The sequence below is a fragment of the Papilio xuthus genome, unplaced genomic scaffold, assembly GCF_000836235.2.
Source record: "Papilio xuthus unplaced genomic scaffold, Pxut_1.1 DF826945.1, whole genome shotgun sequence".
Taxonomy (NCBI): Eukaryota; Metazoa; Arthropoda; class Insecta; order Lepidoptera; family Papilionidae; genus Papilio; species Papilio xuthus.
In genome coordinates this window covers 6,853,940-6,998,118 of record NW_013531704.1, presented here as the reverse complement: position 1 = coordinate 6,998,118, position 144,179 = coordinate 6,853,940, and the positions used below count along the sequence as shown (strand labels likewise).

General features: G+C 34.5%; 10 protein-coding genes across 14 annotated transcripts; all 10 read right to left on the bottom strand.

The window, feature by feature from the left end:
* Positions 1–24,719: 24,719 nt before the first annotated feature.
* Positions 24,720–51,561, bottom strand: LOC106120976 (GTP-binding protein REM 1). The gene is made up of 6 exons (XM_013316446.1): positions 51,508–51,561; positions 49,963–50,476; positions 27,851–28,066; positions 26,647–26,732; positions 26,143–26,332; positions 24,720–25,598 (listed from the first exon to the last, which is right to left on the bottom strand). Exons 1-6 carry the CDS (start codon positions 51,559–51,561, stop codon positions 25,321–25,323), a joined length of 1,338 nt encoding a protein of 445 aa, XP_013171900.1. The 3' UTR covers positions 24,720–25,320.
* Positions 51,562–53,791: 2,230 nt separating this feature from the next.
* On the bottom strand, positions 53,792–57,762 carry LOC106121539 (beta-1,3-glucan-binding protein-like). Its single transcript, XM_013317247.1, has 9 exons — positions 57,624–57,762; positions 56,838–57,083; positions 56,176–56,330; positions 55,955–56,106; positions 55,665–55,822; positions 55,289–55,413; positions 54,979–55,102; positions 54,714–54,859; positions 53,792–54,011 (listed from the first exon to the last, which is right to left on the bottom strand). The coding sequence occupies exons 1-9, from the start codon at positions 57,748–57,750 to the stop codon at positions 53,811–53,813; spliced, it is 1,434 nt and encodes a 477-aa protein (XP_013172701.1). The 5' UTR covers positions 57,751–57,762; the 3' UTR covers positions 53,792–53,810.
* A 944-nt stretch (positions 57,763–58,706) lies between these two features.
* Positions 58,707–64,894, bottom strand: BGRP2 (beta-1,3-glucan recognition protein 2). Of its 2 annotated transcripts, NM_001312316.1 has the most exon segments (12): positions 58,707–59,049; positions 59,172–59,317; positions 59,405–59,528; positions 59,604–59,728; positions 59,902–60,059; positions 60,140–60,291; positions 60,556–60,728; positions 60,961–61,188; positions 62,407–62,454; positions 62,457–62,482; positions 62,485–62,486; positions 62,489–62,512. In NM_001312316.1, coding segments are annotated over 12 exon segments (1,395 nt in total). In that variant the 5' UTR covers positions 62,501–62,512; the 3' UTR covers positions 58,707–58,848.
* Positions 64,895–65,845: 951 nt separating this feature from the next.
* Positions 65,846–70,921, bottom strand: LOC106121347 (beta-1,3-glucan-binding protein-like). Its single transcript, XM_013316976.1, has 10 exons — positions 70,704–70,921; positions 69,359–69,583; positions 68,900–69,168; positions 68,361–68,494; positions 67,968–68,134; positions 67,534–67,678; positions 67,377–67,456; positions 66,524–66,663; positions 66,155–66,346; positions 65,846–65,934 (listed from the first exon to the last, which is right to left on the bottom strand). Exons 1-9 carry the CDS (start codon positions 70,822–70,824, stop codon positions 66,158–66,160), a joined length of 1,470 nt encoding a protein of 489 aa, XP_013172430.1. The 5' UTR covers positions 70,825–70,921; the 3' UTR covers positions 65,846–65,934; positions 66,155–66,157.
* A 1,926-nt stretch (positions 70,922–72,847) lies between these two features.
* On the bottom strand, positions 72,848–77,493 carry LOC106121451 (beta-1,3-glucan-binding protein-like). The gene is made up of 9 exons (XM_013317133.1): positions 77,331–77,493; positions 76,614–76,667; positions 76,226–76,404; positions 75,939–76,066; positions 75,299–75,462; positions 74,731–74,875; positions 74,340–74,419; positions 73,755–73,897; positions 72,848–73,139 (listed from the first exon to the last, which is right to left on the bottom strand). The coding sequence occupies exons 1-9, from the start codon at positions 77,434–77,436 to the stop codon at positions 72,954–72,956; spliced, it is 1,185 nt and encodes a 394-aa protein (XP_013172587.1). The 5' UTR covers positions 77,437–77,493; the 3' UTR covers positions 72,848–72,953.
* A 783-nt stretch (positions 77,494–78,276) lies between these two features.
* On the bottom strand, positions 78,277–86,203 carry LOC106121449 (beta-1,3-glucan-binding protein-like). Its single transcript, XM_013317132.1, has 8 exons — positions 86,028–86,203; positions 84,699–84,923; positions 83,396–83,637; positions 80,902–81,035; positions 80,032–80,198; positions 79,700–79,924; positions 79,220–79,362; positions 78,277–78,521 (listed from the first exon to the last, which is right to left on the bottom strand). The coding sequence occupies exons 1-8, from the start codon at positions 86,194–86,196 to the stop codon at positions 78,330–78,332; spliced, it is 1,497 nt and encodes a 498-aa protein (XP_013172586.1). The 5' UTR covers positions 86,197–86,203; the 3' UTR covers positions 78,277–78,329.
* Positions 86,204–86,758: 555 nt separating this feature from the next.
* LOC106120975 (uncharacterized) lies at positions 86,759–96,077 on the bottom strand. Its single transcript, XM_013316445.1, has 16 exons — positions 95,914–96,077; positions 94,150–94,374; positions 93,660–93,928; positions 93,399–93,532; positions 93,164–93,330; positions 92,644–92,868; positions 92,341–92,483; positions 91,946–92,124; positions 91,092–91,252; positions 89,560–89,787; positions 89,048–89,283; positions 88,706–88,839; positions 88,360–88,526; positions 88,050–88,274; positions 87,691–87,833; positions 86,759–86,998 (listed from the first exon to the last, which is right to left on the bottom strand). The coding sequence occupies exons 1-16, from the start codon at positions 96,047–96,049 to the stop codon at positions 86,816–86,818; spliced, it is 2,955 nt and encodes a 984-aa protein (XP_013171899.1). The 5' UTR covers positions 96,050–96,077; the 3' UTR covers positions 86,759–86,815.
* A 767-nt stretch (positions 96,078–96,844) lies between these two features.
* On the bottom strand, positions 96,845–100,615 carry LOC106121282 (beta-1,3-glucan-binding protein-like). Its single transcript, XM_013316874.1, has 8 exons — positions 100,455–100,615; positions 99,574–99,795; positions 98,660–98,940; positions 98,456–98,586; positions 98,029–98,195; positions 97,606–97,830; positions 97,273–97,415; positions 96,845–97,064 (listed from the first exon to the last, which is right to left on the bottom strand). Exons 1-8 carry the CDS (start codon positions 100,573–100,575, stop codon positions 96,882–96,884), a joined length of 1,473 nt encoding a protein of 490 aa, XP_013172328.1. The 5' UTR covers positions 100,576–100,615; the 3' UTR covers positions 96,845–96,881.
* A 4,104-nt stretch (positions 100,616–104,719) lies between these two features.
* SPoCk (secretory pathway calcium atpase) lies at positions 104,720–135,602 on the bottom strand. 4 transcript variants are annotated; one of them, XM_013316994.1, is made up of 20 exons: positions 135,587–135,602; positions 135,370–135,462; positions 127,802–127,900; positions 124,418–124,583; positions 118,976–119,132; positions 116,870–117,128; positions 114,191–114,428; positions 112,417–112,548; positions 111,902–112,068; positions 111,440–111,585; positions 110,666–110,868; positions 110,261–110,440; positions 109,519–109,616; positions 108,953–109,040; positions 108,441–108,570; positions 107,728–107,897; positions 107,216–107,379; positions 106,729–106,862; positions 106,235–106,338; positions 104,720–105,907 (listed from the first exon to the last, which is right to left on the bottom strand). In XM_013316994.1, exons 2-20 carry the CDS (start codon positions 135,460–135,462, stop codon positions 105,771–105,773), a joined length of 2,865 nt encoding a protein of 954 aa, XP_013172448.1. In that variant the 5' UTR covers positions 135,587–135,602; the 3' UTR covers positions 104,720–105,770. The 4 variants fall into 4 exon arrangements, with proteins under 4 accessions (XP_013172448.1, XP_013172447.1, XP_013172449.1 ...); XM_013316993.1 differs by lacking the exon at positions 135,587–135,602 and adding an exon at positions 134,857–135,023 and having other exon boundaries at positions 135,370–135,394; XM_013316995.1 differs by lacking the exon at positions 135,587–135,602 and having other exon boundaries at positions 135,370–135,477.
* Positions 135,603–136,232: 630 nt separating this feature from the next.
* On the bottom strand, positions 136,233–138,975 carry ND-24 (NADH dehydrogenase ubiquinone). The gene is given in 7 exon segments (NM_001312137.1): positions 136,233–136,410; positions 136,645–136,721; positions 137,028–137,087; positions 137,517–137,664; positions 137,995–138,185; positions 138,639–138,764; positions 138,872–138,975. Coding segments are annotated over 7 exon segments (735 nt in total). The 5' UTR covers positions 138,908–138,975; the 3' UTR covers positions 136,233–136,313.
* Positions 138,976–144,179: the final 5,204 nt, after the last annotated feature.

Genomic DNA, 144,179 nt, shown 5'->3' with positions numbered 1-144,179 from the left:
ACTGAATTACATAACATTACCGTTAACTTAAATACCTCGGCTTTAGAATATTTTGTGTACGTAAATACTTAAAACAGGACTCAATCCCTTTGCGATTGCGGCTTAACCAAAGTCCATAGGTCATCGGATTTTCCCGCGCAACCCTCACGCTCCCCTCCTACTCGCAAATGTTGACCGAACACTTAACGGTCAAGTTTTATGCTTGTAGAGGTTAAATATATCAAACTTTCTATACTAGAGAAACATAATTTTTCTAGAGCCTTGCTACAATTCTTCAATTTCTCAAACCTTTATTTTTTCCGCCATTGTATCCACTGGGTGTCCTTGAGGTATCCAACTAATGGATGGATCTTTGTTTGAAGGTATCTCAACTCAACAGATCACGATTAAATTTGGCATGGATGTAGATCATAGTCTGGAAGAACACATAGGCTACTAATTAAGTTTTTTTTATTACGACAGAATCGCGGACGACAGCTTATTTAAGCAAAGTAATGGTCGACTTTGAACACCTCGGTGTTCCCGCTGCTCGTTTGCCCCATTCTGTTATAAATGAATGCCACAGCTACAAATGAAAAGAAATCGTCTTTGTTTTGGTCTCTATTTCGTTTTTGTAAGCACCATTTTCTCTGGTTAAACCTGTCTTTAAATGTTAAAAATAATTAAAAAATGTTACCCATCTGCAAGCACCTTTATATCAAAAAAATGCATATCCGGAGCACCAGGAGCGGTAACACAAAAATACAGTTGAATTGAGAACCTACTTCTTTTTGAAGTCTGCTAAAAAGATAGATTAAACCTAACCATACACAACAAAAAACTTAAGTACAAAGGTAAAGGAGAACCCTTTACTGTTAAGTACTTAAGCCAATTTCGGAACATATCGTACCTTTTTATGAATACTTCGTAAGGGTATTTGTGGTTTAAGATCTTCTTTGATCGGATGAATTCTTCAAATCGTTTAATACTTTTGATACAACATTTCAACAAAAGATCCTTCGTTATTTTTAGGGTTCCGTACCTCATAGGAAAAACCCTTATAGGATCAATTTGTTGTTCTTTTTCTCAAACGCGTGAAGTTATCAAGCTGGAATTTATTTTGTTTTCAAAAGACTATTGATTTGGATTGCATTTTGTTTCGTATGAAAAGGTTTACTTTTCTATCTTTAGTGGAGTTTTCCTAAATGTAGAAGAATTACAAATTAAGTTCCTTAACACATAATTATTATCTTACTAGCTATCGCCCGCGACTCCGTCTGCGCGTAAAAAAGAAACAAAATTAGTAGAGCCTATGTGTTCTTCTAGACATTTTTTTATATGTATGGTAAATTTCATCGTATGCGTATAATTATATCGTATTAGTATCAAGTATGATTAATATTATAAATCCGAATGTTTGGATGGAAGGATAGATGGATGGATGTTTGTTAGAAGGTGTATCCAGAACGGCAGCGTGGAACACATAGGCTACTAATTATTTTATAATTCCGCGCGGTCAGAGTTGCGGGCGACAGCTAGTAAGACATAAAAGTCTTTATAAAAATAAAGACCGAAAACTTTTACGATCCAGTCCAGTAAAAAATAAAAAGAAGTTTGATATTTCTGGTGAACGTAAAACGTTTTGTGAACCGTCTCTCGGGCGTTATTTATTCGAGTTAGTTTGGCTGCGACTTTATTTGGCTCTACGGAATTCGAACAATACGCTTCGGCTAAGGTAAGCTTGATGAAATTGAGTTCCAATATTATTTTCCTGAATATACTAACCCGATATGTAATAAAATTATATAAGAAAATTAAATATAAGAAAAACAAAACGTATTTAAGTATGGGAATAAGCATAAAATACTTAAAAAAACACTATAAATTGTAAAAGTTAATTAGACCCGGCTTCTAAAACTAATTATTTATTATTATTTAATGAGTTATTCAAACAAATCGCTTACCGAGCTTTTGAGCCTATTTGTGTATAAGATCATCATGTCAAATAGCAGGATTACTTACAAACAAGTCTTTTACCAACATAAACGTTAAACAAAGATTAACAAGAGATTAAACGTTGTTTAATTGATGTCAGGAAACGATCGTAAGATGCTTTAATATCAAACAATCCATCATTCTTCCGACTACAGAGAAGGGCTTAATTTAAATGTTTACATAAGAGGGTACTTTGACAAGGGTGTAGGTGACCGGTTTATACCGGTTAATACCGGTTTGCACTGGTGTTTGCGTGACGTAGACGACGTGTGTGAGGACAGATGAGATGGATTAATGGTCTTTTACCTGCACTTGCACTAAGTAATTGAGTGCTTTACTATTTTATAATGTTTATTCTTGATCATCCTGTAGGCTACTGTTGATGCTTATCGTGGATTTCTGTAATCAAAATCTCCGTTTAAAATATAATGTTGTCTCTTTTTTGTCAAGGATAATGACAGGGATGAATATATGTTTTATAAAGAGTTTTTGGTCTCGGAAACCATCACTTTTGTTCTAAATATGATAGTATTGTAGTATTTTTTATAGGAAAAAACGGAAAATGTCTAGCTAATAGACCAAATTATCGAAAGGTGTTGCTATCTTTAGCTGTAAAGGGTTATTTTTTTATTAGTACGAAAAAAATTAGCTTATAATATATAAATATAATGCAACTCATCTTTTAGGTAACACTCGTATTATTTATTATTAAAATCTAAAAGTAGACTTTGTACTTTCCAGCCAGATATTCTGCCTTTTATATGTTAATGAGTCTAGAACAATCTGGGTCCAGAATTCCGAACGTGTCGGGCGTTAGCAATTCCTGACATGGACTAATAAAAGTTTGTTTCGTTCTGTCTGAATTTATATAAAGAACCAAAAAGTTTGATTAATCACGATCTTTGAAAGAAAATAATACATACTGTATTTAGTATAATCCCAGTTGAATAATTTTTTTTGTGAATGTTTCTTTTTTGCTTATAGCCGTGGGTTTTAGGCCGTATTATGAGTACAGTCATGGTCCTTCGCGGTGTTCCATTTACAGAAAAACTATCTTGTGTGTCAACGAGACAAACTATGTTCCTTCTAACAATATATGTGTTTTCCCCGTCGTTTCAATGCTTGCAACACGTTCAAACAACTGCTGCGTCTAAGGTGAAATATCGCCATATTACTTGATAGTACATCACGATATGATCTCAGTTTTTTTAAGACAAATGAAAAGTTAGGGGGCAATATTTTTCGACAGTAAAACTTAAGGTAAAATAAAATTCATTAATTTTCAAAGAAACACAGCTTGAAAAAAATGGATTTTCCTGCTTTTCCTTCTTATCTATTTATTAAACGATTCGTTTTTGAAGACTTGCCGTTAATAAAATGGTAACGAATCAATTTTTCAATCGGACGCGATATTTCAATAACGATTTTAATGGAATGAATCATGAATCAGACAATTCTTTTTTTCTTTATTATATTTTAATAATAATAATACCCAGTAAATAAAGGCTAATATCGTTTCCTTCTGGATATTATTCCATTTTATTATTAGGTATTTGGTTGGAAAAAAGCCAATCCACTATTTTGATTAGGTAGTGATCATATAATTTTAGATTTCGCTTCATTTTACGATATTTTTTTAAGGTCAAAATTTTAGTAAGACTGAAATTGTGAATGGTATTTACCTTCCTGATACTACGACTACTTATTTAGACATTTTGGTTATGTCCATTATGTTCACAATCCAATATTAAATATTCAACTCGCACAGACTGGACCTTTGTCAAAAATGTCGATAGAATTACAGCGATAGTAGAAATTAGGTTAAATATAAGCTTTAGTTATATTACATTTATTTGGATAACCGAATATTAAAAATGGCCAGTATTTTTATGAGTTTTTTTCGAATGTTTTTTAAAATACTGGCCGTATTTTTTTAATTTTTTTTTCGAATGTTTTTTAAATACTGGCCGTATTTTTATGAGTTTTTTTTTTCGAATGTTTTTCGTAAGCTCTCCGTAAACGTTAAATTAATATTCAGTGCGCGTACGTAGCAGTCATTTGTTTCGGTTCGTTAAATAAATTGGGAAGATAAAGGATGTTCTAAGAATGCAAACTCTTTTGTCTTGAATACTATTAACACTGTGTAAAATTATTTCTTACAATTTTCCTTATACGTCTTTTTTATTATTATTTTGATGAAAATTATACGAAATAATCTTCTTATTTTGAAAGGTAATTTAAAGGTTATTATGTAAATAATTGAAGGGAAGCAGTTCGTTACCTGACCTTTGAGTGTTTTAACATTCCCTTTGAAAAGTCCTAGCTCATTTAACTTACAAAAATGTTGTTAATTGATTCTATAACAGTTGATTCAAAGAGAAAAATTAAAAAGCACAAAAGTCATTGACCCATAAAGCTTACCTTACTATCTTATTAATATTATAAATGCGAATGTTTGGATAGATGGATGGATGTGTATCTGAATATATCTACAGATGACTGCATGAATCTAGTTGAAATTTGGCATAGATGTAGAACATAGTCTGGAGGAACACATAGGCTACTAATTCAGTTTTTTTAATTCCGTGGCGGACGGAGTACCGGGAGACAGCTAGTTATGAAATAAGCGTTATATTTGTACACGTTAAAAGCAATCAGTTAGTGTAATAGACAGTTTAATTAAAATTTTGTCTTCGATGTATCGTACACTTACCAAGATTGATCCAAGTCTGTTACGATGTGTCTAGTCATGTATAGAATATAAATTTATTTTTCGTCTTTATTAGATAAAAAAAAAAACTTTAAACCATAAAAACAAAAAGGTTTCGAAATTTGCCATTCGACTGTCGTTAACTATCCTAGGACGAGTTTTAACCTTAGTCAATTTTGAAATAATCCGGTATTAAAAAAAAAACTTTGAATTTAAGTTTATGTAATCATTATAAAATATGAGGAGCACTTGACTTGCAATCTGCAGGTCCTGGGTTCGAATCCCGCCATGTACCAATGTGTTTTTCGATTTTCGATTTATATATGTACATTTATCCGACGTTCTTACGGTGAAGGAAAACATCGTGATGCAACCTGCACATATCTGAGAAGAAATTGAAAGATATGTGTGAAGTTAACCAACCCGCACTTGGCCAGCGTGGTTGACTATGGCCTAATCATCCTTAACTTAGGGTAGGCTCCGAGCCCCTCGGTGGGGACGTATAGTGAGCTGATGATGATAAAATATGACATTTTAAGGCTTTAGAGCAGCTTTCCATTTTATATGACGACAGTGATGAAGCCTATTTGCTTTGCATTTTTCCACTGACTTTGTTATTTTCCTTTCTCACAGTAATCCTGGCTACAACCTACTTCCATTCAATTACCTAAAGTGCAAAGATATTCCTTTGACATAATAAAGAGTACTACAAAGTAAAGTTTCAATTTTACTGATCTTTTTCACGGGTTTATTTCATTTATTTAATGTAAGATTAAGCTTCCATTGAAGTTATAATTTGAAATGAAAATGTTACAAAAGTGTTGGTATTTTAATATTAAGTTTAAAATATATTTATTATTTAGGAGAGAATAAAATTGAAGGATTGCAATTATTAATCTATTACTTACTTTAATTTATATTTTTATTTTTTTTATAAATGTAATCTCGTGAAAACTAATTGCTGGCAACATGTTAACAAAGAAAACCGTACGATGTAATTGGAAAAAGAAAAATTGTGTAAGATAAGAGAAAATGTTCCCTAAGTGACTGCGGGCAAAGAAATTCTCATTTGTTTTGTACGTTCTTTGATCAATTTCTATTTTATAAAACAAATTCATTTGTTTTTGCCCCTCTGACATCTCCCCCTCGACTCTATAGTATTAACGAGTTTAAAGTATATCACTGCAGTGCTTATATATTTTTTATTTATACAAGAAACGAAATCTACAAACTTTTGTGCGATAGTCTTTTGCACATATTCCTTAGTACTGTTAGGAAGAATATCCGACAATGTCGGTGTCTCGGCGCAACACTAGCCTTACTAAAATGTCGACGTTTATGTCCCCTCACTAATCATTCTGACACTTGAATCGGTAACGAAAGCGCGATTCGCTCTAATTGATTCTTACTAATATTGTCTTAAAGTATATAGTACATATTTAGTACTTATAATTAACAATTAACTTTAAACGTTTAGTTACCGGTTAAAATTAAAAAATAAAATTTAGATTTCCATGCAGTTACAAAATTCATTAAAACTCTGCGTCTGTTAGCGACATGTAACGTTACGGATAAAAAAATACAGAAACAAAATTACAGAGTTACATTGAGTTAGGTTTTCTGATGCGTGGATTTTCAGAATTTCCCGTTTAAATCCTGTACGTAGTTCTCGTATGAAAGTTGAAATGTTAACTGTATCGCTATTTAATAAATTTTATTATAAAAAACGTAGCTTTCGCTGCCGTTACGACGTAACTCTGTGAAACGAGTAAAAGTATACGTATATAGTTAATCTTACTAATATTATAAATGCGAAAGTTGAACGGATTTTTGTTTGAAGGTACGTTCAGAACGGCTGCATGAATTTCGCTGTTTAACACAGATGTAGAACATAGCCTGGAAGAACACATAGGATACTAATTTTTAGTCTCTTTTTAATTCCGCTCGGACGAAGTCGAGAGCGATATCAAGTTTTACAACAGATTTCAAACCTTTATTATGAGAAGCTACGTTTTTTTATATATTCAATTAAAGTTCTCCAACACTTCTTAAGACACAAACTACAAAAGTGTATTAACTTGTTTTCTGTGTTCAAAAACCGAGATAAATTATTAATTTATATTACACGCCAATGTTTGAACATTACTAATATTATATTTACATATATAGTATACTATGTTACATGTATGTACACTTCGTAACACAAGCGTCGTTATACACAAGCCAGCTGTAACATAATTACACGCCGGGGCTATATACAGGGTGTTAATTTAATATTGAATCAGGTTAAGCAAAACTCAACGAGGTGGGTATAACTGAATTAGAACCCTGGACTTCACAACGTCACTGTAATTATGCTGTTTTTGTTGTATAATTTTTGACTCTCTTTTTTATTTGAATAGGTTATTTATTTATGCTCAAGTTTGTAATATTTTTTGTATTCATTTGTATACCAAAAACACTAAATTTTCACTTCATAACATTTGGTATGTCTACAGGTGAAACTATTCAGAATAAGTTATAAATATCAAGCTTTTATATAATACAAAAAGCAGCTGTCGGCCGCAACTTCTTTCGCGTGCAATAAAAAAAACAATAATGGAGTTAAAAACTACCCCATATCCCAAGTTGAATCAATTCACAGATGCTTACAAAATTCGATAAGAATTAGTTCAGTAGTTTCGGAGTTTATCGCGAACATACATTTTGACAAGTAATTTTTATATATAAGTTGGTATACGATCAAAACGAGAGTAGATAAAAATATTATTAAAAGCTTTTTGCTAATTCGGTCACGATATTATTTAACTCCAGATTAATTAATTTGCGGTCCCCTTGACCGCGGGGTACAACTGATCCAGCCATATCTATTATACTCATTAAAACATCCGGCTTCATCACAGGCGGAAACCAACCCTTCGTACAACCCCATTCGTTTCAGAAACAGGTCGAGAGTTATGCTTATTGCTAGTATTATCATATTATTTATTGAGAATGAATTAGGAAATATGATATATAGGGTGTCCCAAATGGTTACGTACATACATACATACATACAAAAATGCCATTTATTTAATACCCAGAGGGGAATTTTTATTTTATTTTTCTGGTGACCGTTGTGACCACCCCTATCATACCCCTTCCTATGTATGTAACCTTTTGGGACACCCTGTAGATGGATAAAATAAATTATCTAGTTGTTTTCTCATATTGTGTAGAACTTATGGCAATATTATACGTGATTATAGTATATAAGTACGTAGATATTGTAAGGAAAAAAATCCGAAAATGTGACAGTATATTGACCTAACACTAGCCTTACTAAAATGTCCACGTTTTTGTTCCCTCATTATTCATTCTGACACTGGACTTTGAAACGATAGCACGTCATTCGCGCCAAATCTAACTAATGTTATCTAAAAATATATGGTAAAATACATAATTGGTAAATTAAAACAGTTCTACGCGTGATTTGTAGCATTATATACCACGATGGATACGTGAAATGGCGCAGCGTCTACCCTAAATTCGTAGCATCGTCGTAGCGTTACGCTGACATAGCACTCTACAATGTAACAAATCCGTAGCAGCATGCTACATTGTAGAGAATTGAAGCTAGTGACCTATTGATTCACACAATATACATATTAAACGAATATATACTAAAACTCAACTAATACTAAATAAAAGAAAAAAAAACTAGGTTACAACGTAAACTTTAATAAAGTACAGTAAACAATGAAATGTATTGTTTTGAGAGCAAAAATCACTGTCCTGTATTGTGATTTGAACAAGCTTTTGTGTGACGTCATCGCCTAATCGAGTCCCGCTCCAACAAAAGAATATTGTGGACGTAGACGGCCATCACAATAAATAATTTGCAGTTTTATACACAGCTCTGAAAGGACTTTGTGAACGGGCTGCGCTGATTTTTTTTAATTTATTAAGAGTAAAACAATGAATATTTTATAATTAATTTTATTAAGTTGTCGCCGATTTAAAATAAACAGACAAATAGGAGTCTATGTGTTTTTCCAGACTGTGTTCTATATGTATACCAAATTTCATAGAGATTCATTTAGCCATTATGGAAACACCTTCAAACAAAGATCCATCCATCTAAACATTCGCATTTATAATATTAGTAAGAAGTAAAATAAGATAAAGTAATAGGGTTCACATAATGTAAGTAAAAATTGGTTTTACAGTTAGCAATAAGTGAACGTCAGTTTCGTAGTAAAAGTATACTTGGGTAATTTAAGTAAATTGTAAAAATGGGATGGATGGATATTTGTTACCACGTATCCCCAGAACGACTAAGTGGGTGTGACTAAAATCTGACGTAGATAGAAGCCTGGAAGAACACAAGGGCTATTAATTTAGTTTTTTTTAAATCTGTGCGGACAGAGTTGCGGGCGAGAGCTAGCACTAAAAAAGAAATAAATTACGCACAATAAATTGAGTCTGCTAAGCTCTATACGTGGGAAATATAAATCGAGTTTGAAATTGATGTTCAAATCGCTTTAAAGAAAAAAAAAGGTTCAACACATCTGCATATAGATAGCTTTTTGAGTGTGTTCGAATTTGATTTAGAATCGTTGATTTGATGAGTATTTCCTTCACTTGAAATTTGCAAACAACACCCGGGTTAACTAAGAATTTTTCTTAAAAGTGTTTATCATCATCACTTCGGCGTTTCGACCTCATCGGGGGTACTTCATGAGGATAAGTGGGACTGGAATTATTTCGCGGAGTCGGCCCGTCGCTCAGTTGATGCCACCGGACGAACATACGTGAGTGTTTTAGCCGTTTTTATATAAGTTTATTATAAAGTCTCACGAAAGTTTGAATAATTTAATAGATTTTATAAATTGAACCCATTTGATAAATCGTGATATATTGTTTGAAGGCAATCGAATTAAATAATTGTACACTATTAAAGTCCTAGTCACCCCTAACTTAGGATAGGCTCCGAGCCTCTCGGTGGGGACGTATAGTGAGCTGATGATGATGATGACACCATTAAAATAATTTTCAGATTGATGTTAAGGATCGAATATTTCAGCGTTGAACCAGCAATAGAACCTTTGTTCGTCAGTAAACATCGTGACAAATACACGATACAAACACAATGTTTGATCTATCACGGCAATTTGGTTTGCAAACAGCACTTCAGTTGTGGCCTGAATTAACAAAACCGGTCACTATGACTATGTAAATTTTGTTATCATCTTTCTGCTATTATAATATTTTAAATTGCTCGATAATCGCAATAAGAATGAATTCTTTAAGTTCTTCTTCTTCTTGAGGTGCCTCTCCGACTAACGAAATTTGGCGATCAGTCCTCCATATTTTCTTTTATCTCTTGCTAGGCGAAATAGTTGGGCGGCACTCGCAACCCCTGTCCACTGTCGGATTTTTTAAGTTCTACTTAACTCTATACATTGTTCGAGCTGAAAACTTACTTTCGTATTTAATCTGTGGAGGTGAAAACTCATTTTGTGTTATTCTATATAAATCTAGATAAACTTAAGTACTGAAATGTGGTTATATTTGTCCAAAGAGCAACCTAGATATATTAATTTGATAATCAAACGCGTAAAACATTAGTAGTCTAAATCTCGTTGCGAAACATTAAAATTAATAAGTTATAATACGAATTAAAATTTAAAAATACATAACTGACCAAACAAAGCTGTGCCGGAGTTCTAGTTAATTGTGTTTTAACAAGCCTTTTAAAAGTTCTCTAATTAAAATCACGGCTCAACTCACGCGTAGTCTGGACTACGTGCAGATTAGAAGTAATTATAATTATACTAAATTGTATCACGAAAGGTTAATTAAGTTAAGCTTTATACAAGTTTGAAGCAAATTTAATGTTCATCATCAGCTTACTATACGTCCCCACCGTGGGGTTCGGAGCCTACTCTAAGTTAGGGACTAGGCCATAGTCAACGCTGGCCAATGCGGGTTGGTTGACTTCACACATATCTTTGAATTTCTTCTCAGATATGTGCAGGTTGCGTCACGATGTTTTCCTTCACCGTAAGAACGTCGGATTAATGTACATATGGAAATCGGAAACCGAAAAACACATTGGTACAAGGCGGGATTCGAATCCAGGGCCTGCAGATTGCAAGTCAAGTGCTTGACAGCTGAGCTAACGACACTCAATTTTTATCTTGCTTGTTGCCAATTGGTTAAAATCTTACTAATATTATTAAGAACAATGTTTGTATGGATATTTGTTAGAAGGTATCTCCAAAACGGATGCATAGATCTCGCTGAAATTTGGCATAGATGTCGAACATATCCTAGATTTACAGGCTACTAATTGAGTTTTTTTATTCCGCGCGGACTTTAAAATAACATTCATTTGTTCACGGTTTTTCTCCTAAAAAGAGGTACAAAGTTTTTAAATATTAATAAAATTATACCAACTTTATACCACTGACAATATAAAAGATAAAAAAAGGTAACAACATGGTCTACATTATGTGTAGCGAGGCAGTGAAACTGAAAATGTAACGATAATGCAAGTCCTGTTAAGATAGAACCATCATATAGTTTACGGCGCTGTTTCCCCTTCATTTTATTATTGGGACGTGATATTACCCTAGATACTCAGTTTTGTATATAAAGGCCTAAATATTACATTATGTATTAAACTTGCGACTTTTTCCGCATGTCGTAATATGTACAATTTATTTTTGTCGACTAAAAAGTTAAACAGTATATCAAGTTCGTATTAATTACGTTTTAGTATTTTGTTATTATAAAACCAAATAATTTTTTAAGAGAATTTACGATTATATTTTAAGTATTCAAAGGTTGCAAAGAAAATTCATAATTAATTCTATCTTAAATGTAGCAAAGAGTATAGCTATAAAATTGTAAATATTGTTAGTAATTGCATCCAGAATACTAAAATCAATTACATTTATTATTGAGCTTATTGAATTTAATTTTACTAAGTAAGCGTATAATTAAATTAAAAGATATAAAAAGCTATTCGTAGAATCAATTAACATTTAATAGAGTCAATGGGAAGCTTGTAATTTGTGCGGATTATTCAAGTTCCTTCAGCAAACGGGAAAGTTTTAACGTCGTCTCTACTCTTATAAATGCAATTAACATCGTTCAGTGCTGTTTAAACGTGTATATGACATAATACATAACTTTATATACCCATATATATAATGACGTATTTCGCTTATACTTTTCATTCGTAACTTTTCTAACTTTATTTTAACACTTCGAAATGGAGTTAACTTATTCGTTCACTTGTTAAAATTATATCTCTTTTACTAATATTATAAATGCGAAAGCTTAGATGTACACATGTATAGATGGATATTTGTTTGAAAGTATCTTCAGAACGGTTCAACGTATCTCACTGATATTTGGCACAGATTTAGATCGCAGTCTGGAGGAACACATAAGCTAACTTACAAAGTTTTTCTATAATACCATGCGAAGGGAGTCGTGGGCGACAGCTAGTGTATAAATAAAGGCTCTTAAAATAATAATATTATATGATATTATTCGTCGTATTATAATTGAATAACAAATAATTTATATGGTTTTTTTTTTAATTAAAACTCATTTTAAGTATAAAATTGTTTTATTTGTGTAAGTAAACGACAATTCAAGTTAAAAGCTACATTTTATATTGTAATCAATGTTCCTGCAGCGTCACTTATTCTTTTATCTTTTATGGGACATAAAATAAGTTGAATTTGGTCCCGAAAGCGGTCACAGTCGTAAATAAGGTATTATTGACAAAGTAAAAGATAATAAAGTAGTACAGATTTCTATCAAGATTTATCTTTTTTAAGGTCAAATAGATTTTTTTCAATTTATTGTACTGCTTTGGTATTAAATACAATATGCAATAAATCCAACTTGCTACATTATGTGATTTACAATATTATTTCACACTAGCAGTCGCTAGCGACTCCGTCCGCGTGGAATGAAAAAAATTAATTATTTCCCCGCAAATTATTCGAATTTTTGTCACTTTTTAATCCTTGCCTAGACATCCTAATTATAAGACCAAGATAAGATAAATTCGTTAAGCCGTTCTCAAGTTTTAGCGAGACTAACGAACAGCAATTGATTATTATATATAGATAGATTATATTATTTATTTACTTAAATTATAATAATTTATTTTTTTGTTACAAGATAGAGATAGAGGAATAATTAATAATAGTCAAATGAAATTATTATTTTAAGTACGAGAAACCGTTTTAAATTAATTTATCTCTAAACGTATACTCTATGTAGGTGTGAGAGTATTACTCGATGTAGGTACTCGTTGTATCCCATTCAACAGAGGGCTCCCTATAAGCACGTGACGTAGAGCTATAATCGATTTTCCGGGAATTTGAATAGGTCATTGTTCCGTCTAGTAGCTAAAGTTCTTCGACGCGTCTGTCGACATACTTCCTACGTACCTTTACCTTTTAATTAAACGTATTTACATGTTGTTTACTCTTTAGTTGTTTCAAAAATATTCTATACCAATAACCTTTAATTTTTGTATTTCACATGTACATTTATACGTAATTACGGTGAAGGGAAACATCTTAATGCAACCTACTCATGTTTGTGAAGAAATTCAAAGATATGTGTAAAGTCAACCCGCACTAGGCCAGAGTATGTCATATGAATTGACGACGACGATTTAAATTGGCACAATTCTGACGAAGTAGTCACTCTCGACTTAGGATAAGCTTCTCTTTTAATATGATAGCTGATGGCAAATGCTACTCTCATATTTCTTTCTGATCTATATTATTTTATTAAATAATGGTTTAGAATATAAAATATTAGCTTATTTACTTTTTACATGCACACACAAAGGCTCTGCGTGTTTAATGAAGTGTATTTGTAGCACTGAAGCCTTCGTGTGATTGTATCAGCGCCGGAACAAAGGTGTCGCCTTTGTGTCGCCTCCACACTTCCGTTGTAGACGCCTAGCGTTTTATCTCTAATATTGTTTAAAAGTTTTGTAAATAAAAAAACCTTATTTAACGTTTATTTAATTTAACGTAAGTGGGGAATTTTAATGTAGAGTTAATTTGAATTATAATTAAAGTTAACAATCAGGGATTGATAAAAAATGTTACGAATCATTTTAAGTTTAGGATTTACTTTCATACGAACAATATTGTGATAAATTGATGAAATTTGTTAGATCTTCACATAAATGTTAATAAATATCACGTAAAGGTGTCAGTGTCTTGGGAGTGTATTTTATAAAAAGTATGTTTCATCTATTGCTTTCAACATTGAAAGCGTCAATAGCCTAATGGTTAAGGTTACGGATTTCCGATCAGGAGGTCGGGGGTTCGAATCCCGCCATTCGACTATTGTCGTAAACCATATCCTAGCAGAAGCCTAGAGCTTATTTGGAATGGTTAAAGAAATATTAGTAAATTTACTCAAAAATCTGCTAATATAAAAAAAAAAAACTCGTACTGAAAGATAACAGGACATGTAAGATTCCAATAAAGAACACAGAGAAAGGTGAATGACACTGCGGGTCAATAAGTAATCCCGGTGCTTAAGAGACCCTTAGAAGTTGGCTCTCAACGTCTAGACGACCGCAGTTATTGGGCTATTACGAGTTGGTTGTGACCTATTGCATTCACTCACTATTTTACGAGCAATACTATCCCACGAATAAAATACCTTTTTTTTTTACTTCAGAAACGTTAACATTAAAAAACTTGTGTATTTATGTTATGTTATCCTGTGTTGACTGACAAATTAGTTAAGCCAACGCTATTAGTAGACTTGTAAATAGCTATATATTATATCATAGATTTAAGACTATTCATTAGATTCTTTATTAGTTTATTGTTAAATGCTATTAACGTCATAATAAATTTATAAACTATTTTATTAAGTTAGAGAAATGAAATTTAGAACATGCTGTATGTTGTCCATACATCTGTCATATAACAAACGAGTCGTCTAAACAAACTATTGTCACTATCTCATGTCTATTTTTTCTTTCTAGCTGTAAGTCTACCATGTAAATAAATAAATATTCTGACTGAACTAAACCAAACGCGATAGCAGCGCCTCTCTCAATGAGATATCCTTGTTCGACTATTTAGCACTATGTTGTTTCAAGTACGCGACATAATATTGTTAGCGTGTTATTTAACCGAAATGAATAGATAATAAACGTTCTTGAACGTACACGTGTTTTGAATATTCGCTATTGTAAGTCTGGTTTGACATAGAATAACAAAGAGGATGTTGCCGCTGCCGGTGTATGCCAACGGAAACCTGCCTCTTGACTTTGACAACCGGAAGTCTTGTGCGCGGATGTTGTCGACTGTCATATTCATATTTTATTTATATATCAAGTATTATATTATATATCAAAGTAACTTTTGAGATTAAAATACATTTGATTTTGTATTTTTACGGTTTTTTTAAGTTTAACCGTGAGTTTCTGACACTAAAATTAGTCATTATCTTGACAACAGAGGGATTTTCGACTCAGAAACTCACGGTAAGTAATTTAGAATATTTTAGTTTCTATCATTTAGAGTGATTATAAATAAGTATAATAAATTATGGTTATTATTACAACCTTTCATTGTACAGTCAGCTGCATAAATAAGTATGCAAAATTTTAAACCCTTGTCTTCGGTTTAAAATGTATGCACATATCCTTTAGTAATCTTCCGACCATACTAGTAAATAAATACATCTGTCGAATAGTCCTGACTTATTCTATCTAGTCTATATGAGTGAGCAAAGTTTAGTAAATGTATATTTATTTATGTAGCTGACTGTACAAAGCTTTTAATAACAGTATTTGAAATATATATTGCGTGTTTCATTCAAAACAATATTTAGTTATAGCGTCGTGTGTTGTTTTAGTCAGTCTTTTGTTTGTCGACTTTTGATGTATTGACGCCCTGCCTGCTACACTAAAGTTTCGTGATTCACGCAAAATAATTCACCGATTCTGCTTTTGTCTGTATATCGAAGAATTTTTATAAATTTATTAGAACGCTTTACTCAGGTATAGTTCTATGGGCCTTGTTTTTGTGACAATCATCATCGTATCGTCATCGAAAAAATTTGTTTAAAGTTTGTACAGCGCCCCCTATCAGGACTAAAGTACACCAAAAAATGTCATACAAAGAAAGTTTAAATAATCTAGATATATAAAAGAAAGTCGTGTTAGTTACACTATTTATAACTCACGAACGGCTTTACCGCTATGGCTGAAAATTGGTGAGGAGCTTAGAGCCAGGAGACGAACATAGGATGCTATTTATTCATTTTGCTTTAATTTTTTTTCGAGCCTTGAAGAGCTGCTTTTTATTTAACTTACTAATATTATAAATGCGAATGTTTAGATGGATGTGATGTGAATGGATGGATGAGTGTTTGATGATATCTCTAGACCGGCTGAACGGATCTCGATTAAATTTGGCATACAGAACATAGTCTGAAAGAACACATAGGCTACACTAATTAAGTTTTTTTATATATCCACGCGGACGGAGTCGCGAGCGACAGCTAGTTAATAATATTTACAACGACAAAAGTATCGTTTGATAATTTACAACGCAAATTAAATCGATATCCGATAACTTTCTTTTGCGAATATTTTCCTGTGTCAGATCAATCGTATTGGTAAAGCGAATAAAATTTCAATAAGGAAAAGAAGATTAAAGGGGGAGAGTGTTTGATGCGGACTTTCAAAAGACGTAGCGCCGCTTAAAGATGGAACATTTAAGTAATATATTTTTTTGCATCGTTAAGGTTTTATTTGAAGATGTTCTTCATACAAATTATTATACATATTTTGTACATAAACCTATAATAATATTATAAAGAGAAAACATTTGATTGTTTATTTATTTATATTGAATAGGCTCAAACTATTGAACACCATCCCTGGATGACATTTTACTACCTTACTAATATTATAAATGCTAATATTTATATGTATAAATGGATGTTTGTTCGAAGTTCATCATCATCATCATCAGCTCACTATACGACCCCACCGAGGGACTCGAAGCCTACCCTAAGTTAAGGGCAACTAGGATTTGGTCAACCACGCTGGCCAAGTGCGGGTTGGTTGACTTCACACATATATTTGAATTTCTTCTCAGATATGTGCAGCATCACGATGTTTTCCTTCACCGTAAGAACGTCGGATAGATGGACTTATGTAAATCGGAAATCGAAAAACACATTGGTACATGGCGGGATTCGAACCCAGGACCTGTAGATTGCAAGTCAAATGCTTGACCCCTGAGTCAAGTTAGAAGTTAAAGTATAAGTCAGAACGGATCAACGTATCTCCACAAAATTTGGCACAGATATAGAACATAGTCTGGAAGAATTTAATAAAAGAAATTAATAAATTATTACTAGTAATGAAACAAATGAGTGTCGGATGATATTCCAGATTCAACATTTAATGAGGTTTTAATCAATCGCGGAACTGCGGCCGCTGCGTTAATTAACTTCTTAAAAGGCTTTTAATGGTTCGCTATTCAACGTTCGATAATACCGGTAGCAGCTTAAAGCTCGCAAATTCATTGTTCATTAGTTCAACTAAAATGAAAATTTGAATTTTAGCTATTTTATTTACTAAATCCTTGGGATACGGAAAAATTGTAGTAAAACTCTGTAACCCAGGAGGATAGTCAGAGATAACAAATTCCTAGTACGGTTTTTGCATAGTTCTTATACTTTTTCTACATTTATCTTAATAACATTATAAATGTAAAAGTTTATATGGATGATTTTTTCTGAAATTTGTCATAGATGTAGAACATAGTCTGAAAGAACACATAGGCGACTAAGTAAATTTTATACTGACTTCTGATTTCTTTATAGTTTACTAGCTGTAGCTTGCGACTCCGTCCGCGCGGAATTTAAAAAAATGAGTAGCCAGGGTGTTTTTCCAGACTATGTTCTACGTCTGTGCCAAATTTCATCAAGATCTGTTGAGCTGTTCCGGGAATACCTTCAAACACACATCCATACATGTAAACATTCGCATTTATTATAAAATATTAGTATGATTATATTTATCTATGTCGACGTAAATTGTTGTATAGCGTGAGTGACAGGGGAAATACCGGGACACCTCGTTAACGCGATGGTACTTCATTAAATATTTACCCTGCTTGAATAAGTTTGTTGAATTTATTTTTCCATTTGAAATTACTTTTATACAGTTTCCGTCTATGAATTAATTTTTGCTGGATCATTAAAAATAATTTAATGGATTTATACACTGACTAGCTGTGCCCGCGACTTCGTCCATGAGCTGTGCGTGGTACTGGACAGTACTTTGACATTGCAACATTAATTTATTTTTCTAAAACAAAAGAATTTGTCTAAAATAAACGTAGCCTAAGTTACTCTTGTATAAGCCAGTATGTCTACAAAGCGTCAATAAAGCAGGTTTTCTTACACCCATCATCATCAGCTCACTATACGCCCCCACCGAGGGGCTCGGAGCCTACCCTAAGGTAAGGCTGATTAGGACATACTTAACCACGCTGACCAAGTGCAGGTTGGTTGACTTCACACATATCTTTGAATTTCTTCTCAGATATGTGCAGGTTGCATCACGATGTTCCTTCATCGTAAGAACGTCGGATGTATAATACATATGAAAATCGGAAATCGAAAAAACATGGAAAATACATGGCGGGATTCGAACTCACGACCTGCAGATTGCAAGTCAAGTGCTTGACTCTTGAGTCACCGAAGTTCTTTTCTTACACTAAGTCTACTTATAATGATTTTTCTACATATATGAAAGCTAGAAATTAGTTTTAACACGTTTAGTATCACTGACTCGTCTGGCGAGTTCACTTTTATGAAACGAAATTTTAAAAGCACTGAAAGTGTTAACTCTTCGTCCAGGAATCGTAAAATAAGTAAGTTTTTAATCAAGAATTTAATAAAATTGGAGAATTTTATGATGTATGAAACATGTGCCATAAATGTACCAATATTGAGTTCCAATCATAATTCTATTCGCTGTAATAGACCAGCACGAACGTCTAGACTTTAAGTGCTAAATGCACTTATAGTCTATTCCTAATTTCCTTTAAGTGACATGTCGTTATAATTTTACTTCGCACTGTTATATACACTCTATTAACTATTTGCTACCTATACATAAATCTTGATGTCTACACATTAGGTTAAGCTCATCGAAGCCTACAGAAGGGAAGGTTGCTTTTCCTGTATTAAATCCTTATCGTCGTGTGTGAAACAAAGCTTGTTGTCTTTACTAAATTTATACAATTAAAGTTTGTAAAAAGGGTTTTCTTTTTTAAAAACGCAAATCCATTCCTTCGTACGACAGCACAATAAATCGAAAATCAATAATTAGTACATGGAAGACAAGTAATTGTTGAAATATGATAGGAATTTATAGTGGGACATGGATTAACAAGAAACCTCTATAAGCGAGAGTTATTGTCCCATATAAGCTTCATGAGCGAGAAATTCCGGTTCGTCTACATGTACCAACATAAGTAAAAAAAAATTGTATATTTGAACGCTATAATCTTAAAAAATAGTAATCGGACTTAATCAAACCTTTTTTTTAGACAATTTAAAATCACGCTATAATCATTAGGATCTCAGCTAAAAAAAAACACGAATGTGACAGATGAAACAGCGGGGCGTTGTTAGTCTGTATGCGAGACATCAAAAGGGCGTACACATGGTAACCACAACATACTGCAAACACTAATGTGTCCGGAATGTGGAAACACGGAGCTCTAATATAACCGGAAACTGATAAAGTTGGACCCCGGGAAGTACTGTCAGAGTGGACACTTCTTACACACGCAAAGGTCTTTTTTGGATGGTAACCATTATGTTAAGGCACGTGACATCGATCGATTGACGTTTTTACTTATAGTATACTAGCTGTCGCCCGTGACTCCGTACGCGTGGAAATATGAAAAAACTTAATTAGTGTAGCCTCTGTGTTCTTTCAGATTATGTTCGATACGTATGCCAAATTTAATCGAGATCCGTTCAGCCGTTCTAGAGATATCTTCAAACACTCATCCATCCATCCACATGACATCCATCTAAACAGTCGCATTTATAATATTAGTAAGTTAAATAAAAAGCAGCTCTTCAAGGCATTAATTCAAAAAAAAAGAAGAATAAATAGTATCCTATATCCGTCTCCAGGCTCTAAGCTACCTTCTCACCAATTTTCAGGCATATAGGTAAAGCCATTCTTGAGTTATAAATAGTGTAACTAACACGACTTTCTTTTATATATATAAATAGATGTATTACTTTAGTGGTATAACAATATAACAGACTGAAATATTTTTTTTTGTCTTCGTTCATTACCATTTTTTACAAAAAAGAATATGCACGGTGATATGTACCTATAATCAGTAAAGAATCGCTAGAAAAGTATAGATTTCAATATTACTTTAGTAACTCTGGGATTCAAATTAAAAAATTACAATCGTACTAATATTATAAATGCGAATGTTTGGATGGATGGATGGATTTTTGTTTGAAGGTATCTCTGTAATGGCTGGATGGTTCTTGCTGGAATTTGGCATACATTTAGAACATAGTCTGAAAGAAAAGAGCTACTAAATTAATTAATTCCGCGCGAACGGTGTCGGGGGCTATAGCTCGTATTTTATACAGCTATCACGTCACAATATGTCGCTGGATCATACACATTCTAATCTGGAACTTACTATACATTTGACTTTTTGGATGGAGAGAAATTTCGGTATGTAGGAATATAAAATATTTTTCATTAAGCTACATTTACCAGCTTAATATATTGTTGATAAAATGTCTCGTACACGGAGCTATGTTACTGCGACCTACGAACTGCGTTCATTCGATTACGAAGCCGCCGCGCTGCACTGGATATCAACGTTTGATTGATTGAAAACTCGTCTACCCTTTTATCCATTTGCCATATAAACGAATTCATTTAGGTCAGGTTTTAGAAATAAAAGAAAATGCTTGATAATTAAGTATTATTGCAAACTATTTCTTTAATTATTTTTCTGTTCCTTCTTCTTACTAATATTATAAATGCGAATGTTTAGGTGGATGGATGTTTGAAGGTATTACCGGAATCGTTGAACGGATTCTGCTGAAATTTGACACATATGTAGATCATAGTCTTGAGGGAAACATAGGTTACTTATTAAGGTTTTTTTTTTTTAATTCGGACTGAGTCGCCGGCGACCTCTATAAATGGAGGCTATATGTCAGGCTATATGCTGTGGTACTTTGTGTCTGTTTAATTTCCGCCATCTTGGCGCTGACGGTCTCGGTTGGTGGCGGCGGTGAGGCGAACTAATAATAGAGACAAAAATTACCTGTCATGAACAGCAAAGACCTGTTCGTTCGTGCAGATCAATGTTTTTAATTGCCTTTTATAGCTTTCTTCGTTGATGATTATCATAAAAAATAGAATTGCTATCTTTACAATATTCAGGGGGCTATAGACAATGTGAATTCTACTACTACTAAGCGACTCTATAACGAGCCTAAAAACGTATAGAACTGACAATAACTTTCGATATGTCGCGTGATTGTCGCGCATCAGTTCCATACATTTTTCATGTTCGCTATGCAACCGCATCGGAGCGAATCCACTTTGTCTGACCCCGCACTTCATTCGAGTACTGGTAATTAAAATAATTTGAGTTATTTACAATTATCAAATTTATTGTCAATCATTTTATTTACAATAAACATCGAGAATAACTAGAAATAGTGATAATATGATGACGTCACACGATTATATATTAAGAGCAAAAATGTTACTTGTTTACGTTTATAAACCAAATTATTGTAATTCAACCAAAAACCATAGTAAAAATTACTTATGATTTTGTTTTATTTCTTCTTTTATGACGACGACTACTGGGCATAGGCCTCTCCCAATGATCGCCATGATGCTCATGAGCATCATGGCACCCAGTACCGCAACTTTGACTCTATCATCGGTCCATATTGCGGTAGACCTACCCACACTGCGTCGACGTGTTCGTGGCGTCCATTTTGTTATTTGAAGTTATAACTGTTTTTACATTTGTAACTGTCATGTTTTATATATAAGATAACTGTTACAATGTACAAATTCGTTCTTAATATATAAATCATTTTACATAAATTTCAGATCTGATATGTGTATATACGATTTACATATTTATATGAAGTTTTTCACATATGCCAGATCTGAATGAAATTCAAGCTCTTTTTCTTTATATTAAATAAAATACATATTAACTAACAATTACATTAAAATAACACAATAATTGTGGGTTTCTAAGACCAAAATATCTTTATTAAATTCCTCTATGTCGAGATAAGAATATTTTAGAGTTTTTGGTTTCAGAAACCCACGGTAAGAGAGACACAAGATTCTATTCAAGATATGACTCGATTAATTAATACAAATGTAATTTAATAAAATGACTAATTGTCTGTAATACTGGTTCATACGTTCAAATACATACAGTATGTATTCTTAGATTCTACCCTATTACTAAATATGCCATTAATAAAGTAAAAACTAAAAAAAGTTGGTTTTTTTTTCAATATAAAGTTGGATGGATAAGCGTGAGTCTAAGAGACCGCGATATTACTCTTTCTTATAGAGAGTTTCACTCTAATCCAAGTTTCTCGCTTATGGAGTTCGTATATCGCGATCGGACAAAAGTTCTCGCTTATATAGGTTTCTCGCTTATCCAGTTCTCGCTTACGTAGGTTCCATTGTGAAAAATTATAGAAATAAATGGACAAAGAGTAAAGTTTTTAGATCTCAATATTTACTTTAAACTTTAACACAGTATGACGATAACCGCTGACCTATATATTCCAAAGGCTATAACGCATTGTTATTTGTGCCTATTTGTAATTTTTTTATATTATAAGGTGACAAACGAGCAAGGCGGAATGCACTGAAATGGCGAAGCGACCATTGCCCATAGACATTCACTATTAAAGATGCATTACTTACCTTTAATAGGCGGAGGAGGAGACTACTGAAAGAGAATTATACTTTATTATCCACTCCTCCTCCATTAAATCCACTTTCCCTTCCCATTATTTTTTACATTTTGGTGCTGATAGCGATTGGTAATAGTGTTGGAAACACGAACTTATTGTAGAGATAAAATTACTAGGCAGTAACTTCAATTTGTGCTTTTAAGTTGGAACAAAACAAAAGCTATTATTTCCATGCGATAGAAATTTGGTCGGATATATGTGGAGGTCAGTGAACCCGACTGTATGTTTCTACTGCGTTACCATTGCAAAATTAAAGTTTTTAAAAGTAAATATAGCTAATAAGAGAATATATTTTATTTATGATGTTGTTTTATTCGTATAATAAAGTACGAGTAAGTCCTTGGAAAACAAAAAAAAATCGTCAACAAAAATCACAAACATTTTTTTTTCTTAAAATTTTTCAGCAGTGTTTTATTTTATGTATTTGTTTACATATAATTATAGTCAAGTTACAATTCTATATATATCTTAAAAATTATTATATCAAACATTGAAATTATATACTTTAAACTCTAATAATAAAGTAATAAAACATTTAGATTTTACAAATATACCTAATTAAAAGGCACTGAGTCAAGTCGTACGAAAAGTTACAATTTATACGAAAAAAAAAATTGAATAATTTTTACAACTAATTAGTAAATATTTGTTGAATATCATCAAAATTGCTAGTCGTACCATGAGTTTGTACTAGCATAAAATATGTTGGGCTTTTCTATCTTTAAAAAAATAAATTTTTCGACCGCAAAACAGTTCGCAGTTAGAAGTATCCATTAACAAAAAATAACAAAACGAACTAAGATTTTGTAAGGCTTAACTCGTAAACATTTGGCTTACCAAAAACGGTCAAAAAAAAATAGACATCAATTAATTCTAATAAACGTTAACAAACCAACAAGACAATACTAGCAATATTGATGACTTCAATTATATATTAAAAGAAACTATTCATAAAAATATATAAGGGTTATAAGTAAATAAAAACATATGTACTAATTCAATCATACTATATAGTAGAAATACTAAATATCACATAACATTTACATGATATTATACGAGTACATATCTAATTTATCAAATCCTTATGTGCATTCGCAATGTATATATTTATGTACAATACACAGCTTACAATTCAAATATATATTACATACTAAACATAAATAAACTACGATATTACACAAATATAGTGATCGTCAACGTTATATAGTACTTTGTAAGATAATTTTAATTCTTGTAATAAAAAATGAACTTCAAGGAAAGCTGATACATTTTTAAAAGAACAATTTTTAATTCGTAATTCTTCCTTTAATATATTAGAAGAAATTTAATTTAAAATATGTAAAACTTAACTTTAATCGTCGAGTTTATTTGGAAATAATTATCATACGGATTTACTTTACGCAACAGTTCTAATTTTATTATTATTATTGGAGATTTTAATAATATAAAAATTCCTGCAAAGAAATTAACGGCTAAGGAGACACTTAATTTGATTAACTTTTTAAATGGAAGGATTGTAATGGACCCTGGTAATACCCAAATATCGAAAACAATATTATTGATTTTATTATATTTAGGGTGTAATTGGGGACAGTTATGTTTTGTAAAATGACTTTTTAATAAATACCACAGTTTTTTTTTATTTGAAATACATAAATGGCTAAAAGATTTTTTTTTCATCGTTTGAAATCGTTTTTCATGGGGTGAAAAAAATCGTCAATTTTGTAAAATTGTTTCCATTCTTATTTTTAGTTTATTAAATTACATTATTGATTATTATATATTAAAAAGAAAATTACACATTGTATAATGTATCTTACTTGTAGATTGAAAATTTATCTTTACATTATAAATGGTCCAGTATATGTTATTAATATACATTAAAATATTCTACAATATAATATAGAAAATATTCTAAGCTAAATTAATATTGCTGATACGTCGTTTCGATATAATTATGAAATTACTATATACTTAAGAATACGTATTTTAAATTCTTTCAAACTTGGCACATAACCTAAAATACAAAGATTGTTTCTTTGACGCTTTACTACTTAATAAGCGCCAAAATTAGTCTGTCATATTAGTACGACTAAATACTACTTAAAATTCTGCGAACAGAGAAATTGTAAATTTTGAGCTACTTTTTTTTGTTTAAAAAACTTGATATGCCTTCACTATAAGGAGTTTTAAACGTGATGTTATCGCAAATTTATTAATTAGTTTTGTAAATCGATATGAATCGAAAAGATATATTGGTTTTTACAGTGGATTTTTATTGCCGAAATACATATTAAAAAAAATAATCGTCGCTTATTTCTTTTGGAAAAAAAATTTCTTGTATAGTTTCTGCCGTGGAAACGCACACAATATGTCTTAGTAGCGTGGACTACAAACGAGACGCGTATTCACGCTCGTCGTATTTAACTCTAAGATCCAATTGGTCTGAATAAAATAAACACACGTACACATAATAACTAATAACTTGGCCGAGTTCAAAGTCACTGTCATTACACGAACACCGGCCCTTCACTTTCCACTCACAGGACATGTAAGTTTTCGCAATTTTTGAATTTAGAATCTTCCTTACCGAAGATCCAAGTTAACATTTGCCTTGCCTTCATGCTGGCTCTGACCACACCTCTTGATTTATACCAATGAGCTGGTGAAGATTCTCTTCCACCTTCAGCAGAATACTGTTGTTTCTTAAGCCTGATTTGGTTTAAAATACCAACAAGTAACTCATCGACGTTATGATTTATACCAACTGACACTTCTATGAATTTTGCTTTGTACGTGCAAGCGAGACATTTTCCATCTGAAATAAAAAAAAACATTTGTTTACTGTTTCTATTTCTTAATTAGCTGTTATTTAAACTCAGATGGTTTTTCAAAAGATGCCTTCATTAAGAAATATGCGCGCAATATCAGAGAAACCACTAACAAGGTCGCTTGGGAAATTAATTTACTCCTTAAATAGAGGGAAGAATGAGGGCAATAAATTCTGTCGCTTGCAAACTTTTTTAATCTTTTCAACTCAAACTCGGTTTAAAGGAGTCAATCAATTCTGAGAAATTATCAGAAGTGTTTATCTGACAATAGCTTAATCTAGCTAATATTATATATGCGAAAGTTTAGATAGATGGATAGATGGATGTTTGTTTAAAGGTATCTCTGGAACGAATCAACGGATCTCGATGAAATTTTGCGCAGATGTAGAACATAGTCTGGAAGAATACATAGGCTACCTATTACGTTTTTTTAATTCCGCGCGGACGGAGTTGCGGGCGACAGCCACAACACAGACCAACTGATATAAAGTTGAATGTTAAAATATATATTTAAAGCTATCATTTGCTCACCTTGTGTTGACACAGCTCTACTCCTGGCCAGGTCTATCTTGTTGGCAACGAGGAGTGCTGGTCTGGAGCGCAGCATGTCGCTGTCCAACATTCTCGCCAGTTCCTGTTCCGCCTTCTGGAAGGATGCCTTGTCTACCACAGAGTATATCACCACGAATGCATCAGGTGGCTCGAAACGATCGATTTCTTCCTGTGAACGTACAAGGTCCTTTTAATCTATGATACGATTCGAATGTTTCTTTTTTTGTTTCGTACTGGCTGTTTCTCTAAGGTTTTAACGTTTTTCGTTTCTTTTTCTTTTTGTATATTTAAGCCATTCGATTCTGCATATTGCAATGTTAGATTATTTTGAAGCTGACCAGTTATATTAAAAAGAAATTTCGAAATTACTAGAGTAATTGACAAAGCAACTTATTTTTTTATTCTTCAATCGAGTGTTTATTGGTTGCGAGTAATTTGTTTATGAGTGTTGTATAAGTAACTATGAGTCATTATTCAGTTTACCTTTGCACTGGTACAATTAACGAAGTATAATTCCGATTCTTCACCGTTTAGTAGAATAGACACCTTTTGTTCAGAGCTGTCGACATCTGAAAGGAACAACTATCATTAGTTTTATGAGCATTCTCTAATATTATAAAAAAACTAGCTGTCGCCAGCGAATTTTATAGATAAATTAAATGAAACAAAACAATTCTAGCTTTCCGAGTTCTCTTATTACTTTTACTATTTTATTTTGCAATTTGCCAGACTCTTAGTATAGTTCTCGTCCGTTTAAAGATGTTCGTTTTTATTACGTTGTCGAGCTGAGTTTGTAGAAAATAAAGTGGAGAATTTCCCGGTGAACTGTCCCGACCAACTCACGCTAGCGAAATAAAAGCTTCTAAGAACAAAGGAAAAATATACAACAGAGAATATAGACAATTGTGTTTGTTTAGTTGCGATTTTTGCTTGTTATAACATTCTCTTTATGTCACATATCGAAAAACGGTAATTTTTAAGGTAAATAGAGATGCGGGGAAATTTTAACCTGACTAACTAGAGTAATGTTTAGTAGGTTTGCACATAAGTCGGATTTTTCGTAGTTTGATTGTAAAATATGAGGGAAGGGTTCATTCCAATATAGAGAATACGTTCGAAGGCTGACTTTGATACATTAATAAATTGGTTATTATGATGATTGAAGTTTAAATGTATTTTAAAGAACTCGTGATTCTATTTCATGATATCGACACCACTTTTTTTGTTGAGTTTTTAGGTTTTTAAGAAGAACAAAAGCGGTGTATTTCATCATCAGCTCAGTATAGTCCCCACTGAGGGGCTCGGAGCTTACTCTAAGTTAGTGTTGACTAGGCCATAGTTAACTACGCTTGTCTAGTGCGGGTTGACTTTATATACTTCTGAATTTCTTCTCAAATATGTGCAGGTTGCATCACCATGTTTTCCTTCACCGTAAGAACGTCGGGTAAATGTACATATGGTAATCGAAAAACAGTACATGGCGGGATTTGAACCCAGGAGCTGCAAATTACAAGTTGGCGTTTTAATCCCTGAGCCAATGACGTTCTATGCAGTATCAAGTGTGTATTTATTTACGTAGAATAAATTACACAAGTAGGACCTATTATATTGTTTGAAAGTAGCATGGTTATGAAGGTATATGACTAAGGAGGGACGTTTTTTTTTACATATTAATTACCATACTAACCTCTCTGTCTATCGTAAGCGTTTATACATTCGCTGGTTTGGAACTGGCTGATGAGAGCAGTCTTTCCGACGCCCGGCGCGCCCACCATGGCTACACGGTGACAGGCGACAGGCTTGCGCTCCTGGGGCTCCGGGGTAGCTTGCGCCGGGGATGCGGGCGCTAGGCTGCCTGACCGGGACCGACGGCGACGGAACGAGTCACCTCTGTTCACTATACCTACAAGAAAAATAACATTATTAAGAATTATAGGATTATTTTCCTTTCCTTTGTGCCTAGTCGTGTGAATTTGAATGTGCTTGATTATATTTTTTTAAAAGTAACGGCTGCACAAATGAAAATAGGACACGCGACTTCATTAAAAAATATAAAGGAGATGTCTTTAAATAAGTATAAGAGATATTTGTTTTTATCTAAGGATGATACTTATTAAATCGGTAAATATGGCACGATTTTTTGATGTTGGAATATTCAGTTTTGGATTTTCAATTTAAAATTGCTTTTAAATTATTGTTGCTTGAAATACTCGATAAAAATATAAAATTTAAAAATTGTGCAATTTCTTTCCAAACTTTTAAAAGGGCTCAGGTGTTTTGTGTTAAATTGGAGCATCTCTGAGCTTTAGTCGCAAACTGTTTGACTATAAAACCCATTACTTTCTTTTCGACGATGAAAATTTCAGTACTTTAATAATTTTTTAAACTTTAATCGACAATATTATAAAGATGATTCATTTAAATGTTAAGAAAGACATTTAAATTATTATTAATTAAAAAATGTGTACACTTAAAAGTTATTATCCTTCATTTAAATTTCTAAATATTAAGTCAAGATAAATACTTCGTCTAAAATAATCTTACTAATATTATAAATGCGAATGTTTAGATGGATGGATGTTTTAACCCTTTTACTGTTGGTGGCAATATGTGTGGCCACCATTTTTATGATTTTTTCCACTTTGTAGCACCAATACCTTAAAACTTAGTGACGCTATTTCACCAACTGCAAGAGGAAAATCTATGAACAGAATTTAACAGAGCTCATACTGGTGTTGGCAACGGATATGCAATTGCGTATGTCTATGGGCAACGGTCACTTCACTATTTCAGCGATTTCAGGTGGCCGCTCGCTCGTTTGCCACCTTATGATATAAAAAAAAAACAACTGCAAGAGGAAAATCCATGAACAGAATTTAACAGAGCTCATACTGGTGTTGGCAAGGATATTGCCACCACGTTTTTTTTTCTTCCACTAAATATGATTGTTTTTTTTGACGATGAAAGGCATACATGTAGGACATAGTCTGGAAGTACTTATAGGCCACTTGTATAATTTTTTTTAATTCCACGCGGACGGATTCGCAGGCGATAACTAGTATTAATTAAAAATCTGTTAGTCGTTGACATAATCAATCAGATTTGGCGCTCAGACCGCGGCCGGTCCGCCGTGTCATGTCAGATTTATAGCTGTTGGTACCATTCGGTCAGATGACGTCAATGCGTTGTAACAGGAAGGAGTAAGGCGACCTGCATACGTTACTGAAATTTCTATAAGAAATATTTTTCGGAATACAGATTATATTAGTAAACAATGACTTACCTTGGGTTTTTGAGACCTAAATCTCTGTATAAAACATAACGTCAACACATATAGATGAAACAGAGAAAATATATTTTAAACTAGAATTTTGATGTCAGAAACCCACGGTAAATATAGAAAGTCACCATTGCAAGTACTTCTATATATAACTAGCTATCGCCCGCGACTCCGTCCGCGCGGAATTCAAAATAATGGATAATTTTAGAATTTCTTTTCGTATCAGTCTAATAAAAGATATGGACGATGTTCTCGAACTTAATATGTGTGTTGTTTTACCTAAATAAATGTAGGAAGTAAAACATTGCGGTGGCTGGGCCAACTGTAATTTGGTTACGAATTTAGCCGAGGGAACGTAAACAGTAAGGGCCGGCTAAAACAAGCCGCGGTTGTTGCTGCACGGTAAACATCCGATTGACGTCATACCGTCAAGTGCAGTAGAATGGAGTAATGAACGAAAGTGATTCGTGAATCATACAATTTGTATGATTGTTGTGTGTCGTAACGAAGCGACAAATTCGACGCAATGCAGCGATAGTTCACGACTAGTATATCCAGCCAAAAATGTATTTTATCCTTCTTATTATGCTTCAAAGAAAAGGGCAACGCATCTGCGGTTCCTCTGGTATTGCTGATGTCCATGAGCGTCGTTGAACACCTCGGGGTCCCCGCTACTCCTTTGCCCCCTTCTGTTATAACAAAAAGGGGTGATAATGTGATATACCGATGAAAGACTTTATTCAACTGTTAATTGAACAATGATCTTTTGAAGTTGAATTGTTAGGAAGAAAATTCGACACTGTGCCGGTGTACTGGCGCAACACTAATCATTCTGACATTTGACTTTGTAACGAAAGCGCGTCATTCGCGCCAAAGGATTCTAACTAATAATGCCTCAAACTATATACTTTAACAAAATATTACAAAATAACAATAATATTTTCTTCAATTGTAATGTTATGGAAAATTTGCATAATTCTTCATCCGCTTTACGTCACTTCTAATACAAAGTGTGCGTTTTTGTAACAAATAAAATAGAAAGATTCGTTTCCTGTTTCACCGGATAATGGAAACGTCAATGTAATATTATGTTTGTTACAATATTTATGTATTACAAATATATTGTTTTCGTAACATTTTCCCTATGATTTTTCAGAGTAAATTTTTTACTGTGATAAAATAATTTTACTACTATAAATGTGAATGTTTAAATGTTTGTTTAAATGTGTCTACAAAACGACTTAACCGATCTCGATGAAATTTGGCATAGATATAGAACATAGTTTGGAAGAACACATAGACTATTTACTACGTTTTATTAAGTCTGTGCGGACGTAGTTGCAGACGACAACTAAAATTATAAAACCTTTACAATATAACATCTCAAATATCAAAGAACAATAATTATCAAAGATTAAAACTCGCTCACGTCACAAAAGTTTTTACGATTTTGGACACTAGCGGTCGCCGGCGACTCCGTCCGCGCGTAATTATTATAAAAAAACATAATAGTCTATGTGTTCTTCCAGACTATTTTCTATATGTATGCCAATTTTCATCGAGATCCGTTCAGCCGTTCCGGAGATACCTTCAAACAAACATCTATCCATCCATGCATCCAAACATTCGCATTTATGATATTAGTAAGACTCACCATTTATATTATAAAATGTTAATTATTGTAGTGTACAGATTATATAAACATAACATTAAAAGGAGGTGTGATTTTGGCTTGCGATCAGTTTATCGTCAGCGTGCGTCAGGACGATAAAACAGCATCGCTTTCATGTTTGTGCTAAAACCATTTTATATTATTAACTGCGCGATCTGTATAGAAAGTTGTGACGTGTTATATAAAGATAAAAGTATAATTACGATGGAAAAATACCTCTTCTGTTACACTGTGGACTAAATTATACAAAAAGACTTTAAGTGTAATTTTCTAATGCTAAGTGAACACTCTGGGATCTCATAGGTACAAGTAGCGGAGTTGTATACTCAAAGATGTAATTCTAATTAAAAAAAATCGAAACCGACAGTAACAAATTTTCATTTCACACGCGGGCTTGTTAACTGGCCTTGTTAATTGGTAACAAGTTTAATTCGTTGTTCTATATATTGTTATAATTCTCATGTCTGGTAAAAGCATTGATATTTATAAATAGATAGGAAATTGTTTGAAAATGACAGCTTTAACTTCGTAGTTTAAACGTGTCTCTTGATGTTACTGATAGTTCTAAATCTAATAGTTCAAATTCAATAACAAACATGAAATAGGCACAAAGTATCACGTATTATAGCCTATCCATTTATATGTTAGTGGGTAAAGAGTATGTTCCAAAGAGTTTTCTTTTGATTAAAAATATTTTTAGTATGTAGAAATAAATTATTGAAATTTACTCTTGTTTTTATAAAAATACGCAGTAAAGTATATATAATTTATTATTAGTTATAAGTGGCTCGTTATAACGTCTAGATTGAAAGGCAATTGCTACGTTTTACAAGCAACGTAAGGAAAGTTTTTATTGAGATATGTATAGAAATTATATGAGACATATAACATTTGTACACGCTTCATAATAATGTGATAAATAAGATATGCCTAAAAAGTTTAATAATTATTAATTAATAGCAGACGTCCGCGTGTGAAATTAAAAAAAATATATTCAATAGCGTCTATGCTGTTTTAAGCTGTAATATCTGTTTTAAAATTCGTTTAGATCAGTTACTATCGGGAGTTACGTGGTTACAAATATCCATCCAATCAATTCATACAGGTATTAATGACATTTAATAACATCCTAAGTTGTTAGGGGCTAATAAACTATGAAGTTTACTATATTTTTTCAAAAGAAAAATGATCAGATCAGATTGTTTTTGGTATAAGATTTTCAATTTCACAGTTTAAGTTTAGCACAATACCTCGGTAATATGTGTCATATTTACGTCGTATATATAGCTATAGAACAACTGTCTTGATATCCAATAAGCAACCGCCCCGCCAACTGAAATGGAAAATGAACGCTGGCCACGTGTGAGTTCACATACGCGGCTCGGATGTTTCCCTTTGTACGATGTCTACATTACTTCCTATGTATACTCTATTTCCTGATGTTATACCAAATGCATAACATAGCAAAAGATTTTATTATCTATTACTATCTATTCTCTCTCTCTATCTATTTCGCTAAAATAGCGAAATGACTGCAACAAGTCTTATAGTAACAAATGCGTTTACCTTTAACAGACAGAAAATGGACGTACGGAAAGAGGAAATCCATTCCCATACAAACAAATCTTGTAATTATTATAAACGCGAATATTTGGATGGATGGATGTTAGAAAGTATCCTCCATAAGATGGCAAACGAGCGAGCGGCCACCTGAAATCTCTGAAGTAGCGAAGTAACCGTTGCCCATTAAATATGCAATTGCATATACGTTGCCTGCCTTTAATCGACGGAGGAGAGGATGCACTATCCTTTTATCCAGAAAGTCCACTTTCATTTTCCATCCTTTCCTTATAAGAAAAAGGGTGGGAAGAGAAAGAGGACTAAATTAGGCCTCCGGGACGCACACTCATCAGACGAAATGCGGAATTGCTTCCACTTGACGCCTGTCTTCTGTGTGGTCGTGGTATTTCACCGGCCGAGCCGGGCCAATTCGTCCGAAGATGTTAAAGCGGGCTCTACCACTGTTAGGAATTTAGAATAGATGGAGAAAATAGTATGGAAGGTGTCTACTAATTAATTTTTTTAGGCCCTCGTAGACGGAGTCATGTGCGAAAGTTAGTTTTAAAACAAAATAGAAGTGATATAAGAATTCTAGTGACCTGAATATGTTCAATTTGATTGGGTTGAAAGTTTAAAAAATGCAATTACTATTCGAACAACTCAATAGTTTTGAGAATTGTTTTTATTATCATAAATCAAATACCCAAAAGAAAACAACTGAAAAGTTTTAATACTTGATCGAAATTTATTTTTTATTTATTTTTATTATAGTTCCACTGACATATACATAATGTGTTTTTATTTAAAACATTGGCTATGTAAACGGAAACGTATCTAATAAATTTCATTGTATATGAACAATGTGTACATAATATATGAAAATGTAACAATTTCAACACACAACAATTGCTACATAGTTTATTTCCGAAACGATTCGTAAGTTTTAATAAAGTTGCACAACTATCAAGATTATTTGGTTAGAGTAGACGGACATAGAAAGCTATTTCTGATTTGTTTGTGTTTAGAAAATGAATCGATAGTCATATATTTTTATGAAGCAAACTAGATGTTGACCGCGGCTCCGTCCACGCGGAATTAAAAGATAAAAACTTAATTAACCTATGTATTCTTCTAGACTATGTTCTACATCTACGCCAAATTTCAACCAGATCCAGGCATCCGTTCTGGATATACCTTCAAGCAAACATCCATCCATCTAAACATTCGCATTTATAATATTAGTAATATTTATTTAATGAAATAAATCAAAGGATTTGATTGTGGAATAACCATGATAGTGGCCACTGCCGTCTCACTGTTATTCTTAAAAAACTGATGTATCAATTTATTTTAGAGTTCCGTAATTCATACGAAAAAAACGGAAAACTTATAGGATCACTTTGTTGTCCGTCCTTCTGTTTCTCAAGACTCTTTTTTTAATCGGGTGTATCTAGCATAAACAAAAGGTTATATATTACGAATAGTAGTCACGAATAGAATTAGTAACACGCGTCGTTGATAGCTAAAGTCGTAGACGTAAAACGAATAATTAAACGTAATAGTAATTAAAATGAAAACTCGAAACGCAATTATTGAAGACATTGCTAACGATGAGTTAATTCTTAGAAAGCACGGAAGAGTTTGGATTGGCGTCTAGCCAAGTACAATCGTGGTATAATGCTATTCAAATTTTATGACAGCTCGACATACGAGACGCGAGAACGCGGACGGGGTATACCCCTTCAAAGCGCTTGTCTCCACCCGTCGTATTGCACCCAGCTACACAAACATGTTCTCGTTAACCACAAGCTTCTCTAAAGTTTGAATTGTATAGTGTTTATTCAAACTAACCGTAGTTTAATCGCCGGTTCCGTCGAAATAAAAGCCTATAAGACATGTGGCGAAGGCGTGAAAGTGCACGTAATCGCCCGTGGATTTCAAGGAGGCGATTAAACGAAAGCGTTAGGAAAATAACTGATTTCACTTCGTTACGATTTTCTTTACGATTGAATGTAAATCATTTCGCGTTACTTCTGAATGTTATTTAAAACACGAGGATAATGTTCTACGCACGAATAGATGAAACTACTAGCTTTAACGCATTAGAAAATTTAGTAGAGGGAGGTGTAATATAATTGAATCGGTATTGTATTCCGCAGTGCAAGTATTTACAGTTGGTACAAGTCTGTAGAAACGCCAATGACGTAATGATTATGGGTAGAGATTTCAGATCACGTGGACCATAGTTCGAATACCTCCGCAACTATTGTCGTAAACCATATCCTAGCACAAGCCTAGACCTTAGTTGGAATGGTATAAGAAATATTAGTAAATTAAACAAAGATATACTTATATAAAAATGTAATGTTACTGTAGTGTATACACAAACGTAGTGTTTGTCTCGAGCGTACACGCCATAAGTACATGCCGGAGTGAGGGGACGTCAGTCGATGTCAGACCTTTGGACCGGCAGCACGTGTCGGTACGTGTACGAGACAAATATAGCGCAACGAATGCTACAGTAACCATTCATTCACCATTTAGTTTAACAGAAATAAATCGTAATTTAATTATCTAATCGTACACTTTATTTTTACTTTAAATAAATTACTGTATATATTTATTTGAATTTTTCTTAATGAATTCCATAACTAAAGGTATTGAAATAAAACAGAACAAATCAAAGCGATATCAATTTTATTGTAATCGTCTAAATAGAATCACTTACTAATACTAACATTAGTTAGTCTTGGCCTTGCCAAAAAATTGAATATGTTGGCAACGTCCCGTTTAACTGTAGATACCGCAAGGCACAAGATGATGACTACATTAATATAATTATTTAAATTTACTTAATTTAATTATAATAAGAGTTATCTTATGTTTCAAAAATGAAACAAATTAATAATAATAATAAATAAATAATTTATTTAAACCAAAAAACACATATAAATATATAATATTAATTCTATTTATATTTGAAATGAGTTAAATATTTATTGAACAGACTATGAAATTATTAATGCGCTTATTTATCTATATTTAAACTATTTTACATACCAAGTGTTAGAAAAACATGTACACAAATAAGTAATATTTCTCGATATATGCTCTTATATATAAAACAAAAGAGTCTTGCCTTCTTAGCTAGTAATTAAAATTAATATATAAAATCCAAAAATAATCTTTTTCAGCGCTAATTCCGTTCAATAGTGCAATGAAAGAATATAACCTCATCCAAACAGTAGCAATCGATAAACTAAACATCATAACTTACCTAAATATAAAAAAAAGAATTTGTATACAAAAGTTCAAAAGAAACACGCTAATCGTATTCAATTAAGACAACTCAACACCTGCATTCTGTCTGAAGTAACATGAAATTGGCATAAGTTTACAATAGATATAAGATTTGCACATCTGTGCATTGTAGATTCGATTTATCTGTTTACAGACTTGTAATGGCCGTTGGTGAAGCGATATACGTTTGGTAGTGATTTAGTGTAACCGCGATCCGCTTGTAAATTGGACCACACCACATGTGGCGCTAGTGTGCCTGAGGGAATAGCTATTCTCGATTATTTAGCTCGTACAATAAAGAATACTTTACTAATTGCATTTGCCAAATCTGTTTTTAACTAATTAACACGACTTTCTTTTATATATATAACTACGACTTTCTTTTATATATATAAAAGAAAGTCGTGTTAGTTATACTATTTATAACTCAAGAACGGCTTTACTGATATGCCTGAAAATTGGTGAGGAGGTAGCTTAGAGCCAGGAGACGGACATAGGATACTATTTTTTTTTGGAATTTATGCCTTGAAGAGCTACTTTTTATTTAACTTACTAATATTATAAATGCGAATGTTTAGATGAATGGATGTTTAGATGTTTAGATGAATGATGAATGTTTGAATGAATGGATTAATTTTTTTTATATATCCACGCGGACGGAGTCGCTGGCGACAGCTAGTTTTAAATAAATTTTAGCTTAAATATACATCAATTTTTTTATACCGTGACTATAACGTTCGCGGATTTTTAACAAATTATGACCATTGAAAAAATCATTATGCATTGACTTGCAAAATGAGCTCTTGACCAATTAATATTGAAATACATTCTAAAGTAGTGTCATGATACAAATTTATGGCGAAAAGTAACCACTTTGACGTCCATAATGTTCTTCACCGGCGTTCAAAGGGTTAAAACACGTGTTTAACTAAACAGCGTCTAACTAAATTATTCGAGGTAATAAGTTAAATATTCAAATTGTATACAATTATATATTTATTTATGAACATTTATTAAATAAATCTCTATATTGTATAATAAAAGTTACAGTAACTGTCGGTTAGAGTAACAATAGAGACGCGTCAATTTCAGTGGCACCCATTGTCTGCCCTTCCATTGTGAAGACAGTCCCATCCGGAGATAAAGTCCCCGCGTCATCTCTTTACCAGTGCAACCTTCACATTTATTATATTCTTAAGAAAATTCTTCAATAAACAAACTTAAATTAAACTTATAAGATATTTATTTTACAGTAATTAATTAATTGTTGGGAGACAACAATTAATTACTGCTCCGTCTGCGCGAAATTAAAAAGTAAATAAAAATAAGTAGCCTATGTGTTATTCCAGACTGTTCTACATTGTCATATGTCAAGTCCTGGCGATACCGTTTAACAAACATTCATACATTCGCATTTATAATATAATATTAGTAACATTGACTTTTGGTTACTAAAGAGTTTTTTGTTGATTTTTTCATATTGGTCCAGCTCTTGGCAGTTATTAAATATTTATATATAAATCCAAGCTTTTACAATGATCTTATTTCCTTGTATTTCTATTTTCATTTTCCATCTTTAAAGTTTTCCACAAAATAAACTCCTAAATGAGCAAATCTTTAAATACTTTAAGCGCTAATCCACGCGGTCTTTACTAAAACCATCAAACATTTAATGTGTTTGGACAAGTTTAATGTCCTAACGCCATTAACTTTTTATGTCACCGTTTTTCACGTTTAGGGTGACCATAGATTTTGTTTAAAATATCCTATGCAAATATGTAGATAATAAAACTGCATAAGTACTACAATGATAGATCTAAAAGAAACAAAAACGAGTGAAGAAACGATAGTATTAAGTAGTTTTTGGCCTAATGTCAATTATATGTCAAATATATATTTCTCATATAACTTCAAGTACCCTAAAGTATAGTAGCTTATCAGCTTTACCAATTATACAAAGAGAGTTGTCAATTGTTTCGTATTTCTCTTACACAGCACGCCCTTAACACACGAGCGGTTTTTTATCGCGCGTTAAAAAATCGCTCGAATAGCATTTCTATGTATCTGGTCATACGGCTTTTAAAACGCGATACTTTGTATGTGGCAGTGAATTTTCATAGCTGGATGTACGTAATAAGAGTGATTTTAAAGTGCCCCTTAGAATGAACGCTTATTACTTCTTGTAAATAGTTATAGGGTATTTGTTTTTTTTTTAATTTGTAGTATCAGTATAACTGTATCGATGGCTATCATTGCCACTCGTGTCCGAAGTATCTATAGTTAGAAGGCAAGACGTTTCAGTAATAGGGTCAGGTATTACGTCCGCCGCGTGTGCGTCCATCTATTTTGAGACCGGTTCGCGTGGCGTTCGGCTATTTTCGGAAACTTTCGGAATCGCTCAGCGGTTTTAAAATATAAAATCTTATTGCCTTTGATGTGTAACGTAGCTCTAACTCGTAACAATTGCTTATGTTGTAATAAAAAAACGAAAAACTTATTAATTTTAAAATTAATAGAAAGCAACAATTGCAATTGCTTAGTTAGAAATTTTACAGGATTAACGTATGTGAATGTAAGGGAATATCGGCAGCTAGGATAGAGGCCTATTTTTATGACATCTTACCGTATATTAGAGGTACATTTTGATGGAATAATAAATTTCTCACTACTAACAGTAGGAAGGTCCGACGAAGTCGGAATTCTTATTAGGATGTTAACGTCTGTGTCCCCTCGCTAGTCTTACTGACACTTGAATTTATAACGAAAGCACGCCATTTGCGCCAAATAATATCTAAAACAGCACATACTAAGCATTTGAGTATCTTCTTCTTCTTCTTATCCTTACTATACAGCCCTTTGTGGGCCTTAGCTTGTTCCAGCAACTTTTTCTACCTCGGTTTTTGGTCAAGGACTTCCAATTTGCTATGACAACTTTTTCCGCGTCTCTATTTACGCCGTATATCCATCTGAGTTTTGCTCTCCTTCGACTTCGATGACCTTCGGGATTACTCGCCATGATACAGTTGGTCTATTGGACTATCCTTGGGTACTAATAAATTAATTTGAGTTTTAGTTTGTACTCCCGAAATAACGTTAAACGTTTCTATAGAAACAGACTTAAAACTGTGTCATACAAGTTAAGCGAAGTGTAAACCGCTCCTATATAACATTTCACACTCTATTTCCCGCGGCAACAAAATGTGCGGCGCTTTAGAAATGAAATTTTCACGAATATTTGTTGAGATATATTTGTACACGTAGTTATTATCTTGTTTATACCAGTGGTACCCAAACTTATTTTCACTTTGAGAATAAATATTTTTTTAGCGCCCCCATATTTTCATATATTTAAAAACCACTATAACTTCAAATTAAATTAATTAAATATTGTGACCTATATATGTATATTAACGGAGAATACTAAACGAAACTTTTACTATAACCCGCAACTTGAGACCTGCAGCGCCCACAAGGAATTTCCGATCACGAGGTCGGGAGTTCGAATCCCGCCATTCGACTACTGTCGTAAACCATGTCCTAGCACAAGCATAGAGCTTAGTTGGAATGGTACAAGAAATATTAGTAAATTTGCACAAAAATCTGCTAATATTTTATTAAAAAAAAAGATGATTAAACATTTTCAAAAACTTTGAAGTTTAATTCAATTATTTATTACTAGAGTTTCTTTTAATTCCACGTAAAGTCGCGGACAACTGCTAGTACGGTACAAGACAACTATTTCAAGAATGTTTTAGTATCAGAATGTTCTTTGTAGGTTCCTTTGTACGCAAGCAATCTGGATTCTATCTCCGGTGACGTTTCCGATTAAGTTTTTAATGCATACGTAAGATTGTCGCAAAAGCAACTAAAAACAATATTTACGAGAATTTTTATAGAAAATGTAAAATTTCTACTATAGAAATCTATTATTTAATGTTTCAAAATTCGTAAACAGAGGTGTCCAGTGAGACAGATCTGTTGAATATTTGATAGCATTTTCAGAGGACGTAATAGTTTGGGCACTAAAATAAAAAAAAAACTTTAGTATCCAAAGAAATTTTGCAATAGCCATGGATGTATGTGACTGGAGAGCTACTTTGATGTGAAACAATTTAAAATATAATAATAAAACTCGTTGCTCCGTAAAATTAAAAAGGTCCTACGATAGCTGACATTTAAGTCTGCGCTCGGAAGGCGGCAAAGCCTCTCCTATTAATTATGGTTCAACGGCGCAAATTACTCAAGTATCGGCAGACGATAAAGTAAATTTGATTGAATAGAGAGAATTGGAAACATCTAAGCTGATTTGTATCGTATTATCCTTTCCCTTAATTTTACAATATTTAATTAAGTTTATTTATCCGACGTTCTTACGGTGAAGGAAAACATCGCACATATCTGAGAAGAAATTCAAAGATATGTGTGAAGTAAAGCAACCCGCACTGGGCCAGCGTCGTTAGCCTAGTCACCCCTAACTTAGGGTAGGCTCCGAGCCCCTCGGTGGGGACGTATAGTAGGCTGATGATGATGACCTAAGTTAGAATGATGAAGTGACGGATGTAAGGTCAAGGAAGGACGAAAATATCATTTCTTAACGTCGGTAGCTAGCATTAATAAGCCCGAAGTTTGATATTAGAATGTTTCGTTCCACCAAATCCACTGGCCTGTATACATGGACGGGCTATAAGCCGTGTTATTTTGTGCCTGTTTGATTTTCTTCATTTTGTTCCTAACGATTGCGGATGGTGGCAATTAAAAAAAAATAGCAGTTATTTCCAAGCAATTACCTATCCATTTATAAAGATAATTAGCCAAACAGACTTAGTATACGATTACGAAGTGACATACGATTTTCGATTTAGCTATAGGTATAGTTAAAGGATATTTAATCACGTTGCGAGAGTTCTATACAAAGATTTGCTTCCTAATCACCGTTTCATCGCATTCATCGTTTACCTAATGTCTATCAGTATATATTAGAATCTCCTTGCTGGATAATTAATTGCCCGACGTTGCGGTTGGACGTTGAGAAATTACGTTTAATTAAATTTGACTTGGCGTTGACTTAATTAGAACGATTCGATTGTTAATTTTGAAGGTTCGATTTGAAAGCAATTTGTACGGTTAAGAACTATGTAACATTCGCATTGAAATTATAGATAAATACTTATTTTTATTGTTTTTTATAACATTGTTACATTGTTAACATTCTACTAGGAATAAATTTTTTATAAGAGACTAGAGGTCGCACGTAAATGAGTCTGCGTGGAATTAAAAACAAAACATAATAAGAATCCTTTGTGTTCTTCCAGACTATGTTATACATCTATGCTTAATTTAAGCGAGATATATGCTATTCTGGAGATACCTTCTAACAAATATCCATGAAATCCAAACATTCGCATTTATAATATTAGTAAGATTTGACTACTGGCTGAATCCTATATGAAACTACAGATAATAAATTATTGTATGTAATAACTGAAATAAAAAAGTTGAATTTCAAAATTTAATGTTGAAAATTAAAAGTATTTAAAGCAGCATTCAAAGTTATACGTTTGTAGAAAACCAATAAAACTTATTTGCAACCGACATTTTAATTGACGTGAAACGCCATCAATTTATTCGTAGATCGATCCACACCAACTTTAAAACCGCTCCCGTCAGCCATAGACATTTATTTAACAATGATTTATAGGTTTAAATTGTGTATTTATATATTGTAGCTATCGCCCGCGACTCTGCGTGGAATGAAAAAAAAACTTAATTATCTCCCGGCAATTATTCGAACTTTTCTCACCTTTAACAGTGGTAGAGCCCGCTTTAACATCTTCGCACCAATGGGCCCGGTTCGCCCGGTGAAATACCACGATCACACAGAAGATAGGCGTGAAGTGGAAGCAATTCCGCGTTTCGTCTGATGAGTGTACGTCCCGGAGGCCTAATTTAGTCCTCTATCCCTTCCCACCTTTTTTCTTATAAGGAAAGGATGGGAAGTGGAAGTGGACTTTCCGGATGAGAGGATGCATATATTTTCTTTTAAATGATGTCAAAATTTGAATTAAGTAATGTTTGTTAGTGAAATACAAGTATCATTAGCTATATATAAACATTCGTATTTAGTTGTGACCCCTCCTTGCCTGTCTAACACTATTTCTGTGTGATTTGGCGACGTCCCAAGCGCACGCGTATTGATATCACGTCATCAGAAATCACGAATCACCAAATAATAAGTACTGAGAAGAAGAAATTTGAATATATATTTGTAAGTACTAGTAAATAAGAAGTAAAACGGAACCCGAATGGTTTAGTTGCTGTCGTCCGTGACTTCGTTCGTGCTGAATTAAAAAAATAGTAGCCTATGTGTTATTCCATTCCTTATATTCCTTATATTCCATTCCTTATATATAAAAGAAAGTCGTGTTAGTTACACTATTTATAACTCAAGAACGGCTTTACTGATATGCCTGAAAATTGGTGAGGTGGTAGCTTAGAGTCAGGAGAAGGACATAGGATATTCTTTTTTTTCGAATTTATGCCTTGAAGAGCTGCTTTTTGTTTAACTTACTAATATTATAAATGCGAATGTTTAAATGGATGTGATGTGGATGGATGGATGGGTGGGCTACACTAATTATTTTTTTTTTATATATCAACGCGGACGGATTCGCGGGCGACAGCTAGTTAGGAATAAATTGATAAATAAAGTATACAAAAGTTCCTTTTGTGTAGTAAATAAATACATTGGAGGCAATATATCCAACACAAGAAACATGTCCGAATAGTTTTATTAAGCTTCATTCCGCTTCGCAGCTTCGAAGTGGATTAGTCGTTTTTCGGGTTTTAGACAAGTTTTCCTTCACAATGTCGGGTAACATGTCGGTTTAATATACCAATATTTCTTTGTTGTATCTTTAAATTAGTTTTTTATACGTATAGTAAGAACTAGAAATAGTGAATGTTAAAGTGAGTTTTCATTCCTATCTCTATATTGTTTTATAGATAACTAGCTGTAGCCCGTGACTCCGTCCGCGCGGAATTAAAAAGGACAAAATAAATAGCTTATTTAAATGTTACAAAGAAAATTGTATTACTTATATGAATAAAATGAGTCTTATATTTATATCCGAGGTTGCTCTCAGCTCTTTGGTCCCCTGTGATGTCGACTAACTTTTTTAATATTTCCTTAAAAGCCTTTAAAGCGCTAGGACCCCACGGACCGAGGGTCTCGACACCGAATGGGACAAAATCATATTCGGAGCCTAGACCCCTGTATTTGCTTGCTTTAAGTAAAAGTAGCTTATGTGTTCTTCCAGACGATGGTCTAAATCTATGCCAAATTTCATTGAGATCCATTCAGCTGTTCTAGAGATACCTTGAAACAAACATCCATCCATGTGAACATTTGCATTTATAATATTAGTAAGATAAGCGACATTATGTTTGTTGTATCGTGTTTCTTCAGTGGAAACTATTCTTATATCTTTAAATGAGCAATTCTTGTATATATATATATATATATATATATATATATATATATATATATATATATATATATATATATATATATATATATATATATATAATTGGAATCTCGGAATCGGCTCCAACGATTTTCATAAAATTTAGTATATAGGTGGTTACGGAGGCGATAAATCGATCTAGCTAGGAATCATTTATAGAAAATGTCATTTTATTCGTGTTTTATCGATAATCAACTTAAACATAAACTTAACTTTTTCTATCGATAAGATCGAAAAATGTTATTCATATTTCATCATTTTATTAATAATTCGTACATAAATATAATTTCAAAAAAAACACAATTAAAAAAAAAATACCGAGCAAAGCCCATCATCCTCAGCTCCTCATCGGTCATCCAGATTTTGGTTATTTTAAATGTAAAGTTATTTGAAAGCTGCGGAATAAATTGTGTAGTTATATTATATTTAGTTAATTTTATAAGTCATGCAAACATTTAAATGAGTAAATAATAAATTATACAATTTTACGAGGCGAGCTTTTTGCTTTATAAAGTCGTTATGACAAATCACACGATTATGGTCGAGCGGCGGTCGCATTTTATTTAAATAAAATTGTAATTTTTATACGTTAATAATTTTATATCTATAACCATTTATAACACGTTTAAATAACTTTATTAGAGACTAGCTGTTGCCTGCGACTCCGTTCGGGCCGAGTATTTATAATATTAGTAAGATTAAACACCCTCCTGAAAACTATACTTTCCTGAAGTCTTTTTCCTGCTTTTCAATGATTCCAGAACTTACAAGTACTGTTTCATAACCTCCATTTTAAGGATACTATATAAATAAAAACTGACTGTATCTATTAATAATATAAATTAATTTAATTTTCATACATCAAAAATCAATCGATATTGTTTGCAATTAGGTAGATTTGTTTCATAAATTGAGGTGTAAATATACAATTCTTGGCGAGCCACTCATCTCGTTCGGGGATTTCGTTTAGCAATGCTTGCGCGGATTCTGGATTTACATATATTGTCCCGGTAAAAAGAAATTACTTGCAGTACTATGAATATATAAAATATCGTCCATACGAAACATTCTAGCTGTTGTCTGTGACTCCGTTTAGGCAGGATTAAAAAAAGGGGGCAGCGTACGAGAGCGAAAGCGTGCCCGTGGTCCCGTCTCGATGCGTTGGAGGAACAGAAGGGTTTAGTGGGTATGCCTCCGCTATGGAGGAGAATCCCACATAACTACCGCGTCCCCCCCCCCCCGGGGCGCGGAGTATGCATAAAGCATTCCCCTCTGGAAAAAAATGATTTAAAATAAGTTAATTAGTAGCCTATGCGTTCTTCCAGCATATACTTATATCATCATCAACCTGCCCTTATCCCTATCGAGGGTCGGTATGTACTACTCCTCCACACATCTCTATCAGCCATCATATCCGAGTCTACCCCCTTCTTACGCATATCCCCTGTCACACAGTCATTCCATACTTTGTTTGGTCTTCCAGATTTCTATATGTATGCCAAATTTCATCCAGATCTATTCAGCCGTTTTGAAGATACCTTCAAACATCCATCCATCCATATTATTAGTAAGATTTAGTGAGAATAACATAATATTTTTCCTGTTTTAAAAACTTGTACGTTTTTTGACCGATTAAAAAAATGGTTCTCAGTTCGTCTCCATTTTTTCTAGAATAATAAAGTAGAAAAAACTTACAGAAACAATTGGTATTTCGTATCTTGTAATTTCCATAAATTACATGAACTATCTACATATGTTCTTATATGGCGCAAATTGATTTAAGTAATTTGCTTCGTGGGGTTTCTGCGTGAAGGTCGGGAGCCTTTACATTTAATTCGGTATGGAAACTTACCGAAGGGTTGAAATATATGATTACAGTTCTAAATAGAATAGTAATGAATAAATAGATTAGATTTGAGAAAATAATATGACTGAGTTTCTTCCGAAATATCCGTACAAAAGATTTTGCTATTTGAATTTTGCTAGGCGCGTATAATTTTAAAATCTTGTATTATTTCTAAATATTTAAAATGATTTAAACAAGTTATGTTCTCTATTTAAATATGAATGTTAACAAGTCAGTCTTTGTGCTAACTCAAGAAAGTTCACTTAATGCTCACGGAACTGCGCTCCAACATAGTTGAGACTTGCAAAGCTTCACTTGAGCTTTGCTACGAAAAGCTCGCTCTGTATTTAACGCGTTACTTTAACCATATTTTAGTGAATATGAATACTATAAGTTAATGCTATTGAAAATATATTTAAATAACTCTTTAACACATTCAATGCCGCTGCGATTTTATCCCAAAATAGTGTACTCAGATGTATTTTTTTTATTTTTAATATTTTCTCATTAATCGTTTTGTTTATTAGAAAATTAACAATCTTATTAAATGGTTTTTAACTTAAAAACTCGAATGTAGGAGAAGAAAACAAGTATATAAAGTACATAATAATGCACGGTGACCCGTCAAAATACAATCTATCATAAAATAATAACAAGGGTTGAAACGAGGTTGAGGTTGAAAGGTTCTATTTGTTTGACCTTAGCTGTCAGAGTGTTATATCATAATAGTATACAAGCTGTCGCCCGCGAATCCGTCCGCGCCGTATTATGAAATAGATGTTGGCCGATTCTCAGACCTACTCAATATGCTCACAAAATTTCATGAGAATCGGTCAAGCCGTTTCGGGGTAGTATGGGAACGAAAATTGTGACACGAGAATTTTATATATAAGATAAAAAACTATTTAACATACCGTTAAAGTTATAGAAAAATAACATACTGTTTTATATATGTTAATTCCAAAAATTTTATTTCTGTTGTTAAATTTTGAATAATCTTATTCGTTAGATTAAAGCTTGCTAAACACCAAGGTGTGTAGAGGGCTTAATATTATCATCACCTGCTCACTATACGTTCCCACCGAGGGGCTCGGAGCCTACCCTAAGTAGAGGGTGATTAGGCCATAGTCAACCACGCTGGCTCAGTGCGGGTTGGTTGACTTCACAGATATCTTTGAATTTCTTCTCAGATATGTGCAGGTTGCATCACGATGTTTTCCTTCACCGTAAAAACGTCGGATAAATGTACATATGTAAATCGGAAATCAAAAAAACACATTGATACATGGCGGGATTTGAACCCAGGATCTACAGATTGCAAGCTAACCCCTGGTCTACCGACGCACTAATAATATTATACTCAACAGTTAATATAGAAAATCAGGTATAAAATTAACATTTTGAGACTCTTCCCGCTATCCACAAATGACGCAAATTAAAATTATATTTGCTCACTCACTGTCAACAGAGCAATTTGATAACACGGACGCACAAATCAAATTTTTATGTGAACGACCAAATTAATGTTTTCTTCTAGTAACTGCCTGGTAAAGCGGGTCACTGATACGTGATGACCACGACCAGTGTGACAAGACTGCAACGACGAAGAAGAAGAATAGTAACTGAGATTATTGATTTTAAGAGTTTTAGCTTTTTTTATACGTTAACTTTCCTTACTAGTAAAAGGCCACCAAAAATCGCAGAAGCGATCGTTTGGGCTCCGGAAGAGTCAACGCACAGAAAAGGAATATTTCCTCCTATTATCTGCTCCGCAGTTAAATCCACTTTCCCTTTCTAATCATTCCTTATAAGATAACGGACGGAAGGGAAAGAGAATTAAAATTAGTCGACAGCCTCGTACTCATTAGACTACGCGGGATTAGTTCCACTTGAGGCGTGTGCTCTATGTGGTCGTGGTACTGCCGGGCGAGCCCATTCGTGCAAAAGATGTTGATGTTCGAATCTACCACTGTTCTCCTGCAATTATTCAAAACTAGCGGTCGCTTCGCGACTCTGTCTGGCGGAAAAAAACAAACAAAATTAGTAGCCTATGTCTTTTTCCAGACTAGGTTCTACATCAATGCCAAATTTCAGAGAGATCTATACAGCCGTTCTCGAGATATCTTCGAACAAACATACTTCCATCCAAACATTTGCATTTATAATATTAGTAAGAAGTAAGATAGTAAGATTGAAAAAACCTTCTCTCAACTTCTCTTCAATGTATTTTGGTTGACTGAGGGTAATATTTTAAAGTCTATAGTTAGGTAAACTATATTGCGAGTGGTAGTCTAAACAACTACGTAGATTTTGTAGCGTACATTGCTATTTTTTTTAAAAAGGTTTCGACCTTTTTCGGGTTTTCTATTATTTTGATAACAGAACAATCTATTTTGCGAGACATGTCTCCTTTGATAATTCAAACGAAAACATATTTTATTTTTTCAACCATTTGTAATAAAAACATGAGGGGTTCTTATTAAATTATTCCTCACTTCATTTGGCGAATATTTTTTTATACCGCAACACATTTGCGAAATCACATTTTAATATTAAAACCATTTTCTTGTAATGTATTCGTACGCCTTTTAGATTATAAACCATTTGTATTACGTCTCGTCGAGCGTCAAGGAAATTTATAAAATGTTATATCAAACATGTGTTACCGACAGATTGTTAATTTGGACAATGTGTAAACACACTAGACATGTAATAAGGCAAATTGTAAACTTTATTTTTGAATGTAACGTATTGTGTCAAATACAAGAAATTTCTTAATTGTTTTAATGTTATACTATTTTTATATTCATACTAGCTGTCGCCCATGGCTCCGTCAGCGAGAAATATAGACGTTAGTACCCTATATGTTCTTCCAGACTATGTTCTTCATCCATGCTATATTACAATTAGATGCATGCAGTCGTTCTAAAGATACCTTTTAAGAAACATCCGTTTTCGTGCCACAGTACACTAATGATAAAGTTAATGCCAAAAATAAGTGGTTGTTATTACACTACAATAAAATGATTAGCCGTTAAAATTAATTAATTTCCTATTAAGCAGTGAAGGCGGTAATAACCATCAAGGGGATCTTTCAGTGTTCTAGGAATTAACTATGACGTAATTTTTGTTACTAAGCCGAATACCCTGCCTTGATATGTTTTACTTTCCCGAAAAATAAATTATCGTAGCTTGATAGAACTAAAAATACTTTTGCATAATACTTAATATAGTATGTTAATAATTTGTCGAGTGAAAAAACATATTTTTTATTTAATGTTATTTCTTTCATGTAAGTAAACTTAAGTATGGAGAAACGATTTTTATTTCTGTATGTTTGTACCTAATACGCTCAAAAACTACTAGACCGATTTTTCCTTAACAAACATTGACTCTACTTTATTTTGTTACAAGCTGTAGCACGCGTCCTCGCCCGCGCGCTGATTTAAAAAGACAAAACTTAGTGACGCTTCGCTCCTATTGGGCGCAGCGTAATGTTATATAGCCTAAAGCCTTCCCTAAATGGACTATCCAACAAAAAAATAATTTTTCACATCGGACCAATAGTTCCTAAGTTTAGCGCGATTAAACAAACAAACTGTTCTGTTTTATAATATTAGTATAGATGTAATGATTGAATAAATGAACTACCCGAGCAAAGTCAGGCCTACAGCTTGTATTTTATACATTAATGATAATATACATACAGAATATAAATTTAATTAAGTAGTAATGTTGAATTTATAATAAATATTATTCGAAAGGTTGATAACCTCTGTTATTTCAATTATAGGACAAACCAATTTTCAACTTGGCAAATCTTATTAAATTGTATTTTACACCCATTAAGATTTGGAGTTTGGAAGTTTGTTAATAAATCTTCCTTAATAATAATTAGGAAAACTTTGAAACTTCAGCATTCGGATTAATAAAATCATCAAAGTTAATATTCAGCAAATATTATGATAAAGCTTCAACTGCAAGAAAATCTTCTTTGTGGGGAATTTATTTTCCATATGTCAACTTTAATTAAAAAACTGATGCATTCTTGGTCTCGATTCTGGAATACTAATTGGGGGACTGACCACCAAATATAATTTCGTTTTAATAATTAACGGAAATTATGTAGAGTCCGTATATCCTCAGCATTGTTAGGCATACGAGTAGAGTTTGCAACATCTTTGAATTGTCTATCGGATCGACCGCAAATAATTAATGCCAAGATGAAAAAGGTGAATTGTATAATTTTATTAAAACCTCAAAATCTCTGGCAGATTTTATGATGTTTACAGTTTCACCGTCGGCCAGATTTATTTTTACCTCAAAAGTAAACGCGAAAGCTTGTATCGGCTCTGATTTATGTCGCCCTCGTAAACCAAACACTCGTGGATGATTCACGAAAACTCAGAGTCGTGACCGTCCGTACTGCACACATTGTGTAGTGTGTACCACACACTCGGTCCGATCGTGGCACACCGCGACCCATCTCGAGGGAAAACACTCCGTCGCAGACCGCTCCGGACGATTGCCAAAATTTTCTTTGCGTATTAAAAAAGGTGATCATGTCACGTGTTTAAAATTAAACATTACGGAGGTGAATGAACGTCGTAGCACTGACCTCCTTTCTGCGTGGTGTTGAACGTGCGGAGCCGGTACGAGTCCTCGTCGGGTTCCTCTTCGGGTGGGTGCGCGGCGCGTGGCACGTCCAGGAAGGCGTTGGAGCGGCGCGGCTGGGCGTGTGCGGAGTGCTGGGATGTCGGGGGGCGGCGGCGAGCCGACGCTTGCCGGCGCACCTGCGGCGGGGTCTCAGCGTCGGCCAGCCGCGGCTCTGAGCTATAGCGCGAGCGAGTTTCGCGGTCCAACTGCTGTTGTTGTTGTTGCTGGCGGCGGTGGCGTACGCTGCGACCGCCGGTGATTCGCGCCGACTGTGAGCGCGCGGCCGGCCTGCGTCGCGGCGCCGGCGTCGTCTCCATCGGCGCGGCTAGCGCTTCCATGCTCGCGGAGGCGGGCGCGCATATCGACTGCGAGCGCTTCGTGCGTCCGTCCGTGGCCATGGTCGCGGCGATACTGAACGTTTCAGTTTTCAGGCGCGCCCCGCCTCTCCCCGGCCGTGCCCCGCCGGCGCCCCCGAGCTTACTTGTTGCATCGGATTTGCGCGACCGTAGTAGTTTTTAATGCGACTAATTCGTGTGAGAGCTTCGTCAAAGCTTTGCTCTGCATGGATAATAACCGAAGGGATTTGATTATAGCAATAATAGTCGGTGCCTGTTTCAGCTCAGCGGCCCGAGAGCCAGATAAAGCCTGTACAGGACAGCTTTAAGCGTGGAATATCATTGCTATGATTGAACAATACAGAGTTATATATTTTATTTTTAGTTACGTTTTTCAATTAAATAATCTGAAGAATTCAGTACATTACATCAGTATAATTTGTCACTTCAAATGTGAAACGGAGTCATGGAAAAATCACTTCCCGAAATACTTTAAAAAAATAGTGAGTTTATGAATCGTAAAAAGATTTTTCTAGTAGTCAGAAAATCAAAGTCATAAAGTAATAAATAATTAAACGTTTAATTTACAACAAACAATTAAAGATTATATAGAGATTTATAAAGCCGGTTAACTCGTATTTCACAGGTTTCAAGTTTCACGGATCGACTTAAACTTTACTTGGAAAGCTAACATTTGCGAGATTAGTTAAGACGAGGGAAAGCTCTACGCTGTATAACTCAAGCCATACAAAGAATCATCATAACTTTAAAGAAGTATAAACATGATAAGATTATAAAAAAATTTAATATGACATATGTTTCGATAACAAAAAATTAAAAATTAAAAAAAAAGTTGCTTTAGTTAACTTGGAAAAACTTTACTATGACCAAAGCGTAGAATTGGTTGAATGAATTTAAAATTATAAACCTTTTTACTTGAAATATCTTTTATTGACTATAATACATATTTGAAAAAAAGTAAATTAAAAAAAATCTTTGACACGTTTATTTCCGTCTAATCGTGTTCGTAAATCAAAAATATCTTGGCACAAAATGTGAAAAAATCATAAATCAGTTCTCAATACATGAAACGGAACTTACTTTTCATCATATTTATAATTTTCACATAAAAGCTTGTTATATATTTTTCATTTATGTTTATATACTCTTACCGTGGGTTTCTGACACCAAAAACTGTACATTAAACATATCGCCATCTCTGTCATTATCTTTAACAAGATAGAGATAACGATATGTTTCGCATTTATAATATTAGTAAGAAGTAAGATAAGTAAGTATGGAATGACTGTGTGAAAGAGGATATGCGTAAGAAGGGGGTAGACTCGGATATGACGGCTGATAGAGATGTATGGAGGAGTAGTACATAAAGTGCCGACCCTCGATAGGGATAAGGGCAGGTTGATGATGATGAGTAAGAAGTAAGATGTATAGTTGCTTTTAAAATTTCTGCAAATTAACCGTAGATCTTAGACTAAAATCCCCGATTAAAACATATTGTTATATCTAACATGTTATAGACAACAGGGATGACGATGTGTTTTAAACGGAGATTTTGGTCTTAGAAAGACACCGTTAAACGTTTTCTAATCGATCCTAAAATCGATAGCGTAGGATCTATAGGTATTATAATAGCGGCCTTCATGCTTTTTACGATAAAATAAAGATAAATTACTTGGGAAATTATCGAAATGTATTATTAATGTCGTATAAACAAGCCGGGGCGGTCGGAGCGGCGTCGTGTAAACAAATTTAAAAATTATGCGTTGCCGGCGGCCGGGAATAGAAAACTCCAACCGACTATTTTCCATTGGCCTTCGTCTAGTATTCAGATGAAGCGAATTGTTATCACATTGCTTGCCTTAATAGATTCACGTGATAGTCCTGATACCATCACAGTGAGAATGCTAGGGAACTAGAGAAGATTAACCGTGGGTTTCTAAAAACAAAATCACTGATTTTTTTTATTAGATGGCGAAGGAAAGCCACTTGGGTTCTCCGAAATAGCGACATGACCGCTTTCCATAGACGTCCACAATTGCAGATGCGGTGTCAACCTTTAAAATAGAATATTTCCCCTTCCTGTGCCACTCCTCCATCAAAGCGACTTCACCTTTTTATCCTTGCCTAAGAAAAGGGTCAGTAGAGGACGAGGTTTAAAATTAGGCATCCAGCACCAAAAAATATTCTCCATGTAATCCATATATCAAACATATCCTCATCTCTGTCATTATCTTTGATAAAACAGAGATAATAATAAGTTTAAAAATTATTTTTTGGTCCCACAACAGCACAGCAGTTTCGTGTGTTCCTGTCTTTTAATATATAGTTCAATGTCTTTCTATACTTCTTTATGTTGGTCTGATTGTAAAAGGAAAAACTTCACAATTTTACGGCGACGTTTCATTCGTCATAAAGAGAATTTGTTGTAAAGAATTTGCATGTCTTAAAGTAAATTATTGTAATCTGATTTATCGCTTAATGTTGGTATGGCGTGGTTGAACGCTATCTGCGATATCAAATCTTACTAATATTATAAATGCGAATGTTTGGATGGATGGATGTTTGTTTGTAGGTATCCCCAGAATGCCTGCATGGATTTCGCTGTAATTTGGCATAGATGTAGAACATAGTCTGTAAGAACAATTAGTTCTACTAATTACGTTTTTTTACGCGGACGGACTCACAGGCTACAGCTAGTGTGTAATAATATTATAAAATAAGCGAACATTTTCGATTGAAACCTAAATATCAAGTTTATTTTAGATCCGATATACGCAAGAGTTATAAACGTCAAAGCCGATAACGTGCCGCGTGACGTCATTCATGACGCAGTCATGTTTTATATCGACATTTCAATATTGAGCAAAAAATAATTACTAAAATAACCTAATACTTAAATGAGCTTATGTCTTTTACCCGACTGATGTCCGTTGGATTGTAAACTGGGGTCTAGAAGTTCATCTTACTAATATTATAAATGCGAATGTTGGGATGGATGGATGTTTGTTTGAAGGTATCTCTAGAACGGTTTTTTTTTTATTTATTTATTTTTCATACAAAAGATTTCACAAAGAATTTCATCTCGCCGAGCTGTAATGCTTAACGGTTGGACGGTTCCGGCTGAACAGACGTAGAACATGGTCTGACTACTCATTAGTTTTTTTTTTAATTTCGCAGGGACGGAGTCGCGGGCAACAGCTAATTTAGACATAATCCGGAATCGCATGAACAACGTTCCGCAGTCCGCTTAAGAGTAAGATAAACGTATGTAAAGCATACTTTTGTCTCACTCGTGATAAAGCTCGTGGTGACCTTAAAGTTATTAACAGTTCTATGTATGTTTGAAGTTGGTTATGGAGTCGTTCCGGAGCGAATGCTTTTTTGTGTAGGGCACAGATTCTGGATAACCGATACAGGCAGTTAGTTTTCTAAAACTATTTTATCAATTGTTTTATTACAAAGCAGTAATTTTAACATAATCCACAAGTAAGGCGGGCTCATGCCATGTCGGTTGCCAGAAGGGCAAGTCCCTCCAGAAGTTGTAGCTAGCTTTCCTGTTCTTATTCTTCCAGGGCTTTGGGTGTCCGTCGCCTGTGATGACGCCATCTTTGAACTCCGTGATACCTCCAGCAGATACGCCCAGCGTTAATTGAAACTGGAAATCGATAAAATAACTTGACACACTGATAGGTCCACCAGGCTAAAGATGTTAAAGATACCAATTTTTTATATCATAAGGTGCCAAACGAACGAGCGGCCACATGAAATCGCTGAAATAGCAAAGCGACCGTTGCCCACAAACATAGGCAATTGCATATGCGTTGCCTACCTCTAATCGACGGAGTATGGGATGCGCACAGAATATTTTCCCTTCCCATGCATCCTTTCATCCACTAAAATCCATTTTCACTTCCCATCCTAGTTCAACCAATTTAATAAAAGTTATGTTTGGAAAGTGTTTTACAGTAGTTAACATCTTCGCACAAATTGGCCCGGATCGCCCTGTGTGCCCTGACATACCACGACCACACAGGAGACAAGCGTGAAGTGGAAGCAATTCCGCGTTTCGTCTGATGAGTGTGCGTCCCGGAGGCCGATTTTAGTCCTCTATCCCTTCCCACCCATTTTCTTATAAGGAAAGGATGGGGAGTGGAAGTAGACTTTACGGATGAGAGTATGCATGGAAAGGGAAAATCTTTCTGTGCATCCTCTCCTCCGTCGATTAAAGGTAGGCAACGCATATGCAATTGCGTATGTCCATGGGCAACGGTCCCTTCGCTATTTTAGCGATTTCATGTGACCGCTCGCTCGGGTGCCGCCTTATGATATAATAAAAAAAAGTGACGATGGTACTTACGTGGTCATCAAAAGGTGCCATCTTAGTACCCTGAGATAAGTATACACGTGGAATGTCGCAAAAGCGATTGAACCGGCCACTCAGACCGTTCGTCGTCGGTTCCACATGCAGCCACTCCTCACCGTCCACTTCAAAGCTTAGCAAGTCTGAAAGTATGGTTTACTCCTTAAGCTCAATCAGTAATTGAATTTAAATACTTTGCATAAAAAGAAGTACAAAAATTATTCAATCACCTAAAAATATTGATACAAAAGTGGTTTTTTACCTGGTGTCCACCGCACTGTATACACGTGGAAGTCGTCACCCCATTTTGATCCATTATACAACTCCTTACGACCTGTCAGAACATCTCGACACGCCGTGTTCATTATAGGACCTCCGTATAAAACCTAGAATAGATAAAACACCAATGTTTTATATCTGTTAAATGTTTCGTTTAAAAAATAATAAGCAAGATTATGAGTTTTTCTTTTATGCGATTTGAATCGAACAAAAACAGTAGGCGCTTAAGCAAAAATATCTCTCCATGACTCCCAAGACATCAATTGCTCAGTTTTATTGATATTCAAACTAACCTTATTTCCATGTTCATTTGGTCCGTCACAGAGCTCATGGTTGCCGAGTGCTGATGCTATTTTTATTACTCCAGATGCGTAGTTTGGGGTGCCGTACTTTTTAAGTAAGGGCTCAAGTATAATTTCTGAAAAAGAAGTTAAAACAATAATAGCCCATCTCTTTCCTAATATAAATTTTACGTCAGATGTGACGGTGGTGTTTTATTGGCCACAGCAATAGCAATTGTAAATGTGACAAAATCTATTGGCGCAATAGACGCAAAAGCAACAACAGCGATTGTGGCGAAAGAAATGGAAACAGTGAAACAATTGGCCATCACATCTACATTTATTATACTAAGCAAACTATGGTCTAAGAGCAGTAAATTGAAATAACCTGGGTAAAGCCAATCTCCCTGCGGTAGTTTCGCTCTGATTTCAATAACGCCGTACGTGAACGCAAAGGTCTTGCTTGTGAGTCTGCCGCTCACCACTGGTGGCAGAATGCTAGCGCCCATCGCGGTCGCACTGCACAACTCTGCCGTTCTCGTGCACCTTGCAGCAACAAAGATGATATAAACAAAGTTAATCCGATAAAGAGTACGTACTTATGCACGCAGTACAAAGTAACACAATACAAGAAGTAAAAACGGCAAGATATTATTAAATTTATTAATATTTAAATACCCGCAAAATAGATTGAGTGAGCCAGTGCACAAAGATATATTATTGAAGTTATCTTGTTCCTGTTGGAGTTTCGGCTCAATCCGCAAATATCCCTCATGTACCCTCACTGTCTGCGCTTTGGGCGGTCGTTGATACGATACAAACGAGTATTCCTGGAAAAAATTATCAATCATTAAACTATCAAATCATATCAGATCTTAGTCAAATCAGCAACAGCTTACAGGTTCATTAGGTATGTATTGTTCAATTTGCCACAAATCCTCGTTGAGGCTGTTGAAGTGGTCCTCAAATATTATCTGGTCAGCGCACGCGGTGCCGACACGCAGTCGTGTCACGGTGGGAGAACAATTCCACGTATCGTCGTGTACTACAAGGCCTGGAATAAAGAAGCCAAGAATAATGCATCAAGCAATTGAGAACAACATATAAAAATGCTCAACAATATATTGTTTTTATATTATTAGGTGGCAAACTAGCGATCAGCCACCTGAAATCGCTGAAATGGCGAAGTGACCGTTGCCCATAGACATACGCAATTGCATATGCGTTGCCTAACTTTAATCGACGGAGGAGAGGATGCACAGAAAGAAAATGTTTTCCCTTTCCATGCATCATCTCATCCGGAAAGTCCACTTCCACTTCCCATCCATTCCTTATAAGAAAAACGATGGGAAGGGAAAGATGACTAAATTAGGCGACGAAACGCGGAATTGCTTCCACTTGACGCCTGTCTTCTGTGTGGTCGTGGTATATCACCGGGCGAGCCGGGACAATTCGTGCGAAGATGTTAAAGCGGGCTCTACCACTGTCAAAATATTATATGTTGGAATAGTTTTGATATAGAATTTCGTTTAAGAAATTCTAAAATTGGAAAGTTACTTACTTTCTACAGTATGCTTGATATTCATAGCCACGTACATTTTTAATGAATTGTAATATTGTTGCAGACACTCAAACTCATAATTTATGACGTCACCAAAATGCAACTTTAAGCACGGATCTTCATAAAGCCATCTACCGTTCGTAGGTTTTGTTACTTTGGCATTAATTTCATTATCATCAGAAGTACTGTTTGCTCTCTTTATTTTGCCTTTGAAGTTGAAATTTAGTAGCGTAGAATCATCTAAAACTAAAGAATTATTTTTGTTAAATAGAATAATTTATACTATTATACATACCAAGTTCTTTCTTTCTTTAAGACCAACGGTGGGTTAGCTGTTGCTGGTGCAAGGTTGGTACCTTGGTAAACCTAATGTGAGGACAGTCACTTCTTATCAAGTTACAGATTAACTTAAGTAATTCTGTACATAAAAGGTTATAAAAAATCATAATTAGAGTATAGATAACTCGGTCACTGAGCTGGCATCTACAGCAGAAAAATGATAACGCTGATTTTGCACATCTTTGAAATTAAATATACGGTATGAAATAAAAACAAGCTCAGAACTCATAAATGGGATTAATAAATTCCTTTACTTTGAGAAGCTTTTCTTTTCACAATTAAAAAATGTACTTTCAAATTCTGCCGTAGTTTTATTATCTTTTATAAACAGATCACCTTAACTTTAAGCATTAAATATTGTCTTTTGATTTAAATTAATAGTCATAATGTTATCACAATTTTTATCCACGAAATCTCACTTTATTGAATGTTATAAAGAAAATTAACCTTCTACTAAAAGACGTAAACCTTTTGGATATAAGGCTTGGATGGTCAGTTTTGGTCGTGGTAAACTTTGAATTATTGACAGAAACGTTAACACTAGAACAAAACGTATTGATGCTGCGACGGCCATTTTAATACTGATTCCGTCACAATAGCCGGCCTTATTTGTGATAAAATTGTATGTGAAGTCTGCAGAAGAATTAACTCGAACAAATAAATCAGTGAATTGAATCTTCTTGGGGATTTTATTGTGGTTAATGCATTTAATTTCTTTTAAGATGTGTGCATGAATAAGTGATTATACCTTTTTTTTGCTATATGATGGCAAACGAGCAAACAGCCATCTGCCGAAATGTCACCAGCGTCCGCTGCCCATAGACATCTCCATTGCCTAACTTTAATCGACGGGGGAAGAGACTCATAGGAAGGAAATTTCGCGTCGCTTCTTCCATCAGATTCACTTCCCAAAAAAGGGTGAGAAGGGAAAGAAAGGATTAGTCCTTCGGAGGTTTTTCGAGAAGTTTTCAAGTTATGAATACTTGATAACCATATATTTGTATCTTAAACAAGATCAATAGTACATTTTACCGTGGGGTTCCGGGACCAAAATTCCCGTTTAAAACCGGTTGCTATCTCTGTTTTGTCAAAGATAATGATAGGGATGGCGATATGTTTTATTCAAAGATTTTTGTCTTAGAAACCAAGGTCCTATCTTTTTTCTTTAGTTTTGAATTACAATGGTATTTCGTTATCATCATCATCATCCTGTGTTCGAGGGGCTTCCCGACTGTCTTCCACATAATGTGGTCTTCAGCGCACCATATCTAGCCAAATCCTGACTGTTTATTATAGTTGTTAATGGTATTTACAGCTGTATAAATTTCCCACTTATCGTTTTCTTAATTGTAAATTTTGTATTAAACAATATTGGGTTTTAACCAACCACAAAGTAGATAAGCTGATAACCTCAAATTATTTTTATTCTACGTGACGTTGCATCGGGAATTCCTACGAGACCTTTAGTTAGGAAAAATTAAACAAATGATAAATTTTGATTTTTATATTACATACTTCAACGTAGCATTGGATTTTCGTTTATGTGACAAATTTCCTTTCATTTAATTCTATGAAAATGTCATGCTGAAATTATTTCATAACTTAAAAAAAAAAAAAACAAACTAAATAAATTTCTATTTTATTATTTGTTACTTTATTATCCCTTATTTTGTTATAAAGCTATGACTTTGACATAATCCACTAGTAGAGCGGGCTGACGCCATGTCGGTTGCCAAGAGGGCAAGTCTCTCCAGAAGTTGTAGCTAGCTTTCCTGTTCCTGTTATTCCAGGGCTTCGGATGTCCGTCGCCTGTGATGACGTCATCTTTGAACTCTGTGATTCCTCCAGCGTTCACCCCCAGCGTTAATTGAAACTGGAATCGAATGAAAAAAGTATAAATGATTGTTTTTACATTTACTGTAAGAAAAATCCATACCCAGCAAACGCTGGACTGATTGGTTAGAGCAATATTTGTAAAGTAAAAGTAGTACTTACATGGTCATCAAAAGGCGCCATCTTAGTTCCAAAAGACAGGAATCTGCGAGGAATATCGCAGAAGCGGTTAAAGCGGCCGCTCAGACCGCTCGCCGTCGGCTCCACACGCAGCCACTCTTCACCATCCACACTGAAGGTCATTTTATCTATAATATACAAGGTACTCCATTACATCTTTGAGATAATCAGAGGTAAATGATCTCCTAAATTAAATGAACAATAAGGAACAGTACCTGGTGTCCATTGTACTGAGTAAACATGAAAATTGTCCCCCCAATGAGGTCCGTTGAACAACTCCTTTCGACCTGTTAGAACTTCTCTACATGCTAAGTTCATTATTGGACCTCCATACAAAATCTGAAACAGTATCAACAATAACTTATAGTTTTGCATTTTTTCGTTTGCTGACATCTTCCACTCTTCAAAACTCACCGTATTTCCGTATTCATCAGGTCCAAGTCTGAGTTCTCTGTTACCAAGAGCTCCTGCGATTTTAATTACGCCCGATGCATATTTAGGTGTACCGTACTTTTGAAGCAAAGATTCTAGTAAAATTTCTGAAAGGATAAATAAAGAAATAGTTCTCAAATAAAATGAAAACAAAAACCATTGCAAAAATGATAATTGCAGTAAGCTGTACGGAGATATACTAAAGCAACAATTACTGAAACTGCAGTTTATCTTGCATCCCAGCAATATGTAGATGTAAAAACAATCATAAAATAATAACCTGGATAAAGCCAATCTCCTTGTGGCAGTTTTGCTCTGACTTCAACTATGCCGTACGTGAACGCAAAGGATTTGCTCGTGAGTCGGCCGCTCACCACCGGCGGCAGTATACTAGCACCCATTGCTGCCACTCTGCACGACTCTGCTGTTCTCGTACACCTACAACAAATTGAATACATCTAGGATTTCAGATTGGAAAGTTTTGTACGCCGTAGTAGCTATAATTTTATACTAAATACCCGCTGAAGAGGTCGAGGATGCCGGAATACAAAGATTCTTCATTGAATCCATCTTGTTCTTGCTGCAGCTTCGGCTCAATGCGTAAATTTCCGTTATCCACGGTCACTGTCTGCGCATTTGGTGGTCGTTGATATGACACAAACGGATATTCCTGGAAAATGTATGCGTACGGTTATTAAACGATCACAATGATATGACTAAATAGTTTAAACGTTATATGTAGAAATAAAATTCAAAATTAATAAGATGCAACTAGCTAAATATTACTTTTGTTTGGACATAATTGTATTTAAGTGGAAGACAATACGATTCTTAAAAATATTTCGAAAAAACGCCAAAAATTGTCATAGCTGGCTATTTTGCGGAAAAATGGGATAATGGGAAAATGGTCTTAAACATCAGTTGATACACTAACAGGCTGATCTGGTATATATTGCTCGATCTGCCACACATCCTCACGCAGGTTGTTGAAGTTGTCCTCGAATATCGTCTGGCCAGAGCACGCGGTGCCAACTCGTAGTCTTGTCACTGTTGGCCGACATTCCGTGGGTCTTATCGTACTTGATTGACTGCTTGGACTTACTAATTCTGAAAAATAATACCAAATTTAAAATTTTAAGAGCTATAGAACGAGGTCTTAAACTAAAATATTTCTCATTGTCATACTGATTGGTTAATTGCAAATTATTGCGGTACATGAGAGTTGAAGGTATAGAATTGCTCAACAAAGATTTCTGAGGTTTCCTTCATGGAAGTTGAAATTGAACTCGCAGGATTTCTTTAGAAATAAATGGTAATGATAAATAATTTTTCAACTTACCTGTTACAGTAAATCTGAGTTTATCTTTAACGTATCCTGCTCGATCGTATACTACGAATACATAGTAATTGATAACGTCACCGACTTTAAGTTCTAGATTAGAATCTTCGTAAATCCACATGCCATTCGTCGGTGCAGTAATTTCAGCAGAAATTTCACCAACATCATTCTGATTTATTGGCTGGTTTATTTTTCCGTTGAAAGCAAATAAACTTAATTTTGTATTATCTGAAAGTTAAGGAATATGATGCTAATTAAAATCAGAAGTTTATTACTTGCTAGATTTAATTAAGAGCGTCTGTGGCTCAGGAGTCAAGCTCTTGCAATCTACAGGTCCTTCCCGGGCTTCGAATCCTGCCATGCACCAATCTGTCTTTCGATTTTCGATTTGCATATATACATTTATCCGACGTTCTTACGGTGAAGGAAAACATCGTAATGCAACTTGCACATATCTGAGAAGAAATTCAAAGATATGTGTAAAGTCAACCAACCCGCACTAGGCCGGCGTGGTTGACTATGGCCTAGTCACCCCTAACTTAGGGTAGGCTCCGAGCCCCTCGGTGGGGACGTATAGTGAGCTGATGATGAGATTTAATTTTTAGCAGTTTTGACGAAAACATTTTATGATCAATGGTAAACTATAACATTATATCAGAACAAGTAAATGCACGATGTACTGTGTCCCATTAAACTGTAACGGGATTCGAATCATGATCGTTTTGTGCCGATAAGTTTTTATGTATTGAGGTCAGAATTAAAGGACATGCCAATTGTTTTGGGAAGAAATACATTTTAGAGTTGCCAAACTTGGAGACCATTTCATTTGAAGAGATCTGATAAATCTTTACAAATAAAATTAAAATAATGTTTGTCAGATTTGCAATTTTTACTAGCTGTCGTTCGCAACTCCGTCCGCAAGGAACTAAAAAACTTAGCCTAACTATTTGTTCTTGCAGGGTATACTCTACATCTATGCCAAACTTCATCGAGACCCGTTGAGCTGTTCTGAAGATGCCTTCTAACAAACATCCATCCATCCATAAATAGATACGCATTTATAATATTAGTAAGATAAGAAGTAAGATAATAAGATATGCAGTTTTGTACTTTTTGTCTTTGTAACTAATGTATAAGATTATAAATGCAAATGTTTGGATGGATGTTTGTTTGAAGGTATCTCCAGAACGGCTATATAGATCTCGCTGAAATTTGTCACAGATGTATAACATAGTCTGAATGAATACATAGGCTACTTAATTAGACTTTTTTAATTCCGCGCAGACAGAGTTGCGGGCGATAGCGAATCCTAAATAAAAGATTGTGAACATATTTTTAAACAACATTAAACTTTAGATTTTTATTATGTTGCCCATAGTTGATAGTTTTACTATGAATTTTGCTATTAATAAAATGTTTATAACTAATATAATTAATTAAAAATACCTGGTATAAAGATCCTTATTCCTTTCGGGCTCAATGCTTGTATCGTGACATCGGGAAATTTGTATTCATTTTGCGAACTGACGATTTGTGACATACAGAATAACACAATAACGGAGCAACGTGTTGTAGCCGCGACGGCCATTTTGCTACTGCTTACGTCTCATTTGTGATGACCGTACCGACTTTGTGATGAAACTGGTGTAACTTGACTAACGCAAATTCGTCACTCGAGTTTTTTCTGGTCTGGAACGAAATTTAGGTATTTACTAACATTGGGCAGGATCGTAGTTCATTGCTGGTTATTCTTTGTGAGAAATATCCTTTGTTTAAAAAAAAACTAATTAATTAAACTACCAAAATAATACTATAAACTATATACTAAAACTAAACCAAACTAAAAATAAAACTAAATTATATCAATAATAAAAATAAAAAATCGACCCCAAATCGCTGCGGTCGCACGGTAGGGTTCCCAAGAGGAATTTTAATTTTGTTTAAATGGAAATCCGGTGGTTCGGCAGTATGAAGCTTCGACCAAACTATTCTTTTCTCGAAATCATAATTTTTACCAAATATTCGTAACAAACGTTTTATAATTTTAGTAAGTAAGTTTTTAGAAAACATTGTAAGCCGTCCGTTTTATTTTGTTATCTATATTCTTAATAATCATATGATTAATGACAGAGTAGTCCATAAAATTTGAAAAGTATTGTCACAATATTTGTTATTATATGTACAAAAACTTTGTATCTCTCGCCTACAACTCGCGAAAAAAAACATAGTAACCTAAGTGATATATAAACACGGCTAAACACTCACGTATATTAGTACGGTGTCGTCACCGACTAGTTTCGTGCCCATCGGGGGCCCTTCATCAGTATGAGTGGCACTGATGAGGGACGGGCCGCGTCCGCGAAATAATACCAGTACCACTCATCCTGATGAAGGGCCCCCGATGGGTTCGAAAGTAGTCGGTGGCGCCACCGGACAAATATACGTGAGTGTTTAGCCGTTTTTATATATCAGTTTAGTATAATGTCTCACGAAAGTTTGAATAATTTAATAGTAACCTACGTGTTCTACCAGAGTATATTGTAGAATAACAATGCATGCATCAATGCAGTTCTGGAGATATTTTCTAACAAACATTCATTCATTCAAACATTCGCATTTATAATATTAGTAAGGTGAAAAAAATTGGATTAAGTGCAGTGGGTTTTAACCTGTCGCGTTATAGTACAACTAAAGCTGATAACCTCAAACTTATTCTTGCTATGCATGACGCGGTATCGGGGATTTCTTTTTGTTTGAGTGCTATGATACAGTATAATATCATAGCCGATTAATTTATTATTACAGCTTTTTATTTTTATGAAGAATCTAATAGCATTTTATTAAGTTTTAATTTATTATCGTTTATCTTGAAATTCATAAGTAGACTTTTGACACTAATTATCTCGTGTCAAGTCTAATATTTCACACCTAACTGAGAAGAACCACCATTTAACACAAATCTTTGTCTAAGAAAAACAAAAACCAACTAGGAAATTTTATGCAATATAAAAATACAAGTAATAAACAAACGATTTCAAAGAAATGCGGTTATTTCTCTAAAGGTGACTAAACTATAAAAACGCGTACAAAATATATTTTTTTAAATGTTTATTATCGGACATAAGCATTGATAAGCTCTTAATACTATGAATGAGAGTATAATACATGAGAATGTTTAGATGTATGGATGTTTGTTTGTAGGTATCTCCAGAACACCTGCATAAATATTGCTGAAATTTTTGCATAGATGTAGAACATAGTCTGGAAGAAACACAGTCTACTTATTAACTTTATTTTAAATTTCTCTTTGATGGGGTCGCGGGCGATAGCTAGTTTAACTATAAATATCTACCCTTATCTATCTGGGTATTACTGAAACCTATTGGGAATAACTCACAAATATAACATAATATTTTTGAAATATATGAAAAATGATCATACACTATGTAATCAAAGTTTGGTCATATCTTATTTATTGTGAAACAATAAATAATAACATAACATGTAAATTAAAAAGAAAATAATAAACCTCTTTGTACCATATGACTCTTATATAACACAAATAGAGTTATGTACATCTCATTCGATAAATCAGTTTGGGGAATCAGAATCAGACTTGTGAGGTCAGAATGGATCCTCAGTGAAATAACTACTATAGGGTCATAATGAAAGTAATTATTAATTAAGCAATACACGATTCTGCGTTTCGGAGTTAGTCATTTATAATCTTATCTTACTAATATTATAAATGCGAATGTTGGGATGGATAGATGGATATTCCTCTCCCAAACGGCTGCATAGACATCGATGTAATTTGGCATATATAAAACACAGCCTAGAAGAACACATAGGCTACTAACTTACTAAGGTAACGCAGAGATCCCTTGGCCTTGGCCTCCGACAAATCTCCACTGTCCCAGAGCATGCGCCGTCCCAACCCAGTCTCAGATGTGCAGCTACTGAAGGCTACTAATTAAGATTTTTTTAGAGACGCAGACGTATCAGGCGTCAGCTCGTGTGATTATATTTAAATACCTATAACAGTAAATAAATGTTTATATAACAATCTACTAATCTTATTTACTTTTGACCTTTTGACAACGCTTCCATATCCAGAGTATGCAGTAATAATTTTATTTCGTTTTATAATATTGCTATCGAATACCGTGTTGGTATGGAGTGTTGAGTAGTAGGATTTTATTTTTTATAACAGAAGGGGCAAACGAGCAGCGGGAACACCGTGGTGTTCAACGACGGCCTTAAATTAAATTAAATTTAATTTAATTAATAAATCTTTTGTTCAATATTTACAGTACAATTGGATTAATCAAGACAATTTTGAAGTCATTGTATTAGAGGATTTAATGATTATAACTGGTTGTGCGATTTAATTCAATTTAATAGAAATTGTCAAACTTATATCTGTTCAAAGAATCAAATAATTTGAGAGGTTTTATATTGGCATTTTCTATTAGCTGATGATAATTTAATAAACATTGTTAAAGTGTTAAACTATATATCCAAAAATCCTATCCCAATATACACATCATCAGCTCACTACAGGTCCCCACCGAGAGGCTCGGAGCCTACCCTAAGTTAAGGGTGACTAGGCCATAGTCAACCACGCTGGCCAAGTGCACCCGCACACGCAAGTGGTTGACTTCACACATATCTTTGAATTTCTTTTCAGATATGTGTAGGTTGCATCGCGATGTTTTCCTTCACCGTAAGAACGTCGGATAAATGTACATATGCAAATCGGAAATCGAAAAACACTGATACATGGCGGGATTCGAAGACAGGACCTGCAGATTGCAAGTCAAATGCTTGACCCCTGAGCCACCGTCGCTCTGTACACACGCGAATCAAAAATAAAACAAACCCATTTTTATTTATAAACATTTAATTAATTTTTCTTTGACTAATCTTTCAATTTATTTAGTAGTGACGCGAAAACTCAGGTCTCTGATAAATCTAGAAAGAAAACAAAAACATAAATTGTAAATTTTACATACTTAGAAATAACAAAAGCCAAAAATATAAAAAAAAAACTTTTTTATTATTAATTTTTTTTGACGGATATTTTTTTCAGTTTAAACATCGAACATATTATGCAGTAGTAAGGGCTATCGTTTTTTAATCCTAACGACTAGCACAAACAAAAAAAGATAAAGTAATTTGTTGAGTAATTTACCTTTTAAAGCGCGAACACTCTAACATAGTCTACTTTAAGAGTATTAAATTCGGAGTTCCACGTATGCAGCCATTGGTCACGGCAGTTCCAAAACTTGAGCATTGCTTTCGGGGATCCGTTGGTCCAAGGTTTGTTAAGAGCGTCTGGAAACTCATGTATACCTCCAACACTAAGACCCAGCGAGATGTAGAACTAAGAAAAAACAGTTTTTTGCCTTAAGATATGAGTCTTTTAAACATCTAGAATCAACATTTTCTGACATTCGGAGTGTTATGGCGAAATATTCTGTCATTTTTACTAATATGTGACAGTAAGAAAATGGTGGTTTAAAAATATATTTTTTTAATTATCTCTTGTCTGTTCCCATACCAGTTCATCAAACGGTGCCATTACAGTACCCTTCCTCCACTGCGGCGCCGCTGTCACGTTATTATTTCCCTCTGCAAAAAATCCCTCCCCTGGCGTCACTTCTCCGTATTGTTCTCCGTCCACAAGAAGAGTAATTCCATCTAATGATAACATAATTAAAATTAGAGCATTTAAACTAAAATATAGGTAAACACATATTTTGTATTTTAGAAAATGTAGAAATTTCAATACATTAGTAAAAATAGCGTCGACACAATGCCTTTTTAGAAATTAAATATTTACTTAAAAATGAATTTATTAAGCGCTTTCTAAAGCAAATATTTGATTTACTGTCTTCCACTTATACTGTTAGGAAGAAAATCCGAAAATGTGGCAGTGTATTGACTCAACACTAGCCTTACTAAAATGTCAACGCTTATGTCCCCCCACTATTCATTCTGACACTGGACTTTGTAACGAAAGCACGTCATTCGCGCCAAAGGATTCTTACTAATAATGTCTAAAACTTCTTTCGATTAAATCAGTTTATTTATACATCTTATGTTATATTCGACTGGGATATTAATGTTCAGTAAAACTAATAGATTACGTGTCGTTACGATTTAATAATAGTATAATAATAATATTATAATAATAAGACATTTAATCCATTCAAAAACATTACAACACTTATAAAACAATCAAAAAGAGAAAAAATCAAAGAAATTACAATGAAGCGTTGCAATGCAGAACAGATAGGGCCTTTGCTCAGCTGTATGTTTATTACCCCGGGGGGAAAAACACTGATATTCTGCAAAAGCCTTTACGCTCTATTTAGAACTTAAGCATGTTTAAATAATATTCAAACACATACCTGGTCTCCATATCATAGTATAGTTATGGAAGTCCCTTGCCCAGTAGTCATTACTAATCTTCTGTTTCAGATATGCAGACCTATTATAAAAGAAGTAATTTCAACTATTAATTATGACTCAATATTCAATGAAAAAAGACATTAAAAAGATACCTACCTATATGGATCTGATTCACTCATTATGGGACCACCGTACAATATCTTGGATGATTCAAGATTACCCTTAGTTGTGGCAATTCGTAATAACCCAGATGCGTAGTTGGTAACTCCATAGACTTTGTCACGAGGCTCTAGTTGTATCTCTGGATATTATAAGAAAATTTAATTAATCATCAAACATAGAACCAGGAAGTATACGTGTAACAAAAGTTTTGCCTTAAACGACTTGCACGGAATGGATTAGTAATTGACTGAAGAATTACTAAATTAATATTACTAAAAAAAAACAATAGGCGTAGATTCCAAATTCAAAATGATGTAATTCTAAGTTTGAAATGTTTACAGATAATGAAAAACAAAATCAGATATTCGACTTTAGTACCTAAGCCTATAATTTAGCCAAATATTTTAAGGGTCATATGTCTTCCTAACCTGGTATCAACCAATGTCCGAACGGCATTCTTGCGCGCACTTCTATTTTGCCGTATTTAAAGTTAAATCTACTCTTAGTCGTTATTTTTGCTGTGATGACAGGCGGCAGGATGTGAGGACCAGATGCTGTACGTTGACAATCATTCGACCCTAGAACTCCTGTGCACCTGATAAACAAATAGGATGATTGAAATCCACTCTTCACTTGGAAATAGAGACTAAATGCATCTTATGCCGTACAATCTTGATGAGTCGCGACTCCACATGAAGTCACTAACTCTTACAATTAAAAGAAAGGTTAATAAAAAATGCTATGAAAGAATGACTTCTTTTTGGTGTCTACTTTTAAATCAGGAATTTAAATTGGAGTAGTGGGTTTTAAAATATTTATACCTGGCTGTAAGATCCAGTGTTTGCCTGACATAATCTTCACCATATTTAGATTCCAATGTGACCGGTGATATTAAAAGATGTCCATTGTTCACACGCACATTATCTTCTGCCATGTAAACGTTAAATGGGTAGTCCTAAAATAGAAAAATAATATTTAAAGACGGAGAACATCCCAAAAAACCTGTAATTAGAACCTTTGACGATATTTTAATTCATACAAAAAGAAGACAAAACCTTGGAATGAACTCGATTACCAGATTAGTTGGTACTTAACATGAATTGAGGCTAATTCCTTATCATCCTCTTAAACTCCAGAACCAATTTTTTTTCATCGGTTAATTAAATACTTACTTGTTAATTACTTGATCTTACTAATATTATAAATGCGAATATTTTTTTGAAGGTATCTCCAGAACAGCAGAACAAATCTTGATGAACTTTGAAATACATATAGAACATACTCTAGAAGAATACATACGCTACTTTTTTAAATTCCGCACGGACGGAGTCGCGGGCAATCCCTAGGTGTTAATACTTACAGGTTCTCCTGGAAATCTAATTTCATGTTTCCATACTTGTCCTATTTCAATTTTGGCGTTAAAGTTGTCTTCGAAAAGTAATTGACCTTGACAAACGAATCCTGGCATCGACACCTTTGTTGGAGACAATTCGCAAGTTGGCATGGTTGGTGGCATTGGATGTACAGTGGGGATTGTGTTGCTAGTATCAGTGGGTACAGGACTTGGTGTTGTGACATCTATTGGTGTACCATTATCGTTTACAGGAATACCTTCTTCATCCACGAAACCTGCAGATTGTGATGTAACAAGATCAGCTTTAAGTACATTAATACATTCTATCTATATTTATTTCTAAGTAACTGTTAGATGCAGTCTCGAATGATCTAAGAACATATTAATATCCTTCTCATGATCTTAGAAAAGAGAAAACTAATGGTTTCGTACAGATTTTTCGGCTGAAGTCAAAAGTTGAATTACCTGTAACGGTCCATTCACCATTATCTTGTCTATATCCCAGACCATTCTTAATAACGTATGTCCAGAAATATACTTTATCGCCAATTTTCAGAGCTGTATCTCTGTCTCTGAACGTCCATCTTCCGTTCTTCGCTTTCGTTATATCACGAGACCATTGCCCCGCTTCAAGACCTTCCATCTCCTCGTTGAGTTTGCCATGGAAAGCGAAAAGACTGAATCCATCATCTATAAAATTGTGAAATGTCAGAATTTTCTGCTATAACAATGAACTAATCTTACTAATATTATAAATGCGAATGTCTTGATGGATGGATGTTTGTTTATACATATCTCTGGAACAGGTCCATGGATCTCGCTAAAATTTGGTATAGATGTAGAACATAGGATAGACGAACACATTGGCTACCGAATTAGTTTTTTTTTTCCAGCCATTATCGTTATAACTAATAAAAGCCATTTTATGATATGAAATTTATTTCTCAAAATAACTAAGTATTTAATTTTAAAGGACTGGTTCAAATATCCATAAGCTAGCTGAGTCGCTTCCTTTCTTCTAAAAAGATAATGTCAATATTGAATTGTCTCGTTCCAGACAATGTAAATGCTTGATTAAAATCTCTTGGCATTCCATGAAAATGAATCAAGGGACGGAATATCTCTGAATATTTAAGGGAAATATTATTTTCACTTGAAGAATTCGTCTTTTTGTTTTGGAATTTATTAAAGGTATTATGTTTTGTTTCTTTATTATTAATCTTACTAATAAATGCGAATATTTAGGTGTATGGATGTTTGAAGATATCTCCAGAACGGTTGAACGGATCTTGATGAAATTTGGCATTGATGTAGTGTTCTACGTCACATAGTCTGGAAGAACACATAGACTACTAAGTTTTTTTTTGATTCCGCGCGAACAAAGTCGCGGCCGATCGCTTGTTCAATTATAAAATGAAATCAGAATCGATTTGATAGCGCGTCGTGTTTTGATAAATTGATATGTAATGATGACCTTAGAACTTAACGATCTTGATAGCCCGGAAAATATATAACCAATAGCAATTTAACATAGTGTGACGAATAGACATATAAATTGTAGTTTTCCTAATATTATAAATGCGATTGTTTATATGGAAAAATGTTTGAATATATCTCAAAAACGACTGCAAGGATCTTGCTGAAATTTGGCATTGATATAGAACATAATCTGGAAGAACACATAGACTACTAATTATTTTTTTTATCACGTGAACAGAGTCAAACAGCTAGTTTATAACTTATTCGGCGTGACCTTGTCAAGTTTAACCTTTTAGAATTTCTCACATCTAAAATACAAAGATGTACAAACCTGGGACAGAAACACGTAATCCTTTAGGATAAATCGCTTCTAGTTTAGCGGGTGGCACTTCATAACAATTTATAGCAATAAATAAACAAACGAAAATATATAATTTAGCTAAATAACCCATTGTTACACTGTCCTCATTACTTATACTAGAAAAAAAATGATTTTTAAATCTAATCAAAATCGCACGTATTTACTGTATACAGGTTAGTAAGCGACTAAAACAAGTTATGCCACAGACGAGATATAATGTGTACGAAACGATGAAAAAAAACCAGTACAATAATGCCTCGGCACAGTATTTTAAAATAATTATTTCTTGATCATGAATGATGAATACAAAAGTATACAGGAAAACAGGAAATTGTATTTCTTAAGTATTTCTTACTTAAGTATATTTAGTCTATTTGTACGTACCATGCTAGATGTACAAATAGATTATCTCATCATATATTCACGCATGTAACTTAATAAGATCGGCAGAGATACTGGATTTCAATTTTGTGGCGATTTTTCGCAACTCTCGTCTCTGCATTTACGTACATTCCCAAAAAAAAAAGAAAAATGTACAACTGCCTGAACCTTTTTTTTTCAGAGGGGAATGCTTTATGCATACTCCGCGCCCCGGGGGGGACGCGGTAGTTATGTGGGATTCTCCTCCATAGCGGAGGCATACCCACTAAACCCCTCTGTTCCTCCAACGCATCGGGACGGGACCACGGGCACGCTTTCGCTCTCGTCCGCGGCCCCGTCTGCGCCAGCTGCCGAGGCAGCTCCCTCTCAGACAACTGCCTGAACCTAGCAAAATCAATTATATCGAAGTTATTACATTTAATTGGAAATCTTTTTTAAAAAAATGAACAGCACACATGTATATACGACCTTTTATAAAAGAAATCTGAAAAAAAACAACAGCAAATTAAATAATACGTCCATTTAAAATTAAATGATATTTCATATTCTTTTGTCATACGTCATGTTTTATTTTTACAACATCTCGATAGCCTTGAATCCGGTTCCGCGGAAAAACCAACATAGGTTCGTCTTAAATACGCTTGATTACGTTCCTTCTAAACGTTAATGATTAGACGTTACTGTTATTTTATAAAAACACTTTTTAGTTAAGTTTTTTGACACAATTAAGTTGGTATTATAAGTTACTTATTGTAACATGTACATTACTAGTGGTTTACCGCGACTTCGTCAGCGCGGGATTAAAAAACAGCCTATAATATGCCCGCGTACATCAGCAATCTTCCCATCAAAGTCCCAACAAAATCGGCCCAGCCGTTCCAGAGATTACCCAAAACAAATGCCGTTTTGCGGAGACAGGCTGAACAAAAATTAAAAAAAAAAGTTTTTTTTTAATAAGTAAAGTAAATACATCGGTTTTAGATTTTTATAATATAGACATTCCAATTTTATTATTATGTATAGATACAATCCTCTATATAATCGATTAGATCGCTACATCGATCGATCTTCCTTGTTTTTCTTTTGTTTTTTTCTTCAAAAGACAACCTTGTGTGCTAACTTTAGTGAGATATAAATAATTTACAACAATAACATTTTATTTTATTAATAGCGAAATCAAAATTAACAATTAATCACCTGTAGTAAAAAATAATATGATCGAAGTGAACATCCTGTAGCAAAAAAATGTGATCGAAATGAAGCTATGTTATAGGGAACATACCCATTCTACGAGACCCGTTTAGGGGGGGGGTGTCCTTAAAATACAGTGGCTCAGGTTTTTGTCACGTAGTCGTTAGTTGTTATTTTTCATAATACATAATTCACTAGTAATTTAAGTATGCATGCAGTCTTATGCAATAAAGAAATGGTTAAAATTACTCGAAAAATCAGCGAATTTCTTTAAAATCAGTTACCATATTTGCAGCTTCTCTGGTCCAACTCCGGTGATCCACTGCTCGCTTGATATCTTATAAGTAGCTTTTTGTAAATATTAAAATCCAATAAGAACTAACTGTAGCATACTTAAAAATCCGAGGAAAAATACGAATTAACATCTCTTTCGTCAAAAACAGTTCAAGCGTTTAGACACCAAGGAAATACTTGGTATTGAAACTTACTTAAAACGACACAAAATTCCTGCGAAAAATCATTCGGCTAAAAAAAACAACTTATTTCGTTTATTTCATAAAAAAAAACTTTATTATTTACAAAAGCGAAAAGGAGCAAGAGTTCTGCCACCACATTCCGAGGATCATTAAAATGAACTAAAATGTTATGTTACAAGGCGTAAATACGTATGTAATCGACACTTAATACACTCTCTAAAGTCCATGTTGGATACCACAAGTGGCGCGCGTTCCAGAACTCAAGCATGGCTTTGTTTGAAGAATTCTTCCATGGCTTATTAGGGGAATCTTGAAATTCATGGACACCGCCAACATCCAGACCGATTGATACATGGAACTGAAAGAGAAAAAGACAAAATAATAGTTCAATTAAAGAATATAAATATCTTAATATTATTGAAGAGGATTTAGTACTTTTAGACATTATTAACTAGAATCCTTTTGCGCTAATGACGTGCTTTCGTTACAAAGTCCAGTGTCAGAATGATTAGTGAGGGGACATAAACGTCGACATTTTAGTAAGGCTAGTGTTGAGTCAATACACTGCCACATTTTCGGATTTTCTTACTAACAGTAAGGAGCCATTATGTTAATTATTTCAATTGGTACACCAACCTACTGCATATCTTATTATTTTAATATTAATAAATGCGAATGCTTAGATGGATGGATGGATCTTTGTTTGAAGGTATCTCCAGAACGGCTAAACTGATCTCGATGAAATTTGGCATAAATATAGAACATACTCTGAAAGAACACATCGGCTACTAATTAACTTTATTTTTAATTCCGCGCCGACGGAGTCGCGTGTGACAGCTAGTATTATTATATTTTTAGACTTAGATTTTATGTCAATTTCTGACAAGGATATCGTGCTTTGTATGATGCTTGATTTAGGGATTATACGAATTACATTATTAGTCTTAGGTCTATTATTAAAATTTTGATTTACCATTTCATCTAGAGGAGCCATATTGCTTCCTTTAACCCAATTAGCGGATGTACTGGTATTGAGTTTTTTTACATCTTCAAAAAATCCATTCGGAGGCTTTACTCTTCCATAATTTTCTCCATCAACATACATAACTATCTCGTCTGCAAACAAATTTTTATAATCTTACTTCTTACTAATATTTTTAGTTTTGATTCGATGGATGAATGTTTCAAGGTATCTCCATAATTGCTGCATGGATCTCGCTTAACTTTAGCATAGATGTATAACATAGTCTGGAAGAACATACAGACTGCTAATGCAATTTTCTTAAATCCGCGAGGACGGAGTCGCGTACTACAGTTATTAAAAAATATGTTGAGCAATAAAACGGATAAAAATTAGATTTTTTATAAGGAACTTAATATATATTACATTGCTTGTACGTATTGAACATTGTCATTCAAGTTAGTAAATTACAATGTTGCTCAAACTGTGACTAACGAGCAAACTACAGTTAACTATCTTCGGTAACTATGAAACTGTTTTCAGTTTGTGCTAAACTGACATTATGTCTATTATTTTAATACACTTTTCTTAACCTACCTGGACTCCATACCAATGTGAAATTATGAAAGCTTTTACTCCATTGTTGATTATTTTGTTTTTCTCGTAAATACCTACTTCTGCAAACAAAAATTGATAGATAAAAATTAATAGATTTAAGTTTCAAATTAAATCTTAGTAATATTATAAATGCGAATGTATGGATGGATGGATGTTTGTTTGAAGGTATCTCCAGAACAACAGCATGGATCTCGCATAAATTTGGCATGGATGGATGAGTACATAGCCTGGTAGAACACGTGGGCTACTAAGAAAGTTTTTTTACATTCTACGCGGTCAGAGTCACGGGCGGCAGCTAGTATCCACAGTATACATAGTTATCACCTTCAATCGCTTAGAAGAAGCTCGTATTATTTCTTAACAATTTTACCTCAATGGCTCAGAATGACCGACGATGGCACCTCCGTATAATTTCTTAGACAACTCCATGTTGCCTTTAACACATGCGATGCGGATCAAACCTGACGCGTAGTTCAATGATCCGTAGACGTTGTCACGTGGCTCCAGTTGTATCACTACAGAATTATTTAGTTATATTAATTTATACATCGTCGTAAGAGCGTCGGTAGCTCAGGGGTCAAGCACTTGAGACGCAATCTACCACACAGAAGACAGGCGTCAAGTAGAAACAATTCCGCGATTTGTCTTATGAGTGTGCGTCCCGGAGGACTTATTTTAGTCCTCTTTTCCTTTACACTCTTTTTCTTTTAAGGAAAGGATAGAAAGTGGTTGTGGATTTTCTGGATGAGGGAATGCATGGGAAGTGAAAATATTTTTTTTTGTGTTTCCTTTCCTCCGTCGAATAAAGGTAGGCGACAGATATGCAATTGCGTATGTCTATGGGAACCGGTTGCTTCGCTATTTCAGCGATTTAAAATGGCCGCTCGCTCTTTTGCCACCTTATAGTATAAAAAAGATAAATAGATGTTAATACTGACGAGGTATCAGCCAATCTCCTATTGGCATTTTAGCTCCAACTTCTATTCTACCGTATTTGAAACTAAAAGTGTTTCTCGTTGTTATCTTAGCAGTGATAGCTGGAGGTAGAATTTGGGGTCCAAATGCTTCCATATTACATTCCTCATATGTCGATCCTGTACAACTGTGGAGACACGGAGAAATGGAATTAACTAAGATTATATGAAATAGTTAGTCAAAACAATAAATTGGTGTGTCAGATGACAATCGGCAGCGCAGTAATAAATCCAAACTTCGTCAAATATTCTGGATGTAAGATGGATAGGTTACAGAAAGACGCATTGGGAAAGCTGACCCCACCACCTTGGGGTGAAAGCTAGGCAGAGAGAGATAGAGAGTTAGTGAAAACAATAGAGTATGAAGGAAAATGGTACAACATCTGATACGACACGATCATCATATAACCACAATAAAAGAAAAGAAAACGAAGAGGGTTAAGCCAAGAATAGCACATACATAGAACAAGTAAAAGAAAAAGTAGATGTCAATTCGTATAGATAATTAAAGAGGATAACATAGCAGGAAGTTGGTAAGAAGTGATTGTCCTTAATTTACAATGGTGATTGTAAAGAATAATGTCAAAAATGTCGTTATTCTTACCTGTGGCGTAAAGACATGGATCGTCTTACAAAATCACTCCCGTACTTCGAAGCCAGTGTGATAGGACTAATCAAAAGTTTACCATCTTTCACTTCAGCCCTATCTTCGTACAAATTGAATGGATAATCCTGAAATAATTAAAACATAAGTAGAAGAAAATTAAATAACTTCTTAGAAATGCTTTAATTGCAAGATGATTGGATACAGGAATGAAGGCTGATAGGTCTGGAAGTAGTACTGTCCCGACTCTTCGTTGTGTAGGAAAGTTATCAAAAACTTTTACTAACCGGTTGTACTGGCATCTTAACTTCAGAAGTCCATATCATTCCCTCATTGAGGTCACTATTAAAATTATCTTCAAATAACAGCTGACCTTTGCAGACGAACCCAGGCGCTGATGTTTTAGACTTAGAGAGTTGACATGAACCATAATCGAAAGTATTTGGTGTTCTCTCAGTTTCTGGATCTTAGAAAAAATATTTAATAGATAAGAAATGAAAGTTTTACTGTTAAATAAATGAGTAAAATATAATAATTATTTTTAAAAACGAATAAATCTGATTGATTCTAATTATAGACATGGATTATAGTTTATTTTATGAACTTTACATCGATGTTTCTCGTCTTTTGTTTTATTTTTTCTATATTTATTTTGAATATTATCAAGTTTCATACCATTAGGCGGCCGGATAAATCTGTTAATAAATCTTCCTATAATTGTTGGCGATTCTAAAAATACAAAAAAATTGAATTAAAATTCATAATTGTATTAATAAAATTTAATATTTTATATATTTATATTAAACAAGCTGTCGCCCGCGACTCTGTCCGCGCTGAATTATAAAAAAAACATAATTAGTAGCCTATATGTTCTTCCAAAATATGTTCTATATGTATGCCAAATTTCATCGATTTCCACTGAGCCATTCTGTAGATACCTTCAAACAAACATGGTAGAGTCCGCTTTAACATCTTCACACGAATTGACCCGGCTCGCCCGGTGAAACACCACGACCACACAGAGGACAGGCTTGAAGTGGATGCAATTCCGCGTTTCGTCTGATGAGTGTGCGTTCCGGAGGCCTAATTTAGTCCTCTTTCTCTTCCCACCCTGTTTCTTATAAGGAAAGGATGGGAAGTGGTAGTGGACTTTCTGGATGAGAGGATGCATGGAAAGGGTATATATTTTCTTTCTGTGCATCCTCTCCTCCGTCGATTAAAGGTAGGCAACGCATATGCTACTGCGTATGTCTATGGGCAACGGTCACTTCGCTATTTCAGTGATTTCAGGTGGCCGCTCGCTCGTTTGCCACATTATGATACATAAAAAAAAACATCCATCCATCTAAACATTCGCATTTATATTATTAATAAGATAAGAATATAACTTACCATTATTTTGTCGTTTAAATCTTTCCACAGATAAAGAATTTCCATTTACATAAATAAATATAACAGTGAAATATAAAGTGGTCAATATTTTATGATTACAAAGCATTATTTTGTTTTCACTTAGACTTGTTACTCTCAACGAGAATTCGATTTAAATAATTGGAAAACGTTACATCATGAGTATAGTTAATATGTATAATATTTAATATACTATTAAGCTTCAATTTAAAGACGTGTTTAATGATAAATTTAATAAATATGTGACGTAATAATTACATATTCATTTGGCGATATATTTATTGAATACAGGGATATCAATTTTTGGGGGAATTCCAAGAACTTGTATTACTACCTTTATATAATGTTTTCTGTTAAGGGAACATACGCATACTACGTGACCTATTTTTCTAGTTTTTTCGACCCCTCCCTCCCCTCGGTGACCACTCGTAGTACATGACCCCACCTCCCCTTTTAGTTTTCACGTAGTAATTATGATTTTTAATCATTTCACCGGCAAAAAATAATAATTTGGCTCATACTCTTGTTTATAGCATAAGACTGCATGCATACTTAAATTACTAGTGAATTATGTATTATGAAAAATAACGACTACGTGACAAAAATCTAAGCCCCCCGCCTCCTGTGATTGACCGTAGTATATTAAGGACTCCCTCCCCCCTCTAAACGGGTCACGTAGTATGGGTACGTTCCCTTAGATCCCTTTTCTACTAAGTCGCGCGTGACTAGTGGACTATTGAAATCTTACCGAAAATCTCGATTGCCGCGACACTTATATTATTACATATTGCTGTCTTTGTTTTCTCCAAGGGAATAAGAGAGATGACTGTATTAATACAAGCCTACATAAACATAGCTCATGAAGACATCAATATAATATTGTAAATGGTTAAGAAACCTTCTTGTTAACTTAAGAAAAACAAGTAAATTAAATATTTAAATAATTTATACTTTATATCAGACGTATTAAGTATAATTTTGTTACAAGGCGTATATCCTGACGTAATCAATTTTCATATCAGAGTTGTACCAAGTAGGGAACCATGCGTCTTTTGCGGTCCAGAAATCGTACATTGCCTTCCTGCCCCCATTCTTCCACGGCTTGGTCTCTGCATCTTTGACGTCACTAAAGTCATTGATACCACCAACACGAAGGCCAAGGGATACGTAGAACTGCAATAAAAATTTAATTTGTATAATATAAAAATTTTAAAACTTACTGTCTAGTAGAACGAAATTTGTGTAAGTAAAAAAAATATGGCAAAAAAATAGAGGTGGACTAAACCATTCCTGTGTTAATTCTGTGGCTCCTTTGTGATCTTAATCATTGCACGTTAATAATAGAGATTAACAATAGGGGGGTAACTGGTCTAGGTAATTTGAGGCATTATTAGTTAGAATCCTTTGGCGCGAATGACCTACTTTCATTACAAAGTCCAGTGTCAGAATGATTAGTGAGGGGACAAAAACGTCATCATTTTAGTAAGGCTAGTGTTGTGCCAGCACACCGACACAGTGTCGGATTTTCTTCCTAACAGTAATTAGGTCATTATTCTTCTACTATTCATATGAATATTCTATTGTCGAAGACGGCTAATTGCTGCAATTATCACCTCAATACCTATATATATGGTGGTTAAATGTGTCTCGTTATTATCCTGTACTTTCCCTACGGAACGAAACTTTTATTATAACTATTTTATAATAATTGGCCGTCGACCCATCCGCTTAGTCACATACTGCAGGGAAACTGAGGAGCTGAAGCTGTCTCCATTCTACTGGCAGATGGCGCTGGACAGGCATTGCTGGCGATCTCTTGTTTCAAAAGCCAAGACCGATTTTAGGTCGCTTAGCAAGAGGAGTATAATTACCATTTGATCCAATGGTGCCAAAACTGTTCCTTGTATCCAATGCCAGGCTTGTGTGACACCGTTCTGATTGGCGCTGTTGTAAAATCCTTCACCAGGGTCCACTGTACCGTACAAATCTCCGTCAACATAAAACTCCAAAAGATCTGGAATATTAATTATTTTATAATTGTACTTAATCTAGATGCGCCGCACTCGAAATTGGATAATAATTAAACACTAGAATGTAGGTTTTACTTGAGCTAACACAATTTTTTGTACCGGCATATTGAAGACTAGCTATTTCCGGCGACTTTATCCGCGCGGAATTAAAAAATCTAGTAATGAATGTAGCCTTTATCACGTAAGGATTGTGTAGCTTCAGCAAACACACGTACAGACAGAAAGGCAGGAGAAAAATATTTTCTTTAATTGAAATAAGAAAGTTTTATTTTGATGTAACAAACAGACACTCCATTTTTATGAACTGTATAGATCCCTTACCTGGTTTCCAAACTAAGCTGTAATTATGGAAATCTTTGTTCCAGTTGCTTATACCGATTTTACTCTTCATATTAAAAGATCTGTAAGGTTCCAAATCGGACAAAATTGGTCCGCCGTTCAACTTTTTAGCGTAAATAGCATTCCCTTTAGCAAACGCTATTCTTACGAGACCAGATACGTAGTTTGTTTTACCGTAAACATTATCACGCGGTTCTAAGTTTATTTCTGAAAATAAAAGACGCAATTTACTTGTCAAGAATTTTTTACCATTCATATTACAGGAATCGTTGATATTAATGCAGAGTATTCTCTAAAAGTGTAAAGCATTTTACCTGGTAAAAGCCAACTTCCAGCCGGTAGTTTCGCGCGAATTTCAACTCTACCATATTTGAAATTAAACCTATTTTTACTTGTTATCTTTCCAGTTGCAACTGGAGGTAGTATCTGCGCTCCAGATGCTGTTCGAGAACATTCCCATGTGCCGATCATTCCGGTGCAACTGAAATTATCTTATATATAAAATTCTCGTGTCACAATTTTCGTTCCCATACTCCTCCGAAACGGCTTGACCGATTCTCATGAAATTTTGTGAGCATATTGAGTAGATCGGAGAATCGGCCAATATCTATTTTTCATCCCCCTAAACGTTAAGAGTCCACCCCTAAATTTTATTTTTTAGACAAACACGCGGACGGAGTCGCGGGCGACAGCTAGTAATAAAATATAAGTTTTAAAAGCTACTTAATCCTTATAAGTGCTAATATTCGATTTACGTTGACAAGGTTCCCACATGTTCTTACAGTTGCATTTTGTATGGGCTCTGAAGTCGCTAATCGTATAAATATTTAAAATTTGAGGTCTAACGAATGATAAAGAAACTAAGTCAAAAGAACTACTTACAAAAATCGCCAAGTATATTTTATGTTACATTTAATATTTATTATGAAAATTTAATCCTACTAATATCATAAATGTTGGAATGTATGGGTTGATGGATGTTTATTAGAAGATATCTACAGTACAGCTGCATGGATCTTGATGAAATTTGGGATAAATGTAGAACATAGCCTGGAAGAACACATAGGCTTAAGTAGCCTTTTTTGCGACGAGTTGCTGCCGATAGGTAGTAAATTATTAATCAAAAATCACTGTCATACAAAATGTTCGCAGTTAATTCTTTTCATTGTCCAAAGAATACTTACGTATTTGTCAGATCTAAGGCACCATTTAAAAATCCCGCGTGGTATTTAGTTTCTAAAAGTATTGGAGAAATTATAAGCATTCCATTTTCGAGCCGCAGTGTACCGTCAGATAGATACACGTTAAAAGGATAATCCTGAAAGTTAAATAAATATTAGAATTGTTTAGTTTCCAATAACAATAAGTAAACTCGTTTTGGGTGACAATACGGGAGTTTTTTTAATTACAAAAAAAATATTATATATTTATATGAAAGACTAGATGTCGCCTGCGACTCCGTCCGCGCGGAATGAAAAAAAAAATAGGAGCGTATGTTTTCTTCCAGACTGTGCTGTATATGTATGCCAAATTTCATCGAGATCCGTACAGCCGTTTTGGAGATACATTTAAACATTCGTACTTATAGTATTAGTAAGTTTCTTTGTTAGTTTACTCCGTATGAAGTTAACACGTTGAGCGCCGCGTCAGCCATCAGTGGCTGACACTAGATTCTCTGTTTAGGTCGCGTCAGCCATCAGTGGCTGACAGCGTGTAACATGAGAACTATAAAATTTTACACTATTTTTCGTTAAACATGTAAACTATTTAGTACTGCGATCGGAAACACCGGCCCTTTAGTACCAGCGCGTATAAGCGGCGCTCGTGGCCTGAACGGGATTGTCTTAGAAATACGCGTGTCGCTCAACGTGTTAACGAAGAATTTAATAATGATAAAAACTTTATAATAAGCAATTAACGCTAATTACTTGCATTTTATTCTTATTGTTAGTTCGGTTAGGTAATTTATATAAAGATTTATCATCTTTATTGGTTACAATTGCTATTAAACTCAACTTAATAGTACATTGGCATTTGAAAATCACGGAAGAAAGTCAGATTTTAACCTAAGAAGTAAATTAATGAATGTTATCATATTCTTAATGAGCAGCGTTAATCGAATTAACTACAATATGTATAGTGCATCAAGTAATTACATTTTATGAGAAATGTAATTTTCCCTTATATTCTTAACTTTGGTTTTCCCAGACGTATTTATGAACAAAGATAGACAAGACACAATTAATTTTAGAATCTTTATGACCGAAGATATTACTAATCTCTACTAATGTCGTATCAGATTTTGATATACATATGAGTAAATGCGAATGTTTAGATGTATCCATAGATCTCGCTAATATTTGGCATAAATATAGAACATAAAACCTAGACACCTTTTTTTATCGTGGGGAAATGCCTTTCGCATACCATCCTTGCGGGGACAAAGGTGGTTATGTCGGGCTTGCACCGACTAAAACCCCACGGTGGTCGCCACCGGCGCGAACAAGGGGGGGAGGCGGGATCTCCGTACGGAACACAACCGCCACCCTCCAACGCCTCGCTAGACCTTTTGGGTCCAGCTCCGTCGTACTCTAAGGTTCGACCACTTTCTCAGGGCCGCCTGAGCGTTCAGGACCCCACCATAAAACCTAGACACCTAGTAAACTAAATAACCTACGTGGTTAGACAAAGTGCATTCCCTTGGAATCGATTCCATAATGAACTTCAAAAATATATAGAACTGACAGTAACATTCGATAAGTCAATGACGTCGTGAATGACGCGCGTCAATCTCTTCGGAGCGAATGCACTTGACCTTAAGTTATTCTTTTACCAATAAGAATAATAGGGATCGTGTTCATAGTAAAATTATATTAACCCTTAATTCGATGGTGTGCAGTGTGACGAACAACTAATTAAAAAAAAATCTACTGAACTAGTTTAGAGAAAATAAGGTAAATATGACTTTACTAAAAAAAAAACATTTTTTTTTGCTATAATAAAAATTTCGTCGATTTAAGGGTTAAAATTCATATCTATGTTGAAGACAAAATTTCTGACATTTGTAAATTTCTTTAATATTTTTTTCTGTGTTTTTACTTCTTATTTGTTTTGTATCAATGTTGTTGTTGTTGTTGTTGTTTGTTTCTATTACTGTTATTGGATTGATTGTCAGTTTTATTGTGTTGTATTACTCTTGCTAATGTTGCTTAATTTATTTGTTGTATGTACGTATATCTATACTAATATTATAAAGCGGAAGAGTTTGTTTGATTAAACGCGCTAATCTCAAGAACTACTTACTGGTCCGATTTGAAACAATATTTTTTTTTTGTTAGATAGTCCATTTATAGAGGAAGGCTTTAGGCTGTGGGGAGACGAAAGCGGCAAAATACCGCCCCCCCCCCCTCCGCAACAGCCCTAGGGCGCTGGATACGGGAAGATCCAGCGCCTGAGGCTGAAGGTAGGCCCTCCCACATAGTGGGAGCTGCTTCGGCAGCTGACACAGGCGAGGTTGCGGGCGCAAGCGTGCCCGTGGCCTCGCCTTGATGCGGAGGAGGAACAGGAAAAAATGGGAAGCCTTAAGGCTATATAACATTACGCTGCGACCATTAATTATTTTTAATTCCGCGCGGACGGAGTCGCGTGTGACAGCTAGTAATAAATAACTTTACTGACCGGTTCCTGTGGAAACATAATTTCCGGGATCCAATTTGATAAATCTTTAATATTGTTCTTATCAAATTCCTCATTGAAGAGGAGTTCTCCACGACAGACGCGACCACGACCCAGCACCGCGGTTAGAGACTGCTGACATGAAGGTGGAACTGTTGCTGACGTTGGTATGAAACTAGGAGTGGTTGTGGTTGCAGGTGGTAAGTCATTCGGATCCACAATTGTACCATTTTCATTGACAAATTCTAGAAAAAAAATGCATTATTGCACTTGACTATGATTCTATTTAAGTTTTTTGGTCATATCGAACGGTACACGATAGGTTACTATTCATGCTTTAGAATGTTTCTCATACATATTTAATATTAGGCCATTAGTTTGAGCGTCGGTGGCTCAGGGGTGGCACTTGACTTATAATCTGCAGGACCTGGGTTCGAATCCCGCCACGTACCAATGTGTTCCGGTTTCCGATTACATATGTACATTAATCCGACGTTCTTACGGTGAAGGAAAACATCGTGATGCTGCACATATCTGAGAAGTAATTCAAAGATATGTGTGAAGTCAACCAACCCGCACTTGGCCAGCCTGGTTGACTATGGCTAAATCACCCTTTACTTAGGGTAGGCTCCGTGCCTCTCGGTGGAGACGTATAGTGAGCTGATTATGAATGTATGAAAGAACAATTAACGTAAAGTTAATTATTTTTATTAGTGACTCATTGTAATAACAAACAGTTAAATATAAAAAAGATAAGGAGGATGCAAGTATGCTTCTGATATCTATTTTCTAGGAATATTTTACAGTGTTTGTTCAATTTGTTAGTGATTCGCCAGACGTATAACAAAGTAAAAAAGTTTTATAGCACTCAATTTGGAGGTATGAATTTCTTAGGTAAACAGTGTTTCCTAGAATTTTTACAATTGAAGAGGAAAATCTATAAGATTTTTTTTTTTAATTCAAAGAAATGTATATTTGTTACAGTATTCAGATCCTGCTATCGTAGGTTGCTGAGATGAAAATCTCTGTTTAAAACATCTTTTTATTTGTATTTTGACATAAATAACGACAGAGATGACGATATGTTTTATACAGAGATTTTGGTCTCAGAAACCCACGGTTCATAGGCTCTCGTGAAGTAGACCTTTTAAGTTGACTAATTTAAAGATTCTTCATTTTTAAGGAAAAAAACGGAACCCTTATAGGATCATGTTGTCCGTCCGTCCGTCTATCAAGACCCTTTTTTCATATAAATCGACCATCACATCAACATCTTTAAAATGAAATTTATATAACAATTACTTACCAGTTACAGTCCATTCTCCATTATCCTGTCTATAGCCTAGACCATTCTTTATAACATACGTCCAGAAATAGATTTTATCTCCTAATTTCAGTTCAGCATTCCTATCTCTAAAAGTCCATCTACCATTCTTAACCTTCGTTATATCTCTCGCCCATTGTCCAGCCTCCAGACCTTCCATTTCCACGTTCAGGTTCCCGTGAAACGCAAACAGTGTGAAACCGTCATCTGGAATATTAATTACAATCTTATCGAAACACTGTCCTTTATACAAAGTGGGATAAAGGATTGGAAGATGATGAGATTTACTTTATTAGATTAGGAATCAAGCATTCTACTGCCGTAGCATATCCATACGTAAATATATCTAGTATCAAATAAGATCGTTGATAATATGTAACTAATGTCTGGAACGGCTGTCCCAATTTCATTCGTTGTGCTATATTTGGCTCGTTCACGTACCGACACGTGTTGCCGGTCCAAAGGTCTGACATCGACTGACGTCCCCTCTCTCCGGCATGTACTTATGGCGTGTACGCTCGAGACAAACAACACTACGTTTATGCATACACTACACTAATGTTGACAGGACGTGGACGGGAAGGTAGCTGAAGCGCGCGGGCTAATTATAGATTTTTTTAAATTATCTGCTAATGAAATCGTATTTTAAAAGTAATCAAGACGTGGTTGAATAATAATAATGGTTAGGTTATTTCATTGAAAATAGATATGTCAAAATTCTTTGATATTACTGAATGTAGTAAAAAGGTAAAATAACCTGATAAAATTTATAAAACCAGTTCACTTGAGTCTTGACAAAACGAAGGATACAAGTAGAGATGAAATCGTTAGGGTCAACTATACATTTTTTTCCTTATGTGACAATTTTTAAAATCTTGTACATAAATTATCGGATTATTATACACTCGACTGCCTAAACGTTTCGTAAATCTGTTAATTTTTTTTGTAATAACAGGCTCTGTTATTTCTAACAACTCAAAGAAAAAAGAACAATCTTAAAATATTCTATTGTGCTAAAATTAGATATTTACAGTCAACTTTATATATCTTTAGAATAGGAATAATTTATTTCATAATATCCCTTAATACTACTTGAATAGGCTAGCCTATCAGGACCATCTATTAGTTGGTTACTCCTTACTCAACTTAGTTACACTCGAAGAAATGTCTTCTTGTAATAATCATTCAATCAATATTTTACTCAATGAAGCAAAAGTGAAACCAATAATAAAATCTACAACATAAATAGGTTTAAAAGAAACATACACTCATTGTCCTATTGTAAACAAAGTTAAAAATAACGAAAGTTACCTGGAATTGAAACTCTCAACCCTTTAGGATATATTGCTTCGAGTTTTGCAGGTGGGACTGTATATGCTTTGACTAAATAAGAACTATAGACAAACAATATCAACAAATGAATATGTTTCCACGCCATGACGTCTGCACTTGTCCACGACATACCACCGACTGAGTACATTGCATTAAGATGATTAACACAATAAGGGGAAAATGTTGCAGTAATCTGCTCTTATTTATTACTATGTTCTTTATAATGCAATTTTAAAATAGAAGTACTGTTAGAGATTTTGTTATGTAAAATATCGAAGGAATGAGATGAACTAGGAATAGATAAGACGTCACTTCATCACGCTTCACTTTTCCCACCTCAACTATGCAGTCAACAATATAATGCCTGATTGTATTCTGTACGTAGTAATCTTACTAATATTTTAGTGTTTAGATGAATGGATGTTATCTTCTGAACAGATGAACGGATCTCGATGAATTTTAGTATAGATATAGAACATTGTCTAGAAGAACACATATGATATTAATTAAGTTTTTTTTTAGTTCTGCGCGGACGAAATCGCGGGCGACAGCTATATAGTTTGTTGTAGTGAAGTTATTAGGTAAATAATACAAGGCTACTCTTACTGCAGGCATTAGCTCCTCTCTGGAAAGTTAAGGCTGCGCAAAAATAAAACAGTACTTGAAACCTTTTATTATAAGCATTTAATAAACTAATTTGTCTACCATCATTGTTAGCTTATTCTTTGGTTTATAAACCTCTTGAGACTGCCACATTCGTGTATTTCTTAGAGAGCGTATACTCGAACGTAATCAATCTTCATATCAGCGTCAGACCATGTCTCCAACCAATAATCCTTTGCCGACCAGAAGTTTAGGACGGCTTTGCGAGCTCTGTTCTTCCACGGCTTGAAATATACATCATCGAAGTCATTGATACCACCGATTCGAAGACCAAGACTCACGTAAAACTGTGAAAGTATATTAAAGCAAATTATTTAGTTACATTAATATTAGTATGAAATACGAGGATAAAAAAAATAGTACTTTAATTTACAAACTCAACAATTTTATCATCTTTTTTAATTTTTTTTAAACAAAAATACTTCATATCCTTTTCAAAGCTAAAAGACAGTGGTAGAGCCCGCTTTAACATCTTCGCACGAATTGGCCCGGTTCGCCCGGTAAAATACCACGACCACACAGAAGACACGCGTGAAGTGGTAGCAATTTCGCCTTTCGTCTGATGAGTGTGCGTCCCGGAAGCCTAATGTAGTCCTCTTTCCCTTCCTACCCTTTTTCTTTTAAAGAAAGGAAGGAAGTGGAACTGGACTTTCCGGATGAGAAAATACATGGAAAGGGAATATATTTTCTTTCTGTGCATCCTCTCCTCCGTCGATTAAGGGTAGGCAACGCAAATGCAATTGCGTATGTCTATGGGCAACGGTCACTTCGCTATATCAGCCATTTCAGGTGGCCGCTCGCTCGTTTGCCACCTTATGATATAAAAAAAATAAAAGAAAATTATAATATAAGACGTCCTTTGTTCAATTTACCAACATTTTTAATATACTCCCATATCATCCACCTTGCTTTTTGACCTTCTATTTTATTCATTTTATTCACTTTATCTAAGACAGAGAAAATAAATGTCATTAGCTACCATTGTATCTAACGGTGCCATGACCGTTCCCTGAGTCCAATGTGTGGCGTGCGTTACCCCATTCTGAGTTGCGCTGGTGTGAAATCCTTGTCCAGGGTCCACCGTTCCATACAATTCACCATCCACGTAAAGCTCCATACCATCTGGAACAGGAATATTTATTCTGTTCAGCAATTGTTTAAATATTATTATTAATATTCTGAAGAATTGGTCACTAATCAGCTATTTTATTGTAGCTTACATTCTCATAGTCGCATCAGTTCCTATCGCTATTTTTACTATTTGTTAAAGACAGTTAGTCGCTCGCATAACTTTTAATGTATTCACCTTTCGATTGCCAATTTAATTTGGATTATTACCTGGCTTCCATATTAGACTATAATTATGAAAATCGCTGCTCCAATTATTTTTTCCGTTTTTCTTTTTCAGATGGAACGATCTGTAAGGCTCCAAATTGTACATAATTGGTCCGCCGTACAATTTCTTTGCGTAAACTGCGTTCCCTTTGGCGAATGCTATTCTAATGAGCCCGGAACCGTAGTCTGTGTTGCCGTAGACATTATCTCGAGGTTCAAGGTTAATTTCTGTAAGCAATTTTTTTTTGATAATAAATATAAATTGTACACGTCTGTACCACGTAACATGTAACACGTATGTAACGTTACTTACCTGGCATAAGCCAATCCCCGTCAGGCAGCTTAGCTCGAATTTCAACCCTACCGTATTTGAAATTAAATACATTTTTGCTTGTAATTTTTCCAGTTGCAACTGGAGGTAATATCTGCGCTCCAGACGCTGTTCTGGAACATTCCCAGGTGCCGATCATGCCGGTGCAACTTGAAAGACAAAATTTAAAAATAAATTTTATATTAAAAACGGTATGCCCTTTGGGCTCCTAAACGGCATGTTCGAATTTCAAATTTTTTACAGTTATTAACGCATATTTAAAAAACGCCAAAGCCCATTAGGCGATTTGTAAAAAAATACTCCTTATTTTTTAATATAACAGACTTACTTTTTACTTAGATCTAAAGCCTCATTCAGGATACCCTCGTGATACTTTGACTCGAGCAGCACTGGTGATATTATTAATAACCCATTTTCAAGGCGCATTGTTCCATCTGCCAAATATACATTGAAAGGAAAATCCTGAAAAATTTTACAAAATATGAATTTATTTGATTTTTCTTTTTAATGGACAGGAAATAAAATGTCTGAGCTTTTTCAATCACTTCTGTTTTTAAGTCACCTGTAACTTAGGGTAGGCTCCGAGTCATACAGTGGGTACGTAAAATGAGCTGATGTTGATGATGAAAACATGACTGAAGTGTTATAAAGAAAAAAATATTATAACTACCGGTCCTTGCGGAAACATAACTTCAGGTATCCAATTAGATAACTGATTTATATTGTCATCCCCAAATTCTTCGCCGAACAGTAGATCGCCTTTGCAGATACGAGTGCGTCCTAACACAGCTGTCTGCGACTGCAGGCACGTTGTAGAGGGCCCTGTTGTCACTGGCAACGGCACATGTTCCGTTGTCCTTTTCTGTTCCTTACCCGAATTTACGTTGATCCGATCTCTCACAAAGTCTTAAAACAAAACATTATGTGTACTGGAAAGATTTGGTTTAGAATTACTTGATGTAATATGTAATAATTCTGTATAAATGTATAACGTTGAAAAGCCTTGTCTGCTTGCTTGCTTGTTCGGCTGCGAGACGCAAACTGCTGAGCAAAGGCCTACAAAGAGCGCCCACGATGATCGGTTCTGTACTACCCGCCTTCAGAATAGCAAAGCAAAGCATGCGAAGCCTATTTCCATGTATTTATTCTATTGAGACTAAGTTTAGTTGAGCATTTTCTTACCGGTTACTGTCCATTCTCTATTGCCTTGTATATAACGGATATTGTTTTTCTCCACAAAAGCCCAGTAGTAGATTTTGTCACCCAGTCTCAGGTTTGTATCCAAATCAGTAAATATCCAACTGCCATTTATAAAATCGGTTCTGTCTACTTCCCAATTCTTTCCTACAGCGATACCTCTCATCAACTCATTTAGGTTGCCGTGGAAAGAGAACTGTGTGTAGCCATCGTCTAAAAATAATATTACACATAAGTATATTGTTGCCATGAGACGCCCACTGCTGGGCATAGGCCTCCCCCAAAGATCGCCACGATGACCGATCTTGTGCCACCCGCATCCAGGACGCTCCCGCAACCTTGACCATAAGTATATAGTGACCCCTAATTTGGTTAAAGATGGGGTCTACCAATATGATACCATCCTCATCTCCCTGGCTTTATCCCACTCACGTGAAGTCGCACAACGTTTTTTGGCTCAATTTTTATGGCCCACCACCTGTCGCTAACCTTAATATCTAAACTAGAATTAACTTAAGACCAAAAATGTTTCAGTAATTATTATCTTCTTATACGAAAGTAGGTAGACTAACCGTGGGTTTCTAAAAACAAAATCTGTGTATAACATATCGTCATCGCGGTTATTATCTTTGACCAATTAGAGATAAGAACATGTTATACGGAGATTTTGGCCTCCGAAACCCACAGTAAGTAAATTACAAACGGGCATTATTCACTTTTGGCTAATTATCAACGACGAGGAAAAGAGTGATAGCCCAAAGAAAGGTCAGACAAATAAAACACTGATTCCAAAGTATGAGATTTTCTCGTACTGTGTCTTTAGATCATTCAATACTTTACTGCAATCATTTTTAGGGTTCCGTACCTTATAGGAAAAAAACGGAACCCTTATAGGATCACTTTGTTGTCCGTCCGTCTGTCAAGTACCTTTTTCATTCATCACTAATGTTAAACTACTTTCTATAATATTATTAATATTTTTTACAATGCGGTTAAATATATTATTTTAGAATTATTGATCTTTGCCGTGCTTGACCTTTTGATAAGTTTATCTTACTAATATGATAAATGCAAATGTTTAGATGGATGGATCTGAATGAAATTTGGTACAGATGTAGAATACTGTCTTTTTTTTAATTCCTCAGGGATGGAGTCGTGGACGACAGCTAGTCTTCTATATTAACAAATAATTAGGATCAAATCCTAAGCGTATATTGTCGCTGCTATTTGTGACACGTTTTAAGATGTTCTAAAAATGCAGAAGACTGCTTAATTTTTCAATTGTGTGTATCCATTTACTTATGTAAGATGCCTAGACCTCGTACAGTAAAATACCTTCTCTTGTGCTGTACATATAAAATTCTAGGTTGATGTTTTTGACACAATATGCTATATTACTTTCAAGAAAGCCATCCACATGGTGGTAGATCATGGAGATGGAGAAAGTATTGCCACTCATTCGACCACAAAACGTATAACTTTTATTTAACTGTAAATTTATTTTACACAATTGTTACCTGGAATGGAGACCCTAAATCCTCTTGGATGTAATGCTTCCAGTTTTATTTCTGGTACAACATAACCTTGATTGGAAAACCCGGTATCACAGGACAAAAGAAAAACTAGTGCTAAGAGAAAAAAACTAACCGCCATCACGTCTAGTCTAAAGCTCTGCAGTTTTTACACTAACTGTTAATTACTAATAATAATACTGCAAATTAATATTGCGTAGATTATTTTAATTGAAACAAAAGAATGTATTCCCAAACTTTTATTTATATCAAACAGGATGCTAATTTGGACATACATTTTAAGATTATATTTTATTTTTCTAAAATTTTAATGCCATTTTTTTTATTTCTTTGCGTTGAAAACGCTTAACATTTTTTATCGGGGGGGAAATCTTCGTAAGATACCCTGCCTTTTGGGGGAAAGACAGGGTTATTTTTACTCACTAAAACCTCCTCGGTGGCCAACCTTAAGTGCAACTACGAGGGTCCCGGGATCTCCAAAGAAACGCTTAACCTATTAGTCTTTAAAATGCATCAAGGTCGTTATGACTTAAATATGAAATAAAACTAATTTAAATCTTAAATAACTTTTTTATTACAACCATAAAATTAATCACGAATGTAACATACATACCCTAATGAGTATTTATCGTATATATTCTGTGGCATTTACATAAATCATCTTATTTTTAATATAAAATTTCTCGCAATAATACTTTTATCATCCTCACACAATCAAACGATTCATTCGTCGACTATTCCAAAAATGGCAAAAAGCAACAAATTTTATCAAAACGGCTTAGAACTGAGTCTTGGTCTATAACTAGGAATACATAAAAAAGTTGTAATTGATAATTTACAAAGCATATACTTTAACGTATTCTATTTTCAGGTTAGCATCGAACCAAGTCGGGAACCAATTTTCTTGAGCATTATAGAAGTTGACAGTTGCCTTGTTGTTCTTATTCTTCCAAGGCTTTTCTGGACCGTCGGTAAAGTCATGAATACCACCAACTCGGAGTCCGAGAGCGACGTAAAACTATAAAAAAACGATAAATAACTTCCATTTAGTTCATAAAACAATGTTAGACTACGCTTTAATGATGGAATTTTTATTAGTCTATCTTTTGGTTCTCATACATTCTAGGTTCTCATATTCCCAGATATGGGACGAATAAAATGTCTCTAAAAACTTCGAAGTTGTGACTAAATTAATGTAATAATTCCTCTAATATTAATGGAAGTTTTGTAATACCATTTCGTCCAGTGGGGCCATAACTGAGCCTTTAACCCAATGCATGGCGTGAGGCACCGCGTTTTGTCTCGCCGTATTGAAGAATCCTTCGCCAGGATCGACGGTGCCGTATTGTTCTCCATCCACAAACAGTTGCATGCCATCTGTTGGAATAAATTATTTAACCTCCAATCTTATGAAAGATGTCGAAGACTCGTAAGAGACCATCATCACCCTCACTTACACTTTTTCACTTTTTCCTTTAACTCTTTACTAGAAAAATGAGTGGAGATCTGAACTATATTCTACCAGGTGTGTTCTTACCTGGTCTCCAGACCATGCTATAGTTGTGGAAGTCCTTGTACCAGCTGTCAATTCCTATCTTCTCCTTCATGAGGAAGGAACGATAGGGCTCAGAGTCAGACAGTACGGGGCCACCGTACAACTTCTTCGCGAAGACCGCATTCCCTTTGGTAAAGGCGATTCTTATCAGACCGGACTCGTATCGCTTATCACCATAGACTTTGTCGCGGGGTTCTAATGTTATCTCTGAAAGTAGTAACAAGAGGATATAAGCACCTTTGATGCTAACAAAGATATAAGTACATGATGTTGGGTAGGATATGACGAAAGACGCATTACGATTGGCAATCAAAATCGTCTTAGAATTTGACCAAAAAAATGATGTTTTTGAATAATTTTTAGTGAAAATTAAATCATTTCTATCGACTTCTTATATTCTTATTGTAATTGTTAGTACAAGTTACTGTAAAAAGAGATATTAAGCTCTTATTACTTTATATTTCGTCTGGGCTAGAATTTGAAATTTAGGAAAACTTTAGACCTGGTGTCAACCAGCTTCCACTGGGTAGCTTAGCGCGTATTTCCACTCTGCCGAACTTGAAATTGAACTTGTTCCTCGTAGTGATTTTTCCTGTGATCACTGGTGGCAAGATCTGTGCTCCGGAGGCGACTTGTTTACACTCCCTCGTCCCAATTTGACCAGTGCACCTAATAAAGAAAATAATTGTTAAAATTCTTGATCTTACAAATAGCAAAGTTAAAGCTTAGCTCCTTACGTGTTAGATAAATCTAGTTGTTCATTAACAAAACCTTCATGGTATTTTGATTCAAGAAGTACTGGTGTTATAGACAAAACTCCATTTTCTATGCCGAGAGTACCATCTACCATGTACACGTTGAATGGATAGTCCTGGAAAGAAAATTATGAGTTAAAGCGACTCCAAGCTTCTTGATCTGCGCGTAACCTATTATTATCAGCTATCAGCTTGTCTATCATCAAATTGATGACAGTTTTTGTTAAACTAAAGATCACTTACCGGCTCTTGAGGAAATTTAATTTCCGGGTCCCAATTAACTAAATCTTTGATATTGTTCTTTTCAAATTCTTCATTGAAAAGTAAAGCTCCTTTACAAATGTTAGTGCGACCAAACACGGCTGTTGGAGAACCTTGGCAGGGCGGGGTGGATGTTGTCACTCTCGTTGGGATGTTTGGAGCGGTCGTGCCAGATGGCGTTACCACTGGTGAGAAGTTTGGTGATAACGTCGCTTGTCCATCAACTGGGGTTCCATCTTCGTTCACAAACTCTGAAATTTTGTAAGTGATCAACCTATGAAATATCATATCTAATAAGATATAAATCTGGTCTGCATTTGCCATTTTCTTGCTTGCATATACAAACATCTGGCAGTTTTAACAACTTTGGAATTTTTAAGTTAATTATTAAAAAGTAATTTGTAGTATCGACCTTTCTCTTTTCTACTTTACTTACTGCTTTATAGAAATTAGTAACTTATATATTTCTTACCAGTTACGGTCCATTCTCCGTTATCTTGTCTATAACCTAATCCATCTTTGATGACGTAAGTCCAAAAATAAATTGTGTCTCCAAGCTTCAATTTTGCATTCCTATCTCTAAACGTCCATCTATTATTTTTTGCTTTGGTTATGTCTCTTGACCATTGTCCGGCCTCTAAGCCTTCCATTTCTTGATTGAGATTACCGTGGAAAGCGAAAAGGGAGAAGCCATCGTCTGAAATTTTATTTAGTACATAATTATAAATAGATTTGACTACATAGGTAGTGATGCAGATTAGGGAGGATGTCCACTGTGTAGACGGACAATAAAAACATTTCAATATATGGATATTTCGGCACTCGAATTCAGTTCGTGAATAATACCTTAAGGTCTGCAAAACAAAGTATTGTATAGAATCATAGCCTTCGATGTATTTTGTTTAAAGGCGTGTTAGGAACAGGTTTTTTTTTATTTAAAACTAGTTTTTTTTTTTTAATTAAACTTGACGAATCGCCGTCGGTATAATATCTAGCGTGAAATTCGGACGGTCTCAAGTTCATTGCCAGCGTGCATTTCATTTCATCAATCTCAGTGCAAAAACTGTTTACAGTGTCATTGACATTGTAGATTCTCTTTGGAATTTAAGAGGAAGATAATATGATAGGAATATCATTTAAACATTACAATGAACGAATTCTTTAAAACATTATATGTTGTCATGAATAGTCTTACTAATATTATAAATGCGAATGTTTAGATGAATGGATGTTTGTTTGAAGATAACTCGCGAACGGACCAACTGATCTTGATGAAAATTGGCACAGACGTAGAACATAATCTGGAGTCACATAGGAAACTTATTATGTTTTCATAATTCCACGCGATGGAGTCTCAGACGAAAGATAGTTGTATATGTTTTCAATATGGATTTGAACAATAGATTAATTGGCAAAGTTAACATTTAAAGGTTCAGTTCTTAAAGACGTTTGAAAATCTGTTTTTTGTTATCCACCGATTTTCAATACCTAATCATTGTAAAATACTTAATTGACCGTTGTTTTCTTGGATCAAAATCTTTGTATAAACCTATCGTTATCCCTCTCATTATCTTTCAAAAAACAGAGATAAAAATATGTTTTAAACGGGAAATTTATGTCTTAAAAACCTTCAAATACTCATCAAAATTGTTATTATAAAAGGTAAATAAAATGCGTTCATTTTTGCTACATTTTAACACTACACAGCTTCTCTAAAACATGTTTTGATTAATTTCCATATAGAAGCCACAACCGTGGGGTCATTTTCCTTTGCCGGGTAATTGATACCGTAATTATAACAAAAAAAAACAATCCTAAAACCTGCCTTTCTTGTTTCATATTGCTGTGTAGCCTTGTGTCTGACGGTCGTGTGAGGCAAGGATTTATAGTTAAAAATAACTAATTGCCTACAAATATTGATGAAAAACGTTTGAATAACAGGTATAATAAAACGAGGATGATGATTATCATCATCATCAGTCTGTATCTTGAATAATGACATAAGGTCTTCCAATTTAATTAAAAATAAAATTAAAAATACTTCAAACATATTAAGGCACTATACGACTTATCAAGATAAATTAATGAACGAATAAAATATTTAATTTAAAATATCAATGTTATAAATTACAAAATTTAAGATTAAACAAAAAGCAATCAAAACATAAGGAAAACTTATGTCAAAACTAATAAAAGTATTCAACAGACACAAATATAAAAAAAAATCTCCATTTACCTGGTATTGAAACTCTGAGACCTTGAGGATAGATAGCTTCTAATTTTGCAGGAGGTACTGTATATTTCTGCGCTCTAGCTTGAGCATCACACAACAAAACAAATGCTAGAACACTAAAGATAAATTTACACGACATGACGTCCGACTTTGACGACGACCAACGGCGTAATGATTTAAATAACACCTGTATTTCGATGTAACTAACCTCAACTAGTGATGTCACTAAATTACCTGATTATTATAAATTGTTAACTTTTTCCCGCCATCCGCGCGGTAAAAACCCTGTGTTATTCCAGACAATGTTCTACTGTACGTATCATCCAGATTTATTCAGCCGTCCTAGAGATACCTTCTAACAAACATCCATCTAAACTTTCACATTTATAATAGTAGGATATAGTATAGAATGAGATTGAATGTGGATGGCTACAAGGGTAGGGGAAGATCAAAAAAAGTATGGAATGACTGTGTGAAAGAGGATATGCGTAAGAAGGGGTAGACTGGGATATGACGGCTGATAGAGATGTATGGAGGAGTAGTACATACTGTGCCGACCCTCGATAGGGATAAGGGCAGGTTGATGATGAATACTAGGAATATTAGTAAGATACTAGTAAGATAAGCAATGGGAAGACTAGATATGAGATTGTCTATAATATCGTAATTGCATGTGAGCCTCGGAAGGGGTTCAGCAAAAAATCATGAGGAGAGAGGCAGGCTAAAATAAGTACGTTTATTTGTTTTCTAAATCATGACATAATTTTAATAATCAAATTAATAAATTGAGCTATTTACAGCGATTATAGTTAGCGAACCGCCCTGGACGCTGACTTTGGGGGTCACTGGTTTGCGAATTACAGTCTCACATATGACCGTGACTGATTGTAAAATAGTTAAAATATTTTTAGAGGCGATGAATGGAAAGTGAAAATAACAAAACAAACTTTTATTTCACTAACGTACAACAATTACAAAGCGTACACTCTGACGTAGTCCACTTTGACCGCAGCGTCTGACCAGGTCGGGTACCAGCTGTCTTTTGCGTTCCAGAAGTTTAACATCGCTTTACTGTTCCTGTTTTTCCAAGGTTTAATGGAATCATCAGAGAAGTCATTGACGCCGCCAACACGAAGACCAAGAGCCACGTAAAACTGTAACAAAGATTAAAATTAATTCTCCTTATAAAAGAAATAGGAGAAAAGTCTACGGAATTATTATGAATAACTGCAATCAAATGGTTCTCTTTTTGAAAGAAAGTGGATAAAAATAAAAGTGAAAGAAAGCGAGGATGTGCCTTAATTTAAATATTTGCCTTTAAGATATTAAAACAATTGATATTATAATAATACAATTAAATACCATCTCATCAAGAGGTGCCATAGCAGTACCACGGGCCCATTGTGTTGCGTGCTTCACCGAGTGCTTCAAACCAGACGAGAAGAATCCCTCGCCAGGGTCCACAGTACCGTACAGTTCGCCGTCTACCAACAACTCTAGACCATCTGCAAATGACCAAGAAGAAAAGCATGAGGTATTTCACGTATTTCAACAAAGTGTTACAATCTATCAGGCTCATTGACATATACCATTATTTGCTTGGACAGTCCACTGTTGTGAATCGTTTAGGACAAAATGCTATATTTTCCTTACAAAACATCATTTATTATCACCATCTTCTGATGATTTACTGACCTGGTTTCCACACCATGCTGTAATTATGGAAGTCCTTGTACCAGTTGTAGATTCCAGTCTTCTCCTTCATGTTGAATGAGCGATATGGCTCGGAGTCGGCGAGTACAGGTCCGCCTAACAACTTCTTCGCGAAGACCGCGTTCCCTTTGGCGAAGGCTACTCTGATGAGACCAGATTCGTAGTGTTGGTTACCGTACACGCTGTCACGTGGTTCCAACGTTATCTCTGCGAAAGGGATAAAGTCTATAAGTATTGGTTTGTTCAAAACAGAATGAACAAACAGATGTTTAAATTTAGAAAGTTATATTTAGTGGACGTTCCATTCTATTGCGCATATCAAACGGTTTGACAGATTTTGTTATATGAGAAATTACGCAACTTGCCGATTGCCTTGGACAGCCAAGATATTTGAAAAATTAACACCTGGTAATAGCCAGTTTCCTTCTGTTAGTTTGGCTCTGATTTCAACTCTGCCGAACTTGAAATTGAACTTATTCTTGGTTGTCAGTTTGCCTGTGATGACAGGGGGGAGGATGAGGAACCCGGACGCGACCTGAGCACACTCTCTCGTTCCCATCCGACCTGTACATCTGGAATATTAGTAAAGAATTCTTTAGTAAAATATACACCAATATACTAAAAAGGCAGCGACTAGGGAGGGGTGGCGGCGCTTGGTGAAGCAGGTCACTGATACTTGATGACCACGCCCAGTCTTAAAAGACTGCGACGACGAAGAAGAAGAAAAGATGAACTTTGAAAATGTACTTCAATTTCAATCTATTTGATATTGCAAAAGGAATTTTAAAAAATATGTAATGAATAGAATTTATATAAAACATTAAAAACTTACGAGTTGGCTAAATCTAAACGTTCATTAATTATATCTTCGTTATATTTAGACTGCAAAAGCAATGGGGATATAGATAGAATTCCGTCTTCAAGTCCCAAAGAATCCGTCATATATACGCTGAATGGATAGTCCTGTAAATGTAATCGATAGATTGTTAATCTGTCCTCTTAAGCTTTTAGCATTACAATGACCTTTCTATCTTACCGGCTCTTGTGGGAACTTGACCTCTGGATCCCATTGAGTTAACTCCTTAATACTTCTCTTATCAAATTCCTCAGCGAAAAGAAGTTCGCCTTTACAAATTTTCGTCCGTCCAAAAACTGCGGTTTGTGACTCTTGACACGACGATGCTGTGGTGACAGTCACGTCTGGTTTTGGTGTAACTTCACCAAACTTAGAATCAACGACGTTAGATGGCGGTGTAGTGATTCTTATGGTTGGCTTGCCACTCTCATCCACGGGCATTCCCGCATTATTAACAAACTCTGAAAAGGTTAAAAGTTTATAAGTGTAATTAAATTTAAAATATCCTACCTATAATATATAAATTAAATTTAAAATTAATTAACAGTGGTAGAGCCCGCTTTAACATTTTCGCACGGATTGGCCTGGTTCGCTCGGTGAAATACCACGACCACACAGAAGACAGGCGTCAAGTGGAAGCATATTTCGTCTGATGAGTGTGCGTCCCGGAGGCCTAATTTAGTCCTCTTTTCCTTTCCACACTTTTTCTTATAAGGAAAGGATGGGAAGTGAAAGTGGACTTTCCGGATGAGAGGATGCATGGAAAGGGAAAATATTTTTTCTTTCTGTGCATCCTCTCCTCCGTCGATTAAAGGTAGGCAACGCATATGCAATTGCGTATGTCTATGGGCAACGGTCACTTCGCTATTTCAGCGATTTCAGGTGGCCGCTCGCTCGTTTGCCGCCTTATGATATAAAAAAAATATATATCCTAATCTGATATAAAAGATTTCTGTTCTGTCTGGCAGAAGTAAGGTTCAACCGTCTGCAATCTGTAGCCAAAAGGATTTTACGATTCTCTGGATTAAGATACGATTAGATATTTTGCTATCCCACTCACAGATCTTATTGTAGTTCCTGGAAGTTATTCTCACCTGTGATAGTCCATGATCCTTGCTGGATATTTCTGACTCCATTCTTCAACACAAAAGTCCAATAATTAATTGTATCACCGAGCATTAATTTGGGCTTGTTTTCTTTATATATCCATTGACCGTTGATAGGTAAAGGTACATCTTTCGTATATTGCCCTAATTCTAAACCATCCAGTTCTTTGTTCAGATTACCACGAAAGCCAAAGAACGAGTATCCGTCATCTACACAATAAAAAATATTTCATTTGCTTCCATATAATGTAATATATTTAGTAATGAGAATGTATTGGCCTTATTTACAAGACTTATATGACATTATAAAAAGCTCTAAAACGATGGAAGGTGAAATAAAAACTAAGCAACAAAAGATACCTTGGTTTATGGTTTCTTGGTTTTCTTATCGTTGGTTTCCGAGACCAAAATCCCCGTATTGTATGTTACATGTACATATGTTTTGTTAAAGCTTACAATGGTCTCAGAAATCAACGATTAGTTTGTCATCATCCAATCCATTGTTGAAACACTTTTTTCAAAGATAATGAAAACCCAAATATACATTTATCTCTATCATTATATTTAAAATCTAGCTGTGGCCCGCGACTCTGTCCGCGCTGAATCACAAAAACTATCGGTCGCACCTTCAAATAAAACCTTCCTCTATAAATGGACTATCCATCAAAAAAAGAATTTTTTAACCGGACCAGTAGTTAATGAGATTAGCGCGCTTAAACAAACTCTTCCGCTTTATAATATTAATATAGATGAAGACAATAATATGTTTTTATACAAGCTTTTAAGCAATGGAAACGCACGATAAGTAAATATGAATCCGAGAACGCTGAAATTATCTATTGTATATGACAGATTAAACTAGAACTTACCTGGTAATGATACTTTGAATCCTTTAGGATAAATTGCTTCGATTTTCGGATAAGGCACTGTAAATCCTAAGACTGTTGGTAACAAACAGGCACTAAAGAGTAATAATTTAATAATTAACATTGTATACGCCCGGCTGTCACGACAGACAAATGTGGAATGAGAAACCTGTTGGTTTTAATGTCAAATGTACAATAATCTCGTAGAGTTTTTTTATTAACAGAACTAGTCCGAAATGAAGAATCAATCTTACATCAACGGTCCTATTATATAAAATAGATTAATTATCGTCATGTAAATTTTTACTGCATAAGTTTCCTATATATCTAAAGGGCGGTGACATTATGAGGTCAGATTAAGTAACAACGTTGAAACGAAAATTATGAATAAAGGATAATGAAGATTTTTTTGGACGAATATGTAACTATACTTTTTATATAAGGTAAAAGACAAGTCATCTGGATTCGCTGAAATAGTGAATCGCTGTCCATTGATATCCGAAATTTCATCAGGAATCGCATCTGCGTCGCCTACATTTAATCGACAGTGAAATGGACTGAAATATGCCACTCTGAAAGAGAATTTTTCCGCTTCCTATGCGTCTCCTCCTCCATCAAATCCACTTCCTCTTCCCGTCCTTATAAGAAACGGACAGGAAAAGAAGAATAAAATTAGGTCTGTGTTTGGGTTTTACCTCAATTATCGTAAATCTCGTCACTATGTTTATGTTAGATACGGAATATATCATGTTGGGGTCAAACATTTTTGCGTGAGATCACCAAATGCGATAATTTATTTTTTCAAACATTCAATTTTATTTCCTAAAAATAATTGAAGATGTAACATGTGTTTCTGAAGCTGCTGCTTGTATCACGAAATATTCTGTTATCACAATTACCTTAAAAAAGAATAAGCAAAAAGTACCTTATGTTAGTTATATTATGCACATATTCAAAAAAGAAACATCAATTACCTGAATTAGAGGCTCGATCCTCTAAAGGTTTTTTTACTTATAAATCTAAATGTCGCCCGCGACTTCGTCCGCACGAAATTTTCGGAATTGCGATAGAATACATTCTGCAATATCACATAGAGTACTCAGTTTTTTTTAATTCCACATGGACCGAGTACTATTTTCTAGGTCCTTAGTTTTAGAATCCTTTGGCGCGAATAACGTGCTTTCTTTACACAGTCCAGTGTCAGAATGATTAGTGAGGGGACATAAACGTCGACATTTTAGTAAGACTAGTGTTGCGCTCGTACACCGGCACAGTGTCGGATTTTCTTCTTAACAGTACTACACGTAGGGAAAAAGAAAACACAAAACAATTTTATAATCCATTTTTAATTGCGCCACAAATTGCACTGACTCGTATCATCATCGGAGAGTGTGTAAAAATAATTGGAAACTTAAGTTGAATAGAAAATGTGTGATGTTCGCCGACAACCTTTATACCTAGGTTTCATTATTCCAGTTAAAGGAACAACCCAGCGTTCTAAAACAATAACAAACAAATGTATACAATAAAATGCAAATTGTGAGTTTACACATTTCCTGTTCCAGTTCAGTATTCCATCGCTGAACTGGAATAATGCAAACCAGTCATGTTTGTGAGTAAGTTTATATTTCGCTTAATTGATCATCATCCTTTAACGGTACACTCAGTTGTTTAATGCTTAAGCAGTCCTTAGGTTTTTCATCATAAGTCTACACTTAGGTTCGCCCTTAGTGAGCGTAATAAAACAAATGCTGCATTGAATCGCTTAAAATGATATTATTGTATTTTTTACTCTGTGCCCTCCCCGATGATAATAAATAAAATTTCAGTAATCTATATTGAATATTGTGTAATATATAGATATGAAGAAAGATTGTAGAATATAAAAGGTTGACTGGAATGAAATCATTTTGTTGGCATTTCAATGTACGTAGCCTATATACCTTTTAAAAGAACCATCCTATTGAAACTAACCTGCACTGGGCTTTCAATAAAACATCATCCCTGATTTAAGGTAGGCTCAAAGCCTGGTGGGGAACATATAGTGAGTTGATGATGATGATAACGATTGATATGATGGTGGTAATGATAATGATTATCATTATAACGATGGTGATGATGATGATGATTGTAATGATAACGATTGATGTGATGATGATAATTTTTATCGTTATGACGGTGATGATGATGATGATTGTGATGATAACGATTGATGTGATAATGATAATGATTATCATTATGACGATGGTGATGATAATGATAATGCTAATGAAACAGTCTAATTTGAGATTACGAGTGATAATTTACTGACTTTTTAAAGTACAAAATGATTTCATTTCATGTCAATTTATAAAACACTACAAATACACCGATCTAATTACTTATGTTAATATTTTGTATATTTTTTTAAGATATTTTTTTGTTATATTCTACGTTTTTAAACGAAACACATTTGAAACTACAAAGTCGATTTCTACATTTTACAATAACATCGATACTTAAAAACTAGATACGGCATTATTTCTGTCAATTTTGCCAAACTTAAGTATTTTCTATTGTAACTATTGAAAAAATTAACAAATTTTAAATAGCAAGGAAATTGCGAAATTTATTACCACAATATTAAAATATTAAACCATATTTTTTTAAACATTTTAATACTTAAATATAATTACAGAAAAGTCACATCCATAATTTGTTTCGTGGATGACAGAAATATTACCGTATGCTTTTTATTTATACTCTAAAAAAAAACAATCAGCGAATAGATGTGCGAGCGAGATAGAATATCCAAAACGATGCTTCTTTGTCTTATTAACACGTTAAACGCCACTCCTGTCTCCGGTAACAGGATCTCTACCTGCATTTAACCGCCGCGTACATCTGTGACCTCAATATTTATTTATCAGCGGAACCCAGCTACTGATTGAACCCTAAACTAGATATATTTTGAAGATTTTACGCATCTATTTCCAGTTAAAAGTTTTTTAAGTGATTTTTTTCTATTTTTACTATGGCGTTTAACGTGTTAAATGGTTTCATATATTTAAAACACCGAGGGAAACACTAAAAGTATTCGAGGAAAATTTATTTATATCGAATGACGTCATTTCACACGAAAGCCCATTAAAAATCTCTATTTTATTTTTAATAATCAAACAATAATACTATTAAATGCCAAATGAGTCAATACTATATTATTAAATCGACTATATATTTAAATATTAAATATTCAAATACAATGTAATAAATTATTAAAATTATATAGAAGCCTTTCATTCGTCTATCAAGCACCATTATTATAAAGTATACTTCGTAAAACATGAATGATAAACTAAATTGAACCTTACCTCCTTAGTTTTACAGTTCATTCTTTCGTGTATTATGAATCGAATAATGGTAGCGAGGAAAACGTTCGAAATTTAAACTTTGACCTTTAAATTCATTGTGAAAAAAAATAGGATTTATTCAATGTTGCAGATACAAGGCTATTGGCCAAAATGGATTTAAATTTTATTTTTATTTAAAAAAGTTTAACTTTGAATCAATGCGTGATTTTTTATCATATTAGAGAGCTAAATATACGGTCAAATGGTAATAACTAATAATAAAGGTGATACATGTAATATATTTAATTTCCTAAGTACATTTAAAGATTTATTAAACATTTACGAAGGGGAATTCTAGTGATAGTTTTAATATAGATATAATATTTAATTGGAAAAATGCTTAAATTCAATAGTTAAATAATACATAAAACATTAATACTGTTTTCTACAACTAATTACTAGCTAAATAAAAAAAAATCAAAATAATCATTCCGTTTAAATTTTTTTCGTAGTTGACATTTGCATAACAATTTTCCGACTTTAGAGTCAGTTTGCGTCAATTTTAATTTATTTAACTTCGTAATGTAACTATCGAAAATTATTTATTACTACTTGGCGTTGCTATAAAAAAACTCCCGCTAAATTATTTTTGAAAATTCATTATTTAAACTCGTAGTGATTACTGTGACGTACAATATTTAAAAATTCTTATTTCACTGGTATACTTTTTATATACAATTGGTCAATTGGTAGTGTTGCCACTATATTAAATTTCTATCAAGTATTACCAGTTTTATAATTGAAAATGAATGATTTAAGATATGTTATTCAAAATTGTAGAGTAAAAATTTCACCATTGTTTTAAAAAAATGTCAATTTTGACAAATAAAAGAAAAAGAAAATAATATATAATTTTTTTTAATATTTATTACACTGATATTTTTGACAATACATAAAACTAATATTCAGGTTTACTTCTGGTGATACAGAGATTAAAAAGTTTAAGTATTTTTTTTTATATGAGCTATCACGAATTCTATATTAAGTATCATAGATATGCAACTAGCAACACTGAGGTTCAAAGCCTTCCTAATGAAAGTATTTCATACTATTTAGGATGTGCTATTATTTAAATATTGATAGTTTCAAATAAATAAGTCTACACATTATAGCTAAATAACTAAGATTCTTATTTAAATTACTTTTACAAAGAAAAAAAAATTTTTTTTTCTCAAACATTGCAACACATAACCTCTCTTTCTTGACTCATATTGCGAGAAAGAGAGAGGAATAAAACATCGTCAGAGGAGAAATAATAGCTCTATTCAAATCTCACTTATTATTCTAACTAAACTAAAACAATCACAAAATAATTTCCTACACATTCATAAGCGTAAAAAAAATAAATTCACAAAATTACACTTACTTTAGGCTGATTACTGTATTACTTAGAAAAATACAAGTTAACAACCAGACAAATCAGTTAACAATTTCACAAACGAATAAGTATTTAAATAGCATTTCTAAGTAATACTTACAAACTTAATAAATCATAGACAAATTTATATTAAATGCTAAAAAAAATACATTAAAAATGTGATGAGGTTTTTTACGAATGGTAACACCATCCTATAAATACAATTGTCATGTCGACGTGAGAGGTAATAAATACAATAAAAAAAACTAAAACACCGAAGAGACAAAACCAGCTAAAAGCGAATAGGAATATCTATTTTGCCATCGTAAATAGAAAATGGCGGCCTACGAGCGGATTCACCCTCACATCTGCAATTGTCACTGAACCGACAGCCGCTGTCACCTCGCAATACAACCTCATTCGCGCCCACACTGTAAAAAACCGCATCAAAACGGCCAGCATCTCTTCGATCCGCGCCACAGTGACAGCCGTCAGCCGGGTCGCGGTGACAGCTGTCACTGTGACAGCTGTCACGTGGGCGCGCGCCTACTGCTCCTTCCTCTGCGTCTCGTGTCATACAAAATCCATGGCGTCGTGTGCCTTCGTCGAGAACTTTCCATGGGACCGCTTCTTGATCGTGCGCTCGATCAGTTTCTTAACCTCGCTGACGATGAACACGCTGGACGTCAGGCACACCAGGAATATCAGATCTGGAAATACAATTAAACTTACTTATATTATAAATACGAATGTTTGGATTTATGGATGGATATTAGACGGTATCTCCAAAAGATCTCCATTGATCTCTATTAGCGTATTGGCTATTAGTATAGGCTACTAATTAAGTTTCTTTTATTCCACGCGGACTCTGGCGACAGATATTCATTAATGAAGCGTTTATTACAAAAGGAAATTTCAAAATAATTACTAATCCATCAATGCATATTAATAAGCCATTTTGATTTTACTTCCATAAAATACAAAGGGTTCAATGCCATTTTTGGTATTATAAGACAGCGAACTAAGTCCATACATACCATGTCCAGTGAGAGCTTCAGTCTGGAAGACGCGCTGCAGCGGGGGGAAGTACACCACCAGCATCTGACCCACCAGGCTCATGAACACCGCCACCAGGAACATTCTGCAAATACAATGAATATATACATGTTGCATGACATTATAAAAAATAACAATAAAATAATTTATATGACCGATAAGTCTTTTTAAAATTGCGCAATTCGTTTTTGTCTTCTAGGAAATTAAAAAAATAGTGGATGAAAAAAGGTGATGTAATCTGTTCTTCAGAAATGAGACAATTTCAAACAAATAAAATAATACATATATTGATTTCTAAAAGGTAAATTTAGATTCAAAACTGATATTTTTTTCTCATAAACTTCCATAAATTTAGTATTTTCCTGTGGGTTCAATGATGGATGACGTCAGACAAAGCTACCAAAATATGGTCACCCCTGACGATGACCATAGTATCCCAGGGTATAACTGGTCTGAAGTTAAATGGTGCACTCACTTATTAGAGAAGAGTCCAACTTGGAAGATGGACTTAGTCTGCGAGCGACAGGAGAGCGCGTTGAACATGTCGAACAGCACGAAGCACGTGAACGTCATCGTCGTGTCGCGCGGAGTTATCTTGTTGTCTGACATCTGCAAACATGTTACACTGACATTACTATCTTCTTTGTTATTTCACGATGTGACAATAAATGTGAAAAACAGACTAATTAAATATGTAAAAGAAAAAGAACAATTGATAGAATTTGAATGAATCCAACGTGGGTACTATCAAGGAATCTGGCGGTGTCCTACCTTAAAAACGAGTTATTTGCACATTTTGGTATTTAAATTTTGAATAGCGGAGCGACTGCTATCCATGGATATCCGCAATTGCAGATGCGTTGCTTACACGATCTCGATTAGTTTAAGTGGCAGAGTTTGTCTCAGGCAAATTTTCTAAAAGTGGTATACCGCGAACAGGTGTGACTGTACACGACACATACCTCTCTATTGAAGACCCAGAGGGTGCCGGCAATGATGATGGCGGCGGAGAGGAGCACTGAGAGCAGCAGGCCGCGCGAGATGATGCGGCGGGTGGTGTCGCGAGGTCTTCGCCGCACCACCTCGTGGTCCACTGGCTCCACGCCCAGAGACTGCGCCGGGGGACCTGCGTACAGATTATACTTCACTTTACTGGCTTAGTGAAAACCAGGCATTGAGTCTGAGATATGCTTCATAAAATAAACCAACTTTTAAAATGTCACGTGATCATATCTTACTAATATTATAAATGCAAATGTTCAAATGACTCAACTGATATCAAAGAAATTTAGCATAGATATAGAACATAGTCTACTTTGTAAGTTTTTTTAGGGTTCCGTACTTCAGAAGGAAAGCCACGGAACAATTATATGATCATTTTGCTGTCCATCTGTCAAGACTCTATTTTAACACTTTGCGAAGGAAGTCGCGGACTACAGGTATAACAATAAGAGTATTAAAGATGTATAGTGACCATCCATGATGATATTGATCCACAATATCTGCATGGCATTGAGCGGGTTGGGTATGGACATGAGCGTGGCGAGCGCGATGAGGGAGAGCGCCGCGATGGAGGTGGACAGCTGGAAGCGCACGAAGTTCCTGATGTTGTAGAATATGCACTTGCCCTCCTCTATCGCACAACTGGAAACATACACAACACATTGTTACAAATCTTACTAATATTATAAATGCGAATATCTGAATGTATGTTTGAAGATATCTACAGAACTTTTTTTTATTGCGTGGAAGGAGTCGCGGGCAACAACTAGTCAAGAGTAATTCGTGGCTATCCATACATTACGTCACGTGAATACATGAATTTCAAGGTCTTTTGACCCGTCCTTGTTACAACTAGTCACGTTTATGTGACTCAGCCTGTGACTCATTTTACATTTGGAATTTAATGAAATTAAAATTATTGTGGGTTACCAGTCAAGGAATCTAATTCACGACCCACCTATGAAGGTAACATTGAGTGTAATTTAACTGCTGCACTCGCAAACGTTAATTTATAATTAAGAGTGTCTCTTAGTGTACATTTACAAATATAAAGAAATAACCACTTATTGACAATTAATTAAAAATGTATACATTAAATTTTTCATCCGTACATGTGCACGTAATTACGTATACGTACGTAAAAGTGCGTGCCACTTTGTATGTATGATTGTGTTGTCTACTCACATGATGGTAGCGAAGTCATCATCTACTAAGATCATATCGGCAGCCTCCTTGCACACGTCGGTGCCATTACGTCCCATAGCAATACCGATGTCAGCACGTTTCAATGCCACACCGTCATTGACACCGTCACCTGGAGAACATAATTATGTTACATACGAATAGTATTAAAAAGTATTAAAAACGAAAATACAATAAGGAGAAAAAGCTTAATTATTTAACTACTATTCTACTAGTGGCTCAGGAGTTAAGCACTTGACTGCAGTCCTGGGTTCGACACTGCCGGTGTACTGGCAACACTAGCCTTATTAAAACGTCTACGTTTATCGCTAGGGGTCGCTAGTGAGCTGTCATAATTTTATTTGACTTATGCCAACTGCAGATAGACTTGTCGGTTTGTAATTGACTTTTTTAGGGTTCCGTACCTCATAGGAAAAAAACGGTACACTTATAGGATCACTTTGTTGTCCGTCCGTCTGTCTGTTATGACCCATTTTTATATTAAATTCAGTTACCTGTCATGCCGACGATGTTGCCACGTCGTTGTAGAGATTTAACTATGGACAGCTTATGTTTCGGAGTCACGCGGTAGAACACGCTCACCTAAAATAATAAAACATTGTCACCTTCAAATATTTAACAATTGCTTTTGCTATTAGTGTAGACTTTACACTCAGAATCAATAAGATGACACTGAGCATCTCCCTTACTGATAAATTTGAATGTAGTAGACGGATCTTATAGCTTCTTTAGGTGTTGCCAGAGAGCATAAATTATCCAAATTATATCAAAAGTTGTCTATGACTCAAAGCAATTGATTTGCAATTTATTACCTTAGTACTCGTAATTCCTTAGTATTTAAATTTATACATACAAATATATCAGCAAATTACACGACGTGACATGCGTGATATTTATGAAATATCGAAATTATAAAAACGGCAACATTAATCCGTGATCCTCATTCGTCAAAATGACGCTGTCAATATGACACCGTTTATTAACATATTTTCAAACTGCTATAAGATCCTTGTTGAACAATATTAGCAACGTTTACTCTGTTATATTTTATAATACGTACAGTTTCAATGATCCTGTCCAGGTCTTCATCAGGCATAGCATCCAGCTGGTCGCCGGACAGGGATTGTGAGTGTAACACATCCAGACCGATCATCTGAGCTGTAATTATTCATTTTACTTGTTAAAAACATTCCGACGGCTCCTACGTAAACTATTCTATGTTTAAATTGCAAATTTTGCAACACACATTATTAATACGATTAATGATCAAACATGAATATGTATTAGACTAACAAACAAGGCAAACGAGCGAGCGGTCACCTGAAATCGCTGAAATAGCGAAGTGACTGCTGCCCATAGACATACGCAATTGCATATGCGTTGCCTACCTTTCATCGACGGAGGTGAGGATGCACAGAAAGAAAATATATTCCCTTTCCATGCATTTTCTCATTCGGAAAGTCCACTTCCAGTACCCATCCTTTCTTTATAAGAAAAAAGGTGGGAAGGGAAAGAGAATTAAATTATGCCTCCGGGACGCACACTCATCAGACTGTTCACTTGAGGCGTGTCTTCTGTGTGGTCGTGGTATATCACCGGGCGAGTCGGGACAATTCCTGCGAACATGTTAAAGCTCGCTCTATCACTGTTAAAATTTCCTTTCTATCGTTACAAAAACAATTACTTTAATTTGTATATAGTTAAAAAAATAGCGTCAATATGACGAAAATCAATTAGGCACAAAATACAAGGTCTCATGGCCGGTCTATTTATAGAGGTGTGTGTGTGTGTGGTATACTGACCGACAGCGAGTGCCGTAGGCCTGGCATCCCCGGTGACCATCTTGACGTCGACACCGGCACGACGCAGCGTCGCGACCGCGTCGCGCACGCCGGGGCGCGGCGGGTCGCACACCCCGCACACCCCCGTGTACATCAGCGAGTCCATGCTCTCGCCCCGACCCAGCGCTATCACACGCAGACCTGGACACACATTTACTCCGTCACACAGAGGGGTAGGCAGACACCGAGGACCTGACTTCTCTAGCTTCCTCTCCATTCATACATCCACGATGGATTCGTTAGAATATATCTCCAGGACGGTTGCATGGATCTTGATGAAATTTTTTATAGATGTAGAACATAGTCTGGAAGAAGACATGGGCATAGTCGTGGGCGACAACTAGTTTCTTTGTTTTCTAAAGTTACCTGTCCGTCCGATATTGTAAGCCTCTGAGAGGAAGTCGTTCTGCTTGTCTCTGGTCATGGGCGCGTAGTTGCCGGCGCTGTCGACGTAGTGCGTGCACAGTGGTAACACCTTCTCTATGGCACCCTTCACAAACACCTCCTCCTTCACCGAGCTGTCCTTGAACTTGGGCCCGCACTTTACCACCATCATCTTCGTCTCTGAACTATACACATATAAAAATATTATAATATTAAAATGAAAGTATTGATATACAGAGGTGTCATACTTTTTTAAATTGTGTCATTTGAGAAGTTTGATGAATCATTTGTTCATACGATTTAAGATACGACAAAGAACTATGTCTTTTAAAAATGTCAATAGTTTATATTTTAGTATTGCGATTTTTAAGTACTGGACAGGCTATAAGTCGTGATATTTTGTGCCTATTTGATCCTCATCACTTTGAACCAAATAAGTTGGAAATTCAAACAAAATAATCAGGCAATTTACATATTAAGAAAATAACTTCGAATGGATCTTTTAAGTCAAAACGATGCATCATTTCCAAACAGCGTTCTATCCATATGTATTTATATACATCAATTCCTATGAATAAATATGGTGAAAGTACATCATGCTCCTTTAGAACCTTCAAGATGATCATTATCACCTTTTCAAAGACCGACATCTGCGGTTTCATTGCAAATGTCCATGGGCATCGTTGAACAGATGTGTTCCTGTTGGTCGTTTCCCCACTTTAATTATGAAAAAAATGTGCATGAGGTTGTAGTGACCTGAATGGTATTTCATGCAGCCTGGTGTATCGGTCGCGCACGTGGTGCGAGTCGTTCTTCATGGCGGCGGCGAGCAGCGCGCCCTCTGTCGGCTGACCGTACAGCGTCTCGTCCCGGATCTCCGCGTTGTTGCACAGCACGCCCACCTGCATATATTTACTTTGTATACTGCCTGTCATTATTGCTTATTTCATTAGAATTAGAAGAAAACACTTATTAAGAAGTCTGTGTTCTTCCAGGCTATGTTCTACATCTGTGTAAAATTTTACCAAGATACTTTTAAAAACATCCATTAATCCATTTAATTTTGGCATTTATAATATTAGGGATAGATAATTAAAATTATTAATCAATATGCTACTAATTAAAAGGAAAGACTAAAACTGCGTGTTTTTCGACTAATTGCCAGTTTGGAAATTTATTTACGACGAGTGTAGAAGTTCTAGATGTGTCATAAATGACCTCAAGCATGGTCTGCACTGCCATCCTAGCGACATCCAGATCGCGTCCCTTGTACGCGCGCAGCGACAGCTCCCCGCGCGCGTTGTACCCCGCGCCCGACACCTCCGCCAGGTGCCCGCCTGACGTCGACACCATCGTCACTGTCATCTCGTTCTTTGTTAATGTACCTATAAGTAAACAAGTGTTTTAAAATAACTAGATGGCGTTGTTTTCACATTTATAATAAGTTGTAATTTTAAATATAGATGGCGCTGTTAACAATACTTAATTTTAAATGTGGTTTTTAAACAATCAACAGATGGCGTTGTTTTAAATCTAGAAAAATAGGTTTTTTCGAACAACTTCTTTTTAATAATACTTATATTACTGTTAATTTGTTTCTGGGACCAAAATTCCCGTATGTTCTCTGTTTTCTTATAGATAGAGAAGTATGAAGATATGTTTCATACAGAGAATTTGGTCTCAGAAACCAACAATACATTAGTAATTTACCTAAAACTTGTTTCTAAACTTACCAGTTTTATCGCTGCATATGACATTGACGCAGCCCAGAGTTTCAACAGTTGGCAGTTTCTTCACAATGGCGTTACGTTTTGCCATCCTCATGACACCCAACGCCAGCGTGACAGTCACCACGATAGGTAAACCTAATTGAATAGTACACGTTAATTTCCTACCCATTTCAGTTAAAAGTCTTTTAAATTCACAATACAATTATGTTGGGTTTCCGACACCAAAACGCCCTATAAAAACATATTACTATTTTATCTAAAACAATGATAGTAATGATGAGGTTTTATAGAGTTATTTTGGTATCAAAAACCCACATTTAGACCAAGTATTGTAACAACATATATTAAAAAATAAATTGTTATTGTTATTTGATTTAACCTATAAAATCTGGATGAGCTTTGCTCGGTATTTTTTTTATTGTGTTTTTTGGAAATTACATTTAAGTACGAATTACTAATAAAATGATGAAATATGAATAATATTTTTCGATAATACCGATAGAAAAAGTTAAGTTTGTGTTAAGTTGATTATCGATAAAACACGAATAAAATGACATTTTCTAAAAATGATTCCTAGCTAGATCGATTTATCGCCCCCGAAACCACCTATATACTAAATTTTATGAAAATTGTTGGAGCCGATTCCGAGATTACAATCATATATATACAAGAACTGCTCATTTAAATATAAGATATATAGTTATATATACAGGATTTGAATCCATCCATTGCATTGTATAACATAATATTGCAAAATAGATTCAACTCTAAGCAAAGTTTATAAACAAGGGTAGTTACAATATCTGAATATTGTCAATGTTCATCAAACAGTTCACATTATAGTATTTGACATTCATATTGTAGACAATGAGATTGAATATAAATACATTTATGAGATTATTCCATTGTATATAAAGCCAGAGAACATGAAGCACACTTTTATAAAAACTTATGTATTAAAATGCTACAATGGTAGAGCCCGCTTTAACATGTTCGCAGGAATTGTCCCGGCTCGCCCGGTGATATACCACGACCACACAGAAGACAGGCCTCAAGTCAACAGTCTGATGAGTGTGCGTCCCGGAAGCCTAATTTAATCCTCTTTCCCTTCCCACCCTGTTTCTTATAAGGAAAGGATGGGAAGTGGAAGTGGACTTTCCGGATGAGAGGATGTATGGAAATATTTCCTTTCTGTGCATCCTCTCCTCCGTCGATTAAATGTAGGCAACGCATATGCAATTGCGTATGTCTATGGACAACGGTCACTTCGCTATTTCAGCGATTTCATGTGGCCGCTCGCTCGTTTGCCATCTTATGATATAAAAAAAAAATACAGAGCAAAGCTCGGTCATCCAGGTACTATATTACAATGCTACAATATCATCATCAGCTACCTGACACAACACTAGCCTTACTAAAATATCGACGTTTATGTCCCCTCACTAATCATTCTGACATTTGACTTTGTAACGAAAGCGCGCTTCGCTCTAATTGATTCTATATCTATATATATAAAAATCAATTGCTGTTAGTTAGTCTCGCTAAAACTCGAGAACGGCTGAACGGATTTATCTTATCTTGGTCTTGAAATGTGGAGGTCTAGAGAAGGTTTAAAAGGTGAGAAAAATTCGAATAATTACCGGGAATTAATTAAGTGTTTTTTCATTCCACGACGATAGTCGTGGGCGACAACTAGTTATGTCTAAAAATACCAAGTCGCGGGCAAAAAACCTAGTGTTGCTTATAACCGGTTCGAACAGCTAGTTTTCTGTAGTACCTTCAGGAATAGCAGCGACGGCCAAGCTGACTCCTATGGTGAACATATCCTGTATAGCCTTGCCCTGCAGCCAGCCCGCCACCATGATGAAGCCGATGATGCAGAAGGAATACATCGACAGCTGCGCCCCCAGGGTATCCATGGACTTCTGCAGCGGCGTCTTCGGAGCTTCCTCCGCTTGCATCATGCGGAAGATGTCACCGAATTCAGATCGTTCTCCAGTACTCACCACGATGCCCTGGATGGAAGATGGAAGATATTGGTTAAGAGATATGCCACATCACTAGAGATGTGTGAACTGCAATTGGTTTTGCGAAAATGCAGCACTCATGTGGTTTCACTCTTAATAATGTACCTTCGTTAGATTTTAAATCTTCGCTTTTAACAACGCATCAATAGCCTAATTGGTTAAAGGTGCGGAATTCCACGATGTCGGGGTTTCGAATTCCGCCATTGGACTACTGTCGTAAACCATATCCTAGCACAAGCATAGAGCTTAGTTGGAATAGTAAATTAACAAAAATCTGCTAATATTTTAACATTTAAAAACTGATTGACTATCTAATAACTAAGTCATCACATCCATATTCACTTATAAATATACACATACACACATTTACACATAATCACACACACACACACACACTATAATTATTAATTCATAAATTAGTTGTTTTTCTACACAAACAATTATTAAATTTATATGTATGGGAAGTCCTTCGCTCCTTAAGTACAGGTCTTCCTAGTTAAGGAGCCGAGGCAACATTGAATTTTGAATTTTCTTGTGTATAACAATAAAGTTTTTTTTCATTTTCATCTTCCGAATAAATAACGAATCGATTTTAAAAATTCTTTCCCTAATGTTTTTTTTTTATTAGCTATCATTTATTTAAATGAGTTTTCAAACCAAGACAAACAGATATTCTAAAATAGAAACATGCTCTCTAATAATAAAATTGTATTTTTAAATCTATCCTAGGAGCCATGGTCTAGATTTGTTTTAATAATTTTAAAACAGCATCCATTGTGTGCACAAGGAAACTAGAATTAAAACATCTCATTGTTCCAACAAGAAACTATTGTTTGAAAAATTTCGGGTATATTATGCAAATTATATATAATAAATCGCTAATCAAACATTATTAAAAATATAAAAGTACATAAATCTTTATATCATAATCTTCTGCTTTCCTATAATTTATATATTTGTATTCATAGGTTAGTGTATTCATGTATATTGTATATTTATGTTGCTTAATTTGTTTAGTATATCTATATGTAACTAGTATATATTTATATATTATTAATAATTCTTGCTCTTATTTATTTATTCTTGACATATCCTGATATTTATATGTTATATATCCCTCTTTCTATGTTATTCTTTCCTGTCCCACTGGGTTGCCTGGAAGAGATCGCTTGTAGCGATAAGGCCGCCCTTGCTTTGTAAATTAGTTAATTGTCTTTTTTGTTATGTATTATGTTAGCATTAAGAGTTAATAAATAAATAAAATAAATAAATAATAAATCTATATATATACATCTATAACAGTGGTAGAGCCCGCTTTAACATCTTCGCACGAATTGGCCCGGCTCGCCCGGTGAAATGCCACGACCACACAGAAGACAGGCGTCAAGTGTATGCAATTCCGCGTGCAGTCTGATGAGTGTGCGTCCCGGAGGCCTAATTTAGTCCTCTTTCCCTTCCCATCCTTTTCTTTATAAGGCAAGGATGGGAAGTGAAAGTAGACTTTCCGGATGAGAGGATGCATGGAAATGGAAGATATTTTCTTTGTGTGCATCCTCTCCTCCGTCGATTAAAGGTAGGCAACGCATATGCAATTGCGTATGTCTATGGGCAACGGTCACTTCGCTATTTCAGTGATTTCAGGTGACCGCACGCTCGTTTGCCACCTTTTGATATAAAAAAAATATATATATAAAAAAAAGTGGCGTTAGTTACACTATTTATAACTCAAGAACGGCTTTACCGATATGCCTGAAAATTTGTGAGGATATAGCTAAGAGCCAGGAGACGGACATAGGATACTATTTATTCATTTCTTTCCGAATTTATGTCTTGAAGAACTGCTTTTTATTTAACTTACTAATATTATAAATGCGAATGTTTAGATGGATGTGATGTGGATGGATGGATGGGTGTTTGAAGATATATCTAGAACGGCTGAACAGATATCGTTTAATTTTGGCATACGTATAAAACAACGAGGACGGAGTCGCGGCTGACAGCTAGTAAAATATATAAGTATGTTATCTATATATTTATATTATTAGGCCCCGAAACTACTGAATCGATTTAAAAAAAATCACTGTTGGGAAGCTACACTATCCGCGAGTCTTATAGACTGTATATTTGCGATAGGCTAGATTTTTCTAAGTTAACACACAACTGCTATTATTTACATTAAGATTAATTAAATCGTTAAGATGACAATTCATTAAACTTTCATGAGACATTATAATAAACTTATATAAAAACGGCTAAAACACTCACGTATATTCTTCCGGTGGCACCGACTAGTTAGATGAAGGGCCCCCGATTGGCTCGAAACTAGTCGGTGCCGCCACCGGATGAATATACGTCAGTGTTTAGCCGTTTTTATACAAGTTTAGTATTAAGATTTGTACTATAACATATAATTCAAGTTATATGCTTACCTTAGCATTACCACATCGTACTAATGTCCCCATAAACGCAATATTATCCTTGTTCACTCTCCCACCGGCAGCTTTGTTGGGCAGAACTGTCTTCACCGCGGGTTCTGTTTCTCCCGTGAACGATGATTCATCTATAGCCAAGTCAGTGGATTCGAATAGTCGAAGATCAGCAGGCACTCTGTCTCCAACATTCAGATGGACTATATCCCCGGGTACTAGATTCCGAGCGAGAAAATGCTCGATACTGCCCTCTCGCAGACTGTGAAAAACATATATATTCTTACTTCTTATTGTTTTACTATTATTATGAATGCGAATGTTTAGATGGATGTTATTAGATATCTCCAGAACTGCTGAACAAATCTCGCTGAAATTTGGCATAGTCTGGAGGAACACAGAGGCTACTAATTATTTTTTTTTATAAATTCCGCACACGGAATCGCAAAAACTAGTATTTACCTATAGACACTTAACTAAGCGAAGCATTAACGGCATACTTAGTTATTTCTAAGGTAAGTTTAGCGAACTCTACGATAGAGTTGTTAGCAAAACAAACATCTACGCGACGTCTACGACACCGCAACCTCTACGTGCAGCCAATTAAAAAGTTTAACATCTGTAGCACATGTTTAACTTTTAACTGGAATATTCCGTAGCGGTCTACTAGTAAAATGACTAACTTCATTAGCTATTTAATTATAATCGAACCGGGAAAAGCGAGGAATTTTTATAAAGGTGAGTCATTAGAAGGAATTCCATAAGAGAGAAATTCAGGTTAGAGAGAAAACTTTTTAAACTTAGGTTCTCGATTATCTAGGTTTGACTGTAAACACCCTGTAGTAATATACGGTATGTTTTTCAGAAAATAACCTTTATTAGTTGTAACTGCAACTGCCACATAACAATTATTAATATGAAAGATTTCAGAATGTACTGCCTAGACATTTATTTAATTTTATCAAAATAAATTGTTGTTTTATTTAAAGTAAAGAGACGTCAGTGGCTCAGGGGTTAAAGCACTTGACTTGCAATCTGCAGGTCCTGGGTTCGAATCCCATCATATACCAGTGTATTTTTTCCATTTTAGATTTACATATGTACATTTATCAGACGTTGTTACGGTGAAGGAAAACATCGTGATGCTGCACATATCTGAGAAGAAATTCAAAGATATGTGTGAAGTCAACCCGCACTTGGCCAGCGTGGTTGACTATGGCCTAGTCACCCTAACTTAGGTTAAGCTCCGAGTCCCTCGGTAGGATCATATAGTGAGCTGATGATGATTTAAAAAAGAAAAATTGAAAAAACATTTTTTTATATTAAGTTACATGTGGAAAACTTTAAACTATAGTTTTTTCTTACAAATTGAAACTATAAAAATATGTTATAAAAAACGTTGACATTTCAATCAGCTGATATATGACGTCATCAAAGTGCATTCGCCTGCGCTCGCGCACGCGGCGAAAGTGCCATATACACAATCGACAATTACTTTCCATTGCATTTCGATTACTTTGGCTATGAATAGTAAAGCGAGTTTAAAAAAATTCTCGGGTATTTATTTGTATAGTAAAATGTCAAATTAATACATTTTTCGAACCGATATACACACTACTGTTACGTTAGATTTTACTTGTTCGTATAAAATCTGCCTTAGTAGTTACTTATGTTTACGTAGGGACCGTTGAGATGTGAATAAAAACTGCATGTTTATCCTCCAAGTCAAATGTTATAAATCCGAACGTTTAGGATGGATGGATGTTTGTTCGAAAGTATCTCTAGTACGGCTACATCTTGCTGAAATTTGGCATACATGTAGAACATAGTCACAAGCACATAGGCTACAAATTAAGTTTTTTTACTAATGCATGCAGGAAGTCGCGGGCTATAGATAAACAAGCGTCAATAGCCTAATGGTTATGGGCACGGATTACCGATCACGAGGTCGGGCGTTCGAATCCCGCCATACGACAAAAGTCGTAAACCATATCCTAGCACAAGTTTAGTTGGAATGGTAAAAGAAATATTAGTAAATTTACCAAAAATCTGCTAATATTTTAAAAAAATAAAAAAGATAGATTTCAATATTCATATTAAAAATATTACCAATTGCATGTCGGCGGGACGAGCTTGTTGAGTTCCTCCAGAGACTTCTCCGAGCGATACTCCTGGACAAAGGCGACAGTAACCACGATGATGATGGCCACAGTAATGGATGTCGCGTCGTCAAACTGACGCATGCATACGCTCACCACCGCAGACCCTGGGGACAGAGAGAGATATGTTAGTAGTATGTATGAAAGAGTTAGTTTCACGCTGAAAATACTTAATAAATTAAGTTTTTCACATGACTTATATGACTGTTAATGTGACAAAAATAATAATTTCATTCAATCAGTATTGACCTCCCTCAACATGGACCTATCTGGACAAGGTTGCTGGAATATCCTGGATGCGTCTACACGCAAAGGATCGATCATTGTAGCGATCGTTGGGGAGACCTTTGCTTAGTTGTGAGCGTCATATGGTTGAAGAGAGAGAGAGGGACAAAGAAAGAAAGAGAGAGAGAGAGAAAGAGAGTGAAAGAGAGAGAGAGAGAGAGTATTTGAATATTTCTTAAAATAATACATCTATAAAATTAAAGGTTCTATGTTAAGTTCATGCTACATAACAGGTAATCGACTTTTTCTATTTGTTCAATACCATACGTACAGATGTGTTAAATACATACACAAATGTATGAATAATGAACCCAAACTGTATTCAATAATCGATTTGAAATATTGTGTCAAAACAAGTGTTCAACCATAGTGTGGAACACATAAACTACTTAAATTATTGAAACTTTCGTAAGACATTATAATAAACTTATATAAAAACGGCTAAAAACTGACGTATATTCGTCCGGTGGCGGCACCGACTAGTTTCGAGCCCATCGGGGTCCCTTCATAAGGGTATTACTTCGCGTCCGGACCGCCACCGGACGAACATACGTGGGTGTTTTAGACGTTTTTACATAAGTTAACATAAGCTACTTGTTAAGTCTAATATCGCGCGGACGGAGTCGCGGGCAACAGCTAGTATAAGATATTAACAAAAACTAGTACGTGTATTACTGTATTTATCTGATTGTTAGTTCTATTCAATGTTACCTACCGTGAGATATTATTTTCATGTCAATCACAGCTCGTTAAACTGTTTACCTGCATATCTACGCTATTCAGGATATCTATAATTAAGGTCGACAAAAACTAAACATAAAAAAGTACAATTTTGTGTAATTTGAAACAATATAATTTATGTTTAAAAACTTTATCCTTGACAATAACCTTGTCAAGTGCAAGATACCACTCATTTATAAAAAGTATATAATGCTATACCTTGGTAATTTGACACTTAGGCAAAAAAATAAAAATTGTTTGAATATATGTATTACTTAATAATTATCGCCCGCGACAATCTCTGAGCAGAATTAAAAAAAAAACTTAATAACCTGTGTTCTCCCAGACTATGTACTACATCTAAATGTGAAATTTCATCAAAATCCGTTGACCCGTTATGGATATACTATTAAAGATCCGTCCATACAACCATCTATCCATCCATCTAAACATTCGTTCGCCCGCGAACTTAAAAAGTAGCCTACCTGTTCTTCAAGACAATATTCTACATCTGTTGAGCCGTTCTGAATATACCTTCGAACAAACATCCATCCATCCAAACATTCACATTTATATAAGTAAGAAGTAAGATTTACATAGACATTCTATGTATAAAACACCTGCTTCAACAAATGCTCCCTCGCTATTTACTCTACTTTGTTTAATACATAACATCACTTTACATTAACTATTCAAGTATATGTTCACATACTTTACAACTGAAATTCAGCACCTGCGTTCACTGACCTTAAAACGTTCTATAGAACTAGGTCTTAGTATAAAAGGATCCTACCTTTTACATCAGTTAAAGAAACCTTTTCAACATAAGGTCTAGAATTCTTAAGGTTCGTTTCAACATTTTATATCTTAGTTTCGTGTGCAAGTTGTAAATATATAATGTAATAGCCCGCGACTCCATCCGAGGGGAATTAAAAAAAAAACGTAGTGTGTTCTTCCAGACTATGTTCTATATGTATGCCAAATTACATCGAGATCCGTTCAATCGTTCCAGAGATACCTTCAAACATCAATCCATCTAAACATTCCCATTTATAATATTAGTAAGATTACCCTAAAAAATATAGTTAAACACTGTATAATAAAACACGTATTTTAACCCTTTGAACGCCGGCGAAGGATAATAGGGACATCAAAGTGGTTAATTTCACCATAAATATGTATCACCACCACACATAGACTACTAATTATTTTTTTTGATATTCCGCGCGTACGGAGTCACAGGCGACAGCTAGTTGACGCATAAATATAAATAAATAAAAAATTATAAATAGCATGTAATACTACAAAATATAACGTAAAGATAGCCTTGTTCTAAACAAAGCGAAACATGACATCGCAAATTATTACGGCTTAAGTCGGCTTTAAGGTCACTCGTTTGAGCACGTAACATCTGATTGACTTGAGTAGAACATTATTAGAATTAAAATTTTAGCGTTTCCATTACCGAAATATCTGTACAAAAATTATATTTCCATGACTCTCAATCATCATCATCACCAACCTGCCCTTGTCCCTACAGAAGGTCAGCGCAGTCCTAATCCTCCATACATCTCTATCAGCTATCATATCTGAATTCATCCCTTCTTACGCATATCCTCTTTCACACAATCCATCCATACTTTCTTTGGTCTGGTAAAAAGGTACCATATGTTTCGGTTCGATTTTTGTACGAATCTATTCAATTAATAATTTAAAAAATGATGTCGTCAAGGTGACCTCAAATGCACTTGAATCGAAGTTTAATAAAACTATCGAACCGCGATGTCCTCTTTGACATGTTGAATTATTAACGAAAATTAAATGGAATTTAAATCTTATATATAAAATTCTCGTGTCACAATTTTCGTATCCATACTCCTCCGAAACGACTTGACCGATTCTCATGAATTTTTGTGAGCATATTGAGTAGATCTGAGAATCGGCCAACATCTATTTTTAATCCCACGCGGACAGAGTCGCGGGCTACAGCTAGTCTTATATATAAAATTCTCGTGTCACAATTTTCGTTCCCATACTCCTCCGAAACGGCTTGACCAATTCTCATGAAATTTTGTGAGTATATTGAGTAGGCCTGCGAACCGGCCAACATCTATTTTTAATACCGCGCGGACGGAGTCGCGGTCGACAGCTAGTTGACGATAATATCACAAGACTTCTGCGTGTAGCAAGTATCCCAATGTGACCGAGTGCAGTTTCAATACTTAGAAAAAAATGTAACTTATTCGATTCGTTTTCTTCCCAAGATTTTTATTACTTGTTTAAAATGATGTAAAAGATATGTTTAACTACATTCTCGTAAGAAACAATTCTAAACCAATTATTCTAGACTGAAATTACTTGTTACAAATCTATGTCTAGGTTAAATACATAAACAACAATATACTGTTATAACATAATCCAGTAATCCTCACGTTCGTGTACAATTTACCGTCTACTGTTTCATGAATATCTTATCAAAATTAGCATAAATATCGCTACATGAACGCTTGTCGTGTACACTTGGCTTTATTTCAAACAGCTATGTATACAGTACTATTCAAACTTTATAAAACATCAGTATATCGCACGTGACGCTTTGTAGTACACAATTTTAGGTATCAGCTTGGAGCAAAGGACATAATCCGCCTTAACTAATTTTACCCTGAGCAAAGTTGAAAAACGAGCAGGCGGACACCTAAATTCGCCGAAATAGCGAAACGACCGCTGTTCATGGACGTTTGCAATTGCAGAGGCGTTCCTACCTTCAATCAAGGGATGAAGGGACGTGCAGAAAGAGGATATTTCCCCCTTTTTATGCGTTCCGTCCTTCGTCAACTCTTCTTCCCCTTCCATTATTTCTTTATAAGGAATGGAGGGGATGGGAACGTGGAGTAGGCCTAACTATAGTTAGTTCCGTTCAGGAGACGGGATATGTCCCGTTATATTGTTTGAATTTTATAATACAATAGTATGTAGACTAAGCTTGTTATTTCGGTCTATGGCCACTTTTTGCATAACAAGTCCGGTCACGGGTTCATTGGCTTCGAAAAAAAAACTACCAGGTAAATAATATTGTTTAAGTTGTTTGTGTTATCCAATTGTTTGCGTTTTACTGCTTTAGCAAGGAACAAAGATGTTGGTTATATTAATTTAAAGACATAACTTTATGTTGTTATGAATAATGTTATATATAAAATTCTCGTGTCACAATTTTCGTTCTCATACTCCTCCGAAACGGCTTGACCGATTCTCATGAAATTTTGTGAGCATATTGAGTAGGTCTGAAAATCGGCCAACAACTATTTTTCATCCCCCTAAATGTTAAGGGTAGTCAACCCCTAAATTTTTTATTTTATATTGTTTAGACAAACGCGGACGGAGTCGCGGGCGACAGCTAGTCTTATATAAAATTCTGGTGTCACAATGTTAGTTACCATCCCCCGAAACGGTTTTATCGATTTTTATGTAATTTTATATGCATATTCAGTAAGTCTGAGAATCTGTTACGAACTATATTTTAATCACGCATAGACGGAGTCGCGGACGACGGCCTATATTCATCTAAAAATATATATATTTTATTTGACATGTGTTTAAACAATACACGAAGTTGGCGAAAAATTTAGGTCTTTCGCTTTTACTTCGTACTGTATGTGATCTGCATACAAAAACAACATTGTGTAGTCTTCATTTTGTACAGTGTAAAAATGTTTTAGTAAAAAACAACTCCAATACTAAATTAAGTTATTTTAGACATTACTAGCAGTCGCCCGCGACTTCGTCCGCGCGGGATTATAAAATAGATGTTGGCCGATTCTCAGACAAGAGAATTTAATGAGAATCGGTCAAGCCGTTTCGGAGGAGTATGGGAACGATAATTGTGACAAGAGTATTTTATATATAAGATTATTAAGCATCCTTTGGCGCGAGTGACGTGCTGTCGTTACAAAGTGCAGTGTCAAGAGAATAGTGAGGGGACATAAACGACATTTTAGTAAGGCTAGTGTTGTGCCAATACACTGACTTATTTTTGAATTTTCTTCCTAACAGTCGCTAATATCATTGAAGTTGTGTATTGTTGCAAAACATATTAAGCGAATATAATTCAAATCATTAAAAATTTACATTCGTGTTACTAAATATATTATATTACACACAAATGCAGGAATATTACCGTGGGTTTCTGAAAACAAAATCCCCGTTTAAAACATATTGTTATCTCTGTTTCGTCAAAGATAAGCAGGAATCACGATATGTTGTAACAGAGATTTTCATCTCAGATACCAGCAGTAAGACTAGACAAAGATTAATCATGTACCTAATATACTTTTATAATTTCCAGATAGTACGACTACAACTTTATAAAGTTGATTTGTCATACACTTACCCAGTAGTAATAGAATGAGCGGATTCTGGAACTGCTCGATGTATTTCTTCCAGAGCGGGTCCTCCTCCTTCACTTGGAACTCATTGGGGCCAACAAAGTTCATACGGTCGTTAGCCTCCCGCCATGACAGACCGCGACGGACGTCCACGTGTAGACGATCCGCCACCTGGTGACAAAATACTGAATTACAACTGGTATAGTAAACAACAATTGAAGTATTGTCTATCAAGTCAAATTACTAAAAGATTGCTAGAAAAGCACTCCATTAAAATTAACATTTCAGTCTTAAATTGGGTCAATCGTTACCGAGTCCGTACTTCAGGCACTATGTATTGATCTTTACAACTGGCCTGCAATATGCGCTGTATTGCTGTAAACGGTCGCTTCAAACTGTTTTAAAACGATAATACCATAACTTCCTAATACTACTCTATATTATTTTTTATTTAATTCTAGGAAGACGAAGTCGCAAGAGCCAGTCATATATAAAACATCTACAATATTGTAACTTAACTTTAATGATGTATTTAAACATACGACTGACTTACAGTTGGTTTCTAAGACAAAAATCTCTATAAAATATATAGTCATCCCCGTCATTATCTTTGTTTAGAAGGGTACTATGGTCTTAGAAACCCAAGGTTAGTTTGCCCTAAATTAAAAAAAATATATTTAGCCATAAAACTTCGACAATTTAAATGTCAACAAAATATTATTTCATGTCAAACTAGTGTCATTTATTCACGTAAAAACCAGACAAATATGTTAGGTGAAAATAGGCCAACACTATTATCTGATAAGATGAACAAAGCCTTTAGCTTATAGACAATCTTAAATTTTGTATATCAAGGCTAAGAATTGTCTTTTAAATGAATAAAATTAATACAAATAGAACTTAACAATATAGATCTCAAACCAACTATTGTATCGATTTTGTCAATTTGTCTGTATGTTTGTGTGCTTTAATTTTAGAAACTGCTTAGCCGATTTATATACCGTATTCACTACTGTATTGTGGTAAGCTTCACTTAATATTTAGTGTTTGTTTAATCTCAATTAGTGCATAAATAAAAAAGTTATGTTATTCCAACTATCTGTACCAGAGTATTCCATTTACAATGTAGGTATCCACTTTGTTCTTTGAAGTGTAATAGCGCAGTCTTTTCCTATTAATCGTATACTTGCTAAAATTGTAATGTTTGTAAATATACATAATTGTTAAACACGTGTCAATAGATGTCATATTCGTGGTCTGTAAATTTTATGCTACCTGGAAGATTACACAATCGCCTATAAATTCACACCTTGTGAAAATAATAATAAAATCAACTTTGGAGGACTTTTGTGTATTGTAAAATAGCATTTTACGTACTTAATAAAAATTATAAATACCGCGTATGTACTTACCAACTAGTAATTACTAACTAGCAGCCTCCCGCGACTTCGTGTGCGCGGGATTAAAAAACCTAGTAATAAATATAGCCTACGCCAGTCGGGTATATTGTGGCATTACTTTTTAATGAAAGAATTTATAAAATCGACTCTTTAGTCCAAAAAAAAGGAATGTTCATACGATTAGGCCAATTAAAACAATTGCCACCCATGGTACATCATTAATTGACATTTATCAAAGGAAATTACGCGAAAGTTTATTGACCTCCATACAAATGACAACCGACTCGAACCGGTTAAGAAACGCAATAAATTACTGTTATATTTAACAAAAATTACGACGAAGAATTGGAGATATTTTTTATATATCGTAAGGTGGCAAACGAGCGAGCGGGTACCTGAAATCGCTAATATAGCGAAGTGACCGTTGCCCATAGACATACGCAATTGCGTATGCATTGTCTACTTTTCAAAACTACAATTAATCGGTAATCTTTACCTTTTTCATTAAAAAAACAAGATAAATAAGTAATTCACAAATACTACGCAATGTACCCATTTAATTTGACACGCCAGGAACTAGAATAATGTTCTGCCCGGCGTGCCAACTAAATACTACATATGATAATGCTTATAATATTAAATCCAATATAGAAATGAGATTGGAAATCGAGATTTGCTCTTATCTATCAAGATTATATACATAGCAATGTATATTGCGATTTTTTTTCGTTCGCTTCAATTATTTCGACGACTTCCAATACTTTTATCAGTTATCGCAGACATGATGGACATTCACCTGATATATCATGGAAATGCAGAGAGTTAAACTTTCTTTATTTATCTACAGTAGGTTTTGGTAAAAACAGTAATGTTTAGCTCTGAACCTTTTAACCTTATTCTTACGCTGAAACCTTTAATCGACGGAGGAGAGGATGCACAGAAAGAAAATATTTTCCCTTCCCATGCATTCTCTCTTCCGGAAAGTCCACTTCCACTTTCCATCCTTTCCTTACAAGAAAAAAGAGGGGAAGGGAAAGAGGACTAAATTAGGCCTCTGGGACGCACACTCATCAGACGAAACGCGGAATTGCTTCCAATTAACGCCTGTCTTCTGTGTGGTCGTGGTATTTCACCGGGCGAGTCGGGACAATTCGTGTAAGATGTTCCAGCGGGGTCTACCACTGTTAAGGACACGATAGAAATTCTCAAATGACAATAACCTTTATTGTCATTGACTGAGATCTACCGTTACCATGGCAACCATTCAACTTTGCTAATATTGCCTTGCAATGTTCCTTTCTCGGATTAAGATTTTCTTAATCAACTCGTTACCTATTAATTAATTATTCAAAATTATTTGCCGCGATTGCTAAGCTACTGGGTTATAAAGAAGTGTGTTTACGCTTTATTATAAAGTATAGATTACAACCATAGTAATGTTAAGATTAATTAAATGTTCTTGAATTATTGCATCATATTTTCAATATAATGTTACGGTTTATGCTTTTCGCTGCCACGTGATGGTGACCTTGACTAATATTTTATTTGCTTCTGTATATTTGTATACGAGATTATGCGATCAGCTACAAAAAGTGAGTGAAAAATTTTAATAAGATTAATATGCGACGAGACGATGTTAATCATTTTGAATATTTTTGTCAGTAATTTCTAGAATTTATCCTTATATTCGTAGATAAAAACACAAGACGTCGGAAAATTATTTGAAAAATTTATATTTTCATTCATTTATTTATATTATTACTATTAAAAAGAAAACTACGTTAAGAAAGTAAACTTGTCCAAATAGAACACCTGAGAACACCCTGTTGCTTTGATAGACATGATTTTGACATTGATCTCGTCCAGACACTACGTCTAGCGATGAGACAACCACCTGTTGATAACGGTGGAATACTGCGCAGTCGCAGACAGATAACAATATATTTTTATACATGTGTTTCGGCAGTAAAAACCCACGCTTAGACGTACCTCCTCCCAGGCGAGTATGGAGCTCTCGACGGCGCTGATCCACATGTCGCCGGCGCCCGCGCTCACGTCCGCGCCGCGCCGCCCGCCCTCCTCCGAATGCTAAACAAATAATACAATAGTTAGAAATCTTATTAAAACGCGTAGTGGAAAAGGGATTTTACACCGACATTGAATCTAAAGGCATCTCGCTATTCAGGATCTGGCTAAAACTTATCACATCCGTTGAAAGAGTGGCGCTATCATCGCAGCTAGATTAGGTAAGGTTAGATACCGTGGGTTTCTGACATACAAATCTCTGTACAAAACATATCGTCAGCCTTGTCATTTGACAACACTGAGATAAACAATATGTTTTAAAATGAGATCTTGGAGTCAGAAACCCACGGCTAGTAAGCCAAACTTTCCGTATTTTCTTTCAGAATTGTGTTTACTTAGGCATAGAAAATGACAAACAACACCAAACACCTACAGGCCAATAAGGAACTTGTGACAGTTTTTGTTACTGAATAGGACTTCTATGAGTTATTTCATAAGCGAATTAACTTTATCATTCTTACCTACACACAAATGTACTTTTGAATCAATATAGTAAACTAGCTGTCGCCCGAGACTGTGTCCGCGCGGAATAAAAAAAAACTATTGGTCACAGCAAAATGTCATATAGCCTTAAGCCTTCCTCTATAAATGGACTATCCAACAAAAAAAATTTTTTTCAAATCGGACCAGTAGCTCCTAAGTTTAGCGCGTTTAAACAAACAAACAAACAAACTCATCTGCTTTATAAAATAAATATTAATCAATTTACGTAAACAACTTTGGTTTAAATTTTTTTAATTAGTTGACCTTATTTAAATTGACCTATTTTAAAGGATTAAAGGCGAGAAACTTCTAATTTGTTATTTTATAACCTTATCATTTATGAGTTCCTGGTATGTTTTGTTTCCTGTTATGTTTCCGTACCTGGTACTGAGGACAATTTAAAACCAAATAATATTCCTGAAACGCTTCAATTGATTTAGGACAAAGCGTTTATCTAGCTATAGACTTACTAGTTTTTTAAGGTCTTGCTTTAAAATCAAAAGGATTACACAATAGGCATCAGACAATATAACGGAATAGTTCGATTGTTTTTTTTAAGACGAAGCGGAACAAAAACTGAAAGAGAATAGTCAGAATACAACGAAGAGGTCCAATCATTATAAGTACTAACATTTATTGTTATTTATAAAAGACTAGACGTCGCTCGCGACTCCGTCCGCGCGGTATTAAAAATAGATGTTGGCCGATTCTCAGACCTACTCAATATGCTCACAAAATTTCATGAGAATCGGTCAAGCCGTTTCGGAAGAGTATGGAAACGAAAATTGTGACACGAGAATTTTATATATTAGACTAGCTGTCGCCCGCGACTCGGTCCGCGCGGGATAAAAAATAGATGTTGGCCGATTCTCAGACCTATTCAATATGCACACAAAATTTCATGAGAATCGGTCAAGCCGTTTCTAAGGAGTATGAGAACGAAAATTGTGACACGAGAATTTTATATATAAGATATAAAAAACGTACTGCTTGATTGTTACATTATAAGTGAAGGGATAAGGAATAAACTAGTTGTTGCCAACAGATTTGCTTGAATCTCAAAGGGCGCAAAATGTATGAAAACATACAGCTAAGAACAAAAGCAGGCATGCAGACAGGCAAATATATTTTGTTTTTGTTATAAGTAATTCATATATGATAGTACAAACAGACAATTTATTTATTTATATAGATATAGATTGTAGACCTAAGTTTTTCTTATACCACTATATTAGACCGAAATTGGAAGGGTGTACTTCTAGTCAGTACATTCATATAGACAATAGCTTTACTGTTTAATTCAGAAAAGTATGCGAATTCAGGTCGTGCATTTAAAATATTGACCTAAAAACTGTATACCTTTGTGAAGCATTGTACCCGTTTAATGGACGACTGAGGACGTAACTTCCAATTACATTTTAAAGCAAGGCTATCATAAAATAATTTCACTAAAATCTTTGACAATATTCAATACTGTAATCAATTAAGTTGTGTAGAAAATAATTATGAACGTCTTAATACTTCTGAGGGTCTAGTACGAATATTCGTTAGTAACTTTTTCTAAAAGCGTCCTTACCGGGCGTGGACTACACCAATCTAATAAAATTTATAACACAAATTATTGATGACGTCACGAAGGCGAGTGCCACAATTATTCGTGCTATGTCATAAATATACCACCAAATTGTGAATGTCAGTTAATTCACTTGACGTATTGTTTATCTTCTCTTGTTTTTTAAAAGAGTGACATGTTTTAGATTATTCCCAGCATTATCATAGCTAATGTAAAAATGTGATACATTCTGTAGACTCTTCACTGACTATATACATGGATAGGGTATAAACTGTGAATTTTCGTGCCAATTTGATTTTCGCCATTTTGGCGCTGGTATCGGTGGTGAAGAAAGGAACTAATAATAAGCAAAGACCTATCCATTTATATAGATACAGCCAATCGAATATTTTCGTTTTTAAATTAAATAATAAATACATGGCAACATTAAAATATTTATTTGCTGCAATCATTATTTTAATTAGCATTTACGTTTGCTGTTGATAATTTTAATTTCTTTAATTATTTGATAATGCTTCCAGTTGCATGCCTATCACTTGTTTCATATGCATGGAAATAAATTGGTCTGATAAAAAATTATTACATTGTTTCAAATAATTATTTTATACTTAAGATACCAATAAATAAATAACTATAACCTAAAGAAACAAATATAACGATTAACAGGAGGTTTCTGAAACCAAAATCTGCTTATAAAACAAATACATTCTAACAGTGGTAGAGCCCGCTTTAACTTCTTCGCACGAATTGGCCCGGTTCGCCCGGTGAAATACCACGACCATACAGAAGATAGGCGTGAAGATTCCGCGTTTCGTCTGATGAGTGTGCGTCCCGGAGGCCTAATTTAGTCCTCTTTCCCTTCCTACCTTTTTTCTTATAAGGAAAGGATGGGAAGTGGAAGTGGACTTTCCGGATGAGAGGATGCATGGAAAGGGAACATATTTTCTTTCTGTGTATCCTCCGTCGATTAAAGGTAGGCAACGCATATGCGTATGCGTATGTCTATGGGCAACGGTCACTTCGCTATTTCAGCGATTTCAGGTGGCCGCTCGCTCGTTTGCCACCTTATGATATAAAAAAATAACATCTCTGATCACAATCTAAATTATTAAGCTACTTTATTTCATATTTTGTAAAAAAATGACCTAACGTACTAAATTTTTCTACTAAATAAATATTTCCCCTTCAAGTTAGGCTCGCAACCCTAAACAGGGACATACTGTATACAATAATGTACAGTACATTGAATTAATAAAATACCAAAGCCATAAAAATAAGCAACACATAACTATGTCTCAAGTAAACAAGTTTTAACTAGTCGTTTAAAGAAACGCAGGAAACGCAGCTGCGTATTCCCTGTTTTTATAAAATCTACAGGACTTTAGTCTACGGCGTAAGGAATTAGCGCAATGTTTAACAGGTTATACAGGTTGATTGAAAATTCCAAAAAAAAGTAAACGATTTTTTTAATTCAAAAATAGATCCTAATAAATCCACGAAAATATATTTAACGTAAGTTTCCACTGGTAAGAATTAGGTTACTAACTAAATACGGTGGTGTTCTACTTTAGTCAAGTTGCGAAAAGATCGGTATTAGTGAAGTTAACCAGTCGTTTACCTAGTCAGTTCTCACTTGAAAGCTATATTTATAACATCGCAACATACACATATGTATGAACTATATTCTATTTATATACAATGCGTAAATCAAATCAAACAGGAAAAAAAGAAAAAAATTGTCTTCTTATCAATATCTAGTACATACTGTTCAAAATAAAAGAACGTGGACAAAAAAAATAAAAGGTTCCAATAAAATATAAAGTATTTAATAGCCGCTTTCTATACAGAGTATTTTTTTTATTGGAAAATAGTATCTGGGTTTCGAAAACCGGAAATCAGAATCTGTATGTCAAGGTTAAAAACTAGAGCACTATAATCGATAAGGCATTATAAATAGAATGCCTTGCATATAGTAAGAGCATAGATTCTATTAGATTTATTTTAATTTTTGTAACTGGCCAGAATGTTCATTCAATACCAAAAATAAAAAAAAATTATAGGTTTACTAAAAAAAATCCCACTAAACTATTCTAGGCTACAAATTCAGCACAAAACATTTTATAGGGCCGGCAAAAGCAATACAATACTAAAAGCAAAATTCCGCGAAAAATATCTCACTAATTTAAAAAAAAACTGAAATAACAATTATACTTATTAAACTTGACTTTGACCTTCAATGTAAAGCAAATAAAAATTACAACCTTGGCAAAAAAGATCGCCTTAAGTCTTTTTAGTCGCATTTTATCACTAAACGATCCGTCACTCACGAACACTCAGACTGTAATGAGCGTTTGAACTGAGCGCATAATAAGCCCGTGCGCAGCTCACCCTAATATCGAGTGGGGGGGAAAGGGGGAAGTGTTACTTAGACTTTTTTCTTTAAGCATATACTCTTGAAACAGATATGCAGCATTTTAAGAATTCCATCCTGTAAGAACCTATCACATCACTCTCGGTTGTCAACACCAATATTTTTTTAATTAATGTTTTGTTTATGGGTACAGTACATCATTAATGTAGCCCATTCAGACAGTTTACTACTACGTCTCTTATCTCTTATAGTGTTTTTTTCCCATATATGATTCGTGTTTAAAACGCAATGAAAATCATTATAGACTCTTTAAACCTTATATTGACTACCAATATAACTACGTAAAATGTCGCAAAAAAACAGCATGGGATGGGCATGAAGTAAAATTTATTTAGCGACATTCTACATCGGGTCATTGCACCCACAACATTAACGTTAACCGATACCAATTATTTTTATAACACAACCACAAAAAGTGTTAACATACCCACCTAACACGTGTACGTCATAAAAAAAGTAATCAAATCAGGCTATTTCATTCAATATCGAATGAATTGAATTTTGAGTTACTAACTGACGAAATAAGATTAAATGGTCACGTAGAAATTTACAATAATAAGCTATTTAGGGCATCGGTAACCAATTATACTATTAAGAATCGTTGATAGGACCTGGCAGGACAAAACTAATGACACGCGTGCCATTAGCCCTCGCTCGGGCGCTTTTTTATGGCGCATTTTGCATTTTGAGCGCTAGACGAATGTCGCTCGATAGTGGTCACGGATAACTCAACAAAAAATTGATGACCTGCAGATCAACTCAATTTTATTTGTTTTGTCTTTGACAACTGCAAACTGCCAGGCACCGGGCAGCAGCATCGCGATGAGCTGTGAGCTCCCAATTTAGTTGTCAAGCTGCAGCTCAATGATTCAAGTCTATGTGATTTCAACTTTTGAATCGGATCATAAGTTTTGGTATGCCTTGATATTTTTCAATAATAAGAAATCACAAAACAATTTAAAAAAGATTAGAGAATTTCATCTCTTGTAATGGTTATTGGTTTGTGATGTCACTGCTATTCATTTCATAAATTTTAAATCACAATTATAATAAAATTAAATAAATATACCCCAAAGGACTTGACAGACGGACAGACGGAGAACAAAGTGATCCTATAAGGGTTCGGTTTTTCCTACGAGGTACGGAACCCTAATGATACGATTGAATTATCAGCAACGGCATTAATCAAACAAAGAGAAAACACTATTTTGTAATATAATATTGTGTTATCAATAAGTCAATTAGTTTTTATGATAAACAGATAGTATTAAGTCAAGTGATGACTCTTTATCCATCTTACTATCTTTAATAATATTATAAATGCAAATTAATATAAATACAAAAGTATGGATGGATGTTAGAAAGTGTATCTCAACGGATCTTGATAAAATTTGGCACAGATATAGAACATAGTCTGGAAGCTGTGGGCTACTAAGTTTTTTTAATTTGTTATGGTCCGGTTTACCGAAGACAGCTGGTTTTATATAAAGAAAAATCCCAGACACACTAAAAACCTCCTTTTTAGGGTTCTATACCTCATAGGAAAAATATGGAACCCTTATAGGATCACTTTGTTGTTCGTCCGTCTGTCAAGACCCTTTTTTATTTGGAGACAGGTGTCATTAACTTTAATTTACTTTGGCTTACAGGTTTCTTTCCATAAATTTTTGGTCCATAACAAAATATTTCTGGAATTATTAGTTGGAGTCTGAATTAATTATTCCTATGGCTTAGATTTGTTTCCTCTAACAGTATTACATACTCAAGCTATAGGGAAGATTTAAGGGTCCTAGGGTTAAATTATATTAAAAGTTTGTCATATAAGCCTTATAGATATTTACAAAAATTAAACTAATTTGTGATCAAGAACACTGAAATCACAAGACAGGCATTGTATATGAAATCTATTTTTTTTTAATTGAATACCAAACTAATCTAATTTAAACTCTAATTTTGTACACATGGCTTCATGCTGTATGTAAAATGTGCCATCATTCAATATTAGTCTAAAAAGAAAGTAATGGCTATTTAAAAACAAATGAAATACAAAGATTTGTGGTACGTAATTAAAAAAATGCAGAAACTACCGATTAGTAAAAGTATTTCACGTGTCGTAGTGAAAGTGAAAGAATTACTATGAAATGTTCATATATTTGAAGTCACATTGGAATGCATTACGAATTCTTTTCAAAAATATTTTCTTATTTAAAATTTTAACGACGCTGTCGATTGCGATACGCCGATATAGTTCCTCCAACTTGTTACTCAAATCTTACTAGAAAAATCTAGGCCGACATGACTACGTCGACTAGCTTTTATGATACGAAAATAAAAAAATAACAGCGATAATACAGCCACCGTATTCATGTTAATTATACAATGAAACTACCATGACTATGACTTTCCAACTAATAATCAATAACACTAGAAATGGTACACAAACAAAATCAATAAATTGAACAAGTTACTAACCAAACTTGCAGTATCCTGGCTGTCTAGAGAATACTTGTCCGTATCTTTTCCTTGATGGTCGTTGGAGAAATTCTCATATTTGCGAGTGGGGCTACTTTTCATCTTTAACAAAATGTCCAAGAGCTTAAGCTTCGACAGACATTTTAACACCGAAAAGACGACACAAACTACAGAACAACGAAAATACACTGTCAATTTGACACACGAAAAAACCGAGATGACAATTTTGTACTTGACAAATGACATCTTTGAACAGTTCAGAAACGTTTGAATAATCTATCACTGTACGATTCAATCTAATCCAAAATAAAGGCAATATGCGAAAAATGTTTAAACGATATTTGTAATATGTTTTTTAATCGCACAAAGTTCAATTGTTGCGATTTGTTTTTATTTACAAGGAATATATAACCTCTTTTCATGCGTCTTTTTTTTCTTAAAACGTGACAATTAACATCTCACAAAACTAATAACAAATTATAGCGAAATTAACATTAAAGTCAAACAACTCACTTGTAAAACATTTCTTGTATCAGTATCCCAAATTTGTATCTTCGTGTATTCGTGGACCCCATTTGTCTTATTACCATAATTGCGACGGAACATCTGTAAACATTCAGAAACACTATTTCTCGATATCACACAATATTTTTAACACAAGCTATTTAATTCTAGTATTAAATTAAACACAATGACGTAACAATATTACCAATAAATTATCTAACAATACCTAACATGGACTGATCACAACACTAACACGACTTAATCATAAATACAACTGAAGGGAATCCTTAATCATAGTACTCTTATCAGAGAACGAAATAAATGGATACAGCATGTTTAACAAAGCCTGACCTATCATTTTAATCTCTTTTCCGTTTTAACGGTAACGAATCATATTTATTTTTGTACTTTTTCCTTAAATAAGTGCTAACTCAATAAAGCATTTTTTATTCAAAGTGAATAAATGTAAAATAAAAGGTTAAAAGTAGACTTAAGTATCATAGAGGATGCACAAAAACATCACTTAAAGTGGTATTAATTTCATGATTCAAGTCGATTTAATGAATCTTAGTAGTTTAGTTTCAAATTGCATTGTAACATCCTGTAAATGTTACAATTTTTTTATCAGGGATGTGATGGTCCAATACGAATTATACGATTAACAAGACAAATGATTGATTAACGTGAGATTAAATTTGAAACTAAATTAATATTACATACCTAATAATAAAAAAAATATTAAAATGATTATACTTTGCCGCCTTGATGAGTCAAAGAAAATTATTTGACATAAAAAAAATTAAGTTGCTTTAACAATGTTCCTATAGCTGTAAAATTTCTTTAGGATTGTTAAATGAAAATAATACAGAAAATAAAAAACAACATAACATGATTTATTTATTTCAGTATTGCCTAGTTAAATAAACGTTTTTACAACAAAACTATGTGATTTCTCATTTGAGAGCATCCTGTAGACCGAAGCCTGGTCCTGTTGGCTCTTCGGTTAAAGAAGTAAGTCCTCCCAAAGGTTCTGAAGCATAACGCCCACTCCTAGAAAAGATTTTATTAATCTCATTATTAAAAAAAATATTTGTTTTTTTTTTCAAGTTTCAAAGAGAATTTTTAACTAAAGTAAACTTATTTAATATTTATTTAACTTGAGGTTTTTTTTAAACAGTTAGAATAATTCTTTAAGCATGTTTGTGTTATCTCTAAGATTTGGTTACTTATCAAATTAATAGTATGGCTTTAATACAATGTTAAAAAAATCTATGTAGGAAATACCTTGGGCCTGGTTTAGGTTTTTCATCCCTCTTTAACTTTTCAATAATTTCCTTAGTATCTTCAACAGTAAGATCCTCCTGTAAAAATAGTTTAAAAAATTAAGAAGAAATATTGTTTCGAACATTTATCTAATGTCATTTAAAAAACATTTTTTTTTACAATTAATTTTAATTTAACACTGTTTTAGTACAACATAGAAATATAGGTACTATTAAGATTAATTAATATACACATTTTGCGAGAGAGTCTACGGTCCCGAAGAATGGTAACCCTAATTGAGAAACTCGGGTAAGACAGAAATCTCTATTAGCGAGAGGAATATTAGTCTCTTGGACTCTATCTCCAGTTTTGACTGTATACAAAAAAAAATTGATGATACCTACATAGTAATCATCATTAACTTGGATCATAGGTGCATTCACACAAGCTCCGAGACATTCCACCTGCAAAGATAATTTATATAAACCTTACTAATATTACTTTAGATAGATGGATGAATAGATATTTGTTTATTTGTTAGAAGATCTCCGGAACAGCTTAATGGATTTTAATGAAATTTGGCACAGATTTAGAACATCTGGAAGAACACATAGGCTACTTATTAAGTTGCAGGCGACAAATAGTACAAAATAATATCTAAAATCCACTAATTGAGTGTAATATAATTATAGACTAGCAATATTATGCTGGTTTTAGCTACTTATGACTGGAAAATTATATACAAAACAACTATAGTGTGGCATGGATCATGTAAGATCTACTGACATTTTTTTGGTTATGTTAAGAGGACATTGATATGTTATTAACCTCACTTTTGTCTACCAGCCGAAGTAAACTTGTTGTACTATAAATGGCCATTACATAATCTTTACCTCGGATATGGAGAATTTTCCGCAAGGACTATTGCCACCAACTTCACAGCCTGTGGCTTCTTTGATAGCATTCAGTACAATATCAGAACCACGCAGCCAACACGGAGTTGTAGTGCACACTTGGACATGGTATTTGCCAATAGGTCTCCTGGAAAAAACAGAAGATAGTTTTTGTAGTGTGTTTCTGCCTCCAACTGTTGGTTTGTGAGACCGAAAATCTGTTTATATAGGTTTTAAACAAGGATTTTGGTTTCAGAAACCTATTGTTAAAACTTATATGACCTACCTCACCTAATTCATGTTTTGTGACCTTTTACTTGTCTGATAAGGTTTTGCTTGCATTTTATATTCCATTGGACGCCTGTAGCCAAAATAGCTGAACTGATTTTGAAGTCTAGTGTCATTTGGTTTATTCTCTTTCCCTAAGTGTCATAGTAATTTCTTTATTTTGTAATAAACAGTATATTTTATAATTTACCTGATAAACATGGTGTAGAATGTGGCAACTTCATACACTCTCATTCGAGGTAAGTTTAGTAGTTCTGCAACTTTGTGCATCGCGGATATAGGCAGCCAACCACCATTCTGACGCTGAGCCAGATCTAGCAGGGGAATCATCGCACCCCTTTTATGACCCTCGGGGTAAATTGCCAGGAGTGCTTCAATTCGCTAAAAGTAAGATGAAATAAGAGTTGTAGCATAAATTTGGATTTCCAACACTTATATAAAAACATCATTAACTTTGAAAACAGAAAACCTACAATAAAGTTATGCTAATCTCAATGTAAATTTAAATATTTTCAAATTCAGATTTCTAGTATATTCAGACATTTAAAGTTGATTTTTAAAATGTGTGAATTTTTACTAAAATTACTTTAGGAAATTCTTATAAATTAAAAGTGAGTTTCTAAATTATTTACTAAATTGATTCGTTAAATTAATCAATAGTATATTTGAATTTGGAACAGATAGAATGAATGTCAATATTGCACAGCTGTTTCCCAATAAGAGTGAGGTTAGCTTTTACTCAAACTGAATGTTCCAAATTTAAATTTAGAAAATTACTATCACCACTGTATTAAATTGTAATAGCAATGTTTTTTTTATACTGATGGACTGTACCTTGTTGTTTTCTGGCGTGAATTCGAATGGTATGTTAGGATTATCTTCTGGAGTATCCCGGTGTACAAACAAACTGTCATGCTGCAAGCTGGTCGTGGTCTGTAAGGCCCTCGAGGATACACGCCACTGAAAGTGTTTATAAATCTTATAGCGACTAATCACATTGGACATTATGTAATTTTTGTTTTAATTAAAATTCGCATCTTTTGTTTATTTTTATATTATTCACGTACCAGCCCTTGTATCCCGGTTCTGAGACTTGAAAGCATGGTTTTGTTTAATTTACAATGTTATTATTGCGAATCACTGTTCGCGAACAAAGTAGTTTTTATTTTTTTTTCACAAAATTCGGAACTGTCGAACTCGAATGTTAAATGTCAAAATCTTAAAGTTGCCAGTGCAAAAAATGAATATCCACGTCATAGATTATGTATGTGTTAGGCGTGTTAGGTATTGGTTAAGTTAGGTGTTAAAATAGTGTATTTTTTTAGATTTAATTTTGAAGGCAGTTTCCCTAAATATTTTAACTATTAAAGAGTTGCTGAACTATTACTAATATTTATTAAATAGAAAAATAACCAATTATGTTATACTCCAATTAATTGCAGGCCATATTCTACGCGCGTACTCCAAAATGTACATAGACGTGTTAAATGTCCCAAATGTTAATTTTATGTTGTACAATTTATGTACAATAGTTAAATTCTACTTTATATCCTACTACATAATTCTAAAAGTTTATAAGTAAATGAATGTTAGATAAGGGATCAGACAAACACTTTGGTATGGAAATATCAAAAGAACAGTATTAGTACCTTACTTTGAACGGCTTAATTTCAGCCGGTCTGAAAGTATTTGCTATTTTTTTAAGGTTGAATACGAACGTGGTATCAAATGAAGCGTTATTGGCTGCAGTTGCTAAATGCTAAAATATAGCCAATAAAAGATATTGCTAGTGATGTCAAACTGTTGTCGAACCGAATTGGTACACTTCTGTACTTCCAACAATGTTTGGATAAAAGCATCATAAACCAAAGTTATGTTTAATACTTTTTGTAACATGCAAAACCCAATTTAAATATTTTTTTTCTATGTTAAAAATTAGTTTTATCCTAGTAAGGTAAAATATTTTCAACAATGATTCGAGAGATGGCAGTCGAACAGTAAAAGGATTACAGTCGTGCAAGTAAAGGTTTATTCTATTATAACAACAAAGATTAATAAAAAAAAACTTACGTAAACTTAGTACTTTTGTTATTGATTTCTAGATGGCAGCACTTGTACTTTAGGATTGAAAAATAAGAACGTAAAATTAAGTTATTAATATATGGTTCGCTAAGTGCAATTGAAAACCGTAAATAATCGATGGCATTTAAAGAGAACAACAAAATATTTGAGAAATCGAACTCGGATCCCAACGTTACTGTGAGCCCTGCTAGAATATTTGCCACAATTGGTGTCGTATTGTCATAAGTTTGACATTTTTGGTATACTTTGCGCCCGATAGAGGCGCTGCACACAATGTAATACAAATTTTGACGTTGATGATACGATGGCGATTGACTTGAATAGTCTAGCACGAATATTAAATAGTTTTTAAATTTCTTTAGAATTCTATAATTTAAACCGGTACGCAAATAGGATAATCCGCGGGATTATCCAGCCCTATACATTGCTCGCGCCATATGCCTACGCCCGTACTTCCGTGTGAAAAAAGGTGAAAACAAAAGAAAAACCGAACCAGCGCCCCATCGGCAAAACAACGAAGCGTTGCCATGGCAACTGCCGCACTTTCCCCCGCCCGCAATGTGCATCCCCTGTCTGATATTCATTTGTAAAACGCGGTAGCTTAGTCATAATACTTTGACAAACTATTTATAACACTCCACATAGAAAACGCAATAACTATGTATTTGATTAAAAACTAGCTGTCGCCCGCGACTCCATCCGCGTGGATATATAAAAAACTTAGTGTAGCCCACCCATCCATCGATCCACATCACATCCATCTAAACATTCGCATTTATAATATTAGTGAGTTAAATAAAAAAAAATGAAAAAAAGTAGTATCCTCCGTCTCCTGTCTCTAAGCTACCTCCTCATCAATTTTCAGGCATATCGGTAAAGCCGTTCTTGAGTTATAAATAGTGTAACTAACACGACTTTCTTTTATATATATAGTTTTGACTATGATATGTTGTAAATAATTTTGACAGAAATCAAATAATTAATTACTTGTAAATACTATAATATAATTTAACCAAATCTAAAATATTAAATGTGTTTAAAATGTATTAGAAAATAGTCCACCGGAAAGTATCGCCAAAGCTCAATTGGTTACGGCAGCACACAAAATGGTCGATTGAATGCGTTCAGAAATTAGATAACGGGACAATTGTTGCTACCATTGATAAGAAATTAAATTTCTGAACGTCTCCGTGGCCCGGCCGATGGCGACAATATAAAATTGGCTTTTTAGAAAGCATATTGTTGTTTACGAATAACAATCTCATCGATGTTTTGATAAGAAACTTAAATAAAAAATACAATTTAAATTTATGGTCACTTTTTAAAGAACCATAGACACTAACTTTTTGATATAAAACTTTTTAAAAATTATTTTGCGATCGATTTGCGTTAAAAAAAATCGTTCAGAAACCAATTTAATTTTTTTAATATTTTAAAAAGACGTGTTATATTTATTACTCTGTGGGTCCTAAAATGTAATTTAAATAGTTTCTGAATGTAGCCCCCACACACATGCATTGTTTCCTTGGAATCTCTATTTTATGTCTTAGAAGTGCTAATAAATTCGAACTGTCAAAGAACTAACAAAGAAAAACAGTGGTTTCTAAACTGTGTGTATAATTATTAAAAAAAAAAACACATAACTGACATTCCTATACTCTTTGATAAAACAATAATTACATTGCAAACTAACGTTTAGCCTGAATTAATTCAAATAACAAAAAGCGTAATTACTCAAAATCTAAATAACATTTTCAAGCTCACTTTACATCTTACTGAAAGCAGTTTTGATTTTATTCTTATATTCTCTAACGTAAACATTAAGTTAGCTTAACTAATTATAAAAATATTCAGTGTTATTAAAATCCCTTCTATATAACCTCTCTGAGGGGCTCGGAGCCTACCCTAAGTAAAGGGTGATTAGGCCATAGTCAACCACGCTGGCCCAGTGCGGGTTGGTTGACTTCACACATATCTTCTTAGATATGTCCAGGTTGCATCACGATGTTTTCCTTCACCGTAAGAACATCGGTTAAATGTACATATGTAATGTAAAGGCCCTATCTGTTTTGCATTGCAACGCTTAATTGTAATTTGTTTGATTTTTTCCCCCTTTTTTCCCTTTTTGATTGTGTTATAAGTGTTATAATGTTTTTGAACGAATTAAATGTTTTATTATTAAATCGGATATCGAAAATAACATTGGTACATGGCGGCATTCGAACTCAGGACCTGCAGATTACAAGTCAAGTGCGTTGCCCTGAGCCACCGACGTCTTTCGTATTTCATGGTTACTAACATCATAATTATGTTTCGCGGAATTTAATCTATCTATAGATTTGAATGTTCACTCTACAGTCGCGACCTGAAGCATACTTGTAATTAAAACGTATTACAAAGAAAAAAAAGGTACTAAAGCGCATCATAAAAGTGGGGGTAGTCATTCAATCTTCTTTTAAAGTTGCAATTCTGACTAGCACTAATTATCTAGAGTCGTCAGATTTAATTGCTTCTCATAGGAGGGTTTAGAGTGGTACTAATGAGGTACTCCAAGCCAGCTATACCGTACTTGAATGATTCATTGCTTTAAATATACATTTATAAAATAATTTTTAAGGTTTTCTCTTCAGTAGGCATGCTAATTGGAAACTTTTAATTTTTTTTAAATACTTTACTTAGTGCCTCGTCGGTTTTGTGCAGTTAAGGATTTGTTATTTACAAGCCTAGGATTCGATTGCCGCTGAGTATTTCAAGTTTCATATTATGTATCTGATGTTTTTACGATGTAGGAAAACATCGTGAAATGATTTTTTAATATCATAAGGTGGAAAACTAGCGAGCGGTCACATGAAATCGCTGAAATAGTGAAGTGACCGTTGTCCATAGACATACGCAATTGTATATGCGTTGCCTACCTTTAATTAACGGAGGAGAGAATGCACAGAAAGAAAATATTTTCCCTTTCCATGCATCCTCTCATCCGGAAAGTCCACTTTCACTTCCCATCCTTTCCTTATAAGTAAAAGGGTAGGTAGGGATAGAGGACTAAATTAGGCCATCGGGACGCACACTCATCAGACTATAGGCGGAATTGCTTCCACTTCACGCCTGTCTTCTGTGTGGTCGTGATATTTCACCGGGCGAGCCGGAACAATTCGTACGAAGATGTTAAAGCGGGCTCTACCACTGTTGACTACACTCTACCACTTATTTTTAATGTTTATTTACTAGATTTTTAGATTTAATCAATAACATTGATTTATAATGGTTCAGTCTGACCTTTATAGTTCATTTAGAATAATGATATGTAATTTAAAAGTCGTAAATAATTTTCTTATTTATTTTGAATTTTTATTACTGATTAGTTTTATGATTGTTTTTATTCACTTACTAGCTGTCGCCCGCGACGCCGTCCGAGCGGAATAAAAAAACTATTGGTCGCAGCTCAATTTTATATAGCCTAAAGTCTTCATCTATAAATGGACTATCAATTACCTGAGATTAGCGCGTTTAAACAAACAAATTCTTCCGTTTTATAATATTTGTATAGATTAGTCATTCGAAATTTAATAGTACTGATAAAAGTGTTTGAGTGAATTTATTATAAATTATACATAGGCCACTAATTAAGTTTTTTTTTTAATTCCGCGCAGACAGAGCCAAGGGCGACAGCTAGTTATTTATATGTTGCTATGCAAATGGATATAAAGGTTTATTAATAAATATCAAAGAGGCGAGTGACGCAATCTTTAGGTTAGGGTCCGAGTGACCTTTATGTTTTTTATGTCCTCTCTCAAGCTAAGCTTACGACCTACAGACTTTCTGAGAACCTGGTAGCTTCTAACGAATTCTATAAGATATTTAAATAGTTTTTAAAAAACGTTTTACTTTAATAAGATATATTGATTGATGTTGGAATTTCTGTCAGATAGTTGTTAGTTTAAAATATAAGACACACATAAGACAGTTTATCTTACTTCTTACTAATATTATAAATGCGAATGTTTAGATGGATGGATGTTTGTTTGAATATATCTCCTGAAGGGCTGTATGGATCTCGCTGAAATTTGGCACACATATAGACCATAGTCTGGAAGAACACATAGGCTACTTATAAAGTTTTTTTTTGGATTTGGATTTTGTTTTTTTTATTAAAACATTAGCAGATTTTTGTATAATATATTGACTAATATTTCTTGTGCCATTCCAACTAAGCACTAGGTTTGTGCTAGGGCATGATTTACAATAGTCGAAAGGCGTGATTCGAGCACCCGACCTCATGATCGAAAATAC

What these genes read in the sequence shown, in the direction of transcription:
- LOC106121449 (XM_013317132.1), bottom strand. Translation starts at nt 86,196, where the DNA reads ATGTACTCAGTCGGTGGTATGTCGTGGACAAGTGCAGACGTCATGGCG. An exon ending in GCCTTAGATCTGACAAATAC is followed by an intron (nt 80,199 to 80,901) that starts GTAAGTATTCTT and finishes AGATAATTTCAG; the next exon opens with TTGCACCGGAATGATCGGCA. An exon ending in CAGCTTAGTTTGGAAACCAG is followed by an intron (nt 79,363 to 79,699) that starts GTAAGGGATCTA and finishes TTAATATTCCAG; the next exon opens with ATCTTTTGGAGTTTTATGTT.
- SPoCk (XM_013316993.1), bottom strand. Translation starts at nt 134,958, where the DNA reads ATGAAAAGTAGCCCCACTCGCAAATATGAGAATTTCTCCAACGACCAT. An exon ending in GTCCCGCCGACATGCAATTG is followed by an intron (nt 117,129 to 118,975) that starts GTAATATTTTTA and finishes TGTTTTTCACAG; the next exon opens with TCTGCGAGAGGGCAGTATCG. An exon ending in TACGATGTGGTAATGCTAAG is followed by an intron (nt 114,429 to 116,869) that starts GTAAGCATATAA and finishes TCTTCCATCCAG; the next exon opens with GGCATCGTGGTGAGTACTGG.
- LOC106120976 (XM_013316446.1), bottom strand. Translation starts at nt 51,561, where the DNA reads ATGACAGAGATGGCGATATGTTTAATGTACAGTTTTTGGTGTCAGAAA. An exon ending in TTTGGTGTCAGAAACCCACG is followed by an intron (nt 50,477 to 51,507) that starts GTAAGAGTATAT and finishes GCAACAAGTAAG; the next exon opens with CTCGGGGGCGCCGGCGGGGC. An exon ending in TAGAGCTGTGTCAACACAAG is followed by an intron (nt 25,599 to 26,142) that starts GTGAGCAAATGA and finishes TTTTTATTTCAG; the next exon opens with ATGGAAAATGTCTCGCTTGC.
- BGRP2 (XM_013316977.1), bottom strand. Translation starts at nt 62,548, where the DNA reads ATGGCCGTCGCGGCTACAACACGTTGCTCCGTTATTGTGTTATTCTGT. An exon ending in AATAAGGATCTTTATACCAG is followed by an intron (nt 61,189 to 62,406) that starts GTATTTTTAATT and finishes CTTAACTTTCAG; the next exon opens with ATAATACAAAATTAAGTTTA. An exon ending in AATATATACCAGATCAGCCT is followed by an intron (nt 60,292 to 60,555) that starts GTTAGTGTATCA and finishes TACATTTTCCAG; the next exon opens with GAATATCCGTTTGTGTCATA.
- LOC106121451 (XM_013317133.1), bottom strand. Translation starts at nt 77,436, where the DNA reads ATGCTTTGTAATCATAAAATATTGACCACTTTATATTTCACTGTTATA. An exon ending in TTAAGATGCCAGTACAACCG is followed by an intron (nt 76,067 to 76,225) that starts GTTAGTAAAAGT and finishes TAATTATTTCAG; the next exon opens with GATTATCCATTCAATTTGTA. An exon ending in AGGAGATTGGCTGATACCTC is followed by an intron (nt 74,876 to 75,298) that starts GTCAGTATTAAC and finishes ATAATTCTGTAG; the next exon opens with TGATACAACTGGAGCCACGT.
- LOC106121282 (XM_013316874.1), bottom strand. Translation starts at nt 100,575, where the DNA reads ATGTTAATTATTAAATTATTACTCTTTAGTGCCTGTTTGTTACCAACA. An exon ending in AGGATCATGGACTATCACAG is followed by an intron (nt 98,941 to 99,573) that starts GTGAGAATAACT and finishes TAACCTTTTCAG; the next exon opens with AGTTTGTTAATAATGCGGGA. An exon ending in CAGCATGGTGTGGAAACCAG is followed by an intron (nt 97,416 to 97,605) that starts GTCAGTAAATCA and finishes GGTCATTTGCAG; the next exon opens with ATGGTCTAGAGTTGTTGGTA.
- LOC106121539 (XM_013317247.1), bottom strand. Translation starts at nt 57,750, where the DNA reads ATGGCCGTCGCAGCATCAATACGTTTTGTTCTAGTGTTAACGTTTCTG. An exon ending in CAAATGAACATGGAAATAAG is followed by an intron (nt 55,103 to 55,288) that starts GTTAGTTTGAAT and finishes TATCTATTCTAG; the next exon opens with GTTTTATACGGAGGTCCTAT. An exon ending in TGGCACCTTTTGATGACCAC is followed by an intron (nt 54,012 to 54,713) that starts GTAAGTACCATC and finishes ATCGATTTCCAG; the next exon opens with TTTCAATTAACGCTGGGCGT.
- LOC106120975 (XM_013316445.1), bottom strand. Translation starts at nt 96,049, where the DNA reads ATGTCGTGTAAATTTATCTTTAGTGTTCTAGCATTTGTTTTGTTGTGT. An exon ending in TGGAAGCTGGTTGACACCAG is followed by an intron (nt 92,869 to 93,163) that starts GTCTAAAGTTTT and finishes TACTACTTTCAG; the next exon opens with AGATAACATTAGAACCCCGC. An exon ending in TGGCCCCACTGGACGAAATG is followed by an intron (nt 92,125 to 92,340) that starts GTATTACAAAAC and finishes GTTTTTTTATAG; the next exon opens with TTTTACGTCGCTCTCGGACT.
- LOC106121347 (XM_013316976.1), bottom strand. Translation starts at nt 70,824, where the DNA reads ATGGGTTATTTAGCTAAATTATATATTTTCGTTTGTTTATTTATTGCT. An exon ending in TGGTGAATGGACCGTTACAG is followed by an intron (nt 69,169 to 69,358) that starts GTAATTCAACTT and finishes CACAATCTGCAG; the next exon opens with GTTTCGTGGATGAAGAAGGT. An exon ending in CGGACATTGGTTGATACCAG is followed by an intron (nt 67,679 to 67,967) that starts GTTAGGAAGACA and finishes TATAATATCCAG; the next exon opens with AGATACAACTAGAGCCTCGT.